This window comes from Eptatretus burgeri, chromosome 13, assembly GCF_056783735.1.
Source record: "Eptatretus burgeri isolate ZD-2024b chromosome 13, Ebu_testis_v1, whole genome shotgun sequence".
In the NCBI taxonomy this organism is placed as follows: Eukaryota; Metazoa; Chordata; class Myxini; order Myxiniformes; family Myxinidae; genus Eptatretus; species Eptatretus burgeri.
The window spans coordinates 30,869,815-30,971,752 of NC_140973.1; the positions used below are offsets into that span (position 1 = coordinate 30,869,815).

The window sequence follows — 101,938 nt, forward strand, 5'->3', positions numbered from 1 at the left end:
GTGATAATTTTTTTTTAATTTTCCAAGTCATTCTTCGCCATTGAGATGGGACCAAAAACGATATATAGCATGGAATTTCAAAACGTTGTGGACGAGTTGTGACAAAACGAGGTGGATAAGTTGGGTAGGTGACAAGAACAAGCCGATTCAATTTTCGTTCAGGTCGGGTTACAGATCCGGCCCATCAGTGGGATACAAAACGTAAACTGTTGAGCCTGGAAGAGGTACGCGCTCCACCGAGTGCCATTCTCGCTTCGTTTGTTTTCGCAGGGGGAAAAAAAAGTTTATGATGTTTTCACTTTATTTAGACAGCAATGAAGTCCATTGTATCTCAATGTGTTACCTGAAATTATTCACGAAAGGAATTTTTAATAATATATTTTTTTTTATCCAGAAGATCAACAAAACATTTCTGGGGAAAGGAGCAGACACCGCAATGGCACTACGAGTTGGAGACCGTCGAGTTTGGAGCAACAGCACCCAACCAGCAATTACAGTAGTGGCATGAACAATATTCAAAGCAACCCTCGGAGGAGCGGGAGAAATATCAGGAATGGGAGCAGGAGAGGAAGAAATTGGAGTGGGAGCAGAACCAACCAGAGGGGGAGAGGAAGTAATAGGGGTGGGAGGGGGAATAGGAGCGGAAGAAGCAGCAGAAATGAGAGCGGGAGAGGAAGTGACAGGAATGGAAGGAGGAACGACGGGAGCAGGAGCAGGAGTGACCGGAGTGGGAGCAGGAGTGACCGGAGCAGGAGGAGGAGGAGGAGCAGTAGCAGTAGCGATGGGAGTGGGAGCAGTCGTGATGGGAATAGGAGCGGGAATGACCAGAGCAGGGGCAACCAGAGCTTGAATGATGAGAGTGCAAGCATAATCAGAGATTATCGGAGTGGGAGCGCGAATATAAGTAACCATAGTGGGAGCGACAATGATGGCTTTATCAGAAGGTGGACCCTGAGTAGTGACAGCAGCTCGATCAGGAGTGACCACGATATGAATAACACTGTGAACAGCAGCAGCAGCAGCAGTAGTAGTAGCAGCAGCAGCAGCAGCAGCAGCAGCAGCAGCAGCAGTAGCAGTAGCAGTATTGGCCTTATCAACAACTCAAGCAGTTCCTTCCAGCGCACCATTTCCTCATCCTCCAGCACTTGCAGTGACTACTAATGAGGGTGTGTACAGTATATGAGATTTCAAGTGTTGAGAAATAAAGTTGAAACATAATATTTGCTGCTTTCATGTCTGACTATAGATCTTCTGCGTATCCTGTTTTTTTTTTCAGGGCTATTTAATGACTATCTCCCGCCGCCCCCTTTTTTCCCATACGCACGGGTTCTGACCCCTCCCCCAGTCCTTTCTGTCATTTGCTGTGTATGAAGGACACGTTAGAACACTTCTTCATTGCACGGCCCGCGAGCCACTGGCGGCCCCTGGTGGCTTAAAGCGCAGCCTCTGCCGAGAACACACAAATTGAAAACACCCCATCATATTCCGCCATAAATGCTATCAAACTGACACGATGGTTTCAAACGAGTGTTCCAACTCGAAGCATAAAAGTAACATAACTACATTAGGATATAGTTGCAGTGTTCAAACAATGATGCTTGCAGCCCCAATTAACCACAACAAAGAAGAGTACGTGGCACCGGGACCTAATAGCAGCCATCACGGGGTCCTGCAGGCGGTGTGGCGGCTCTCACATTGATGCCTTGTCGGCAAAAGTGCCGGCTGCCCTCCCCCCCCCTAAAACAATAGTGAAGATCACTGCTTTCGAAGCTTATCTCCAATATGCAATGGTCCATGCCACCAAGAGCTCGACTGGTTTTGAAGCCAAAATCCTCCACATGATAAACCTAATTTGAGTTAACAGTTTGGTTTTTTTTGAAGAAGAGCAGATATTTTTGGGGTTTTTTTGACGGAACATTTAAAATCTTGCTTAATTAAAAGTTTTCACCCACATCAAAAGGCGTATATTGGGCACGGCCAAAGCTGAGGGTGCTGTAGCTGCATACCTCATGAGTTATAAATATACAGCCATCAAATTCTAATACTCTGCTTACGTGTACAACAACCAACAATATACCCATCTTGTAAGGGGAACTTTGAAGCATATTACTAAGTTTCCCAGTTTACAAAAATGTAAGATTACAGTAAATAAGAAAATTGAAGGGAAAATGACATTAAATGTTAAAACATTGTAAAGATGGACACCGATGCATCTGCTTCCTTCTTCCCTCTCCTTGAATACGTTTGTGTAACAATGACTCATCTGTTGGCCACTCCCCCACCATCTCCTCCTTCCCCCAGCCGATGTAATGATGAGATGGCCTTCATTCTTCGACGACACGGCTACTTTTGGCAATTCACACTGATTAACCTCTGTCCACCTTCAGTGGCAGAGGTATGTTTTCACCCCTGTCTGTCTGTGTCTCAATTTGTCTGTGAACAGGATGTCTCAAAAAGTTGCTGATGGATTCGGACGAAATTTGGTTGAGAGGTTGGATGTGTGGCGATAACGAAATGATTCGACTTTTGGTAACGATTCGGATCCGGATACGAGAATTCTTTAAGTGATTCTTGACCGTTAAGAAATAGCGCTAAAAAGGATATATAGCACGATGTCTCAAAAAGTTGTGGACGCATTCACATGAAACTTGGTGGACAGGTTGGGTGTGTGAGAATGACGAAACGATTCAATTTTGTTAAAGATTGGAATCTGGAAGGAAGAATTTTTTTAATTTTTTTTAATTTGTAAGTGATTCCTCACCATTGAGAGATGGGGCCAAAAACAATATGTCACTAATATTTTAAAAAGTTGTGGATGAGTTGTGACAAAACGAGGTGGATGAGTTGGTTCGGTGACAAGAACAAGCCGATTCAATTTTGGTTCCGGTCCGGATCCAGATACGGCCTATCATTGGGATACAAAAGGTAAACTGTTCAGCCTGGCAGATGTTGTCCTAATACATTATTGAACTCAGGAATGCGAAGTCTTGCTCTTCTACCATTCTAGTGGCGCATTCGTTTATGATTCTAGATATTGCACATAAAAAGTGGGGATGGTACAAGCGAGCCTTGTGGGGGATTCTAGTGATGGGCTCATGCCTTTTGCAACTGATGCATTTCTTCAAAATAGTTTCCCAAGTTGTTTTACACTGCCTTGCAAAGCAAAATGTACACGTCTTGATGCTTTGGTTACAGACCATCGATTCTTAAGGAATACAATTATTTATTTATTTTTAACACCCACTTTCCCCTGAACCAAATCCCGATAACGTGATGGACCATCCTCTGCAGTTGGTTTAATTAGTGTAAGATGAGCTACTCGTAGTAATAACTGGAGCGAAGTCGATGACACGTCATTGCAAATCCCCACACTGTCCGCCTAAAGCAAAGTTGAAAGATGGCAAAAGGTTTCACCAGGAATGACCCAATATCAAATTTTGAGTTCTATATATATATTTCATGTTGACCTCTGTGACCCTGTGAAGTTTCCACCAGGAATGTGAGGGCATGAACTGGGGGTCAAATCCAAAAAAATCGTTACACGTTTCATGTGTCCCCCAATGTTGATTGCACATACAAAGTTTCATTGAGAAATGTGCCCATAATTGCATTTTTTGGTATTTGGTCTTTTGACCGTGTCCCAGGGGGGTGGGGCCAGAATGATGCTGCTCTTGCACATTCGTGCCAGCTGGTGATAATAACTACCAAGTTTAGTGAATTTCTCTACAACCGTTTAGGAGGAGATAGCGTGATGGACAGACAGGCAGAGCTGATTGTAATATCCCCGTTTTTGGGTCATCTCGTTAGAGATGACCTTATAAAACCAATTGTACGTACGTACGTACGGACGTCCCCATTTTTTCTTCCAATTTTCTTGATATTTGGTATGTGGGTAGATGTCGATGAGTGATGCACGACGGTATGACCTTTGACCCGATTGAAGGTCAAAGTCAACGTCAAGGCCACTCCAAAGTTGTGAAATCGTCCATTTTCAAAATCTATCTCCTCCGCCGTTTGTGATCCGATCTTCGAAATTCCTTCGGATCCTGATAATATGGAACAATATCTAAATTTGTTCGGGCCGGTTTTCTGAAATTCGTCCTGGTTATCGAGTCACGTGTCTTCAAAGTTGGAAAAATCGTCGATGTGATACGGCAAAAAAATTTTGCCCGATCTTGATGAAGCTTGGTATGTCGGTAGGGGTCGATGAGTGATGCACGACGGTATGACTTTAGACCTGATTGAAGGTCAATGTCAAGGTCACCGATGCTGTAAACTTGTGAAATCATCCATTGTCAAAATATCATCCGCCATTTATGACTCAGAAATGCGGTTTGATTTCTGAGGTCCGGTTTCTATCCTTTTGAAGACACATTGATCATAAATGTTCCAAATCAACCATTTTCAAAATCTATCTCCGGATAATTCAGAAATGTAGTTTGATTTCTGAGGTTTTCTATCCTTTTTACTCCCGGGCTTTCGTCTGTACGTTGAACCAAAAGACGAGACGACATCGAAGGCATTCTAAGCCGATCGGAGATCCACATCTACAGAGCTTCAGAGATGACCGTCACCCCCAACCGGGAGTAATTTTTTTATTTTTTAAAGGGTGGGAATAAAAATCGTTCCCTTACAAAGAACATTAAGCCCATCAAAGCCTGCACTATGATAGCAATAGTGCCCCCTCTGTTTATGCAGGCAGGTGCAAACATATTTCATAAATTGATTTTAATGGTCTTATCTGCCGGGGTGGGAATCTAAATGGCACCTTCGACGCAACCGTGGATCATAATGGCAAGAACCCCATCCATGGCTTGAGCCACAAAGATCTTTCTTGTCAATACATCTTCAGAATGCTCTTCACTGCAGTTTCCCTCGTACCTCTGTTTAAAATAACCGATTATTTCTTGCCAGGTTAGATTGGAAGGTTTGATGTTGACATTGCAGGTTTTTTTTTCAATGTTGTGGACCGTCCGTGTTGTTGGTTTGAGTGGTTTCTCTGACCATCGTATGATCATGTTTTCTATTGCTTCTCTTGGCTGACACCGTGCTTGTGCTTATTGGACCTTTAATATCAGCTTTTTGAGGGAAGGCTCCTTTGTTAATGCTTGAGTGTTCTTGAATGCTTTAGTTGTGCGTACGTATTCCTTTTCTATGCCATGGAGAATTATTACATTGAGGCACAAATGAGAACCTTCTGTCTGCAGTATGAGCGGTTTTTTTGGTCTCGGGATGTTTAATTTTAAATCACTAATAGGAAAGGGAGGCTGGCAGGATGGTCTAGACCTGGAGGTGTACATATATATATATATATATATATATATATATATATATATATATATATATATATATATATATATATATATATATATATATATATATGTGTCTATACGTATATAAATGAAAAACATGGGCCGTCCATCTGTAACCTTTCGACCCTTTACACGGCTCAGACCCTTTAGACGCCATAAGACGTTAACATCCTTGAGACCCCTTAGACCCCTTCATCTGCAGCTTGATGGAGGACTACTCCGCCCTCTGGGCTGGCTCCCCGAGCCTCACATCTTCCTCAGCTTGACGCCGTGGGAACCAAGGCCTTCAGAATGATTGGAATCTCCCGTGGTGAAGCAGAATCTATGGGTCTATCACTTCACCATCACAGCCAGGTCGCTGGTCTCTCTGTCTTCCACTACCTCCTTGCTAGTTTTGTACCCTCTTCTCTTTCCGTGCTTTGTCTCCCCCCCCCTCTTTCCTCGCAGGTTTCTACAGGGCTCACACAGTCCATTATCAACCCCCTTCTGGTGGAATTACCGAAATCCAGGGTCACTGCTCACTTCCATTCATTTGTTCCTCTTTTTTTTCTCCACCTGTGGAACTCTTCACATCCCCTTCAATCTAATTCTTTCCTCCAGGTCTTCAAGACAGTTGTTCACTGCCATCTTGGATCGTTCCAAGCCCTCCTCGTTCCAAATTTCCCTCCTTGGAGTTTCCTTTTGTATCCATCTTATCCACCCCACACGTCCTCTCCTGCCCCCCATTCCTCCCTACACCCATTGTTTGTCCAACAAAAATCGAATCTGCCTGTGTCTTGTCTTCTAACCAAGTTTTGTCATAATCTGTACACTTTTTGAGATATTGTGCTGTACATCGTTTCTGGCCCTATCTCTCAACTGTGAAGAATCGCTTTCAAAATTGTAGTATCTGGATTCGGATCTTCACCAAAATCTAATCAATTCGTCCATGTCACGCACCCAATCTGTCCACGAAATTTAGTATCAATCTATCCACAATTTCTTGAGATATCTTGTTCACAAACAGACAAACATGCAGTACACCATTGGTGGCGGAGGTAACAAATGAGTTGAGTTTAAGAGGAACAGATTAGACCCTTTAGAGTTGAGACCCTATAAACGATTATTGGAAAATAGACCTTCAGACGACCCGAGACCATTTGAAGCGCACACCATAAAAACATCTCGTCTATTTGCAAAAAACACAGACTATACTGTTTTCAGAAAGTAATGTGCAAACTCGACCCACCCAGGGGTTGGATTCTCTGCTGGTATTGATATAAACGAACTACATTTTGAGGCTTTCCTTGGTTCAACAACAATGTTGAAAAGAACTCTCGGAATAAAGATAAGAGAACAACGAAACTTAACAACTTGGCCCTTGAAACGTGATCCTTTCCAGAAATGGAGGTTTTCCATCAACATCAAAACTTGATCCATCAACCAACTTTTGAGTCTTGGAAGGCGTCGGTTTCACCTTTTGAAACCCGCAAATGGAGATGACAACCAACGACAAGAATCTGGGTGGGAAAGAAGAAACATCTCCATTGTATATGCACTGTCGACCCTTCTTGGCGGGAAGGGCTTAGTTTTGTGTACGTGTTTGACCGAATGAGGATTATCAATTGGTTGCAGCCATGCAGGTACAGCACACACCTGACATCCTAAATGCAGAATAAATCCCTTTCCTTGTCTTTCGTATGATCGTCCTGAGTCCTGTTGTCTCATTTCCACTCTTTGGAACAGCGTATCGGTCTTCACATATTTAGCTGCCGTACCGACTCGTACGTTTTAATTTTTTTACAGTCACAAGGAAAAGTACCCCGTGCTTTGCTGATGGATTTTATCAAAAGACATGTTGTACTTGACAAACATTCTGCTCTTCACTGTATAATTTGACCAAGGACATCTTCCATCTTCTTGGAAGTCAGCCGACATCACCTTCATTAACCAACCTTGCTGCTTACATATATGGTGTGAGCAAAAATCATTCTGCTTTTCTGCAAAGTTCCATGTTAGATGCTTTCGTTTGAACCTACGCTTAAAATAAAGTGAAATGAAACATTTGGAAGGATCAATGGAATGATCAACCATTTGGAAGGATCAATATGAATGATTTGGAATTGTTCTCACTTCGATTTCAACATCACCGTATTGTAAAGTTGATTAAACTTTTTTTTAATGGAAGATGATTTGTAATACTGGATACCCCCAGGTGGTGCTATATGATACAAATTTACATGGAGAGATTTGGGGGATACTGTTGCGGGCGGGCATCGGCGACGAGCACGACCGCTAGATGGAGCTGCAGAGTCGACTCCACCGAACACCCAGAATTTATAGGTCGTCACCGCGGACAACTCCGGAGCCGACGGGTCCCTTATCGGACCGAAGATCGCCAATAGGTCGACCACGTGGGGTAGGGTTGATTGCCAATTTCAATTTACTTCAATACCCACGTCGTCCAAACTACCGGGGAAATTCACCCTCGACGGCCCTCGTACGAGTCGAGCCGTTAGTGTGCCCGACCCGTGCGCAACCCGAGCGGACGGTTGCCGAAGTCCCATCGGTCCGAATGTACATTTACAGCGGCAGCAGCCTTTATAATCCACCAACACGAGTCATGCTCAGCCAATGGAAGAAACCGGCAATGAACTGATACATTTAACAAATGTATTTTATTTTTTTTTTTTTTTTTTTTTGTATACCTTGGTCGAGGCTCGTATGAGAGCTAACACACAACTCACAGCAAGGAGGCATGAGACAAGAGGGGCGGGAGTGGAAGGGACAAAACATTGGGGAACAGACACAGGTGAACTGTGGAAGGGAGAGGGATGGGGATGGGACGGGGAACATGGCGAGGGGAAGATGGACATTAAAGGGACTTTCAGGAAGGAAAGCAGGAGAATTGAAGGAAGTGGGCTTGGGTGGATTATCGGGGGTAGAAAAGATCGAGGATTTGGATGGGGGAAGATAAGAGGTGGTGGTGAACAGCTGTTTTGAAAGCCTGAAGGGAAGAATGGGAAAGAATAGAGTGAGGAAGTTTATTCCAAAGGCGGGAAAAAAGAGGAATGAAAGAGTGAAGATGAGCAGTGATTCGTGATTTTGGTAGTTTTACCAGAAGGGGGTTGTTGGCGGACCTTGAGCGCCCTGTGGAAATGTGGTTGGGACAAATCGCAGAGAGAGCAGGGGGGCAAGGCTGGAGAGGAGTCGGTAGAAGACAGAAAGACCACCGACCAACCTGCGGTGATTGAGTGAGAGGCCCAAAGACTCAGCTTCATTGCGGGAGATGCCAATGATCTTAAAAGCCCTGGTTTCGACAGCGTGAAGTCGAGAAAGGTGGGAGGCAGGAGCACCAGCCCAGAGGGGAGAGCAGTACTCCATCAGGCTACGGACAAAAGCTTTGTAAGTGGTCAGGAGCTCAAGAGGGCCGAGGAAGGACTTTGCACGACGGAGGATTCCCAGTCGGCGACTGGCTTTTGAGGCAAGGTTGGAAATGTGACTTTCCCAGGAAAGGTCATGGCAGATCGTGAGACCCAGAAGCTTGAAAGAAAAGACTTCTTCCAGAGGATTGTTGAGAAAGTGGATGGGGGGGTTTTGTAAACGGTCCTTTCGAAGAGACATAGTGAGAGTGTGAGATTTGTCTGGATTGAAAGACATGTTCCACGTGTTGGACCACGTGTATTTATTTATAATGTATTTATAAATTTATTTTTAAATTAAATTTATATATATTTATATTTATATATATAAAATTTATAAATATAATATTTATTTATAATATAAAAAATTCCACGTGTATTTATTTATAATGGGGCAGGGGAGCACGCAAGAAGGCAGAGTTAACGGAATACTGAAGGAATAGCAATCTATGTACAAGCACCAAATTTATCTGTTTAAATCCACATGATATATCAGGAATGATATATCTACCACATGATATATCAGCAGGTTTACTTAATAGACTGGCGCCAGAAACACAAACACACGTACACCCAAGAACCGGTGGCCACAGCCTTTATTGAGGCTTCCAGCTCAGAGGGAAAGGCGAGCTGAAGACCAGAGACGACACTCGGACCTGTGCACCTCATATGGTCTTCAGGGTGGCAGGACTCGGACCTGTAGCAGCCCAGGCGTCCACACGACGGGCTCCCGGTGAACGGAGGCCGGCAGGGCGAAGTCTGGCAAGACGAAGAACTGGCTTCCCAAAAGAGAACCACCACTGGGGACCTTCCACGTGGGAGGCGAACGTGATAACCACTTCTCACAAGTTTCTCTCCCTTGTTCACCGACAGAGACACGGCGCGCGACTGACTTGCAGTTCTTGTGGAGGAAGGATCTCTCTCGGAAAAACGGAGCCGGACCTTTATCCTTGCCCTCCCTCAGCCGAACCTTGGTTTCATGCTCTATGTCGTCCCTCATTGGCTGGTTTTGGTGTGCAGAATGCGCTTGTCGCCCTGTCAATGTCCAAAACGGGCGCCAAGGCCGTTGATTGGACTGGGGGGGGGGCGTGACGGGGCATCTCGACTCCCCGCCCCCCAAAGAGGCTTTGCTTCTCTTGGAGCCCACTCTTTGCCCTTTGACTGACTTACGGCCACCTCGTCCACGCCCCCCCGGATTGGGCGAGAGAGACATCAGATCTTCGTGAACTCCGCCCACGTACGTGCTGACACGCACGTAGGCCATGGCGTCGGTGGGAGGAAGCGAGGTGAAGGTGAGGGTGATGCTGGCGTTGTTGTAGTTTCGAGGATTTAAAAATAAAAGAAAACCCTGACTATCAAAGTAACTCACAGCGCATGTACATGTATTCACCCATTAAACAAGGGACGGGGACCCTAACTAAAAACACATACTAACCGATATAACTGTTCTATAGGACCTGTATGTTGAGTGCTCACGGCTTCCAGATTTGCAACAATACCACCAGGTAGCTTTTTAAGCAAATATCATTGGGCAACAAGGGTCAAGAGAAGTGGTGATTTGGAAAATTTATATTTGTTGTAGGGTTACCGACAACCAAGAATAATCAATACAGAGACTAATCATCAGAATAATCATTACAAAGTGCTGTCTTCAGTAAATAATTTATTTATGAAATGTTGGTTGTGGTGGAGTTCCTTGTCTGGAACACTAATGGCGCTCTTTCTTCTGTAAAATTTCACCACTGCCGGTTGTGGATCAAAACGTGCCGTCCCAAGACTGTTGAGTGCGATGTACATCCGACTGTTGATGGCCTCTCTCGAGTAGCTTGACTGGGGACCTTCAGGATAATGTGACGTGAAACAGCATGTTCAGGTCCAATACTCTGAGGAGTCAGTGACAGGTAAGCTTGTACCATCTTGAAAAACAGTTTGAGACGCACAGATCTTTATCAGATGGTACAGTTTTACAGTACCATCTAACATCACTTGGTACAGGAAGGTTTCCACAAGCGAAATGTCCGATGACCATCACAGAATTGTGCGACAGAGGTCTCCCCAAAAAGTCCCTCCACCACATCTTGTGTCGACTCGATTATGTGTTTCGTACTTCGTGCCTTGAGAAACAGATTTAACCGGTTTACGATGTTCTTCTGGTCATCCTCGGCGAGTCTCTGTGTCAAAAATTATTTTGCACCAAGTATAATTTCAGACCTGACACTTCATCGAGAACGCTTAGTTGTCACAAGAAAATTGTGAACCATTCTTTCCCAATCATCAACTTCTTGTTGACTGTTCTTCAGTTTTTCCCACTTTGCCACCCAGGAATTGATCAGGCTCCATCAAGGTTTGAGAAGTAAGAGTGGCGGCTTTCACAACTTCAATGACGCAGAAAGATGCCAGTGATTTCTGACAATCTTTCTGAAGTTCTTCGAACAGACGAAGTACATCAATGCTGTGTAATTATTCCGGGACGCTACCTTCTTTCTGTAGTCTGAGGAATCTCCAACTGATGCTTTCTCATTCTTCGGGCACGTACCATCCTCAGATGCGGATGCAGAGTTCCAGTGTATCCTTTTTGGATGGCAGATTTTTTTCCAAACGGATTCACAGAAGTTAATCAAATGTTCCACGAAATGAACTTCAAAGTGCTCTGGGAATCTGTAGAACTTTTAACCGAACTCCTCCACAATGCTCTCCACCTCATCAGTCTGACCTGCTGAACCTCTGTAGAATGAAGCCACAGCTTTGAGATTTGTTCTCCAGTGCTTGATTTCAATCACCGATGCTTCTACATCAGCATATGCCAGGTCTGATCTATGTGCAACACACCATACACAAAGTGCATGTCTCTGCAAGTGTACTCTCAGTTTGGCCCAGAGCCCACCTTTCTTTCCGGTGTTAGCACTTTTGTCATCTGTTTCAAATCCAACTTCTCCTTTGTTATTTTGTCAATACCATGGCTTTTCAAATTGATTAGAACGGTATCCAGCAAACCTTCAGCAGCACGCTTGTCAGAATGTCTTTCACCCAGAAAATCATTCTTCATGTTAAATTTGGCTTCACTCAAGTAATGAGCAGTAATAAATATATTTTCATTTGGGTACTTATCCACTGAGCTATCAACTTGGAGTGAGAAACAATCAGCAACTTTTATCTCTTGTGTCATTTTCCACCACCACGTCAGCAACAGTATGAAGCATTTCACAATAGATACATTACATGGCCAAAAGTATGCAGACACCCCTTTTAATTAGTGGATCTGGCTATTTCAGCCACACTCATTGCTGACAGGTGTATAAAATCAAGCAAACAACCGTGCAATCTCCATCGACAAACATTGGCAGGAGAATGGGCCGTCCTGAGGAGCTCAGTGACTTTCAACGTGGCTCCGTCATCGGATGCCATCTTTACAAGTCAGTTTGTCAAATTTCTGCCCAGCGAGAGCTGCCTTAGTCAACTGTAAATGCTGTTATTGTGCAGTGGAAACGTCTGGGAGCAACAGCTCAGCCGTGAAGTGGTACGCCACACAAGCTCACAGAACGGGGCTGCCGAGTGCTGAGGCGTGTAGTGCGGAAAAATCGTCTGTCGGCGGTTGCAACACTCATCACCGAGTTCCAAACTGGGTCTGGAAGCAATGTCAGCACAAACACCGTTCGTCGAGAGCTTCATGAAATAGGTTTCCATGGCCGAGCAGCCGCACACAAGCCTAAGATCACCATGCGCAATGCTCATCACCATTGGACTCTGGAGCAGTGGAAATGCGTTCTCTGGAGTGATGAATCACGCTTCACCATCTGGCAGCCCGACAGACAAATCTTAGTTTGGCAAATACCAAGAAAACGCTACCTGCCTGAAGGCATCGTGCCAACTCTAAAGTTTGGTGGAGGAGGAATAATGGTCTGGGGCTGTTTTTCGTAGTTTAGGCGAGGCCCTTTTGTTCCAGTGAAGAGAAATCTTAACGCCACAGCATACAATGACATTATAGACGATTCTGTGCTTCCAACTGTGGCAACAGTTTGGGGAAGGTCCTTTCCTGTTTCAGCATAACAATGCCCCCGTGCACAAAGCAATGTACATACAGAAATGGATTGTCGAGATCGGTGTGGAAGAACTTGACTGGCCTCTACAGAGCCCTGAGCTCAACCCCATCAAACACCTTTGGGATGGAATGAAACGCCGACTGTGAGCCAGACCTAATGACCCAACATTAGTGCCTGACCTCACTCATGCTCTTGCAGCTGAAACGGAAGCAAATCCCCGCAGCAATGTTCCAACATCGAGTGGAAAGCCTTCCCAGTAGAGTGGAGGCTATTATTGCAACAAGGGGGGACCAAGTCCATATTAATGCCCATTATTCTGAAATGAGATGTTGGATGAGCAGTTGTCCACATTTGGCCGTGCAGTGTATTTGGGTTCCGATAGTGTGGATCAAATGTAACGAAGGACGAATCCAATCCAAGTTCACAGCAAGTTGAGATTTGGTCGTCAGCAAGCATTTTGACGAGTGAGCGGGATGGCCAGGAGTGTGCAGACAACGTCATTTGTTTTGCTGTCTTTATGCACATCACCAGCCAATTCGATGAATCAGGACTCATTTTCAGCTTCGTGGGATTTCAGAACCTTGATCCATGGATGTTGATCCGATTGCAACAACCACAGTTGTTGGGCCTCATCTCCACCAACCGCCACACTATGGGCATCACTCAACAAATGTTCAACAACCCTCTTTCGTTCCTTCATGCCATCAGACCTCACACCATCAGCCATCGGCACCTGTTTGGTGTGAGAATACTTCTTGGCTTCCGTAAGCATACCTCGCATTTCAGACCTGATCTTCCGATGGCTACCCTTCCTGATGTGGTGGAAAATGAATTAATCAACCACCGGGCATCGAGCTTGTGTCCTTCATCAGACCAAGTCTTGGAAACCTGGCCAACGGAATGTCAATATGGAGCACATGTCGAGGTACAAATTGTATCAGAGGCTTGGGATTGAGAGGGAGACGTTGATGCAATCGGAGAGGAGATGTAGGGAGAATGTGCCCACGTCGAGTTCACTGAAACTGGAGAGCACACAGAGGGTTGCTATCGCTGTGGAGGATGGTGGAGGTGCAGAAGGACTCAACGAACCTTGCAGAGTGGTAGTGGATGCAGCAGTTTGCTTTTCCTTTGCTGGAGAACCAAAAAAACTCGAATTGGCTTTGACATCTTGGCGGTAAACCTGCTGAACACCATCTCCATTCAAGATGGCGTCGTGGACCAGGAAACTCCCGCGAGCACAACAACCACAGCGCCATCTCTGCTCAAACATTGTAATTTCTGTGGACAGGTATTAATTATGGGGAGTCGGACCACAGTGAACCAGTGTCAGAGCTTCAAAATCAGAGTAATCAGAGCGTCAAAATCATAGTAATTACAGCGCGGCGACACCGCGCTGTTATATAATTGGCTATTCTGTCCTGTATCTTCTGTCACACTGATTGTTGGGTGTGATGTGGGCGGAGATTGCCAGGTGTATTGTGGGCGGAGATTGCCGGGTGGATTGTGGGCGGAGATTGCCGGGTGGATTGTGTGGTGTATTGGCATACGCGTGCAAAGCACAATGCATAGAGCGTTGTGGGGGCGTGGAAGAGTTGTGATGGTAGTCACGTGTCTGCAATGCATATAGCTGTTCGCGCCCGCTTGGGACTTGTAGCACCAGTAGCATCAGTAGCAGCATGTGGTATCATTAGCAGTGTCTTGAAGGTCGTGTGCCTGTAGAGTGCATCAAAGCGGAGTTACAGGCATCCGATGCCCACCCTCTCGCTCGAGACAATAAAGCGGAGTTGTGTTACCCTCCGGCTCGTGTCTGCCTGTTCGCACCTTTTCCACGACACTACAGTTTGGCGACCAGGCTGTTTCGGATCGACGCGTGCAGAGTGCCTGTTTTCCTCGGCATTGACTTTGAGTCGTTGCCGGGACAATTAGCTTGTCGGGCGCACGGCGCGCCGGGAGAATCAGCGCAGCTCGCGCGGTACGAGTTTGATAACCTGGCGAGGAGCCCAGGGAAGCGCATCGCGAGTTTTGCCGCACGGGTGAGGAATCTCGCCGGCACCTGCAGATTCACGTCGAGTGAACGGCAGGCCGGGCTCGGAGATCGTTTTATTTCTGGTTTGCTCGAGTCGGAAATGGTTTCTGCAATGCCACGGCTAAAGGACGAGGACATTACATTCAACTCAGAAGCCGCGTCGGCCATCGCACAGACTCTGAGGGATGCCCGGACCCTCGATGGCCAGGGCATGACAGGTGATCCGGAGGTCCGCGTGGTGTACCAAGCGCCCACGGCCGCACGCACAGTCTTCGGTGCGGGTCGTGGCCAAACGGGGCAGCGCGGCCGGTCGGATGACGATCTAGACACTCGGGGACATATACGGCGTGTGTGCGAAGTGTCATTGGCCACCATAACGGTCATGGATGGCGATGTACGAGGCGACCCCAGCGACACGGGGCGAGACCTACAGCCGGTACGATGTTTTGTGCATGACGTACACTTTTACGTCCTGGGTCGAGTCCTGCAGCCTGGGCAAGGTTTTGTGGATGGAACGCCGATTGTGTTTCAAGTTGGTACCAGAGGGGCGGTGTCGATCATGAGCGAGCGCACCGCTTGTGCACTCCCCGGTCTACGCCTTTTCAGGTCTACCCTCGCATTGCACACGTATACCGGTTAAGCACTACCAGCGGTTGGCAGGGCACACGTCTTGGTCGCCCATCAAGGTCAGCGGGTCGCGCTCTTGCTGTTTGTGGTGCGAGGGGAGGGGCCCACCCTTTTGGGCCGAGACTGGCTGGCTAGCCTCAGGCTAGACTGGACGGCACCAGCCAGTGGCCTTGGACGTCCCGTGCCAAGCCGATTAGAGGGTCAGTGGGAGGAGGTTCCTGTTTCGGAGTTCGTACCTCCAGGGGCACCTGTGTCTCCTTCGGGCCCCATACATCGGTTTGGGCCCGGGCCTCCCTCGAGACCCAAGGGCGAGGTCCCGGTGGCAGGGGCCACGGCGATACAACATGGGTTTCCGTTCATTGCTTCCTGCAACTACGATATACGGTTCCGGGGCAACGGGGAGCATGCCAGCTGCGACGGGCTCTCGCGCTTTCGTTGCGCTCATGATACAGTGCACGCCCGTGTCGTTCAGGCGATTTCAGCGGGGCATTGGAGCGAACCGGTCGCATTCAAGAAGTTCGCGGAACGCGACTATCGACGGTGTCCTCTTCGACGTTCAGATGAGGACCTGCACGCAAGTCGCCTCAACGTCGTGACAACCAAGAGGCTTGCGCGCAGCGTGGTTCATAATTTGTTAATTGTTGTGTTTGATTCTCGCGGCACGAGTGATTAAGCTTGGCGTTTTCAAAGCAAATGCCGACGGTCCGCGTGTGAGCAAAATGTGTTTGATTGGGATCAATGCTTTCTATGATGTGAATAACTTGCGGACAATCGTTGCAAATAAAGAGGTCTGCCAGATCTCGGTCTTCGATGACAGTCCGCAGTTCGCTGCACTCTCATGTGTTAGGATTATACTGTGGGAACACGCTGTACGTAAAGAGAGGTTTGCATCTGCGCAGACGATGTTCTTGCTGCTTTATGACATTGCTGTGCATGCAGTCTACACTGATCGCCCGTGTGGACGTGCGTTGAAGTCTCGGCTGGAGCCGGGGCAGGTTCGCTGTTCAGCGTCACCCCCACCCCTGATATCGCCAAGCTCAGACGTGTCTGGCGCCATGGAGCGCAAGCCTCTGGTCTCGCCAAGGTCAGCCGCGCTGGCGCCCGCGGAGCTTGCAGGCTCGGGGTGTTTACCTGATTCGGTCCTGTCTGAGGGAGATGTGCCAACTTGTCGACCGGGGGCATTTGATGGTGCCGGGGGAGGTTCGCCTGGGGTGTCACCTCGACCGCGCCGGGAGGCGTGTAAGCATGGGCCGCCTGGGGGCGCTTCTACAGTCTACTGCATTTGGAGTGCAACTCACTCGCACCGGCGCAGTATATGATGTGATGGGGATATACGGGTGTATTATGTGCCACATTAAAACAACGGCATTATTGTTACAGGTTGTGTGGATGAAGCACGTTTTTCTTTTGAGCCGTCTCATCTGGGTTTGATTCGCAGCCGACCATCACCCCAGGGTTAGATCAAGTGACGTGGTACTGGGAGGATTTTACTTGGTTGATGCCATTTTGTTCCTCTTTGCTTTTTTATGTCGTAGTATTCTTCGCCAATTATGCTTGTCATTATGATTGTCATTTTATAATCATACTTTTAGGAGGGAGGAGTGTGGCGTATTGGCATACGCGTGCAAAGCACAATGCGTAGAGCGTTGTGGGGGCGTGGAGGAGTTGTGATGGTCGTCAAGTGTCTGCAATTCATATAGCTGTTCGCGCCCGCTAGGGACTTGTAGCACCAGTAGCATCAGTAGCAGCATGTGGTATCATTAGCAGTGTCCTGTAGGTCGTGTGCCTGTACGGTGCATTGAGTGTGCATTAAAGCGGAGTTACGGGCATCCGACGCCTACCCTCTCGCTCGACACAATAAAGCGGAGTTGTGTTCCCTCCGGCTCGTGTCTGCCTGTTCGCACCTCTGCCACGACACTACAGATTGTGGGCGGAGATTGCCGGGTGTATTGTGGGCGGAGATTGCCGGGTGTATTGGGGGTGGAGATTGCCGGGTGGATTGTGGGCGGAGATTGCCGGGTGTATTGTGGGCGGAGATTGCCGGCTGTATTGTGGGCGGAGATTGCCGGGTGGATTGTGGGCGGGGTTAATGCGGAAGAGCGACGTTTTTTGTGCTGAATCGTTTTCTGTGTGACACCGGAAGTTGATTTTCTGAGCAGGAATTGATAATCTTCCTGTTCCGTTAGTTGTTGACGCGCAGCGTTGTAACTCTCGTTCTTCATTGTTTTTCACCAGAAGTGTTTTTAAAACGTTTTGTGGAAGTGATTTCTTCCTCTTTTTTGTTGGCAGAAGTGGTTATTGCATTGCGCTGTTATACAATTAGCTATTCTGTCCTGTGTCTTCTGTCACACTATTTGACGGTGGACGTCCCTTTGATCTGAGGGCTATAAATAGAAATTTGTCCAACGTCACAACTCTTCCCATCATTAAACAAGAACAGAGTTCAATTTGTTTGACCACTTTATTAGCGTGGAACGACAATAATCAAACAAGTATTGAACAGGTTGAAACACCCACAACATCCCTGGCTCCGGCTCAGGCTGCGCATGCGCACTGGCACAGGGGACCGTCGATATGTAGAATTACCGTAAAGTACAATGTTCTCTATCTCCCTCTGAGTCTTTATTATGTTAATAGATAAAGGCTGAGAAAATATTAAGTTTAATGAATGAACAAAAGTTTATAATCGCCCATCGTGTGACTATTCCATGGAGTAGTCCTTGTGCCAGGCAGGCACGCTGGTCGCTCTGGTGGATCGACGTTGACCTATTGCTGGTGCTGGTGGTGTCACATCGGGCCCCAGTGGGGATGGGGCTCTCGGGGTTTCAGGGGCCGATGGTGGCGTCTGAAGGATCGCGCCCCTCGGTGTGCCTCGTCCTGGTGCTGCTGGCGTGTCTGAAACGGGTGTCGTCTTGCGCCGGGGTGTGCATACTGACGTCAGTGCCGGCGTGGGCCCCGTTGGTGTCGCAGATGTCACGGGTTCGCTGTCGAGGTCAGGCAGTTGCGGTGTTACAACGGGTGCAGGTACAGTGATGCGGGTTGCTAGATCATCATAGATAGACCGGGGTGGCAGCTGGTCATTGTGAACTGGGCTAAACTTGCGCAGGAATTTCCTGTTCCGAAGTGTGACTCTGCCCGAGCCGTCGATCTTGATCACGTATTGGTCGTGTTGGCGTACCTCCACGATACTGCCTGTCTTGTCCCATTTTTTTGGCGTGGAATCCTGTCTGGTTCTGTACGTGGACTAGGTCCCCTACAGCAAGTGGCGGAAGGCGTTTGGTGTGTTCTGCCCAGGTGTCGGCTGTGCGGATATGACGTTTGCGGAGGGCCTCCTCCCTCGCTTTCAGGGTCTCATGCCAAGTGTCGTGCGGTCTGTACTTCCCGGGGATAATTGGGATGAAATCGCGTATTGGGCGGCCGAAGACAGACATTGCCGGGGAGATCTTCGTGTCAGGGTCAGGCGTGTTACAATATTGTAGTATCGCTCTCTGCACAGCGTCAGTGTCAAGTTCTCCCTGCGGGCTGGTGTTGTCCGTGATAAGTCGTTTCATTGTCTTAACTCCAATCTCCACGCGACAGTTGCTGTGAGGGAAGGCCACCGATGACAAGCGGTGGTGTACGCCCCATCTGTGCAGGAATGACCTGGTCTCGGTGGAGGTGAACTCCGGTCCCCCATCCGACGCGAGCTCTTCTGGTGTCCCGTACATCACGAAGGCGCGACGGAAGTGGTTTATGAGTCCGGCGGCGCCACCCGTCGACTTTGAGATGATCGGCCAGTTCGAGTATCTGTCCACCGTCACAAGGTAGTGTGCACCCCTGTGTACGAAGAAGTCCGAGCACACTGCCTGAAAGGGGTAAACGACCGGAATAGGTGGAGTTGGTGGCGCTCCAGGCTGTGATGGTGCCATCCGGTGGCAGTGTTCGCAGTTTTTCCGAGTGGCGCTGATGTCGGCCGACATGCCTGGCCAGAATACAGAGGATTCTGCGCGGGCGGTCATCATTGATACGCCCTGGTGGGCAGCATGTAGGGCGCTCAGCACATCGCCGCGGAGTGAGGGTGGTATGACTACTCGGTCCTTGTATAGGATCACTCCATCTGTCGATGTAATGTTCTCGCGGTACTGGTGATAGTCGCGAAGTGTCTCTGGCATCTCGATTTTTGAATCAGGGATGCCGTTCATTGTCATTCCCTCCAATATGTGCATATCGCCATCGTTGCTGGTGGCTTCTCTGACGCGATCCCATGTTACTGATCGCAATGATTCGAGGCCCGCGGCACACCATGCCAGGTTGTCCTCCTCAACGTCGTCGTCATACTCCGGCTCAGTTTGGCGTAGGAAGGACAGGACGTCGGAGTGCGTGCTTGGTTGGAGGTGGGTCGCTATGGTGGAATTGTCATCTTGGAGGTCGCGTGGTGCCAACCGGCCTGCGCGACATGGCATCTGCCACCTTGTTCTTCATGCCCGGGATATGTATGATGCGGAAGCAATAACGCAGGGTCTTCTCCTTGAGGTTCCTGAGGCGGCGGTTGGGTATGTCGTCAAGTGCTCTGTCCGAAAGGAGTTTCAGCAGTGGTTTGTGGTCTACCGCAACGATCAGGTTCTCGCAGCCCAGTACGAAGTAGCGCGCCTTGTCCAAGGCGTCCGCGACTGCGAGAGCCTCGCCCTCTATGGGCGCGTATCTGGATTCTGCCGCGTGTGTAAATCTGCTGCCGACCAGGGTTATTTTCCATCCATCAGTGCAGCAGAATGGTCTAACTGGTACGCATCGGCAGTGCTTTTGAAGCAACCAGAATCCGATTCCCTCCTTCGACCAGTCCGTGGCGATGCATGTTGGCTTAGTTTTGTCAAATATGCGGACACCGTGTTCGATTTCTTGTACGATCACGTCTTTTGACTCGCGGAATATGTCCTCTAACTCCATGGACCACTGGAAGCGTTCTCCACTTTTCAGGAGCTTCCGGAATGGCTGCATTCGTTCGGCCATACTAAAGGCGTATGCCACCTGGTTGACAAGCCCGAACCACGATCTGACGTCGGTGATGTTACGCGGTTGTGGGAAATCGTGGATCGCTTCCAGGTAGCGGCTGCACGGTCGCACGTCGGTCATGGTGATGGTGAAGCCCGCGAAGTCCACCGTGGGTGCGCTGAAGACAAACTTCTCCGGGTTGAGGATGATTCCATTCCGGCCGCATATATCCAGCCATTGGACCGCCTGGAAGTAGCTCCCCTCAATCGTGTCTGACCATAGTAGCGTGTCATCTACGCACTTGGTCTTGTTACCAATGTCCGCGACGATCTCATCGTATCGTCGTGAGTAACCGTCCCCCGATGCCATATACCCTTGTGGGGCAGATAGGTACCGGTCGCGCCCCCATGGAGTGATGAAGGTCGTCTTGTGGCGGTCGTCCTCGTGTAGGCGGACGCTATGGTAACCGTTCCATGCGTTGAATACTGTATTGCGCTTCCCGTTAGGTACGCGTCTCGCCTGGTGGAACGGGGATTGGGTGTGGTGGGTCTCGCGGAACGCATGCTTGTTCAAGGCCTGAAAGTCGACGGTGCGTCGCGGCTTGCCATTCTATTTCGCGCAAACTACCATGCGGTGACACCATGTCACCGACGTGCCGACGGGTACTTCCTCCAACACGCCGAGCCGAACGTCCTGGTCGAGGCCTGCTTTTACCTCATCTTGCCAATGTATGGCCACGGAGATGGGAGTGTGATGGGCAACCGGTGTCGCGTTCTCACTGAGCATAAGACGTAGTGGCGGGCCGGTCATTCTCGGTAGTGGCTGGTGTGGGCACGTGTTGAATGCGCAGCCTGAGCCGGAGCCGGGGATGTTGTGGGTGTTTCAACCTGTTCAATACTTGTGTTGTAATCAACAATAAACCTTTTCGATCGGCTTCAACCAGTGTTTCCATTCTTGTGCCGCCGTGGGTGAACTGGGATCCGAATCCAGCCTCTCTGGTCTCAGCAAACGCTCCATTCCAGTGTAGGCCTCAGCGCTCTTCTGGTTCAATCCAACCAGGTAAGTTTTGTGAGAATAAATTATTCTCACAAAACCCATACGCATATCATTACTGTTCCAGCACGACCCTCCACGGAGCACGCGGCATACGAGTCATCACCAGCCACCGAGTCATCACCAGCCACCGAGTCATCACCAGCCACCGACCCCCATACACAGTGCTGCCACATCCACCCAATCTCCGTTGCCGCCAATCACAGTACGGCACTTCATTATCACAACTTGTTTGATTATAAATAAGAACAGAGTTCAATTTGTTCGACCACTTTATTAGCGTGGAACGACAATAATCAAACAAGTATTGAACAGGTTGAAACACCCACAACATCCCTGGCTCCGGGTCAGGCTGCGCATGCGCACTGGCACAGGGGACCGTCGATATGTAGAAGTACCGTAAAGTACAATGTTCTCTACATGCTAATTCACCGTGTCGACATTTAAATTTTATAACTGCAAAATTGTTTCATCATCCTTAACCTTTTCCCGCCCCCAGCCGCGCGGTATCGAAGTTTTCGCTTCTTGTTTTTACTGTATTTCCTTCGTCACGAGAACACTTTCCTATCCTTTCCACTCACATCACTTTTTTTTAGCACTTATCTTCCTTTTTGGAGCCATAATTACGGGTTAATGCCGAAACGAACAAGAATGTTTAAAAAGAGTAAATAAAATGCACCTTAACACTTCACTTCCACACACTCATGATGACGTTCAAATGTCGGAGAACCTGAAGGATCGACGTTCTGACGTCATCGTCCCGGACGTGAGCCAAGCGACGTTCTTACGTCATCGTCCCGGATGTGAGCCAAGCGACGTTGTGACGTCATCGTTTCGGATTTCAGCCAAGCGACGTTGTGACGTCATCGTCCCGGATGTGAGCCAAGCAACGCTCTGACGTCATCGTTTCGGATTTGAGCCAAGAGAATCATTGGTCGATGGGAAAGTTCAACACGGTGCAGTACATGGAATTTTAACTTGGGCCCGAAGTGCTCATGTCGCTCAGTATTTTTAATACTACTCTCCAGTAATCCGGTCATGTCACTTCCTTGTCGGGCAGGATTTATAAAATAAAATAAAAACACCAGAGCTGTGTGAAACATATTTTCGTTTTTGAAGAAAAATCAAACACGAATTGAGGTTTGTATATTAAATTATCTTTTTTTAATTTCCTTTGTTTGGTTTTACTGCAAGAAATAATAGTCGTAACAATTTTAACTGGCAATAACTTAAGAGCGGTGTATAGCCTTCGCCGATTAAGTCCACTGTTCTCTATTCTGTGCCATGTTTAATTACCTCAGTTTATTTTTTTAGTAAAACACGCGGATAAAAACTATGATTAATTTAAAATGAGCACGTATCCCGTTGTGTATATATGTATATATATATAAATATAATAAATATAATAAATATAATACATGAAAGAAAACAAGGTTGTTGTTGTTGTTGTTTTAAGACACGTGCTGCCGGTCGTACTCGGTCCCCGTTTCTTATCATAAGCAAGGCGGGAATGGCCCGTCGGAAGGAGCACATCTGGTACCCTGATTGAATAAACGTTCTGAATTGTGGAGCTCGCTTGGTCACGGAAGGCATGGCAGGGAATCGTCGAGTCGAAGAAATGAGGAGCCGGGTGTCTCTTGGTGAATTCGGAGTTTCGGACGTAAGGGTTTAAAAAAAAAATCGTTATTTTAAATTTTTTTAACGCAACAGGATCATTCACCGTTTTTATGGTTTTAGGATTAACACAAGGAAACGTTTTAGGGTCATGAAAAAGTCTTGATGTGTCTAATAACCTTTATCTGTAAACTTTAATTCTCTGTCTCTCTGTGTCTCTGTCTCTCTGTCTCTGTCTGTCTGTCTCTGTCTGTCTGTCCGTCCGTCTGCTATCTCCTGCTGAACAGTTGGACAGATATTCACCAAACTTAGTTATGATCACCACGTGGCACGAAGATGCAAAGAGCAGTGTCATTTTGGCCCCGTCCCTCGGTTGGGGTCAAAAGGTCAAATCCCCCAAAATGCAATATACACATTTTTTTAATGTTTTTTTTTTTCATGATACTTTGTATGTCCATCAACATTGGGCAACGCATCAAATACGTGAGGAGTTTTTGTCGATCTGAGCTGTTTGGGTTCATGCCGCAGGGGGGTGGGGACTTAAGGTCACGGGGTCAAAACGGAAATTCTTATTCAACTCGAAATTTGGTATTGGATCATTCCTGGTGGAACTTTTTTTTTCCCATGTCTCGGCTTTGTTTAAGCTGGGAATTGTGGGGATTTGTGATGACGTGCCATAGACTTCATTCTCGTGGTTGCACCGCAAGTTGCTGTTTCATGTGAGTCCTTGGTGGCCTCCTTGGTCTGTGGATACCAGTGTGACCACTCCTCATTTTCATAAACTAGTACGGGCCCGTAGGGGCGGGCCCATAGGTGAGTGCCAGCATGTGCAGCCCTCTCCCGCCCCCCCACTCTCGCCCCCACTCTCGCCCCCCACTCTCGCCCCCCACTCTCGCCCCCCACTCTCGCCCCCCACTCTCGCCCCCCACTCTCGCCCCCACTCTCGCCCCCACTCTCGCCCCCCACTCTCGCCCCCCACTCTCGCGCCCCCTCTCTCGCCCCCCTCTCTCCTCCCTAGTCTCGCCCTTCCTCTCTCCCCCTCCTCTCTCGCCTCCACTCTCATTCCCCTTCTCCCGTCCCCCTCTCTTGCAGATATTGGTCGACAGATAAATGGCCGTAACTTGGGAACTGCTCGTCCAATTCATATCAAACCTTGAAAAGGCACATCCACGGGTCCCCAGCAATATTCCTGGCAAGTTTCAATCAGATCGGACCGTCAATCGTGCAAAAAATAAAAATAAATAAATAAACATTAATTGTGATGTCATTCGTGATGTCATAGCACCGTGTCTTGTCATTGGTTGACAGATAAATGGCCATAACTTGGGAACTGCTCGTCCAATTAATATCAAACCTCGAAAAGGCACATCCGCGGGTCCCCAGCAATATTCCTGGCAAGTTTCAATGAGATCGGACCGTCGATCGTGCAAAAAAATTTAAAAATAAAAATAAATAAATAAACATCTATCTGTAATTCCAGCAATCGCTGTGTGTGTGTGTGTCTGTTTGTCTGTTTGTCTGCGACCGCCGTTTCTCGACGACCGCTGGTCCGATCTCATTGAAACTTGCCAGGAATATTGCTGGGGACCCGCGGATGTGCCTTTTCGAGGTTTGATGTCAATCGGACAAGCGGTTCCCAAGTTGCGGCCATTTATCTATCGACCAATGACAAGACATGGTGCTATGACTTCATGAATGACATCACAATAAATGTTTGTTTGTTTATTTATTTATTTTTGCACGATTGACGGTCCGATCTGATGCTGTGACGTCATTCGTGATGTCATGGCACCGTGTCTTGTCATTGGTCGACAGATAAATGGCCGTAACTTGGGAACCGCTCGTCCGATTGACATCAAACCTCGAAAAGGCACATCCGCGGTCCCCGGCAATATTCCTGGCAAGTTTCAACGAGATCGGACCGGCGGTCGTCGAGAAACGGCGGTCACAGACAAACAGACAGACACACACACAGGGATTGCAGGAATTGTAGATAGATGCCAAGGTGAGCCAATGAAAAAAGCCAAGAATTCACAAGGTTTCGGAAAAGCGATGATAATAGAAAACCTATACGCCAAGGTGAACAACGAATCGCCAAGATCTTGTGAAAAAGCCAAGGAGTGGTCACACTGGTGGATATTATGGTGGCAGTTTTTAAACACACGACCTTCTAAATGATTGACGAATGCTAAATGAGGCCTTTTGTGCACTGTGTGTGTGTTTACACTGACTCGATTCTGCTCGCCAGGCACTTTTAACATGCCTTTCCTTAACCTGTAATTCAAATAGTCCACATAATTTTCAGCATTTCGTCAAAGGAGTGGCAATTCAAAGATGGTGAACCATAGTTCTGTTCCGAAATGCAATTATTCAGACTCACAAATAGGAGAAATATCTGCCGATTTCGATGAAGCTTTACCACAACGTTCATCACCGTGTATGTACCAAAGTTTCTTCATGGTATTAAAAAGAAATCGGGCCGCAAAGGGGTCTACAGGGGTTGTCCCCCCCCCCCAAAATGTATTTGCTTTCTTCTCTGAAACTACATACACAATTTCAATGAAACTTGCCCACAACCTTTATCACCTGTGATGTACCAAAGTTTGTTTAGGGCATTGGAAAAAAAATCCAGAGGTATTTACTTTCTCTCCGTTACATATTTTGTGGGTCATTCATGCCTACCAGTCATTCCCTGGTTATCTTATCCATCCACTACCAGGTGAATACCCAGGAGTATTGCCCCTATGCTTAGTTTGATTCTTTCATCCACCTAATGCTTATAAATTCACATTTACAGCATTTTTTTATTATTACCTTGTATAGGTTTGCAAGCAATTGCTCTTGATTAGTTTGTGCAGTGTTCGCATCTGAGCATATATCCCATGGTGCTGGAATCCGAGGTTCAAATCCCATTGACATTGTTGATGTGTAGATTATTTATAAATTCCGTTTGTAATTCATATGAAAATGTATGTTTATGCATCCTCGTGTCCTCCTTCACATGACGTTTGTTGATTTTTCCTTGAGCACCATCGATAGTTTTCATTTTTGCCATTTCTGTGTCTCATTTTTTTTCACTTTACCTTTAGGTACACAGCACAAATTTCCCTGGAAACTACTCTGGATATGAAGATGCTTGGGATCAAGAGGAATTTGAAAAAGTCAGTCTGTTCAGTATTCCTTTTTTCATTATTGCAGAGGAGCTATTCGTTGGTTAACGACTTCAAATTGTTCCTGATAACTTGCATGCGATCTTTGATCCTGTTCTTCATGCAAATCCCAGGATACTAAACCTGAAGATTTATCCATAATATAGAACCAGTAGAGGTACCTTCAAAGTACACCGCCCCCATGCAAAATAAAGAAATATGTAGCATATCCTCCAGCACGCGACATTGCCGGGGCACCTTCGGTGCCCTGCGATGCCACCACGCACCACATGGAGACGGAATTTGGAGGGAGCGGTGTATAATAATTGATTAATTGCGTAATTAAAATAAATATTTATCATAAAATAATTTCTTACTCAATTGGCTGCCACCGCTGTTTTATCGGCATCTGTAACTTTTTGAAAATTAAGTAATTGATCAAAAAAGGAATAATTGATTAAACAAAAATACCATTTATAGCCAAATCATTTGATCACTGTCGTATCCAAATATCAGCTCCCTCGCTCAAAAGGTGCCCGAGATATTTCCCAGATGAGAAAGAAAATAATTAAGTAATTAATCAATTGATTGATTAATCAAAAAATAGCACTTTTTGCCAAACCACGTTCATTATTGTGCCCAAATTTCAGCTTCCGAGTTCAAAGGATGGCTGAGATATCGCCCGGACAAACAAAGAACAAAACAAGCAAACGGAGTGCAAACTGAGTGCACGCTTTCAGCGTGCATCATCACGGGCACCTTCGGCACCCAGTGATGTCGGGCAGCGCCTGGAGATGGAATAGGGGGGAGGAGGAGGAGATTGGGACAATACTCTGTGCAAAGCTTTGGTGCTGCTTAAGCAGTCTCCTTGGCTATAGGGCATAATGCCGGACAGGTTGCCACTCCGACATACTATACCAGCATGCTGGCACTCATTTTGCCAACCTCAGAAGGATGACAGGCCGAGTTAACCCCACCTGGTATTAATTCAACAGCTGAGCTGGATTTGAACTCGGGACCCGAGGATCCAAAGCCCACCACCCTAACCATTAAGCCAACACCAGGCATGTACAATATAGTGACACATTGGTTATCATCAGAAATTAATCCATAATGTTTTGTCACAAAAGTGTGGAAACGGCACGATAGCACAACATGATGCTGATAAAATGAACCTGCAGATAACTGAGAGGGTTTTCCAAAATAGAAACTGGTTGGATTTTGGGGAAAATCAATATTCATCAAAGAATGATGCCTGCCAGTATGTTGATGGTTGATTACCATCAGTAATTTCCCTGGAAACTACTCTGGATGTCCTGTAAACCACCACCAACTTGAAAAGGTGGTCTGCAGGCTAGGCTCAGGGCCAACATTTTGACCATCGAATGGTCTTTACCCAGAAGCCGTGCCGCCCCTTATCCTTCCTTATTTCCATTACAGATAAGCAAATTCAGTCCTGTAAACTATGCCACAAATGACATACACTCACACCCCCTACATTCCACATTCACACTTATGCCACCCCGAGTGGAGGTTTCCAGATGGTCGTTTTTGGACGGGACACCACACAAACATTATGTCATTACGGAGGGGTATTTTCTTCTTGGTAATTCCTCGACAATCGGGTAAGATGAATATTATTAGCAGTTGGGTTATTGTTTATGAACGTTATGTTGAACAACTCCAGGTGATTTAAAAAAAAAAATTATTCCCCCCCCTCCCCTTCTCTTACTGGGTGTTCAGATGGCTTAGGAACCCCATCCTTCATATACGGCTCCATCCATAGTCTCAGTGGTGGTGTGAGAGGTTGGGTAGGTGGTGCACTCAGGTGCTCTTTCTGCAACCTGCATTATTTTGGACGATCATCTTGTGACCAGAGGAACACTTATCTTGCTCAAAGTCTGAAGCACCTTTTTGCATGTGTTCTTTGCATGAAGTGGTTAGCAGATATGTATTCCCAGTTTTTGATAATGCTGTGTTTTGAGGATCTATTTCTCTGACCTGAATTCAAATGAACAAAGAGTAACAGGTTTTGATTGTCTTCAGTCCTTCATTTGGCACAAGTGAGCAGTCTAACAAAGTTGAGCTGTCATGGTCGAGCCTTCGATGCTGGTGTAGTTCGACAGGGAGAGAGTGTCAGCAGGAGTGTGTGTCTACCCTCAGGAGAGCCAGAAAACAACATCTTTCTAAGCTCAAGTCTGAACTCTCAAACCTCTCTCCCTCCTCCAAATCCTGGTGGCATCTAATTAAATCTGTTTCTGGTGTATGTTCCCCCTCCATCCCCTCCCTTACCTCAAATGGCCGCACTGCTGATACTGCACGTGAAAAGGCTGAATGCCTAAACTCAGTGTTTGCATCTAAATCTTGTGCCCGAAACCCATTGCTTTCAGTACGCACCTTACCAAGTCGCACCCAACTGTCCCTGGACTCTGTGTTCTTTTCTTCTGCCAAAGTGGAGAGCTTGCTGTCAAACCTCGACTCAGATTCTGCAACTGGTCCAAACGGCATCAGCCCAAGAGTCTTAAAAACCTGCTCCGCTGCTCTTGCTCACCCTCTCTCTGTTCTAATCACCCTCTCATTTGCTCAAGGTCATCTGCCATCTGCTTAGAAATCAGCAAACATTACTACCCTGCATAAAAAAGGTGCAAAAACAGATCCCTGCAACGACAGACCAATCAGCCTTCTCCCAATCATCAGCAAGGTTATAGAATCCATCATCACTTCAGACATTAAATCCTTCCTCTTCTCCAATGGCTTGATTTTAGACCATCACTTTGGTTTCAGACCAGATCACTCTACCCTGGATGTGCTGCTTCTGCTCTCCCAACAATGGATGGAGGTACTCAATTCCGGACATGAAATCAGAGCCATATCCCAAGACATATCATGTGCTTTTGACACGGACTGGCACCCTGCCCTGCTCACCAAACTCTCTTCCTATGGTATCCAAGGCCATCTCCACTCATGGCTCGCAGACTTCCTCTTCTGTCGCAGTCAACATGTGGCCCTAAATGGAGTTCTTTCATCCCCTCTTCCTGTCCAGGCTGGAGTTCCTCAAGGTAGCGTTCTGGGCCCTGTTCTTTTTCTGGTTTTCATCAATGATCTCTCCGACTCTGGAAATTCCTCTTTATTGCTTTGCTGATGACTCCACCCTCTGCTGTGCCATCTGTCATCCCTCAGACCGGCAAGCAGCAGCTTCTTCGCTCTCTGAAGATCTGGGTAAAATCACAAACTGATCCAACACGTGGAACATGTCTTTCAATCCGGACAAATCTCACACTCTCACTATGTCTCTCTGAAAGGACCGTTTGGAACCCCCCCCCCCCCGCCCATCTACTTCCTCAACATTCCTCTGGAAGAAGTCCTTTCTTTCAAGCTTCTGGGTCACACTATCTGCCACGAGCTTTCCTGGGAAAGCCACATTTCAAACCTGGCCTCCAAAGCCAGTCGCTGACTGGGAATCCTCCATTGTGCAAAGTCCTTCCTCAGCCCACCTGAGCTCCTGACCACTTACAAAGCTTTCGTCCGCAGCCTGATGGAGTACTGCTCTCCTCTCTGGGCTGGTGCTCCTTCCTGCCTCCCACCTTTCTCGGCTTCACGCTGTGGAAACCAAGGCATTTCGGATCATTGGCATCTCCCGCGGTGAGGCTGAGTCTTTGGGCCTCTCACTCTGTCTCTCACCGCAGGCTAGTCGGTGGTCTTTCTGTCTTCTACCGTCTCCTCTCCAGCCTAGTCCCCTCTGTTCTCTCTGCAATTTGTCGCCACCACATTTCCACAGGGCGCTCAAGGTCCACCAACAACGCCCTTCTGGTAAAACTATCAAAATCACGAATCACTGCTCACCTTCACTCTTTCATTCCTCTTTTTCCCACCTTTGGAATAAATTCCCTCACTCTATTCAATCTATTTTGCCTAATGAAGCCGGCGAAACGTTACCTAAGACCGGTCTGCTCTCCCTTTTTTTTGCTCAAATTAGCGGAGTCGATCGAGTTTTTATCTTTCCAAAACGAAGTTTTGCAAGATATGTTAGTCAGCTTGTATTTTTTTTTATTTTTATTTTTTTTTATTTTTTATTTTTGTTTGTCTGGAATCACGTATAAAAAAATTCTGCAGAGCACAGTTGTCATCGGAAATTTTTGTAACTTCGCATATCAGAGGCCTATAGAGGTCCCTTTCAGTGCACAAAATTTTGAAGGTCAAGGTCAAAGGTCAAGGCCACTTTGGCGCAAATCAGGGGAGTCGACGAAACCCTTATTTTTTTGAGTAATTTTGATCGGATCGTCTTCAAACTTCATGGGAATATAGTTCATGGTCTGGCGCTCAGCTGCTTAATTTTTGGTGGCGATTGGCAATGACCTTCATATGTTTTTTATTTTTTGGCCTGTAATCACGTATAAATCACTCTGCAGGGCACAGTTGTCATTGGAAATTTTTGTAACTTCGCATATCAGAGGCCTATAGAGGTCCCTTTCAGTGCATAAAATTTTGAAGGTCAAAGGTCAAGGTCACTTTGTCGCAAATCAGGGGAGTCGACGAAACCCTTATTTTTTGAGTAAATTTGATCGGATCGTCTTCAAACTTCATGGGAATATAGTTCATGATCTGGCGCTCAGCTGATTCATTTTTGGTGGCGATTGGCCTTGACCCATGGTTAGCGCCTGAGGTCAAACATATTTGACCCCAAGGTCAAATTTTCAAGTTTTAGGAACCATATCGTGTAGTACCTCAAATTGAACACCTCGATGAGTGCTTTCTAGATATGTCAAGCTTGAGACATTATGACGTCATTTGGTGACGTTATGAGGAAAAAGCATATTTTTCATGGTTACTCTGTAGAACGATTCTCATCGGAATCTCTCGTAGGCTGATATTCCTCAAGGAGTCGCTCCTGGTGGATAGCAGCTCTGTTCACCTCAGTGTGACCTTAAAGAAGTCACACGTGGTCACCTTTTGGCAAGATACGGGTCTTTTTTATTTTACTTTTGGTTGGAAGCCCCTTCTTCTTCTATCTATATATATATATATATATATATATATATATATATATATATATATATATACACACACACACACACACACACACACACACACACACACACACACACACACACACACACACACACACACACACACACACACACACACACACACACACACACACACACACACACACTATGCCTGGTATTGGCTGAATACAGGAACTTGGGCACTTGTCAGGAAAGAAGGGAAAATGGATGGAGAAAAATACAGAAAAATCTGAGAGGAAAACCTGTCTCCCTCTGCAAGAAAGCTGAAATTGGGACGGGAATTCACCTTCCAGCATGATGCTGACCCGAAGCACATGGCCAAAGCTACACTGGAGTGGCTGAGGAACGAAAAGATAAATGTCCTCGAGTGGCCCAGTCAGAGCCCCAACCTAAATGCAATCGAAAATCTGTCGCATGACTTGAAGATTGCTGTCCATCAACACTCCCCATGCAACTTGACTGAGCTTGAACATTTTTGTCCAGAACAATGGGAAAATATTGCCCAATCAAAGTGTGAAAAGTTTGTAGAGACCGATCCCAACAGACACAGAGCTGTAATTGCTGTCAAAGCTGCTTCCACCAAGTATTAACTCAAGGGGGTGGACACTTATCCAACCAAGATATTCGAGTTTTGTGTTTTTAATTAATTTTCTGAAATTTGTAGAATTTGTTTTGCACTTGGGAGTTGTGGGTTGTGATTTGTAAATAAAGGTGGAAAAAGTCTGATTTCATGAAATATAATTCCAGGCTTTCAGCAACAAAAGGTGAAAATTTGGAAAAAGGATGGAGACGTGTGTGTGTGTGTGTGTGTGTGTGTGTGTGTGTGTGTGTGTGTGTGTGTGTGTGTGTGTGTGTGTGTGTGTGTGTGTGTGTGTGTGTGTGTGTGTGTGTGTGTGTGTGTGTGTGTGTGTATAGTCCCAAAAAAATGTACTCGCTCTTTAAATGATAATAAATGAGTTGTTTATTGACTTAGAAACAAGATTAATGGTAAAATGGATAAATGCATGTTTACAAATGTTCAAACTGACGACCATCACGTTCCAAACACAGCCGATAACACGGACCAATGGATTCAACAGCGTGACGAATCATTTCATTTGGAACTGCAAGACATTGTTATCTTGCCAAAACAAAGTTTTTGCAAGATATGTTAGTCAGCTTGTATTTTTTTTTATTTTTATTTATTTATTTATTTATTTTTTTTTCGTCTGTAATCACGTATAAAAAATTCTGCAGAGCACAGTTATCATTGGAAATTTTTGTAACTTCGCATATCAGAGGCCTATAGAGGTCCCTTTCAGCGCATAAAATTTTGAAGGTCAAGGTCAAAGGTCAAGGTCACTTTGTCGCAAATCAGGGGAGTCGACGAAACCCTTATTTTTTGTGTCATTTTGATCGGATCATCTTCAAACTTCATGGGAATATAGTTCATGGTCTGGCGCTCAGCTGATTCATTTTTGGTGGCGATTGGCCTTAACCTTCATGGTGAGCATCTAAGGGCAAACATATTTGACCCCAAGGTCAAATTTTCAAGTTTTAGGAACCATATCGTGTAGTACCTCAAATTGAACACCTCGATGAGTGCTTTCTAGATATATCAAGCTTGAGACGTTATGACGTCATTTGGTGATGTTATGAGGAAAAAGCATATTTTTCATGGTTACTCTGTAGAACGATTCTCATCGGAATCTCTCGTAGGCTGATATTCCTAAAGGAGTCGCTCCTGGTGGATAGCAGCTCTGTTCACCTCAGTGTGACCTTAAAGAAGTCACACGTGGTCACCTTTTGGCAAGATACGGGTCACCCTACGAGGTGACATTGGTTTATCTTTCAATTTCCTCTTTCAGCTCATCGACTGTTGCTGGTTTTGAGCTGTAAACCTTATCTTTGAGATATCCCCATAAAAAGAAGTCCATTGGAGTGAGGTCTGGGGAACGCGCAGGGAATTCAACACTACCTATTTGCTCAATCCATCTGTTCAGAAAAGTTGCTTCGAGATAGGCCCTTACATCACAGTGGTAGTGGGGAGGTGCTCCATCTTGCTGAAAGTAAATCTCTTCGTCACCAAATATCTCTTCGACACGTGCACCGACGGATTCTTGCAGCAAGTTTAAGTAAACATCCCCAGTGACAGTTTGGTCAAAAAAGAATGGACCGAGGATGCCCAATGCTGATATCCCACACCACACAGTAACTCCTGGTAAGTTTAAATGGTGTTCCATACTAACATGCGGATTTTCAGGATCCCAGTCGGTGCAATTGTCGGTTAATTGAGCCATTTAACTTGAAGCTGGCCTCTTCGCTCCAAACAATTTTGGATGGAAATGCTGCATCTTCTTCGCATTTGCCCAGGTACCACTTTCAAAATTCAGCTCTCCGGTCAGGATCGTCTTCATTTAGAGCGTGGATTAATTTTGGAATGTAACTTTTCCAATTAATTCGCTTCAAAATGCGATGGGCGCTTGATTGTGGAATTCCTGTCTCACGAGCCATTTGTCGTACAGATTTCCGTGAGGATCGGTGGAGCGTTTCCAGCAATTGATTTTCCTTTGCGGGGGTGGTTGATGACCGTGGTCTTCCTGAACGCTCCTTATGGACATCATGCACAGTTCCATCTGTTTCAAACTCATCTCGGATGCGAGCAATGGTGCGTCGCGTTGGTGGAACTTTGTGAAAATGTCTTCTAAATTGTCTTTGCACTTCCATGATGTTTTTGTGCTTCCAGTAGCACTTTATGATTAATTTTCTTTCTTCAAAACCGAGTCGTACTTCTGCCATTATTATGGTCAATTTCATCTGAAAAGAAATGAAAATTCAATGAGTTATGGGGAGCCAAAATGTGAGTACATTTTTTTTGGGACACCCTGTATATATACATATATATTGTTGCGAATTCGCGCCCGCTGGCGTGCGATCGGCCACGTGACTCGAATCGCGGCACGTCGCCCACCGGACGGACAATTCTGTTGTGACCCTCTCGGACTAACGCCGGGAGCCAGTCACGGGTGGGCCTTTCGGCCTCACCACGATCGTGCCAATCGGCCGCCCGCGTGGGATAGGGTTGTTCGCCAAACTCGACCTACCTAAGTACCCACGCGGCTGGTAGACCGGGCGATCGCACCTCGCCGCAGGTCGACTCCGGACACGGGCCGCTTAAGCGATCCGTTCCGTGCTATCGGGATAACCGAGCGGTGTTATCGTCGGCCTCGACGGTTCCGATTAATTATCGGACGTATTAAGCCCACGACGAACCCGTTACGTGAAGCAAGATGGAGATTCAAACGAAGGAAAGGACGCAGCGAAACGGGGAACAATTCAACATGCAAGCACTTTATTTACACGACACACGGAGAGCACACATATAGCAAATGCAACAAAAGTAACAATGACGCAGAGATACTACCGACTACGTGAGCACACGGCAACACTTAAACAGTTTTACTTTACAGACGGCGCCAACAACACATTTACTCAAAAGCAAAAGAAAAGGCCACCCTCAAAGGCAAGGGGGCAGACGGGGCCTGTGGGCCAATATTTGCGCGGGACCTGAAGGAGCGGTCATGTCCGCGAGACCGGGTGGGTCCTACCCGCGTCTTCGTGATGAGCCGCAAATGTGGCAGCGCGGCGGTGCCCCTACTTTGTGCTCCTTCGCGGGTTTCGTTGGCACCGCTTGGAGTGGGGTGGGAACGGGGCCCCGTTTTCGCACTATCTCAGCGTGGGGGAAAAGGGGAATTGTTGATGCTCTGGGGAAGAAGTATAGCTGGCTTGCTTGGGTCCCGTGACGAACGATTCCACCGTGACCTCGTCGCCGACCGCCGTCTTCCTTGCCTCGGACCCGAGCTCCTCGGACTCTTCCCCCAATTCTCCTCAGCCGATTTCCAAAAAACACCTGGACGCCCTCGCCTCCCGACTCCACTCCGCGCTCCAACCCGACTTGACTGCCTCGCAAGAACAACTCTTGCGCAACAACTCTTCTTTCTCTCTGCCCCAAAACTCTCTTCGCTTTTCTGCCACTCCACTCTGCTTTTCTGCTCGGCGTTTTATAGGCCGGCAGGAGAACCCATATGCAAATTTCCGGATCAGGACGAGCTCGGGGGCGGAGCCACGCTCGCCCATTGGACGGAGAAAAAGGGGCGTGAATCTCCCCGATCCTAGAATTTGCATATCTCGATTCCACACAGACACGCCTGGAGGTGGGGCCAAGCCGCCCCGCGCTTGCTGATTGGACGGATCAGAAGTGGGCGTGTGGCATTCCTGATCCGAATTCTCCTCGGAAAGGCCGCATTTTGCACTCGCGGCTCGGCGCGTATCTTGTACGAGCCCAGGACAGCCCGACACTCGGTGCTCACAGGTGGTGCGGGAATGGCTGCAGAAGGAGAGAGGTGAAGGTGGTGGAGGGTTTATGGTGGTGGTTTATGGCCATGGTGCCGTTTGGAATGGCGGTGATGCGATGTTTGCGGGAGCGAGTTGTGAAGGTAAAGATCGTGGCTGTTGGCGTTATTGTTGTTGTGGTTGGTGGTTGTTGTGTGATGGCGGTTGGGACATGGTTGGTTCAAAATAAAGATGGAACAGAAAAACGGCTATCTCAAAGCGTCGCAGCCCGAATGAATCATTTATTTCCTCTAAACAACGGGTTTGGGGCTAACTACACATGTACTTACAGAGATATCTCACCTATGGAACCTGAATGGTGGTTTGCGAATTTCCACAACCGTAACAATATATTATATGAATGGTGTTGGCTTAATGATTAGGGTGGTGGGCTTGGGATCCCAGGATCCTGAGATCAAATACCAGGTGGGGTTGACTGTGCCTGTCATCCTTCCGAGGTCGGCAAAATGAGTACCAGCTTGCTGGTGCTGTGTCGGAGTGGCGACCCGTGCAGGATTGTGCCCAATTGCCCAGGAGACTGCTTCGGCAGCACCAACGCTCTGTGATATGTTTCCCCATATTTCCGCAGGGCGCTCAAAGTCCAACAGCAACACCCTTCTGGTAAAACTACCAAAATCAAGAATCACTGCTCACCTTCACTCTTTAATTCCTCTCTCTCTTCCCACCTTTGGAATAAAATCCCTCACTCTATTCAATCCCATTCTTCCCTCCAGGCCTTCGAAACAGCTGTTCACCACCCTCTTATCATCCCCCATCCAAATCCTCGATCTTTTCTACCCCCGATAATCCACCCAAGCCCACCTTCAAATTCCCTGCTTTCCTTCCTGTAATGTCCATCTTGTATTCCCCGTGTTCCCCGCCCCATCCCTCTCCCTTCCACAGATATCCAAATGTCTCTGTTCCTCACTGTTTTGTCCTTCCCACTCCCGCCCCTCTTGTCTCATGCCCCCCTTGCTGTGTGTTATGTGTTAGCTCTCATATGAGCCTCGACAGGTATACAAAAAATAAAGAAAAGAAAAGTGGGTGGAATGGTCAATTTCATCAAGGAAACAACCCTGAAAATGAAAAGAGAGGTAATCCTGTCGGACAATGATGATAATCGGTGATTTTTTTTTTGATTTCCTCATGCATGGTATTGGCTTAATGGCTAGAGTGGGGGGCTTGGGATCCTTGAATCCTGAGTTCAAATCCTCCTTGGCTGTTGAATAAATACCAGGTGGGGTTAACTCTGCCTGTCATCCTTCAGAGGTGGGCAAAATGAGTACCAGCTTGCTGGTATCCTGTGTCGGAGTGGCGACCCGTCCAGGATTGTACACACTAGCCAAAGAGACTGCTTAGACAGCACCAACGCTCTGCACAGAGTATGGTCCCAATGGATGGATGGATTGATTTCCTCAGTGTCAGATTACAGCGTGTGGGCTGTAAAGTTAGTCATGCTTGGAGTGACACTGATATACTAAATGTGAAGACTGCTGTTGAGGTGGCGAATGCGACTGACGTTGTTTTATTTGGACAATGTTTTAGTTAGACACAGACCTGATGGGCCTTCTCTGTTATCATGCAAATGTTGGATAGATTTCACTCCCAAACCAAAAATAAATTCCGCATGTGGTCGAGGGTACTAGTCCAGCAGCGTAGTCTGATATTTCAGATCAATTGTTCAAATTTGCATAAAAGTACAATAAGAGCTAAATCAGTAATGAACCCACTAATGGTGTCAAAATACCGGACTCTTACAAGGTGAAGGGGAAATGCAACAGGCAAGGACTTTAACAAGGCTCGAGGTTTTTCTTCATCACAATGGTGTCATGCAGGCTGGTGATGATGACAGCAGGCAGGACAAAGGCGAGAGGAAGACTATGAGCTGTGATGCCAGGGAGATGGCGTCCTCAGTCTCTCGAAGGCTCCTTGTTTGGGTGATGAAACGGAGAGAGTGCACGCTTCAGTTTTTATCACTTGATGGGATCATCCACGACTGGTCCCCATTGGCTGATCCCCAGGACCGTGGACTGCCAAAATCTGGGACCCCACCCCTGCAGAACACAGTGACGCTTATCCCGGGGTCCTTTATGAGGTTGTTATAGAACTGCCATACCTGGTCGGGGTGGTTTCAAAGCATCTGTTGATGTTCTGTAGAGCACTTTTATAGCGCTATTTGTGCCTTTCTGTGGCCACCAGTGCTCCACCCGGCCTCGCCTCTTTACAGGAGGTTTTGCACAATACTCGCACCGTATTCTGCTACATAATAGACGTTCACTGTTTCTGTGCATGTTTGACAGATGACTTACCTCTACAGATATCTAATTCAGGAGTAATGCGAACCTGCTCAATCACAGGCTGTACTATTCTTGCCATAATCTATCTATGGATTACCCACCCCTCCCCAACCCCTTCCACTTAACAATGTTACACCCATCATTCTGAAGAGGAAGAGTGAAGAAGAGTACCAAAAAAAATGCTTTCATATTTCCTTCCATAATGAAAGAGCAATTAGTAATTTTGTTTGAGAATTGATTAATTAATAAGCATTGAATATGTGGTTGTCATTGATGAAAAAACATTTTAATCATCACTCGTATTTTTACCAGGTTTCTAAACATTGCATAATTAATCGGTCATCTTGTTGTTGCAGAATTTTCGAATTGATGTGCTGAAGATGTCAGCAGAAGAAATAGAGTTTGACATGATTGGGATTGATGCTGCCATTGCCAATGCCTTCCGGCGAATTCTCTTGGCAGAGGTGAGGTTGATTAGCAGGAAATAGGTTTAAAGTGTGGTATATTTCTCATTCTTGAATTACAGTGCTGTGCTTCTGGACCGTGATTCATACGTGCAGCCTTCGGCCTGTTTTCATGCCATTGTTGAGTGCTACAATAGTTTGGGTTCAGACTATTCTCACTTTATGGATTGTACTTGTTTAGGTACCAACAATGGCTGTGGAGAAGGTGTTTTTGTACAACAATACTTCCATCATTCAGGATGAAATCTTGGCTCATCGCCTTGGCCTTGTCCCATTCAGGGCTGACCCCCGTCTCTTCGAGTTTCGTTCTGAAGGTGTGAATTGCATGATAGGCATTATTATATATAGTTATGGAGACGTTCACGCTTTTCTCAGGCATTAAAGGGTTTCTGGGCCACTCAATACTGACCTCAAGCAGTTAGATGAGATGGCAGCAAGCTTGGTCCTATAATGACCCATTCTTATCTGGCAGTGAGCTATCGGTGAGAACAGATACGAAACCTGTTGCAAATCCCATCAGAAAGATACGTCACTGTTTTTTGTAAGTTTATCTTGAACATGTACATTTAATTCAATGTAAAACTAACTTGTGTGATTGTTAATCTATCTTGAAATGAATATCTCTGTGTACAAAATACACATCACAATGTAAATCTGAAGGAGTGTGCATTCAATGCCCCTGGACCAAAACGAATTTGATAAACCTTCTGATTTTGTGAATACAGCTTCAAATACCTTGATATTTAAGAAGGTGTGTTTAAAAAAGTGAACATGAATAATGTTGACTTATTTTGCCAAGAGAATATCGAGCTCTCAATGTCAAGTCGAGTGTGGTGGAGAGGCGTGATATATTTTTGGTATTTCAAGTCGATTATGAATACAGGATTGATGTTGCGACTGAAGTCCTTATTTGTTCGGCCTGTGTGGGGCCGATGTCCTTGCCAATTTTCTCTGTCCGAATAAAAACAAGGCATATGCCACTATGGCGGGTCCTCTCTCTGACATCATGTCTGCTCAGGATGTTTACACACAAAATGTTTCTGCCTTGGCGAGTACAAGGCCCAAAACCTGGTTGTACTCACTGGCGCACAGAATATGTTTCTATTCCCCCTGCCTGCAGTGAGTGAGGATGAGAGGAATAGAAATGGTGTGATGTTAAACCAACAAATTGTGATGCATATGGGTTTGACTTCGTATCATAATGTATTCGTAGGTGTTGAGGTGTTTGGTAGTGCGGAAACGTCTGGTTTGGGATTGCTCCGTGTGTAGGTCGAATCTACAGCTGCTCATTCCACCTCGATCAGAATGAAGTTTTTCCGAACCGGATCCGTCATGTTTTTTTTTTGTTATATGTTCGTCCGTGTGCTTTGTATTTTCATCAAAATTGTTCCGTGACAAATCGTACCTTGCAGTGGATATTGTTGAATTCGTTTTTCATGGACCCTCGGCCTACTCCTCGGATAGCGAGGTGCTAAATGGTTTTTTTTTTTTTCCTCTTTTTTTTTTTTTTCCCCCAAAATTTTTTGTCCTTCCTGCCCTTTCAACGCTATCCTTTTCCCTCTCGCTTCAAAAATATAATAAAATGAAATAGAATAAAATATTGCACTTGGCCATGATCTTATTCTGCCTCAGACCTGTAGTTTACACATCTCATTTTCCTCTGTCATTTCCTCACTGTCTTCAGTGAAGAAAGTGCTTCTTTCTTTCTTCCTTTAAAAGCTTTTGAAAACATTAAAATTATTCAATTTCCTTTTCTCTCTGGCATGAGCATGAAACATGCTCTTTGCTCTTCGTCATGATCTACTTTTCTTTTTCACAAGGCATGCATTGCAAACTTGTGTCTCACCGAACTGCATGGTCTGTCATCCATCCTCCAGTTCCCACAGCATGAGCTTTCTCTGTGCCTTAAACACCAATTCCTTCAACTCATCCCATGATCTTTATCTTAGATTATTAAATATTGATATCTTAAGTTCTGTTTGCAGAGGTTGTCTGTACAAAACGATCAAATACGCTTCTGGTATGGTACAGTGTTAAATGCCTCTGTGTCAGTTCCCTCCCCTACATCTACTACAAGCCTGCATCCTTCTGACCCCACCCCTCCGACATTCCCCTTTTTTAGCGTCTCTCCCCTTCATGCATCCTCTCACGCAATCCTCTCCAAGCTGCCCCCTCACCTCACCGTCTCCAATGCATCCCACCCCCTTTGTCGTCCGCCCCCCTCCTTTGTCGTCCTGCCCCTCCCCCCTTGCCGTCCATAGGCGATCATACCTGTAAAGTTTTGCCACGATCTGTTCAGCTGTTACTGAGAAGAAATTTTTTGAAGATTTTATGTGAAAAAACATGACCTCAATTTTTTTTGCCAATTCCAATTTAGCCCAAGATGACCCTCAAAAATTTTCATATTGATCAGATAAAGTGTTTGATTAAATTATGATGTCATAAGTGAGACACGTATGATGTCATCGAAAAAATCACCCTGGTTTCCCATGGGGAATACTTAACATGTGCCAAGTTTCAATGTTTTTTTTCCATGAAGTTGTTTCGGAGATGCAGAGATCCAAAGTTTTTCCTTTTTTCCAGCATTGCTGCCACACCACGTGACCTATGACATCATCGTTGTCACAAAAATATTCGGCATGAGTAGTCTCATCAATGGTGAAAATTTCGTGAAAAGAAAAAACCATGCCGCCCCGCTTCGATACAACCCCGCTTCGATTGGACACCTGACTCACGACGTCCTCTTAATCAAATCAGAATGGGTGGCCAATCACGTCTTTGGAGTTTTGTTTTGATCGGACAAGGCTTTTTGTCCAACATGCCTGTGAGACCATGTGACCGATGATGTTGAAATTTTCAACCAATAATCCCCATGCTGAGTCGATCATATTAAACAAAATTATTTCTCTGAAACCGTTTAGCCTTTCAATGTGAGACTTTGTAGTGATCCACTACTGTTGCTACAAATATTTTATTAAACAATGATCTCATCAATCACATGATTATGGCAGCCACGTTGGTTTTGAAGAAATAATAAAGCAATTATTTCTCTGAAACCGTTTAATCGATCAATACTAGACCGCAGTTATGATCCACTACCCTTGTTGCATACATTTGACTTAAAAATGACGTTTTCAGTCACGTGGTGTGGCAGCCACATTAGTTTCCAGGAAAAAATTAAAAATATATATTTCGGAAACCACAGTCGCAATCACCACGTGACCTCTTACATCGTCATTTCCACAATGTATTTAGGTATATTATGGTTTGATGATACTTGGTAAATTTTGCTTCAATCGGATATGCAGTTCCAGAGAAAACATTATTTAATATTTTTATTCAATCCAATAAGGCCGCCGAACCACGTGACAAAATTTTTTCTTGATCATCCTAATATCCCCAAGTCATGGAGAACATGTCTGTGAAGTTCCCCTTCAATCTGTCCAGTCGTTCTGGAGAAGATTTTGAAGGTTTGAGGGTAAATCCAAGATGGCTGCCAGACCATGTGACCTATGACATCATAGTAATCAAACTTTATTCAGCATGGATAGTCGATCATTTGTGTGTTTTCACTTCGATCTGTAAAGCGGTTCTGGAGATTTTTATTTAAAAAAATTTTTTATTTTTTTTTATTTTTTAACAATATGGCTGCCAAACCACGTGATGGATGACATCGTAATTTTTTTTCTGTGTTGAAATATTTCCCGAGATGAACCTCAATTTTCATACTTGTCGAATTTTGACTGAGATACCACTTCACCGATGATGTCATAGTCAAATCGCTCTTATTCCCCATGCAGAGTAGTTACCAGGTGCCAAATTTCATTTTTTTTCCATCTTGTGATTTAGGAAATACATAGGTCTAAAGTTTTTATTTGTTTTTGTTTTATTTCCCGTTTTTACAACATGGCTGTCACCCAACATCGTGACTGACCTTTGACATAGTTATCATTAAAAAATTCTGCATGATTTCCATCTATGGTAAAAAAAATTCATGTAAATCTGATAAGCAGTTGCAGAGAAAAGAAAATGTGTATGTACGTACCGACGGACGGACACCCCAAAAACATAATGCCACCGGTGACATCGTCACCGGAGGCATAAAAATACAAAAACTTTTTGTTCTAAATTTCAAATTTTTTTTTTAATTATTTTTTGCCTAAAACACTCCACGGCCCTCACTGATGAACCTCTGAAAGTTTGACGAATATCTGTTCAGCCATCTCTAAAAATGGTGACTTGCACACAAACAGCTCTTATATTATAGACTTGCAAATACACCCCGTCACTTCACTGACGACAATATTCTGGGGGGACGGAGGGATGCAGGGGTGGACAGGAGGGAGGGGAGGGGCTTGGGAGGAGGTAAGTATAAAGGGAGGGGGTTCTGAACTTGCTTGCATTTGGTCGGGGGCCTTGTGGAGAAAAGAGGGGGGGTGGGGGAGGGTAGTACAGGATTGAACGAAATGGGTTACGGTAAAACAGAACGTTAGTACAGCATGAGGAGACTGCCCAGAGATATCCATATGTCCATGGGGGTGGAAAGGGGAGGAGGTAAGTGTGAGGGGAAGTGAAAGCGACCTGAGGGGTGGGGAAGGGAAGGGAATGGCGATTAAAATGTGCCCAAACAGAAACGTTTTCTTTTTAACGGCTCTTTGCATTTAAAACCCACACTATCTACCTGGCAAAGGCCTTCCTGCCTGCCTGCCTACATGCAGCCATTTTGGCACCCCTCCGGTTGGCTCACTCCAAATCTGATTTGTACATGCAAGACCCTGGGGAAGCTGTTTTAAATTGAAAACTTAACAGTCCCCTTAACAGAGGTGAATAGGTGTGGGATGAGGGACTGGAGGAATGGGTGGTACCTGCAGTACTTCGTCTTCCATTGGATTTGAATTTAATTTTTTTAATCCCATTCTGAATTCAATTGAATAATGATAAATGTCATGGGTCAGGGTCAAGTGTCCAATCAAAGCAGGATGTCTTGGTACCCGGTCATCACCATCAGGAGTTAGTGGCAGTTCTAGTTATGTCTTGTTAATTGCGTAACAGCAGTACACAAACACCACACAAAACAAGTCCCGGTGAGGGTCTGCAATCTCTGATTGCTCTTTTTCTTGTTTGCTTTGCCTTCCTAACTCTGGAAAGGTCCCCACGGATAACCACGCCACGGTATCACCATGGAAGCTTGTGGAGATTGAAGCTTGAATAGCGCTCCAAGCAAGCATTCCAACGGAACGGTTGAAGAAACTTTTAAAAAGGAAACATTAAATTTTGTTATATGTATCTATCTATGTCGAAGTGACGGGTTGTTAAATAAAATAAGATCGTACAAAAAGGGGAAACGTTGAAATAATATTGCCCATTTTCAGCGACCGAGGCACTGCTCGAGGGACCGCCCAACAACCCAGGGCTGAACGCAGCCAAGTGTAGGGCCTGAACTTTGTTCAAGTCGATCAATATATTCAGTGACTGCAAATATTTTTGCTGTGTACGGCCATGGCTTGGAAATGAACAACCATGCATGTTGTATAGTGCTCGCCAGGTGGCTTAAGCACTCCAACAAAACGGTTGATAAGGAACGGCTGGCTTCTTAAGCAATTAGCGATCGCCAAACTGTCATATTGACACCATGCACCCTGAAACGCCCGGAATGTCAAGCAATGTCTGACCTGGACATATGGACACTTTATTTATTTATTTATTTATTTATTTATTCATTTCTAAAGCAGTCAGAACTGCTGCTGAGGTCAATTAAGAAGTTTAAATTTTGAAATTCGGCTCAAATTGAGATTGTCGAGGTTATGGCACATGCGGAAATGAAATGAAGCCATGAACGCTCACTGGTGTCTCCGGGCGTTGATGAGCGTTGCAATCTATCCAGCAATTCAAAGCTATGATGATCAGGCATTCACTGATATGAGTGAGGAAAGTGGGGGGGGGGGCTTTATCATTGAGAAACCGTTGCGGCCTGTTCCAAGTCGAAGCTTTGTTGAGCAGACCAAAAAAATTGTGGCTTCAAACCCCAGTGAGGGACAGCGAGGTGACCAAGGATAAGCCTTGATAAAGGATAATTAAATAAGGCTGTTGATTATAATCATAATTATAAGATAATTATCTTCAATGGGGGGTATTTAAATGAACCCAAACAGATAATTAAATAAGGCCGTTAATTATCTTCAATGGGGGGTACTTAAATTAACCCAAACACCCAATTTTCATTCATACACTCCTTTGAAGGTCCCTTGGTACGCATGCAAAGTTTCATGATTTTGGAGTTGACACGCGCACGAGGACATTGACATTTATTATTATAGATATGTAAATCCACAGAAACCAAAACAAAGTGACAAAGAATCAGAAAATAATGATGTTTGTGAAGAGGTAAAAATACAGGCTAAAGATGTTTCAACATTCAATGCTATACTTTAATCTGATACGTAGAAAGCCAGCCTTGTTATTCAGCACAGGAAATTATGCAGTTGCACATTTTTAGGTCATCTCTACCGAGATGACCTAATAAAGCCGGACCAAATGTCCGTCCGTACATCCGTCAACAATTTTACTTTCCGATCTTGATGAAACTTAGTATGTGGGTAGAGGTCGATGAGTGTTGCACAACGATATAACTTTTGTCCGGTTTCAAGGTCAGGGACGAGGTCACGTAAGTTATAAAAATCGCCATTTTCAAAACCTATCTAGTCTGCCATTTTACAAGATATTTGGCAACTGTTTATTGATTATGACAGTAAAAAATATTATCTTGTATCTAACCGGACAGATTTTTGAATTTCCTTCCCGTTTGATCATCACGTGATCTGGAAGATGGCCAAAAACGCCGATGCGATTCGCAAAGAAGGAAGGAAGGAGAAATGAAATATAAATATAAAACGCATTTTTAGCCTTTTATATTTTTTCATTTTCCGCCGAAGGTGCAAAAGTTTCAAAACCCGAAATGTAAACGTCGGCATTTATTTTCAAAATATAATTTCGTGCGCGCGCGCCAAAATGCCAAGTCATCTTTAACCAAACTGCGTAGTAGAACTGCGCAGTAGTCCGGTCATGGCGTCTGAGCAGTGGCCAGCATGGTTCAGATTGACTGTGGTTTCTGGGGCGAAGGTGATTGTTAAGAAGTATGTCGGCGGTATAAATTCGAGTGACTGTATTGGTGATTTAATCATGCAACATCTTGACAATGAATATTCTGGCCGAATGATTGCATCAATTCAGTGCATCAGCAGGGATGATTCGCAGGCTCCTCTCGATCGTGCCGATATCTCACATGATCACCGGCGGACATGGGGCTGCAGGCTGTGGGGCGAGGCCACGGATCCCGGATGAGGGGATAAGTGATAAATTATGCGACATGCTTCGGGCTTTCTGATTAATATATCAATGAGTACATTCCATAATTAATGAATCTGGCATACAAAATGTTTTTTCAAACTTGACATGTTACTTTGTGCAGTGTCACGAAACTTCTGTGGAATTAATAATTAATGAATTTGCTAGCTCTAACGATTTTTCAAACCTCAATATCTCTATAAATACTTGACCAATTTTCATTCTGAAAGTTACATTATAATCGGTGAAGAATAATCTACAGGATTATCATAATCTCCGAGAGCTAAGCCTATTTTTTCGTTTTTTTTCTACAACCGGAAGTGAAATGTCCCCAGAGAGTGGACGGACCGGAAAACCACGTATTGCACTTACTGGTGATTCTGATGTGTTAATCCGGGTACTAAATGAACAATACATATTTATTAATTATGTCATTAGTAGTATTATCCTAGTGTATCTCTGTGAACTATTTCAATCTAAACGGTTAGTTTGGACTGTTTTGCAGTTACCTGAACTGAACATTGAGAACTTGTGGTATTATAGAGATGACCGTCACCCCCACACGGGGGTAATTTTCCACTCCACTTTCATGGGGGGGGAAAAGAAAGAAGGCGGAAGTCAACTGAGGAAGCAGATATCTGCTTGTCTATAATATAAGACCCCCCCCGTCCCCCAAGGAAGTGCAGCAATCCCACCCCCCCCCCCCGACACCCAGAAGAGTAACACGTATTACCTTCACGTGCACTATAAACCGATGAGTACCCATATACTGTACACCACTTTTACTGTGTAATAATTTTTTTCACAATGTAATACCATCTGTATGTTCACTTCTTTAGATGTCCACATGTGAAATGTGTGTGGGGCAGCTTTATTATTGGCTTGAGACACTGGACCCCCCCCCCCAAAAAAAAGCATGTTCTACATGTAGTTAAAAGTAACTCTTGATTAACCGGAACCTCTCAAGTCTGGCAGGTGCCGAATAACACAGCTTTACCTGTATTACACGAAATACATTTGTGAAAACAGTGTTTTTCCACTTTCCTTCCACATCATGACATCCTTTGATCGAGCCGATCAGCTCACTTGAGTAGTCAGGGCAAGCAATTAATTTTCCTGGACAAACATTCATGGTTGTTGCTCATCACCGTGTGGCTTTCTTTCCCACAGGTGATGAAGAAGGTACAGAAATCGACACGTTGCAGTTTGAGCTAAAAATTCGATGTTCAAGGAACCCAAAGGCTGCAAAAGATTCAGCAGATAGCGAGGAGCTATATATGAACAGCAAAGGTAATTGCAAACTATTTTGGCCTGCTTTCAACCAGTTAGTTATTTTGTTATCAGGTTATAGCTTTGGAAAACATAAATGGCTTGAGCAGGAGTGCATTTGAATAGTTAAAAAAGAGCTGCTCCTCTCGGTCCCCCACCTTTTGGGTGTTATGCGGAATAGGTCTGCGTAATATGAAAGCAAAATCGTGTACGGTTTTTGAAATGGCACGTACACAAGCCAAGTTACGGATTATGGTTGCCACAGCAACATAATTCAGCCAATCACAGCTGTGATGTAATCTGGTTGAGATTATGTCATGAGGAATGGATATCTGCTACATGAAGATTAATTGTTCCACCGTTTTTGAAATATCACGTACACAAAAGTACATGGACAGATGATTGGTTGGACGGCGCTCATTTTAATGTCCCCAGTCTCTGACCTTGTCGGAGGGGCGGGGGGCAAAAAGATGAGTGAAAAAGGTCACCGACTAACCGACAACCCGACTAATTCCACCTCTCCTTGACACACTCCGTCGTATAGTTTTTCTTTGACGTTTATTATAAATTTCCATGTTTTTTTTTTTTTGAGAGAAGTATTTGCCTCTACCTTTAGCCTGCGTTTGTATACCCAACAAAGTGCATCATTGTTCAGACTTTGAATTTTTCATGAGTAATCGTTTTCTGAAAAGTTGAAATTTCCCTCCAATTTTAAATTGACTTTGCACATTTGTTCACGTGTTTGCGCTGTGTACGTTTTGCAGTTTATACACGACACTTCCGTTGGGTTCCACTTGGAAATCAAGCTGACATTTATGAGCCAAACTCTATTGGCCCAGTGCACAAAGATATTCTACTGGCCCAGCTACGACCTGGGCAGGAAATAGACCTCATGATGCACTGTGTCAAAGGCATTGGTAAGTTAGGTGCAGAAACCAATGAATGCTTTGTGTGATTATCGGCATTGTTTGCTTGCTCTGGGATGCATCGGGCAAGGCTTGTGAGACGGATGGTCTAAAGTTTGGGCAAGGAGTAGTTTTGAAGAATGAATGTTGAAGAGTAGAATCCTGCATCTTTGTGGGTGGGGGGGGGGGGTGAGGGGAGGAGGTGACTCAACGTTTCGGATTGTGCTCCACTTGTTATTTCAGTGCATGCTGTTCTGGAGGATTCATTTATCCAGACATGATTTGTGGCATGACTTCATGTTCCAAAATGTGTTTTTTTTTTTTTAATATATTTTTTCTTCTCATTTGCTCTGTTGTTTTCTTCAGGCAAAGACCATGCAAAGTTCTCGCCGGTAGCGACAGCAAGCTACAGGCTGTTGCCTGATGTGCACCTACTCGCACCCATTGAGGGAGAGCTGGCTGAAACGCTGCGAGATTGCTTTTCTCCGGGCGTCATATCTGTGGAAATTATCAATGGTGTGCTCAATATATTCTTCTTCTCCTTATTCTTCCTCATTTCCCTTTATATGGGGTGAGGCCTAATGGTACCAAGCTGCTGCTGCCCCCACATTTTGTACACTACTCCTCCACTGCCCTCTATCCCCAGCCAACTCCCCACTCTCCTGCCATTCCCATCTTTTTTACAACCTTCCTCACACATGAATTGTTATTGGATGAAAATGTGAAATGGTAATCCTACTATTAATTTGCAACTGGTCACTGGCTTTGACACCAATACAAATTTTTATTACTGACCCTAGGTATCAAAAAGCTACATATATCGAACAAAGTTTCAAATGGAGCATCTCGCCACCATTGGAGCATTTAAATTGCATCACATGTGCCAGTAAATGTGAATTGTTGCTCCTGGCTTCCTGACTCGATGACAGAAGACACCATTTGGATTTCTGTTTCCTCCACCCCAACCCCGTTTAGAATCTCGTGCAGGCACGGGCAACTTGCTCGTGATTCATAAAACAGTGTTGAGTCGAGGGTTTAGGCTATTGTAAACAGAAACTGATGAGCTTGCCAATTTATTCTTCTTTTCTTTCCCTTTCCCCTCACCATTTATTCGGCCAGGTGAAGGGAAGTGGTGTATTAATCCTTCATCATTGCCTTCAACAGCATCTCTACAAACATAGTAACTTATTTTGCTTGAATGCAGTGACTTGTTGGCAGATCTTAACCTCATTTGCTTCCTTAAACCACTATGCAGTTTTTGGGTGGTATGAGATCTTTTAATTATTTAGCAATCTGTTTATCGCAGCATCCGGTTCTTGAGCAACAGCGTACAGTGGATTACCACCTTTTATTACGAGCAAGACTGCAACAGTGCTCTTTCAAAAAATTAAACTCTGCTATGGTTCTGTGTGTGTGCACGTGTTATCCATGCATCAAAATCCATAAATCCAGGCTTTCTGCACACGTCAGCACCTTTATTACTCTCTCGTTGTACCATTTGTGGAACTAACTCTTGAAGACTATTCATTTTCATTCTTCTCTCTCAAACTCTAAGCAATTGGTGCCCACCATTTAATGGCTTCCATCAACCCTACACTTGATCTTTTATACACTCCATTAACTTCCTAATTTAACTCTCTTGCAAGTTAGCGTTTCCTCCCTGCTCCTCTCTCAATCACACATCTCACACATGGACATACAAATCCAAGAGACACAACACAGCCACTGAGCTTGGGGGAAGTACCGTCACTGCCCGGTGCCCTCTGGGTACTAGCGACTTCGCAACAATGGTGCCGTTTTCTCATCTCACTCAGTGGAGCATTTCTTGAGGAATTTCCTCTTCATCAATGCCATCCTATGGAGATTGTCCATGCTCCATCCTTTTAAATGCTCAGTGTCAATCAAGGAAGCAGCACGGATCGTTTTTTCAGTCTTTGGTGTGACTCGACCGCGGTTTGAACCATGGATGACCTAGAATCTGAGTGGACGCTCTTAACCATTACACCACCGAGCCTGGTATTCATTTGTTTCCTTGTTTGTTGTGTGTAACTGTTATCCCATTGCCACACTGTTGTCTTTTTGCCCTCTGACATTATTAGGCTCCACCTTGAGCCTACTTTTTTATTTTTGCTGATTGTGACCGACCTAGGCGGCCAAACCCAAAGCCACTTATCCCTGTTCAGATTTTCATTCATAGCCTCTTGCCTGTTCCTCCCATGTGGGGTTTGCCATTGTCATTGCAACTTTGCACAGTAAATGTCCCCAGGTCTGTCATCCATTACTGTTTAAATCGAGGACTTTGGATGGAATGCAAAGCATATTAACATTGTGCAAAATCTTAGTTTGGAGAAACCTTGGAAGGCAATATACATGAGCCTTGTGATGTTCCCATTTGTTTTTCCGACTAAGTGGCTGTCTAAAGTTGGGAGAGTGCTGAAAGCGGTTATTGATCAGCACTTCCCGCATACGTTTGGTCTCTTGCTAAACAGCACTTGCACTTGAATGCAAAGGCGAGGTCTGGAACGCTAACGTCTTCACAACTGCACACTTCAGTTTTGAGGATGACGTGAGATTTGAGCACTTTATTTACATCGATTGTTTCGTGGAAAGAAAAGCTGGCCATTATGGTTGGTTGAAAGTCAAAAAATGTCAGTTTCCTAACCGTGTATTGTGAATTTAGTGCTCGGTAATGTTCTGTGTAAATTATATAAATGTGTCATCCATGTACCATAGCCAAATCTTCAGATGGAATTATTGTCCTTCCAGTTCCCACATCACCAGATTAACTGCGACCATAAACTCAAGAGCCAACAACCATTCCAAGAACTATCTCATCGTACTTTCCGCCATACAGTTACATGTTGCTGCAGCACAACACCAAACTTGATCAATTGATGTGAACTATTGTTGGTGCATATGACCTTTCACCTTTATTATTTGAAATATCAAGCCTATTTCAATGACAGCTAAATCAATGGGCATCGAAGGATGTGACGTCAAACGCAACGTGACCTCATTAACCAGTTGCATGTTGCCATTATTTGTCACAAATTCTCTGCGTGTTTTTGTCAATTCTTTGTGCACCGATGTTGCCTGAGCCAAACACGAAGACAAAGCTCACGCTCAAGAGGACATGTATTGGAATAGCATTTCAGCCTTGGGGATTATTGTTTTTGCTTGTTGATATGTCCAATTGAGGTTTTGCCAGCATTGAAATGGTGTCACTCAGAATTTATGCTGAGGTTGTGGAAGTGGGAGGGGTGGGGGGGCTAATGGGGAGGTGGTAACCACACGGAGGGGTGGATAATATATCATGTGTGATCGTTTTTAGTTTTGTTTTGGTTCTTTATTTTTTTTATTTATTTTGGTAACAACAAAATGCATAACGAGCAATACCACTTTGAAGTCACGATGCATTCTCAACTCCGTCTTCTTTGGTGTAGGAAAAAAGGTGGCCCGAGTGGTTAACGCCAGGATGGACAACTGCAGCAGAGAGGTTTTCCGGCATGAGGTGAGTCGGTGAACCCCTTCCGTCACCCTTTTTTGTGTTCATCACAAGATGTATATACAAGAGGACCCCTCTCTTAACCATGATGGTGTGGCATGGGATTCCAAAGCCTCATTGACATTACTGATATCCATCCGTGGGTGCACGCAGTATGGGTGGCGCACACAAGTCTGTGCATATTTAATTTGTAATATATTCTCATCATTGCAGAAATGCTCATATGTGTTCTGTAATATGATGTAATGTAGACTGTTTGGAACGTGAAGGTTTTTTTTGTCTCTTTGCAGGGAAAATTGCCATAATTATTGTTTCAAGCTGCTGGAGCAGTTTCATTAGCTCGGGGTTACAATCCTGGATGGGTCACGACTCCGACGCAGGATACTCGCCTGAGGGTGCAGGAATTTGGAATTTGTCTATGCTGCTGGTGATAGCTCCCCTACCCTTTGTGAAGGGCACCATGGGATCTTTAACGTCCACCAACGAATGCAGGCAGATGGGACGCCCAGTTTAATGTCCATTCGAGGGACGGGCACGTACATTGATGAATCACCCTGCTTATGAGACACCAGGATGACAGTTTATAGCTGGGCTGAGAATTGAAGCCAGGCTGGACAGCTTGGAGGCGAATGTATATGCCTTTTCTCCAGGCTATCCTGCCAGCCATGCGTGCGTGTACAACAATGTTTATTAACGAGTTTGAAGCAGCAGATATTGGCATTATTTATTTGTTTGCCTATCATTACTTACATCCATCCTTCGCTGTCCAGTCCAGCCTCGGCCTTAGGCTTAAGTTACTTGCACATGATGTTGCTAATGATTTGTGAAATAGACCAAGGATGGTTTTGAGTGCTCTTGGTGCGTGCAGCTTGTCCCAAAATGGATATTGTTGTTTTGTTCATATGTCGATGTTGTTTAACCCTCATCCTCCCAACATATTTACAACAGAATCTTATCAACTCGGGTCTTTTCGGACACAAACTCATTGCCACTCAATTTCACTAAATCTGCCAAAGTTTCACATCAATGACTAAACATGGTATTTTATTGATAAAGTCAACAATGTTAAGAGAACTAAAAATAAATCTAAAATCTAAAATTAACCTTCCAACTGGGGACTTTAATGACCCCAACTCGGGAGCATGAAATTTCATTCAGTCTGCTGAAGTTTCACATCAATGAGGAAACATAATTATTTTGATTGGATGATGTTTTCGTGATAAAATAAACAAATTTAAGCATGAAAAAAAAATTTTTTTTAGAGGATTTGTCAATATAAATACCATATGAAGTTATCATATCTGCAAAAAAAACAGACAAAAAAAAAAACTGGGGTCTTTTTGGACCCGAGAAAGGATTTGCTTGTAACTCTGTGCAGCAAGGTGGGATCTTAAAACATCTCGTATATTTATTACCGGCACATATAAGTGAAGGAATTGATAAAACATGAAATGCATTGTTAAACTAATATCAAAATAACACATCAAAATGTCGGCCTGTGGCCCAAAAATACTCCCGTTGGTAGAATGAGGGTTAAAAGCATTCTAACATATTAAGAAATATTGTAATTGGTGGTGCATTTGTATTTGTTGCCAAAATTCAAACCATTTTGACCATTCATGAGAATTTTAAAACTCATTGCAAAATGTCCTTATTTGGGTTCTCCTGGGTGTCGATGTGGCATGATCGATCTGATGCATGAAATGGATGTGGTTTTGAACATATGTTGGTTAGTTTCATGTCAGACATTTAAATCGGATATAACTTGCGGAATGAAGTTATACTTACTATCATCTTTCCCTACTTTCTCATTCATTGTCACCATTTGAGATTTCATATTTCTATTTGATCAAAGTGTTCTAATTTCCCCTTGGTATTGTTACGCGGAAGGGGAGGACCATAGCTAGACTGTGGTAAGTGTAGTATGGTCCATATGTTTCAGGTAGGTTAGATTACCATGTAACAGGGACCTGTCAGAGTATGTCGTTTGTTAGACATGATGCTGAGGAGGCAGTAATTGTAATTTATAGACAGTGGATAGATTGGTTATGTATGTGTAAATACCTCTTGTTTGTAGGCAGGGCGAGGTGAGGATTTCCCATCGCAGAGGCACATGTCACGTGTGTGAAAGGCCAATTACGATCTCTCTGGCCAGTGTGTGCCAACCATGGAAGCTCATTGGGCTATGGAGCCCAGAAGAAAAGATGGACCTTTATTTTTATTGGGGCCGCCGTGAGGAAGACTCCACTCAGGAGCAAGAATAGAACTCCGTACACATGGAGAACGGAGTCGACCAGTAGAAGCTCGTGGGAGAACCAAGAGAGTCCACCAGGAGAGAACGAGGAGAGGTTCGTGCGTAAAGGACGACGGAGACTGCTCTTCGAGGAGGGATTCTCGTGTGAAAGGAGCACAAACAAGTGGTTCACGGAGTTTTGTGAGGAGACATTAATTGTGGCTTTGTCTCTGTGGAATCGACCAAAGCTGGGATCACCCTGTGTTTTTGGAGGGCCTGGAGGAAGAAGACTGAGGGCAGACCAGGAGGCCTTGGTCAAAAAAGGACAAAGGGACCATGTGGCCTGGTTGAAGGCCTCCTCATCGCTGGCCCTCCTCGGCATTTTACTTTGTCTTTGGGCACCATCTTTACTGACTCTTGTCTCTCTCATGGTCTCTAAAGCGGGCTGCATCGAGTCCTGCGTCCACCCTGCGCATTGTAGAGACTTTGGTGCCCAGTGGGTTAGGTTTTGTGTTTTATTTCTCACCATTATATATATTGTTACGAGTTCTGGCCCGCCTGGCGTGCGATCGGCCGCATGCCTCTAATGGCAGCCGCGTCGCCCACCGGACAGACAATTCAGTCGTGACCCTCCTTGGAACGACCGCCAGGAGCCAGTCACAGGTGGGGGTTTAACCTCACCACAACCCAGTCCGCATTCCACCCGCGCGAAATAGGGTGAATCGCCGAATGTCGATATACCTAAATACCCGCGCGGGTAACGTACCGAGGAGTTGTACCACGCCGCAGGTCGACTTCTCGGACACGAACCGCTTAAGCGGCTCGTTCCGTGCTGCAGGGATAACCGAGCGGAGTTATTGTCGACCTCGATGTTTCGTGATTATTTATCGGGTGTTTAAAACCCTCTACTAATTTATTCCGCGATTCAAGATGGCACTTTCAAAAGGGAAAAAGACGACGAACGGGATACATTTCATACAAGGACATTTATTTAAAGCACATATTGCACACACAACACAAGCAAGGAATCATGCACTTTACAAGCAAGAAATAGAAAACAAAAGCAATACGACCGACTATACGCAAGGATCAATTAACATGCACAGTTACTTGCAGTTTCTACTTGGCAGGACACTGCGCCACAGCATGCATACAAAAACAACAGGAAAACCCTCCCCATAGGCAGGGAGGAAGAGGGGGTTCGTAAACCTTTCTGGCACGGCACTTAGAGGACCGAACGGGTCCCGTAAGACCGAAGGGTCTTACCCGCGCCCTCGTGGCGCGACGGTGGGCAGGTCGCGACGTCGACTCCCCACGGCCTTGCGTAGTCGCGCCTAACCTCGGGCCCCTGGCGTGGTCAGCGAGCTCTCTCCGGCGTTGCTGCTGGTGCTTCCACGACCCACGACCAAACAAGCAAAAGACTGAAGGGCAGAAGGGGCTTCAGGACCAGAGAGAGAGCCCAAAACGAAGAGGTCCAAACAAAGGGATCCAAACGAAGTGAGGGAGAAGATAAGCCCAAGGGGTGACCAGCGCCACGAGACCACGAACGAACGAGCCAGCATGAACCGAGAAGAGACCCCGAGCCTCGCGTCTGTTCGCCTTTTGTAAAGCGGGGCTCCGCCCTTTGCCCTGCCCCATTTCTGGCTCCACCTCCCTTCTGGAAGCTTCCCAAAAAGGGGCGTGCCCTCTCGCTCCTCCCTCCCCCCACCCTGCGTGGGACGAGGAAAGTCAGTTTTGGCTCTGGGCCAGGGAATTATTCCCCCAAAATCAGACCCCTCCTTCACATGACCTTTGACCCCCGCTCGGATCGCACCTCCCCCACACCAAGCCCGGGGAAGAACAGGCGGGAGAATCGGGCGGGAAAAAAACCCCACAGGCTTCACGAGTGCTTTTTGTTCTGCCATTCGGAAGTGGTTGTTGAGAGCGACGTTGGTGGTGGTGGTTGTGGGGGTGGTGTGAGCGTGGTTGGCGTTGTGGCGTAGTTGGTGGTGGCGGTTGTTTGTGTGGATGTTTGTTGCAATGGTGGCTCAAAATAACGATAGAAAAGAAAAACGGCTATCTCAAAGAGTCGCAGCCTGGTGAACACGAAGAAATCCCCTTTAAACAACGGTGGGGACCTATCTGCACATAAAATTAGCGTCATAACTGATCTAAGGACCCTTTATGGTGTATTGCGAATTTCCACAGCCGTAACAATATGTTTGCATATTCCCATTCTCCTCTTTGTCTTTTGACTCGCTTGGTTTGTTCCGTTTATGATAGCGTCTTGTACTTTTTTTGCTTTTCAAATAAATCCTTTAAAAGGTAAGAAAGTGTGTCTCAGCCATCTGCTTTCCATGTTTGCTGTTGATTTTGGCTTATTTGGGTGACCTTGGAGAATGGTAAAGTATAGTAATACTGAACGCAGTGCCATTAAAAAGATATTTAGATCATCCCTCAGGACGAAAGGTCCCGGCTCTGAGGAATTACATATTAACGGGTACTCAGACTTTTATTCCCTTCCATAATGCCATCCATTATGCCACAAGCATACAGGAGTTATTCGCCTCTCCTAGTTTATCTATACATGATTTAACAGCTTTGTATGTTATTGAGGATAAGGATAATTGGGAGGAAAATTTGTTTCAATGATGCAAGTGCGTAAGGAGTAAATTTGGGAGTATGAAGGAGAGAGGATAGATATAGAGCGAGAGCGGGTCACATGGATGGATGATTGTGCATTCTTGTTTGTGAACAAGGTAGGCAGATTTTCCAGCTGGATAGCTATGGTGGGGCCAAGGGCCATTTTAAACACAAGCCTTGAATAAATTGCAAATGGTGTGTTGGAGTTGGAGTTGCTGTCAGTAGTGACAGAAATGCAAATTACCTATGCAGTTTCTGTCAAATTTAAGAGCATTTCATGCATGTATGATGCACAGTTATAATGGAGTCCCAAAAATACAAAAAAACATTTTATTTCAAGCATAAGTGATATATTTGTCTTTTCTCTGTCATAGCTTGTCTTCCGTTTCATCGTAGTCTCATCATTCGTGTCTCGTGACAGGAACTGAAGAACCTTGTGAAGTTAACTCGTGTGAGAGACCACTTCATTTGTAAGTATAACTTGTACCTGTAAAGTCCTACTTTGTATGTGTATATCTCTATTATAATACCAAGCTTGCACACTAAAAACTCGGCTCCCCGTCACACGATCCCTATGAAATTGCTGTGGCACTTAGCGGACATGCCGACAATGTTTGGGAAGTCTTGGCGTTCCATAGTACCACTTGCATTTTGCACAATGCGTATTTTTGTCATTCCCTGTGTACGGTCTGTCGTCTGCTACCAGCGATGTTGTACTGCTATCCCGTGCATGTGCACGGGTATCGCTAGTATATGTATATATATATACACACACACACACACAGTGGGGAGAACAAGTATTTGATACACTGCCGATTTTGCAGGTTTTCCCACTTACAAAGCACGTAGAGGTCTGTAATTTTTATCATAGGTACACTTCAACTATGAAAGACGGAATCTAAAACAAAAATTCTGAAAATCACATTGTATGATTTTAAAATAATTAATTTGCATTTTATTGCATGAAATAAGTATTTGATGCGTCAGAAAAACAGAACTTAATGTTTGGTACAGAAATCTTTGTTTGTAATTACAGAGATCAGACGTTTCCTATAGTTCTTAACCAGGTTTGCACAGACTGCAGCAGGGATTTTGGCCCACTCCTCCATACAGATCTTCTCCAGATCCTTCAGGTTTCAGGGCTGTCGCTGGGCAACACAGACTTTCAGCTCCCTCCAAAGATTTTCTATTGGGTTCAGGTCTGGAGAGTGGCTTGGCCACTCCAGGACCTTGAGATGCTTCTTACGGAGCCACTCCTTAGTTGCCCTGGCTGTGTGTTTCGGGTCGTTGTCATGCTGGAAGACCCAGCCACACCCCATCTCCAATGCTCTTGTTGAGCAAAGGAGGTTGTTGGCCAAGATCTCGCGATACATGGTCCCATCCATCCTCCCCTCAATACGGTGCAGTCGTCCTGTCCCCTTTGCAGAAAAGCATCCCCAAAGAATGATGTTTCCACCTCCATACTTCACGGTTGGGATGGTGTTCTTGGGGTTGTACTCATCCTTCTTCTTCCTCCAAACACGGCGAATGGAGTTTAAACCAAAAAGCTCTATTTTGGTCTCATCAGACCGCAGGACCTTCTCCCATTCCTCCTCTGGATCATCCAGATGGTCATTGGCAAACTTCAGACAGGCCTGGACATGCGCTGACTTGAGCAGAGGGACCTTGCGTGCACTGCAGGATTTTAATCCATGATGACGTAGTGTGTTACTTTTGGTTTTCTTTGATACTGTGGTCCCAGCTCTCTACAGGTCATTGACCAGGTCCTGCCGTGTAGTTCTGGGCTGATCCCTCACCTTTCTCATGATAATTGAGGCTCCACGAGGTGAGATCTTGCATGGAGCCCCAGACCGAGGGAGATTGACTGTTATCTTGAACTTCTTCCATTTTCTAATAATTGTGCCAACAGTTGTTGCCTTCTCACCAAGCTGCTTGCCTATTGTCTTGTAGCCCATCCCAGCCTTGTGCAAGTCTACAATTTTGTCCCTGATGTCCTTAGACAGCTCTCTGGTCTTGCCCATTGTGGAGAGGTTGGAGTCTGATTGATTGAGTGTTGACAGCTGTCTTTTATGCAGATAATGAGTTCAAACGGGTGCAGTTAATACAGGTAATGAGTGGAGAATGGGAGGGCTTCTTAAAAACAAAACTAACAGGTCTGTGAGAGCCGGAATTCTTACTGGTTGGTAGGTGATCAAATACTTATTTCATGCAATAAAATGCAAATTAATTATTTAAAAATCATACAATGTGATTTTCAGAATTTTTGTTTTAGATTCAGTCTTCCACAGTTGAAGTGTACCTATGATAAAAATTACAGACCTCTACGTGCTTTGTAAGTGGGAAAACCTGCAAAATCGGCAGTGTATCAAATACTTGTTCTCCCCACTGTTTGCACAAGTCCCCAACTGGTTTTCGCCAACAGTTGGGGACTTGTATTTTAGGTCCCATCAGTCTGTCCATCCAAAGCCTTCACTCTTAAATCATTGGAGACATTCTGATATATTCGCACATGTATGCAATATTGGGGCATGAAGCACATCAAATGATTTTGGGATTGGAGGCAATTTTAAATTTTATTTTTTATTGGTCATTAAATGATTCCTGTCAGAAGTCAGAAGAACTTTTTTGAGCTGACCAGACCTGGTGACACTGCTTTAGTCTCTCTAAATGCATTGATGACATACAAGCATGACTAATATGTAGTAAGTTGAAGGTGAAGTCTCGTGAAACCGGTCGAGGTTCAAACTCAAGATAGATTGCTCAAAGGTAAGTGTAAGTGTGCATTCCTCGAAGCTTGCCGACCAACCCCACAGCTTCTTTGCTGCATCTTCAAAAATGAAAAAATTATTTGCTGCATCTTTGATTTTAATGGTTTGCTGAAGTTTTAATAATGTTTGCCAAACTTTTTCTAAAGTGAGTGATTGTACTTACTTTTTTTTCTAACACCAAAAAACTCTTTTTTGGGGCTCCTTCAAGAATCTTTCTCGATGTCTACAGTTGTACATTCTCATAAACATACAAGACAATGATCCCCAAACGTACTCTTCCTGTTCTGTTTTGCTCACACCCTTACTTTTCCCATAGTTTTGGTGGAATCCACAGGAGCACTTTCCCCAGCCATTCTTGTGATGGAAGCAGTGAAGATTCTGATGGGGAAATGTCGACGCTTCATTGCTGAGCTTGATGCGGATGAAAATGAAAATGCCTGAAAATGTAAATAAGAGAAATTCACACGTGGTGTTGAAAAGAAGAACATTAATGTATTTTGAGGGTTCTTGAGATGATTCATAATCGAGGGAAATTTTTTTATGGTAAAGTAAAATGCAGCACCATATCTCGTATTCCCACACAAACCATGTACGCTGTTAAAAACCTGCTGAGAATGAGGAAATATTTTCAATGTAACATATGTGGGTACATTAACATGGAAGGAAATCCATTTGAACCAAAGCCTGTGCTGCCTCTGTTTATGACTTAAAAAAAATAAATTCACCTTTTGTTTTTTTTAAGGGATTTTAATGAATAGTATTTTTGACACACAACCGTCCTGATCAAGTCAACTTTGGGAGGTATTTTGCTGCCCATCCAAATTAAACAATGTGTTCTGCCATTGCATGTAGCCAAGCAGGCAGGGTGGACATTATCCTCTCCCTGAAGGTCAAGTCGGCTGAGTTTTATTAATTATGTATTTGCAATCCATCAATTCTCCTGAAAATACCAAATACTTAGTACTGCTGCCTTCAGCTGGATTTGAACCCACAATCTTCATGATCCCAGTGAGGTATACTTGCCATTCTCGAGGCTTTTGTATGCTAAGAGAGCAGTGGTTACCAACCCGTGTTCCGATTAACCTAATCCCAAATCTTTACTTTGTTAATTTTTTTCTTCTGGTGAAGTTCAAAATGGTATGAGGGGACATGCCTATACACACACACACACACACACACACACACACACACACACACACACACACACACACACACACACACACACACACACACACACACACACACACACACACACACACACACACACACACACACACACACACACACACACGTACTCTCGACTCGAGGGACCACTGCACCAAGTGGCTGTGTGCCACTTTGATAGTTATACATGGTGGTCCACAAAATTTTGGGGTGTCCAGAAGGGGTCTGCACACTCAAAACGATTGGGAACCACTGCAAGTGTAGGATTTTATTTGTATTTTTTTCATCTGTCAATTGCTTCGTACCGTTTTTACCATGTACCATCGACTTTGTCATTGCTTTTTGTTTATTATTTTTAGAACCGTTCGATGTCCTCAGATCTGTCTCTGTCTGTCTGTCCGTCCGTCAACAATTTTTATTTTTCTATCTCCTCATAGACGTCGTGGCCGATTTGAGTTCTAACTTGACACGATGATAATACTGTTACGAATCTGGAAGCCATCTGCACACACAGTCAGAGTCCCCATAGTTCAGTTATTTCGATAAGTATGTGTTGATAGTTCGAATCCTTCCTTCTGTCTAATGGGAATTTCGTGTGTGCTATGAGTTATTTTCCAGTTCGTTTTTTTACATCTACAACAACTACATCCTCTACATCACCAACTACAACAACAACGCCATCGCCCACGTGCATCGTGTCACGTACAGGGGTGAGGTTCCCACCGCCCACCGTGAGCTCATCCAATCAACGGCCGCCACGAGTCGTCCGCCAACCCCCCGGCCAATCAGGAGGCGAGTGGCGAGGGGAAGAGGCCCCTCCCAAAAAAAGAGGAGGAGAATGGTTGTGAGGACCAGTTTTTCAGCAGACCGGGTGATCATGGTGATGGCAGAGAGGTTGTGAGAGACGAGAGGACAGCAGACAGGAGGATCGTGGTGATTCTGAGCAGACTGTCATCGTAGCAGACGGTCATGTGTGGTGGTTGGAGCGGTCTGAGACAGTGGTGGTCGTGGTTGAGCGGTCTTTGACAGTGGTGGTCGTGGTTGAGTGGTCTTGTTCGTGGGCCGTGGACTTCGGGTCGTGGGTTCGAGTCCCGCCAGTGGTTCGGGTCGGTGTGACCGCACGAGGTGGGACAGGTACCCGGCTAGGCCCCTGCCCTCAGCTCAACTTCCCTCTGAGCTGAAAGGCTGAAAATAGAACCACGAGGTCCATTTCGTGTGTGTGTGTGTGTGTGTGTGTGTGTGTGTGTGTGTGTGTGTGTGTGTGTGTGTGTGTGTGTGTGTGTGTGTGTGTGTGTGTGTGTGTGTGTGTGTGTGTGTGTGTGTGTGTGTGTGTGTGTGTGTGTGTGTGTGTGTGTGTGTGTGTGTGTGTGGCGCCGTCCTGTAAGCAGAATTAAGTGCTTTTTCTTTGCTCATTGTACATTGCCTGCCTTTTATTCGGATAACTCTGCTCTGTGTGCTCCCCTCCCCGATTATTATTGCAAAATAAACCCCTGTTAAATGTACCAGCTCGTTTTCTGTGCTTTCCTCCATTGGCCTAGCATGGTGCGTGTTGCGAATTGGTAGGGCCGTTCGTGCCATGGATTGTTTGTTTGGTCCGGCGTGACATTGGTTACTTCTACTCAGTTACGCCGGATCCGAGTTGGTGATAGCGACTCGATTCGGACAAAGTCGGTCGAGGGTGTGGTTTTTCCCCGGTAGTTGGATGACGTGGGTATTTAGGTATAGTAAAATTAGGCAATTAACCCTACCCCACGCCGTCAAAATATTGGCGACCACGGTCCGCTAAGGGACCCGTGAACTCTCGGACTTATCCGAGAGTCACGACCTAAATTCCGGGTGTACATGGGGAGACTACTCCACTACTCCACCTAGTGGTTGTTTATCACCACCGAACCCCGACCCACAACAATACTAGTTGCTCTCTAGAGATCGTCTGAGCCCTTTTTCGCATTTTAGCCTCGGGGTCAAGGTTACAGGGTCATCAAGTGCAAAATGACTGATTGGTCGAATGGCCTATAAGGAAGCATCGGACGGCTATAATGCATAATAGGTTTCATGGGGATTATTAAGAAGATTTAATTCGACCAACTAGCTTCTCATTATCTCTGTCGTCTGGCCCCATTTATTGTGCAACACGAGGTCCACTCACTTCAACACGGCTTCGCGCGGTTATTTTAAGTTCAATTTAAATTCTGTTTTCACTTTCCGTAGTCGCTAAGGTTGATTAACACTCGGTTGCATCAAGTTTTGTGTCCGAGCTGACCGTCAAACCCGCTCGGGTGTATTTTTTTATTTATTATACCTCTGTCTTCATGCTCTTTTAATAATTTTTCTTTTCAATGCCTCATTGTTTGAGCAATCACTTAACCTTGGATGGACAGCTTGGCACTCAGACCTATGTCTCCTATCTCCTCAGGTGAATATCTAATATTATTTCCCATCGAAAGTCATTCATGAAACCATCACCAAAGTTACACACCAAATTGCTGGATAATTCAAGGAGTGTAACGAGATATAGAAATCTGGATATTTATTTATTTACTTCACACATCCTCATTTAAGTACATTTGATGAGCATTTTAATTTTCCTTTGTCAATTGTACATTGAATTTCAAACAAGACCAGAAAGGAAGCAGTAGAAGACAGAGACCATCGATGTGGGAGTAACAGGCCCAGAGACTCGGCTTCATCGTGGGAGAGTCCAATGATTTTGACTGCTTTAGTTTCCACTGCATCAGCAAGTGCAAGGTGAGACGGGGCGCCAAAATATAATTGACCAGTTACACTTCAGTCACATTGTGACATCATTGTTTGTGTTGATCATTTATAACGTTACATTTAAAAGGTATGACGGGGAAGTGTGGTCGATGCTCACAGAAGAAAATTGAAGCACAAATCATCCCAATGAAAGAACAATCCATCAATAAAGTTGAGAAGTACAAACCCCTAAGATTAGGAATCTTCTGGAAAATCCCAAAGACCCACATTGCTCCCGGTTTAAATGTTTGTGAAATTCTTGATTTTTCCACATCAAACTTTTTGATAAACCTGTAGTTTACAAAATATGACCATAGTCACCATAGAATAAAACATCAAATTTAAATCTTCATCTGATTTTGGATTTACAATTAGTCGTCCATGTGACGAGACTCATTTTTTCATTTATCGGTACCACCGAAGTTGGCACAATGTCTTTTTTTTATCAAGGTCCTGCCTCGGGATGATGAATTGAAATAACCATTATAGAGTTGCCTCTTTGTGGTAGAAATCCAAGATTACGTCCAAAATGGTTGCCGTTTTGACCATAGCTTTTTAATGGAAGATGGCCATACCTGATTGTCTTGCTTCATGACGTCAGTTCTCAGCTGCAAGGTTACCTTTTGTATGAGCGGTAACGTGACCCATGGTAATGACCCTGAGCAGTTCCAATATCTCGACTGAGAGCAAGAATCCTTCCATCAGTGTTTCGGACCAATGCGTTCCTTACACTGACATCTGAACGTAGTTCCCTACATTGAATAAGAGCCTGTCTTGTATTTTACCTTTCAAATACTTGCTTACTTTCTGGCAGATGATACACTGTGCCTCACATACCCTCGATTGATTTGGTACATTCCTGCAAGACTTTATGGAACTGTCAATTTTGTCAGTTTCATTTTCTTTGGCGATGAGTCGAGAAGTTTTTTTTTCTTCTTTTTTTGTTCATGGTGCAAATACAGCGACATTTTGGGTGATACAGCATTAGGGGTATATCTTCCTCCGACATGTTTTTGCTAAGTATAAGGCAGGAGGGAGCATGCTTCCTAATTTTGGCAGAACTCTAACATTTTCCATGACTCGTGGTTTTGCGGTAACACCAGTTTGGAATCGGGACAATTGATGAGGCAGCTCATGCGCATCCACTTTGGTGGCAAGGGGCTGCTGTTTGGTTCGACCATCATCATTAGGAACTTGTTCCTGAAAATTACAAACGGGGCACTTTTTACTCCACATGCCCATAGCTTGGAATCAGCAGAATTTCTGAAATTTATCAAGACACAAACATAATTGTGACTTCAATGTTTCCTAAAATATGTCAAAATACGACCATTTTGGGGTCAAATGTGCTCAGCAGAGTCTACTGAACCCTTCATAATGCATACCATTAGATGGAAAATAGAATTATCTTTAATATGAGACCTTATTTGGCCAGTTTGAATCATTAACCGGAATGTTCTCATCCATTATATGGGCTCGGGTGAAAATGGTGGACATCTTTTATTTCTACGACAAAGCTGCCACTGCAGGATTTATCATTCAGGTTACTGAATTCATCCAAATATTTTTGAGGTCAAATTTGTTTTATGGATTTTGTAAGTTTTGTGCTCTGCACGACAGTCGTCTTGTTTATTAGTTGGTTGGTTTGTTCCTTTTCTGTTTCATCCCCACTTTCCCCTTCCTCTTGCTGTGTTTCATTCAGCTTGTTCACCCCCATCTGTTTTCCCCCCCTCCCCCCCCCGCCCCCTCTCAATTGTGTTACTTCCATTCTGCTATAGCTCTTCCACGACCCTCGAACATGTAAAAAAAAAAGCTGCATTTGTGCTTCAACTTGACTAGTGTGTGTGTGTGCTTCCCGCATGCAGGCAAAGCTCACTATTTAACCACAAGAAGAGCATGATACCAAACGAGATACATTTTAAATGTATAAATACAATATGGAATTGCATTTTGTTTAACAGTGTGTTGAGATACGACCTGAGGATTATCATAAAGTTGAACAATCCATGTCAGCATTTTTAATAACAGTAATCTATACTGAAAGTCATTGAATAAAGGTTGTAGTGCAAGGTGATTGTTGAAAGAAAAAGCCTCCATTTTGCATTGTGACCTAAAATAACGTTTATTTTTGACCTTTGAAGTTTAGTATTAAACAAATTAAAGTGTAATATTCAGTGAACTCGATGTAATGCATTAGTTAGTGTCCGCTCTAAGTCGAGGAGGTTGGGGTTTCAAACCCTGGCCAAGTCATTAGTTATATCAATGACTAAAAATGGTGCGTGTTGCTTCCTTGCTTGATTCTCGACATTTAAAAAGGATAGATCATGGACAAACTGTCATAGGTTGGTAACCATTCTGCAGGCTTGATGAGCCGAATGGTCTCTTTCTGTGTTGAAGTTCCTTGGAAGGGAAGTCATCTCTTGTACAGGGTGTTCCGAAAAGACCTGGACAACTTTGGTTGTTAATTTATTTAGAACCACCAATGATACGATACCCTTTGGTCTATATGATACAGAAACTCGTAGTTTTTTTTTTGCACACTATCAATACACTTCAATGTTAGCTCTGTTTGTCACACGTAGGATATCAAGGCCGTGCACGAGTTCTTGCCATGTTCCGCTCAGCATGTTTGCGTCTACCAATGCTGTGAGCAGCATCAAACCACCATTGAACCACCAGACCTGAAACTAAAGAAAACTTTATGAGTTTCTGTATCATATAAAACAAAGGGTATTGGCCTTTCATTTGTGGTACTCAATATATTAACAACCAAAGTTGTCCCGGTCTTTTTGGAACTCCCTGTATATTCCTATAGGCAATGTTGTTCAAGCATGCAACACATTCTTCTGACTTGTACCTTTATTTGGGTGGTGTATTGGTTAAAAAAACAACAAAAAAACCCCCGGGCTATGTGCATGAACCAAAAACATACCTACTGTTTATAATTCAAAACATTTCACTGTTCTGGAAAATGTGGGGATAGGAATACCTGGCTGCAAATGGTGGAGACTTGTAATACCCTCTCCCACCTGGAAGCGTCGCTACATGATACACATTTACAGAGAGAATTTGTGTCCCTTCCTCTAGCCCCCCCCCACAACCCCCCCAAGACCACCGGCAAAGATAAAAAATACCCCTATACATTAATTGGTGTCATGCTGATCCTATGTAGCAACTATGGATGTAATCTGTCCAGAACTGTATGAGTATGGCGACGACCAAATACTGGGCGTGAATTGTAAAAAAGATACTTGGGGGGGGGGGAGGGGGGATGGGGGTTGGCATAAAAAATGGCGGGGCCAAGAGCATTCCACCCCCCACCCCCCACCAATCACTTCCATCACACCACTGTTAAAGACTATAACTCGCATGCTTCTGGATTTACTTTTGTTTGTTTTATAAAGAAAAGTATGACTATTTTAGAAACATAATTTTCAGCAAAAACGGAATTTCAAATGGCAAATAAAACATTTCTCTATACGCAAGCCATGCATCATGTGAGGCCTATGAGGCTTCACAAAATGGTGGCGCGTGATATTGGTTGTGGGCAGAGTCGGGCAAGCTGTCCAAGCGTTGGGGCGAAGCAAGTCACGAGTCACCTCCATAAACGTGAGGTCACCTTTTCCATGACCGAAAATAAATACACAGGGCTTTTATATTTGTCGGAATGGTGGTGTATATCTGTGCATTTGTCTGCTTCTCATTTATGGTGGCTGTTTTCCCGTGCTGTGTTTGGAAGGTTGATGATTTGTGATTTTGCATTTTCATTTCACTTTTCTTGATGCAGTATCGTCAGTCACTTTATTGCCCCTTCCGATAATCTTTATAATCAACGTGAACATCTGGATTGTAGTAGATTTTGTTCAGATCTTCATGGAGTCACACAATTTAAAATAGCTCTTTTGTCCTCTTTTTAGACAAATCCAACCTCCGTCACCCGATATTGCACCACCATTTTTGCGGTGGGTGGTATGAGCAGCTCAGAGCTTTGGCTCTGAGTGAAACCAAGAGTGCAACACAATTAACCTTAAAAAATAAAAACATTTAATAAGTTTTCCTGTCACTGGGGGCAGGTACTTTTTCTGGTGTATATGATATGATGGTAGAGATATAATTAAATATGAAATATCGATTCCAGTCTAGTGATTTAATTATGGCCTGAGGTTTTGAGTGTGCAGGAATTGTCTCACTTGTGCTCTCATTTATTTGTCTCGATAACAATGTAAATGCTTCCCTTATTTTAACAAAACTGATATTTAAGCTTCTCCGAAACCCTTCAAGAGGCTTGTACATTTTGTAGGGTTTGTTTCTCCAATTGCTGCCCTCAATTTTTAATACCACCACAGACTTTCTTAGATCTTTCAGAGTGCGAAACCACCACTGAGGTTTTTTTTTTTTCATTTCACCCAATTTCCGATTTCTGTATGTGGGGTTGACATTTGTTTTGACCTTGACGTAAATTTTAAGGTTATGACTTGATATACGTTTTAACCATAACTTGACTCAGGTTTGTCCGATCAGAACAAAATTTCCGTCTTGATTGTGGAGAGCAAGGAACATTTGAGTTTCATTTGCATCATACCCCTCTGGGTTAAAGGTCGAGGTCTTTCACCCCCGAGGTGTACTAAACCACTATTTCGGTGTTTCCTTGTTTTATGCCAGTGTCCGAGGACTTTCAGAATGAAATTTTGCACCAGTAATGGGAATGCAAAGTACGTGGGGTTGACAATATTTTTTTGACCTTGAATTTTTTAAGGCCATGTTCCAATTATGCATTTAAACTTTATTATTATTATTATTATTATTTTCATAAGCTCCACGAAGGTTTGTCTAATTGGAAAAAAATTGTCCTCTCTGTGGTGCCTCGAGTCAGCTGCATTTACACTTAATTTGCATCATCCCCCTCAAAAGGTTAAGGTCAAATGTGGTTCTGGAAAAACAAAACCAAAAACAAGTCTCTCAATTTTGCCAATATGGAATCTCAAACACCGTTTGATCTTCCACAATATCCTTGCATCATAATAGTGTAGCTGCACTGAAGTTGTGCATCTGATATTTGATTAGTGTCCTTTACCTATTTTTTTTTCAGATTGACCTAATTAATAATAACACCTGTTTGATCATAATTTATGTAATTTTCCTCTGGTTTCCATGACTTTTATCAATAACATTGTAGCTGGGACACATTTTCTTAATTTACACTCAATCCCTAAATGTTCAACGTCCTGTGGCACCCTGAAAGTAATATGTCCATCATTGTATCGTGGGCGCTGGGTGGGGGGGGGGGGGAGTTATACCCTTGGTCGCTTTGTGATGGCAGATATATAGTTGTATATTGCATTCTTCACTGACGAGTGCTTCAATTGTGGATGCTGTCTAATACAATCGACATCAATAAAATGATGTCCAACATTGTCATGTGGGCCTTGATACCACAAATACAAATTCCAAGGCAAAGAAATGGAATTTTGCAAGTGTGTTCAAGGTGCTGTTCAACCGTCATTTATCACTTATACTGTTTATCAATAACAAATGTTTGAAATATCCCGGGAACAATTTTAAAATTCTGTTAACACACAAATTGGTTTTCTGTCTGCACATATGATGTCATAACATCGTGGAGTTCTGCACGAAGTCCTCCCTGGTTGTTGTGGAGTTGTTACCATTACTACAACAATGTGGAGTTGTTTGTTGATGGAGCATTTTTTAGTTGTGCTCTGAAGTTCATTGCATTCGTCACCTTACTCTTCCATAGCCTGGTTGTTGGCTTACCGGTTAAGGTGGCTGGTTTGAGCACCAGGTGAGTTGATTCAGCCTGTCTAACAGCAGAATGAGTACAAGCTTACTGTGGTGGTCGTATGGCAGCTTAGCTGCCGGGGTAGCTATAATTTCTTGAAGTGCGACTGTGTCGCTGATGCAGTGCCCGCCCCTCTACCAGTACACACTGGAACTGGTACTCATTTCGCCAACCTCAGGAGGATGACAGGCTGAGTCAACCCCCTGGTGTATTAATTCAGCGGCCGACGGTGCTTGAACTGAGGACCCTAGGATCCCAAGCCGCCACCCGAACCACTGAGCCAACACCAGGCTAGGCAAGCTTACTGGTAACGGGGGCACTGAATCAGAGGCACTTCCGCACTTCCAGAAAATGATGCAACCAGCAGTCACAGATTGCAGACGAAACGACTTCACTCTTCCATGAGCCTCGGTCGAGTAGAAGAAATGAATTGGGTATTATTAACGGCACATTTCGATCCCCAACGGCTCAAACCGAAATCAGAACGGGACAAACCGGCATTTGCATCCCCTTTTTTTAAAGCACGGCGTGCTTCCCAATGCAGCACCACAATCCAGACCGACCAGACTCGTGGAAGGTAAGGACGCTCCGTCGCTCCCCATTGAGTACACCGCAACGTTCCATCAGTACAAGAGTCGCGAGGGGAGCAGGTGCAGGACAGGTATCCGTGATCCGCTGCTTCAGAACTTTCATGACGTGTTCGAGCCGATCAACCAATCCAACCGTACAGGAAATTGGTAAACATTCGTTACGATGCATTCGATACCAGTAGTTTAATATAATTTGCGTGTTCGATAATACGTAGCGAAAGGCTGCAGGAGGTAGTCGGCACCGACGGAGTTCAATACCGTAATGAATGAACGTAAAATCCACGTCGATGACGCGACCATTCAAAGCGCATGGGTGACGTCATCGCGCCGAGCGTGACGTCACGACGGCCGTTGCATCTCACCTCGACGTGACGACGTAACGACGTAGGACGCTGAAGGAGTCCAAGCTTCGGGGGTTATTGCCGGTTCATGGGAGGGTTGCTTATCATCCGGTTCAGTGCGGCCTGGAAAGACGATCGTGAAGTGAGAAAGGTTAAGGGAAGCGCGAAATTTCGAGACTTTCGAAAGCAGCGATAAAAAAAATCCATCTTCATGGAGCAGGATAATCCGTTCCTGCAACTCCCGGTAGTGGCCATGGACCACATCTTCAAATTCTTCTCGTACGAGGAGATCAGCTCTCTCCGCCGGGTGAGCCGAGCAATCTCGTGTTTTGATCACCTTTAGGCCCCAAACTGTTCGTGTCGGCCCTGTTAGATTCCCTTACATATTCCCTTGATTCCCTTGATTACACAGGTTCCTCTTAACGTGTGTGTATGTGTATATATATATATATATATGTATATATGTACAGGACTGTCATCTGCTACCTGGACATCAGCCATCCAATAGGCTTGAGAAGCATTTGTGGTAATACTCGCACCTCGAGAAGGAAATCCATCCACGGACGCGTTTTTTGGCACGGTGACTGTCGCCAGAGTGGAGTGGATTCGCTCCCATCCCCTTCCCCCTTAAAAGAGCTGACCGGGGAAGCCGTCGTATGAGGGATGACGTCCAAGCAACACCTCTTAAACTGATGTGAGAGCCATGAAACACACGTGTCACACCATCACTTGTTCTGAACGCTTGAGAGTGGATTCCCCTCATCCTTGCCCTCTCACCTCCTCCAAGAGTTTCTGCTGGCAAACCATCCGATAAGGAAGAGGAGAGAAGACGTTTAGCTCGACTCGGCTTGAGGAACCTCAGCCCCCATTTGGGAGAGGAAAGGAGAGTAATTCCGTTTATGGCTTATCGACTGCATGAGTGGTCGAAGTGAGAAATCCAGGTATGAAGGTAGCCTCTAGAAATCCAGGTATGAAAGTGCTGCAGGTGGAGAGATTGGCAAACTGTGCAGGATGCCAGACTGTCGGAAGAACGAGATGTGTTCAGGGAGACTGCTCTGATTTGTTCTTTGAGATTTAGGGCCTCACAATTATTGCTGAAGGAAGAGGAGCAACAGCATGTCGAGAGTTGACCTGGATTTAATCCAAACTGATGGTAAAGAGATGAGGCTGCTTCAAAAGGAGAGACTTGACATTGACTGATGGTCGTTGTTGGATACCATGATTTTACTTGTAATTGTAAGCCTCACGATCTACTGTTGTGGTCAAAAATATTGGCACCCTGCACACTTTTTTTTCAAATAATGTACCATTTTTTCCAGAATATTGTTGAAATTAAAAAATATTTTGGTATCCACATTTGTATTTCTTTGGTTTGCAGTGGAACGAAACAAAAAAGGCTGAAATTTTTTTTCTAAATTTTAGCTTATTCCGTCCGCACAGGAATTCTAAAATGGCCCGGACAATATTATTGGCACCTTTAAGAAGTTGTGAGAAATAATTCGATTTCAAGCAGGTGATCCTCCTTTACTTTGGTATTGAACTTACCTGTGGTGAGTTGCAGGTGCCTGCAATATAAAAAAAATCACTCATTCAACCAGTTTGAATGGAGAAAAGGAGTCATTCTGCTGTTTTGTATCACGGTATGTACCACAATGAGCATGGAGAAAAGAAATAAATAAAACCAGAGAATTGTCTGAGGAGGTCAGACACAAGATTGTCACCAAGCATGGACAATCTCAAGGTAACTTGTCCATCTCCAGAGACCTTGATGTACCTGTGTCCACCGTACGCAATGTTATCAGGAAGTTTAAGGCTCAAGGCACTGTAGCCAACCTCCCTGGACGTGGCCGCAAGAGAAAACTTGGATCGAAGATTGCAGCGAAGGATTGTTCGAATGGTGGAGAAAGCACCTCGATCAACTGCCAAACAGATTCAAGCTGACCTTCAGACACAAGGTATGACAGTTTCAACTCGCACCATCCGTCGCCAACTTGATGAAAGGGGGTTCTATTGGTAGAAGACGCAGGAGGACCCAACAAGAGATAGAGATAGAGATGAAAGCCTGACTGGAGTTTGACAAAACACACCTGAACAAGCCAAAATCGATCTGTGAGAATGTCCTGTGGAGAGATGAGACCAAATTAGAGCTTTTTAGAAAAGAACATCATCTCCATGTTTACAGAAAACAAAATGAAGCCTTCAAAGAAAAGAACACCTTCCCTACAGTCAAACATGGAGGAGGTTCAGTGATGTTTTGGAGTTGCTGTGCTGCTTCTGGCGATGAGTGCCTTGAATGTGTGCATGGCATCATGAAATTGCCCGTTCCAGTTCCGGTTCTGTGTTTGTCAGTGGCAACTTCTATGTAATTGCCAGTTCCGGTTCTTGAGCAACGGTGGCGGTTCCGGGTCTCTGCTGATATTCTCAAAGATATGTTTTTCCGGTAGTTTTTTTGTCACGTTTTTTACTGTCATTTTGTTATCTCTGTGTTTACTGTGTGTTTCTCGTTTGGTCTTGTGCTAATTGTGGAGTTTTCGTCGTATTTTCATATGGGGTTCCTTGAGGCCTACCCTTCTTCCCATTCGTGTGTGCGATCGTGTTTATTGTATTTTGTCCTTATTATCATCAGTTTTAATTTTGTCCACTTTTCCCTCCACCCTCCTTCTCCACCAACCTTCAACCCTCTGTTTCATGTCTTAAAACATTAAAAAAAAAAACTTTTACCTCACGTTGTACCCCATGTGATCATGTGACTTCTTGTACCGACTCTTCCTCCTCCTCCTTCTGTCGAGGAGGAGGAGCCATATCCCTCGACATATCGTGTGCTTTGGATATGGTCTGGCACCCTGCCCTGCTCACCAAACTCTCATCCTATGGTATCCAAGGCCATCTCCACTCATGGCTCGCAGACTTCCTCTCCTGTCGCAGCCAACGTGTGGCCTTAAATGGAGTTCTTTCATCCCCTTTTCCTGTCCAGGCTGGAGCTCCTCAAGACGGTGTTCTGGGACCTGTTCTTTTTCTGGTTTTCATCAATGATCTCTCCGACTCTCTGGAAAATCCTCTTTATCTCTTTGCTGATGACTCCACCCTCTGTCGTACCATCTGTCATCTCTCAGGTTGGCAAACAGCAGCCTTTTCATCTCTGCAGATCTGGATAAATTCACAAGCTGATCCAACACGTGGAACATGTCTTTCACCCGTGGTAACAAATCTCACACTCTATGTCTCTCTGAAAGGACTGCCTGGAACCCCCCCTGCCCTCCCCCAATCTACTTTCCCAACAATCCTCTTGAAGAAGTCCTTTTATTAAAGCTGCTGGGTCTCACTGTCTGCCATGATCTTTCCTGGGAAAGCCACATTTCCAAGCTGGCCACCAAAGCTAGTTGCCAACTGGGCATCCTCCGTCGAGCAAGATCCTTCCTTGACACACCTGAGCTCCTGACCACATACAAAGCTTTTGTCCTCAGCCTGATGGAGTACTGCTCTCCCCTCTGGGTTGGTGCTCCTGCCTCTCACCTTTCTCAGCTTCATGCTGTGGACACCAAGGCATTTAGGATCATAGGTATCTCCTGTGATGAGGCTGAGCATTTGGGTCTCTCGCTCTCTCACCGCAGGCAGGTCGGTGGTCTTTCTGTATTCTACCGTCTCCTCTCCGGCCTCGCCCCCCCCGCCTGATCTGTCTACGATATGTCCACCCCCATATTTATGCAGGGTGCTCAATGTCTGCCAGCAACCCCTTTCTGGTAAAACTACCAAAATCAAGAATCACTGCTCACCTTCACTCTTTCATTCCTCTTTTTTTCCTGCCTTTTGAACAAACTCCCACACTCTCTCAATCCCACTCATCCCTCCAGGTCTTAAAAGCAGCTGTTCACTATCATCTCTTGTCTTCCCCCATCCAAAACCATGATCTTTTCTACCCCTGTTAATCCACCCCAAACCCACCTCCTTCAAATTCCTTGCTTTCCTTCCTGAAAGTCCCTGTGGTGTCCATCTTGTTTGCCCCATGTACCCCACCCCATCCCTCTCTCTTCCACAGATCTCCTCATGTCTCTGTTTCCCACTGTTTTTTTCCTACCCTCTCCCATCCCTCTTGTCTCCTGCTCCCCTTGTTGTGCGTTTCTGTGCGTTAGCTCTTATACAAGCCTCAACAGTGTATTTTAAAAACAAAAGCAAATCAGGAGATTACCAAGGCATTCACAACGTTCAACTCATTGTCAGAAAGCTGGGTCTCCGTTGAAGGTCATGGGTCTTGCAGCAGGAAAATGACCCCAAACGCACTTCAAAAAGCACCCAGGAATGGTTCAAGACAAAACGCTGGACTGTTCTGAAGTGGCTAGCAATGGGTCCAGATCTAAACCCATTGAACACCTTGTGGGGAGATCTGTAAACAGAGGTTGGGAGAAGGCACCCTTCAAATATGGGAGAACTGGAGCAGTTTGCCTTAGAAGAGTGGGCCAAACTACCAGTGGAGGTGTGTATGAAGCTCCTGCATGACTGTAGGAAGTGCTTGACTGCAGTTATTTTGTCCAAAGGTTGTGCTACCAAATATTAAGTGTTGGGTGTCAATAATTTTATCGATGCCGTTTCTTTTTATTATCTGCCGTTAAAGGATATATTAAGTTCTGTAATATTAACAGTGAAATATAGAATTGTGTAGACCAAATACTTTTGTCAATTTCAACTGATTTTTTTTTGAGAAAATTGTGAGTTATTTGAAAAAGGTGCACAAGGGTGCCAATATTTTTGGCCACGATAGTATAGTTGAGAGGATCTGTTTGCACACCAATCTTTTTTGAATGAATGGATTGGGGGGAGGATTGGTGTGGGTGAGGGAAGAAGGAGGGGGGGAGGTGTTGGTGTACTTCCACGCAGACAGCCTGAAGAGAGCAGACAAGGAAGAAGCAAGAGCAGGAAATCAGCTTTTGAGAACATGGATGCTGATGTGATTTGGGCCGGTTGCCGATGATCATTTGGAGGCCGACCTTGTCATGGCCACACCTGAGTGAGCAGGATCGTTTGTATTTTAGATATCAGGCTTTCGACTCCACAATTTAATTGCTCCATTTGTCATTTTGTATTATTTATTTTCTCTTCATGCTATTCGTGCCCTGTACGCCTGGGCTTTTAGTTGTACATTGGATCCAAAATCCAGATACGGTGACTTTTATTTTTTATTATTATTATTTTTTTAAATCGAAACCCACATTGTGGTATGACAATCCACAGGTGAGCCGGAAAATGGACCTGGCGTGCCAACAAGCATTGAACCAGGGCTTCATCAAGGTGGAACGTTTCCATGCCATGTGCCAGAAACAGGTCAAAGCCCAACTTCCGAGGTCAGCCATGTTTTTATTTGCAGTTTTAAAATTTTCATAAACTTCCTGACGGTGATACATTTTTCTGGTAAATTAGAAGCATGATTAACTAATTATTTTATTTTTTGTCCTTTTAAAAGTGATCGGTCATTTGCATAAATGATAACTCTATGCTGTGCATGCCTCATGTGGAATAATCCACAAGTTCCGTGATGTGTACGACGCATATAGAATGGATCTCCTTGTGTGTGTCAGGCGCGAGTCCGAGCGACGAAGCCACCCACTGGCTCGTCACGCAGACATTTTGGCGGCGGTAGAGACTCGTCTCTCACTGCTCACAATGACCTTCATGAAATACGTTGACATGAACCTTTGTTGTTTTATTCCTGGAAAGGTATGCCTGCTTTGTCTTGATCATATTTTTCTCCACATTTTGCTTGCAGATGATTATGTACCTTTTCCTGTTTTTATTTATTTATTTATTTATTTATTTATTTTCATTATCTTCTCATAATCTCTAATGTCAGTGCTGCCTGTTCCCTCCAGGTGGTGGATGAGATATATAGGGTGTTGCGCTATGTTAACTCGACACGCTCACCGCAGCGAGCCCATGAGGTTTTACAGGAGCTCAGAGATATTTCCTCAATGGCAATGGAATATTTTGATGACAAAATTGTGCCTGGTTTAAAGAAGCGCATGATTGGTGGAGATCTATCAACACGTGTGCTGACCACCACATCAGGTGAGGTACTGCTGTGGTTATCTCGGGCTTTCGTGGCTGTTTTGATGCACAAGTCTGAATTTGAGGTTGGGGTAGGGTAGGGAAGATGCTGTTCGAGTTTAATTTGGCATGTTGGTGAAATGTCTGCAGCCACAGTAACGAATGGCAGTCTATACATGATCTTAGGTACCCCCCAAAATCCAAAAAATCCCCAAAAAATAAAATCCCCCCCCCCCCAAAATGTTGGGTTTCCGGTAGCATGCTGTTCAATGAATGGGGTAGGTAGATGGGGATTTTATTTTTAATGGGGGGGGGGGTTTGAACATGTTTAAATGGAAGCAATACAGTATTTCAGATTATACATTGCTCCAACCAGTTTGTGTATGCTGATAGTTGAAAAGATATAGAATCATGAACTTTAATATGTCCATCATAAGATACCAAATTAGGGGTAATAGTCCATGGGCCTCGGCCAGAAATTCCACTTGTCGGTACCATCTAAGGAAACCAATCCTAGTTATGATTTTTGAATTGGTGTATGTATATGTATGTATATATATATATATATATATATATATATATATATATATATATATATATATATATATATATCATATTTTGATGTGATAACCATTGCAGACTGGCAGCTTATTGGTAGTTATCATGTCTGGAATGTACCCACCCTCTGCATAATGAAAGCGAAAAGGCAAACTCAGAAACATTCCCTAATGATGCAATTGCTGTTTCCACATGGGGCTAGAATGAACTGCAAACCACAAATACATGTCTGAAATGTTTTATTTATGCCATCCGAATAATCCTTTCTGTCATTCCTGAAGGCAGAATTTGTTTTATGGCAGAAAGGGGCGAACAATAGGGCCTATCAAAATGTTGCTGATTAGTGATTTTCAGGACATTTTAATTTATAATATTGTCATACAAGTTCCCTGGGTAGTGCTACTGAACCGCAGTAGCCTACAACATGCACATGTTGTATGAGGAAAACATTTATGAACATTTTACAAGTTTTTACCAACTTAAAGGAATTGCCCTTCCCCTACCCCAGTTCCAACAAGCGTCCAAAATGTGAAATTTACGGATAACCCAAATTTCACCACGTCACTGTGGCATGTTTATGTACTATGTTTTACTCATGCATATTTGTAGCCATGAATGTCCTTGTGATTGTGCCAAAACATTCACACCATGGATCAGTAGTCTCGTCTTCATCACTGTTATCAGCATCAGAGTCCTCGAGGTCTACAACCTCTTCCTCGACATCAGCGGGCTGGTTGCTGCAGGTTCGCAACTTGCACATGTCGGTGCCCTTCAGGCTATTGGCAAGGCACGTGCAGTCTGGGAGTTTGCACGACCGTCCACACTTGCAGGAAAGCAGTTGCAACACTGCATCCGGTGCTGGAGAACCCTGCATCCACTCGATGGCCAGCTTCCCATCATCATCAGTGGTCCATCCACAACCCTTGGGACTTGGAACATAGGGTTGGCATTGCAGACAGCACCTCGAAATAGCAGCCTGGTAGTTTGCACGGAGGACGTGCATGAAGAGGCAGTCTTCACATGGTGGAAGCTGACTAGACTCTATCTCTCCCTGTCTGGCACAGAAGAGTTGATGTCTGAGTTCATTGACTTTCGTGGTGTTGGTAGACGGCGCGTACATGTGGCAGGTGACCTCTTGCAGCTTCTGAAAGAGCTCGGTGGATACTTCCCATGAATGACCGAGCTGACTGAAAGCCTCTTGGTAGGTCTTATCCGACTTCATTTGCTTCAAGGCGTCCATATTTCCCCGGCCTGCAAAGGCACTGACTGTATCACAACCGGAGAACACGTGCAGTCCAACCAGGGCATCACAGACACTGTCTCCTTCGATCTAGCAAGCTTGTCAATGTCTTGGAACCGTGTGCGGGTTTGCGTACCACACTTCTGATACACGGGGCATGGGATGTCCTTATTGAAGGCAAGACACAGCACGAGGACATCTGTATCTTCGGCAGTGATCACCACAGCCTTGTACACAGCCTCTGCTGCATGCAGAGCATGCAGAAGCATTCGGGTGTCTGCTTCCTCCTGCGTGGACTTCAGCTCTGCCACTTCCTCCCAGTGGTCCTTGGTTTTTTTTTTTTGTTTTTTTTTGATTTTCCCCCAAAACGTCAATATCTCAGAATGGTAAAATGGTAAAAATGCAAAATACATACTGATACACTAAGCTGCTCTTCTGGAACGGTTATCACATATTGAAATAATCATATAGTCACTACCAATAACTTAGTAGCCCTAAAGTTTGGTTTCCTCAGATGGTACCGATATATGCCTGGGCCCATGGACTATAAAACAGTATTGTGTACACAAGTCAAAGGATTAAATGACGCATTTAGTATCTCTGCAAGGTTCCTTTAAATAGTGAAGCTGGTCTCAGCAGTGATAAAGAAAGCGTATCATAACATGGCTCAACAGGACACATGAAGGAATTGAAGCATACTAATCTCCCATTAATCATCCCTGAAAATCTTGTGTATTCAGACATTCGACCCTTTACAGTCGACAAAAATTATGCCCTTTGGGGGCATCCATGAAGTATATCCTCCTCAAAATTAGAAACTTTAACCCACCCCCCACTCCCAACGAATGCACTTTAAATTTAATCCACATAATCCAGCAACATAGCGATTGTTATACACCCCCCCCCCCAGATACCCCCTTCTCTTCTCCCCCTCCACACGCTCCCTCCTTCCTCCTTCCTTTCCCCTCACCTCTCCGCTTCCCCTGCTCCTGCCTCCTCTCCTCCCACCCCCCTGCTCCCCAGTATTCCTGTCAGTGAAGTGACAGGTGGTATTTGCTGGTATAAAATAAAATGTGTACACTGTTTGTAGGGTATAAACAGGCCCTCCACCAGCAAAGTACAGTACCGTCGATTTGAAGACTCACCCAAAACTGAGATATTGTTAAGATATTGCTATTTTTCTTACTTTGTAACAAAACTGCTTTAAAATATTTTTCAGGAAATTCAGTTCTGTATTTTAAAATACTAGTACGTGCCCGTAAAAAAAAAAAAATAAATAAATAAATAAATAAATAAATAAACCACACAGGCCGTTTCTTCGCTCTCACGTGCCCGTACGTGCGTGACCTGGAAGTTCGATATTATTCGCAGTTCCGATTATTCACAATTTATTTTTAATACCCAATTATTCAATTCGCGCCAACGTATTTTACCTTTTCGCAATGTCGTGGCAAGGAAAAACAAAAAGAGAAGAGAAGAGAGAGAAAAAAATTACTTCCTGGTTCGGAGCATACCAGCACTCTGATGTTCCCAAAATTTATACACTGTCTAATATGAAAACGATCATAACTTGGGCCATTGTGTTTATCTATAAATACGCATAAGAAATCGAGAAATTATTAGAATACACGAAGTCATCACTCTCCGGAAGCCCGTACGTTGTAACCCGTAATGGGGAACGTGGCTGTGCTTCCCTTCCCCATCGGCCACGCCCACGCAACAACGTGTCTTCCCATTGGTTGGTAAATAAATGGCCATAACTTGGGAAGCACTTGTCCGATTAATATCAAACCTTGAAAAGGCACATCCTCAGGTACCCAGCAATATACCTGGCAAGTTTCAATTAGATCGGACTATTAGATCGGAGATCGGAATTAGATCGGAGAAACAGCGGTCACACACACACACACACACACACACACACACACACACACACACACACACACACACACACACACACACACACACACACACACAGAAAAAAAATAAATGACCGTTTTTACAGCCATTTTTCCCTGCTGTGCAGGAGTTTGGCTTTTTCTTGAGGCAATGTTTTTATGGCCGGATGCCCTTCCTGACGCCAACCCTGGTCGCCTCTTACGACACACAGGGATATGGTACACCTATTCTAACCGGGGCATACACCAGGACCAGTACACTGGCACTCATTTCGCCGACCTCGGAAGGATGACAGGCTGAGTCAACCCCCTGGTGTTAATTCAGCAGCCAACGGGGCTTGAACTCAGGACCCTGGGATCCCAAGCCGCCGCCCTAACCACTAAGCCAACACCAGGCTTACACACACACACACACACACAGAGATTGCTGGAATTATAGATAGATTCATTTCCACTTCGTTTTCGATTTTAGACCTATGTTCAGGATAAGCTTCTTCTTCTCCTTCCTCTTCCTCCTCCTCACAACATACCTTCGAGTTGTGTTTTTTTGGTGGTGGCCGTTTTTTGCCAGACGTAAGTATGTCAAATGCAGACCTCATGGGTCTGACATCTTGTGTGTCTTGATGACCACATTGGCACTTTAAGTGAACAAAATGAACACCAAATGTCTGCACGACGCCATGACTTCTGTCTTAGTGGGGAATGTCTGTCCAGCGTCCATTTAAAAACTTTGAAAAAGACACCATCGATATGTCCCAGGTGGGTTGTGCAATGTTTTTAAAATGTCGATAAAACTTTCTGACCCCTTAACTGAAATAAACAGCTGCTGATTTTCTCTGTTGAGACCACAGCAGTCAACAGTGGCACAAAGTAATGCCATGCTCAGCGGACATAAAATGGCCACCCGGAAGTCGACGCTCGCAAAAATAAATAAATAAATAAAACAATTGGGGTAGGTCGGGTTACCGGAAACTCAACTTTTTTTTCTTTGTTTTTTTTTTTTAAAGGCCTTATGCAATGAAGCATTGTCGTGGAGGAGAGGCACACGTTAAGTCAACACCCATTGACATTTGTTCTTGATTCCTTGCCACAATTTTGTATGAGGTTTGTGTAATATTCCAGGGCTTTCCCTGGATTTTAAAATGACGGGTAAAACTGCCAATGTATAATTTTGCGGGCCGCGGCGGCCACGATTAGTGGGCGCGGTGGGGGGGGGGAGAGTGGGAGGGGGGGTCTCTCCCCTTTCGCTGTCGGGGAGTCTGGGGGTTCTCCCCCAGGAAATTTAGCAATTTTAGATGCTCGTAGGTGCATTCTGGAGCATTCTGAGCATGCAAGTAGAGACACTAATTAGTATCTTGGCATCATCAATTTTGTAAAAAAAATTTTCACTTACAACATATCTTGTATTTAGCTTGTATGTATCTTCACCATAAATATTTAAAATCTTTGTTCTGGTTGTAATTCCCATCAATGATCTTTTTAATATCTCAACTTACATTCCATGAACCATGCGTGGGATTTCATTAAAATTTTTATGATATATCCAAACAAAATTGCTTGTCTGATCAATATTTCCAAGAAATAAATTTGTATTGAATATACTCTGTACTTGTGTGAGGCACTCAGTGTACCAATCTACAATATAACTATGACATGGATATTATAAGTTGACAACAAACGCTGGTGTACAGTGTGTATTCAGTTTATTTACATCTCTCCAGCCTGAGGCTTACTCTCCAAAGGTTACTCTGCCTTTAATAGTTATCAAAAGGGAACACACTTTCAGCATAATAAATCAAATTGCATGTTCAACAGAAAAGTAGTTACCAGAGGCAGATGAACAAAAATAGTACATCGACAAGTTACAATAGATGAGTGAATAAATGGGTAAATATTCCACTAGCACCATTAGTTCAACCATCACCATCCCTCCTATCCCATCACCACACCACCACCACCACCACCACCCATCACTTCCCCCACACCCATCACCACCACCTCTCCCACTCCATCACTATCCCCACCATCACCCACCACCACCAACCATCACTTCCCCCACACCCATCACCACCACCTCTCCCACTCCATCACTACCCCCACCATCAACCTCCACCACCACCACTCACCACTTTCCCCACACCCATCATCACTGGAAATCAAGGTTTGTGATGATAGAAGGTTGTATTGCTGTAGATTTTCACCCGTTCAGCGTGCGGACGACCGCTTTTAGCCCAATTGCGGCCGCGCGTGCCCACCGAACGTGGAAATCTTGTTGCAGCTTCCGGATCAACGCTGAAACCCAGCTACGGGTGTTTTTAACACACCATAAACCAGCCAACTCTTCTGTCCACGCGCTACAGGGTCGATCGCCGAATTGTCGATGTACCTAAATATTCGCACGGACAGAAATGCCGGGAGTTTATACCTCAACGGGACCTGCACGAAAACGAGCCGCTTAAGCAGCTCGTTCCGGATGCGATTGCCAAGCGGTTTTATATCGCCAAGTCCCGTTGGACCTGATGTACGTTTTATCGGCTTATATAATCAGCCAGCTAATATCCCGAATGCAATTATGGCAGTCAATGTAGGAAGGGACACAACGAGCAGGTGACATTCAAAAATGGGGACATTTATTCGTACAGGCACGTAAGCAGTCAATGGGGGAATGGGGGCAGGACACGATCAAAAAGCCTACAGCCGATGTCAACTTATTATGTACAAGCACGTACTTACTCACAATTCTACTTAGAGACAAGGCGCCACAGACTTTCATACAAGAACCCAAGAAAGAAAGAACAGGCTCGTAAGCCTTTATTATTGTTCAGAGCCGGGATGACCGAAGGGGCTCTGAGAGACCGAGCGGGCTACCTGGCCACCCTTGTGGTGACTCGCTGGGTCCTGGTTCAGGTTAGCGACCCTTGGTGTCTCCGTCTCGCTGGCTCGTTGCCAACGCTGCAGCGGCTTCGAATGGCGGCTTGGTGGGTCAAGGCCTTGCGACGCGCCCGACTCTCCACTGCCGTCTGGCTGCGCTTCAAGGCTTCTCCCACGAGCTACTGCTCCAGCGATCTCGACCCACCAACCCCACGACGACACTCCACTTCCTCCAACTCTCAACCGGCTCTCTCTCTCGCGCCCTCTTCCGGCGAGCGAACACAGCTTTTTTATCGCCCTCAGGGGAGGGGCCGTGGTGGGCTTTTTCCACCCGAAATCAGCGCCTTCCTTCTCTTCACCTTTGAACCCTAATTCAGGCGGGATCCGCCCCGATCGAAGGCGAACATGGTCGATGAATTGCTCTGGTTGTTGTTATTGTCGTTGTTGTTAAAATAAAAGATTGAGACAGAATAACGGCTAACTGAAGATGCACAGCGCAGCACACAAATAATTCCCGTTATGCATTGGTGGGGAAATCTAACCTGGAACACACACTTGTCGACATAACTGATCTTCGGGGAACCTGAATGGTTATCTGTGAATTTCCACAACCGTAACAGTATATACATGTGGACAATGTTGTTAAGTCATTAGGGTGGCCAGAAATGGGTGTTTAAGCAGTTGAGCGGCCAGAAATTGACTTAGGTGGCCGCCCAAGTGAGCCCTATGGATGGAAAACACTGATATTCTACTGTGGTTGTACTTTTGTGAGGCATATAATCAATCGGCATGATTCGATTGGCATCCCAGAAAAATTATGTGAAAGAAAAAGAAGTGAACAACATAGCAGCACCAATCGCACTGCTCTATCACAAAGTTTTGAAGCTGTGTGCAATCGGTGGAGATCATAAAATATGATACTCGACTTTCATGTCAACTTCAAGTTTACAAGGTAGCAGGTAAAAACTTAAGGGGTACCCCCCCCCACTCTTTTGCCATTTTTTTCACCCCTACTTGCATTACTTTTGGAGCTTTCAAGGGTGAAATTGCACTCTTCTGCACATTTTAAACCCGCCACTGGACAATTACGGCATTTTCCATGGGATAGATATCGCTCATATTGATTGGAATTGAAGAGGTGACATACTTTGGATAATGCCACCCTGTCTGGGGGTAGGACACTTACTGCGACGCAAAGCGTGGGTGGCCAATGCCATAGCTAACGTTGGACAAACTTTGTGAAATTCACTCATTTGTCTTCCAACAGTTTCACATTCTCTTTAACTGGACAAATAAACAGGGGTCAAAACATAACCTCTGTCCATTTTCGGTGGTGGAGGTAATTATGACTTGCCCTTTTTTTTATGAATACAGATGCAAGTTAATACCAATCGGCTTGCATTTTCTCATTTAGTTATTTTTGAACAAAGACTTGTAACACATTCTCAAGGCTTTCTTGACAAACCTTTTCTTCTACTCTGATGACAATAAGTTAAGCTTCTCTGTGTTATTTTCTTCAGTTTTTCACCTTGTATTGCATGACTGTTGTTTATTACAAATTTCACGTTAATTTTTCTGCTTTAGCTCCAACTGTACAAGCTTGCACTCACTTTGCCATCTTTGGAAGGATGACGGGCTGAGTCAACCCACCTGGTGTTAATTAAATGTATAAGCGACCGGGGCTTGAACTCAAGACTTTAAGATCTTAAGCCAGCCACCTTAACCGTTAAGCCAGCACCAAGCTTTTTGGAGCAATGAGAACTTCATTCTGAGGAATCTTTCTTCTTTTGGAGATTTCAACTAAACAGGATTCAAAAACAGGAAACTTACTGGTTTAAGCGATGTCATAAAGGACACAAACAACAGGCACAAATAACTAATGTAACGTGTTAAATAAGGTGGTGTAAGAGACGGTGCATCAACGGCGGTAAACTTCCATAATTGTTTTTTCTACTACTTATAAAATCTTTATTTTATTTCTGTTGAATAATATACTTGAACCCTGTAGAAAGAAATCACCTTTCTTGCACTTATCCTTTCATTTAGCAGCACTTTGACAAAATATTACAGCATTTTGCATCATCTCGACCAATCAAATTTGCTGCTCGTAGATCCTACCCATGTCCTTTTTCCTCAAGATTGCACAGGGCAAGGTGTTTTATGAACTCTCGTGTTTTCTTTTCTTTTTATTGAAAGCCACTGTAGTATCTTTAACATCCACCAGTGAATGCTATCAGACAGAATACTTGTTTTGATGTCCTTCTGAAGGAATGTACACTCATTGCAACACTGCTTGTAAAGCACCAGGATTATAGTTTTTATTCGGGCTCAGAGTCAAACATAGACTCAACAGTTCAAAGGTGAGACCTCTGAGCTGTCACCTGAGTCAAACTGATAAATTGTGCACGAAGTTGTTTTCAAAGCATTTTTGTATCATACTTTTAACAATTACAATTACACCTTTTCAACTTGATTGATGCAAATTTTCCCAATTATGATTAATTAATTGACACCCTGTCTTCGCCTGGAAACAGCCACAATCTCATCGTGCTTGACAACTTTGAAAATTGGCTGAAAATACACCAAGAACCACGATTGAGCTTTGACCTCGTGATTATGGGTTTGGATAGAAGAAATTGTAGTTTATTACCTCCGCCACCGAAGGTGGAAACAGGTTATGTTTTCACCCCTGTCTGTCTCTGTCTGTTTGTTTGTCTGTTTGTGTGAAGGATTTCTCAAAAAGTTGTGGGCAGGTTGGGTGTGTGACAAGGACGAACTGATTATATTTTGGTGAAGATCTGGGTCCGGATCCGGCTACTAGTACTTTTAAGTGATTTTTTCACCATTGAGAGATCGGGCCAAAAATGATACATAGCACGATATCTCAAAAATGTATTGGGCCCAATATGTTCTCGTGGATCAGGCATTGCATGGCAGAGGTATGTGTTCTACCGAGTGCTCTTATAGTTGCATCTGTAATTTCATCTCATCTCTGCGCAGGGAGTGCCAAGCTGCCATCAAGGTGAGAGGAAGTTCAACTATGTATGTCACAAAATAGATGTAGACTAATTTTAATATTAGTTGACAAAGTTGTCTGATGTACCCATAACAATTCAGTTCTAATTTGACCACAAGTTGATGTACTTTGAATATGGAATAGGTCAATTATTTGTGCCCGTCCCTGAATGTTTGTTTGCTTGAACAACAAATTACAAACGAGCTTAAAATGAAAAATACCTCTGCAGTAAAATCAAAAGAATTCATGATGATGCTTGTACAATATCATTTTTTTTAATGAACTTTGTTTCCTGTGTTTCATTGTTATTGATAGTTTCTCTTTATCGATGACTGTAATCTTTGGTTTGCCGGAATACTACCATTGCGAGACGACGTTGTAGAAGGTCAAATGATATTTGTTTTTGTACATTTCCTTAATTGTATTAATTTGTCAACAAAAGATATTTTGATGATATCAGGCGAGATCCCTAATTATGATGATGACACCTCCCCCACATTGCTCTGCTTTCAGTGCCAGGTCCATCAAGCAGCTTAGCCACTGTTCAGATGTTCTCAAAACAGTCGACGGTATCACTGGAGGTGGCAAAATTACAGCAACAACAACGCAACAACAGCTCTGGTCTTGTGACCTTGCGTAAAGAAGTGGGAGAGCTACGTGCCAAGGTTCTCGAGCTGCAACGACAGGTGCAGGAACAGGAGCAGAAAGTGCTGGAACAGGGACAAGTGATTGCTGAACAAAACTCTCGCTTGCTTGAACAGGAACGCAACCTTCCGGAGCATGAGGCAAAGATGCGAAGTGAAGAGCAGAAAGTGAAGGACATGGCTGGAGGAGCACCTCGAGGTCATTCGGACCCCATTGTGGCAGTTGAAATGTCTGAAAAGGAGCAAGAAAGAGAGATGAACCCTTCTTCTCGGTGGGGTCGAGGTAGAGGGCAGCGGGGGGAGTTGAGGGGTATCCGGAAGGCTATTATCAACACTGTACCTCCTGTTTTTGGCATAGTTGAGAAAGATGCGAAAGAGCTTGAAGGCCATTATGGAGAGGCAAAGGCGGGGCCCAGTAAGGAACGATCTACACGGAAGCGTGGTCAACCTCTGACAATGAATGCTGCAATGCAGCCACAGCAGAAGCGAGTGAGAACGAGGAAGTAGTTTTTGATTGTGGTCATCATTTTCTTTCTTTTTGCCTGCTCGTGTATTTGTGCACAACATCATTTATTGGTGTTAGTAAAGCAGAGGGTATAGCTAGCTGGTTGTATAATTAAGTATTCCATTTGAAGAGAATAGTATCAGATGCTTATGAAATACAACTTAACATAATTTAAACCTTTTGACAATGCTCCTGAACAAAACAGGCTGATTTTGAAGTGAATATTTTTTATTTTTACTGCAGCTTTGTCATTGAAATTTTCCATTATAAAAGCCTCTTACTCATGTTGTGTACAATTGTGTGCAGGTATGACTTGCAATGCAGTTATCACTAAAACCTATTTCCTTCCACCCTATCCTATATACTCGATTGACCACAAAGTGATTATGATATCCATGCAAAGTGATTGATATCCATGCAAATTACATGCTTTTGCAGGATTTTGTTTTTTCTTTAAATATTTTTTAAACTTTAACAGTGATCATTGAAAATACCCTTCTTTCATTTTCTTCTCCTCCCCTCACCCCCATCTCTACTTTCCCCAACTTTCTTTACATTTTCCTCACTCCCCTCCTTTCCGTCCTTCATTCTTCTGCCTTATTCCTTCCTTTGTCTCCCTTCCTTTCTTCTCCCCTTCCCCTCCATTATTTTTCTTGCCCTGCTCCTCACCCTCCCATCGTTTTTGTTTTGCAGAACAAAATGTATGGCTTTTAGCAAAGCATCATGCAAGATTCTTGCCATTGTTTTGCTTAACTTTTCGCTTCTAATTCTCGCATTTTCTCCTTTATTAATGCTTTTATTTCTAAAGCAAGGGGCCATTACTTAAGTTATGCATGGGGGTATGTATACTTGTTAAAAAGATGAAGAGCAGGGAAAGAAGGGGAAAAAAAACCAAAGTAAATGTATGGAGGAGGGGGGGGGTCTTTAGTCTTTCTTTTGTAAATGTAATATGTGGGTAATTTTGGGGAATGTGGTGGGGGTGGGGGGAATACCACTTAAGAGTTCAAAGCTTTTGTCTTTTTTTTTTTTCCTTTCTCCACTTTTTGCCGCTCCTCCTGACATGTCGATGTCACATGTTCTGAATGATTTATTAAATTTATTGTCATGCATTATGTTTTTTCCACCAGGCTGGCCAACAATAACTCGTAAATGCTTCAATAGTTATTTTTCTTTCTCTTTGGGGGGTGGGAGGGGTGTGTGGGGGGGGGACCATGAACCTTTGTGTTTTCTCACATGCCACTATTATGTTTAAATTGCTTTGTTTATTCATTGTAGCTGTGGTTGTTTTGTCCTGGATGATTTTTTTTCCATGTATGTGAATTTTAATCTGCAACCACTGACATTTATCTCGGAGCCATATCAGATGTTTATCATTCACAATTTATTCTAAAATACTGATTAAAGATGTTGCACCAACCTTGTAACTGTGGGTCCGTAAAATGCAAATTATCCTGCTGTGTTTTCATGTCAACCTTTCCTAATGCTGTGATCTGCAATAAGACCGTACTGCTTGCCTGTTCCCCATACATGTTCCCTTAATGCTCCCCAAAGGTAAACAAGTTGAGTTGATGCTATTTACTGCACATGGGATCAAGTGATCTGAATATGAGTAGCTGAAAGTCGAATTTCCTATCACAAATAAAGATTCCTGACAGGAAATGCAAAATATGTTTATTTGTTCCCTTTTGTGAAATTATTTGTCCTTGGTGCTGTGTTCATGTTACAAATGATTGTCAAAGTAACTTGCTGTTTGTTTTATGTCTGTGTTTAAAGGGCTCGTGTTATGACGTGGGTCACTTTTCGAGTGTTTTGTAATGCTAATAATTTTTCTGATGTCATGGTCAAAAGGCAGAATGGCTTCGAAGTATGCACACGTACCTCAAAGCAGTCTAGCCCGGGTTTGAATCTCAACCCAGCTCTAAACTGTCGTTCTGGTGTTTCACAGGCAGGGTGACGGACGAAAAACTTGGCGTCTCTTTTGGCCGGAATTGGTTTGTGGATGTTAAAGACCCCACCGTGTCCTTCGCGAAGAGTATGCGAACGATCGCTGGAACCCTGAACAAATTACAAATTCTTGCCCTGACTTCCTGAGCCGGAGTGGTGACCCGACCAGGATTGTCGTCCAGTAATTGCTTCGGCAACACAAACGCTCTGCATAGAGTACGATGCATAACAATGACGATGAATGTTCAAAAATGTTGCATCTCTGCCGATAAAACAGATTTGTCACTAATTTTATAAATATCCAGGAGTCCAGGAGCAGTTGGGTGGGAACAGAGAGCAAGGGGTTGGGGACATATTTGGAAGCAAACAGAATTGAGGCATTCGGCCTTTCCACGAGCTGAGTTGGCTGTGGTGCCATTTTGAGAGGGAAGGGATAGAAGGGAAGTGTATACACCAGAGACAGACTTAACAAGGCCACAGCAGGTTTTAGAGGAGGGAGACAAGCTTGAAAGTTCATTCTTGAGGTTTGACAGATGTTGTTTTTTGGCTCTCCTGAGAATGGACACATTTGTTGTGGACTTTGTGGAACGATCTGAGATTGCCTTGGGATTTTATTATTTTTAATTTTTATTGAGAGATTGCCTTAATGATGGTTTTTATTTTCTAAATTCTGAATGACGTTCTGCCAAAATGATTGTCGTGTGAAGAATACAGCTTGAATTTGGGAGACCTGAAAGGTGAGAATGAGTTTTGGCCCATTGGTTTACTTTGGTAACGTAACCATATTAATTTAAGGTTGTAACATTGCTTTTTGTCAGAAACTTTGCCCGGCAGAACGGTCCACAACTTTTTGAGATATCACGCTGTATATCGTTTTTGGCCCCATCTCTCAACGGTGAAGTGACTTTTTAAAAAATCAAAATATTCTACTCTCCGGATCTTCACCAAGATCAAATCAATTTGTCCTCGTCACACACACTCAACCTGTGCACCAAGTTTCTTCAGAATCAGTACATAACTTTTCGAGATATCGTGCTTGCACAGCCAGGGGTGAAAACAACCTCCATCCGCCTTCGGTGGTGGAGGTAATAAAACAAGTGATGGAAAGTGAGTTGTGCCCTCCCAATGCTGTGACATCTTTAACAAATTATTTAAATAATTGCACTCATGGACAACCTTCATGATGAAAGGGTAAATTTTAGTAATTTGCTTTATTTTTTTTTAACAATGCTAGAAGACATAATCATTTCTTTGCTTTTCTTATGTATTCAAACCCTATTTCCTGACTTCCCAGGCTCCCCTATCTTTTTCTCAAAGTAGCACCCTAACCCACCCTACTTTATCAAAGAGGATTTATAGCGAACGAAGTGAGCTTAATACTTAACGCGTGCACGTGAGAGAATAGGAAACAACAACAACACAATAGCCCTGGCTATTTCGAATCCGTGTCGTTAGCTATGACTTTTTGCTTCCGGTTGTTAAACGCTGTGCAGTGTATAAACACGATTGGGTTTTATTTCTATCTTGTGAATATTACTTAACGCGTGCACATGAGAGAATAGGAAACAACAAAAACAACACAATACCCTGGCAATTGTGAATCTGTGTCGTTGGCTATGACCATTTTGCTTCCGTTTTTGTTTTGTTTATGGTTTTTTTTGTTTCCGTTTTTTGTCATGGGGAATAATGCATGCCGGGAGATCATGACCAGAAGTGTTTATTTATTCAATTATTTTTCCCAAAGTTAATTTTAATAAAGATATCTCCCGCATCATCAAAAAATAATTTTTAATCGTGATTTACATTATTTGATCGCTGATCCCGAATCCAGGCCGAAGTAACCGGAAATTGCGTATACAGTTGTGAACAAGTTATAGGTAAAGTCAGAAGCGAATGCAAGAAGAATTATACGTTCGCTTCTCGTATTTATTTTTTTAGATGAGATCCTGTTCTAGGAAGTGTAGTTGTCGTTGTGAAGGTAGTGTTGAGGTAATATGGAATAGGCAAAGCCGAGAAGCGAACGTAGAATTCTTCTTACATTCGCTTCTGACTTTACCTATAACTTGTTGACAACTGTATACGCAATTTCCGGTTACATCGGCCTGGATTCGGGATCAGCGATCAAATAACGGAAATCACGATTAAAAATTATTTGTTGATGATGCGGGAGATATCTTTATTAAAATCAGTGGAGGAAATAGACACCATGTCTGATATTATTTCGGTCTTTCATGTCTCCGACGATGGCTTTATCTCCCGGCATGCATCATTCCCCATGACAAAAAACGGAAAAAAAAAACAAACAAAAAAAAACGGAAGCAAAAGGGTCATAGCCAACGACACGGATTCACAATTGGCAGGGTATTGTGTTGTTTTTGTTGTTTCCTATTCTCTCATGTGCATGCGTTAAGTAATATTCACAAGATATAAATAAAACCCAATCGTATTTATACACCGCACAGCGTTTAAAAACAACCAGAAGCAAAAGGTCATAGCTAACGACACGGATTCCAAATAGCCAGGGGTATTGTGTTGTTATTGTTGTTTCCTATTCTCTCATGTGCACGCGTTAAGTATGAAGCTTGGCGCCGGAGAAGTCATTACAGCAAGCTCGATATCAGTTTGATCGCCTCGCGAGAGGTACGGAGGAGCACGTCGCTGATTTCGTGGCGCGACTGAAGTATTCTTCCGTGGCCTGCAAGTTCACGGCGGAGGAGCGTCCAGCTCGACTCAGAGATCGTTTTATTTCTGGTTTGCAAGATGCGAAAATGGTTTCGGCGATTCTACGGCTGAAGGGTGAAGCCATTACATTTACCTCGGCGGTCGACACTGCTGCGGCTGTCGAGCAGACTCTCGGATATGTTCGGGCCATCACCGGCCGCAGCTTGCCGGATCGTCCAGGGGCCCACGCGGTGTTGAGAGCGCCACAGGACGCACGCACGACCTTCGGTGCGGGCAGGGCCAGACGTCGCCGCACAAGCAGCGAGGTAACCCCGTGGACGTGTTTGCGATGCGGAGGTCGACACCTGCGGCGTGTGTGCCCGTATAAAGACACCGTGTGTTGACATTGTCACAAGGTGGGTCATCTGAAGCATGTCTGCCGAGGGGCGTTGGCCACCGTTAAGGTTATGGACGGCGATGTGCGAGGCGACCTCAGCGACCCGGGGCGAAACCGGCAGCCGTTGATGGGTCTGTTTTAGATTGGCCCTGCGGCGGCGCGCCCGATGACGGTGGAAGTCGAAGTGAACAACATGCCGATCACGTTTCAGGTTGATACGGGAGCGGCGGTGTCGATCATCGGCGAACAGACCGCGCGTAGACTCAACGACCTGAAGCTTATCAAGTCCGACCCCACACTGTTCACGTACACTCGCGAGAAGATAACGCCAGTCGGGATGGCAGACGTGTCTGTGCGGTACCAAGGCCAGGTCGCCACGCTTCCGTTGTACGTCGTGCGGGGGAGGGGTCCGTCTCTCCTAGGCCGAGACTGGCTGACCCGCATCAGGCTAGACTGGGCCGCCGTTCACCTTGTGCAACCCGTGCCGAGCCGATGGAAGGATCAGTTGGAGAAGATTCTTCAAAGACATCAAGGTTTGTTTTGCGACGACCTTGGGAAACTCAAGGGCGTGGAGGCAAAGCTCTTCCTGAAGGATGGGGTGCTTCCTCGTTTTTGTAAACCACGACCGGTGCGGTATGCCCTGCGGGACAAGGTCAAGGGTAAACTGGATAGGCTGGAGGCCTGTGGAGTGATCGAACGAGTGTCGTACTCAGATTGGGCCACCCCGGTCGTCACGGTGCTGAAACTGAATGGAGACGTCCGATTGTGCAGGGACTTCAAGTCCTCGGTTAACCCGGGGCTCAGCGTGGAGCAATATCCACTGCCGTCAATCGATGAAATATATGCACGATTGGCGGGGAGTCAATACTTCACGAAGCTTGATCTGCGTGATGCATATTTTCACCTGCCGATGGATCCCGGGAGTAGCGACCTTTTGACAATCAACACGTGTCAAGGGCTCTATCGATATACCCGACTCTGTTTTGGGATTGCTTCGGCCCCGGCCTTGTGGCAGAAAGCCATGGATCAGGTTTGCATTGGCCTGCCCGCTCAGACCTACCTGGACGATGTGCTCATTGCGGGGAAAACGGTGGACGAGCATCTTGTGAACACTGCCCAAGTGTTTTTTTTTTTTTTTTTTTTTTTTTTTTTGTATATCTAGGTCGAGGCTCGTATGAGAGCTAACACACAACTCACAGCAAGGAGGCATGAGACAAGAGGGGCGGGAGTGGAAGGGACAAAACAGTGGGGAACAGACACATTAGGTGAACTGTGGAAGGGAGAGGGATGGGGATGGGACGGGGAACATGGCGAAGAGAAGATGGACATTACAGGGACTTTCAGGAAGGAAAGCAGGGGAATTGAAGGAAGTGGGCTTGGGTGGATTATCGGGGGTAGAAAAGATCGAGGATTTGGATGGGGGAAGATAAGAGGTGGTGGTGAACAGCTGTTTTGAAAGCCTGGAGGGAAGAATGGGAAAGAATAGAGTGAGGAAGTTTATTCCAAAGGCGGGAAAAAAGGAATGAAAGAGTGAAGATGAGCAGTGATTCGTGATTTTGGTAGTTTTACCAGAAGGGGGTTGTTGGCGGACCTTGAGCGCCCTGTGGAAATGTGGTGGGGACAAATCGCAGAGAGAGCAGGGGGGCAAGGCTGGAGAGGAGTCGGTAGAAGACAGAAAGACCACCGACCAACCTGCGGTGATTGAGTGAGAGGCCCAAAGACTCAGCTTCATTGCGGGAGATGCCGATGATCTTAAATGCCCTGGTTTCGACAGCATGAAGCTGAGAAAGGTGGGAGGCAGGAGCACCAGCCCAGAGGGGAGAGCAGTACTCCATCAGGCTACGGACAAAAGCTTTGTAAGTGGTCAGGAGCTCAAGAGGGCCGAGGAAGGACTTAGCACGACGGAGGATTCCCAGTCGGCGACTGGCTTTTGAGGCGAGGTTGGAAATGTGACTTTCCCAGGAAAGGTCATGGCAGATAATGAGACCCAGAAGCTTGAAAGAAAAGACTTCTTCTAGAGGATTGTTGAGAAAGTGGATGGGGGGGTTTTGTAAACGGTCCTTTCGAAGAGACATAGTGAGAGTGTGAGATTTGTCTGGATTGAAAGACATGTTCCACTTGTTGGACCAGTTTGTGATTTTATCCAGATCTGCAGTGAGCAAAGAAGCTGCTGCTTACCAGTCTGAGGGATGACAGATGGTACGGCAGAGGGTGAGTCGTCAGCAAAGAGAAATAGAGGATTTTCCAGAGAGTCCGAGAGATCATTGATGAAAACCAGAAAAAGAACAGGGCCCAGAATGCTACCTTGAGGAACTCCAGCCTGCACAGGAAGAGGGGATGAAAGCACTCCATTTAAGGCCACACGTTGACTGCGACAGGAGAGGAAGTCTGCGAGTCATGAGTGGAGATGGCCTTGAATACCATGGGAAGAGAGTTTGGTGAGTAGTGCAGGGTGCCAGACTGTGTCAAAAGCACGTGATATGTCCAGGGATACGGCTCGGATTTCCTGTCTGGCATTGAGGACCTCCATCCATTGATGGGAGAGCAGAAGCAGCATATCCAGGGTAGAGTGACCTTGTCTGAAACCAAATTGATGATTGGAAATCAAGCCATTGGAGAAGAGGAAGGATTTCATGTCTGAAGCGATGATGGATTCCATAACCTTGCTGATGATTGGGAGAAGAAGATGATTGACGAAGTTTGAAGCATGCGGCCTGCGCTTGAACATGGACAAGTGCGCGTTCTTCAAGCAGCGCTTGGAATACCTCGGGCACATCATCACGCCGGAGGGGCTGTTGAAAGGCCCTCGGAAGGTGGAGGAAATTCAGCACATGCTACCGCCTCGCGACAAGATGCAGCTGCGCTCGTTCATTGGTATGGCCCAGTATTACCAAAGGTTCGTGCGCGGGCTCAGCTCACAGCTTGCACCGTCAACGCGGTTGCTCAGGAAGGACGAGTGCTGGGCCTGGGGGCCTGCATACCAGGTGGCATTCGACCGCGTCAAGCGGCTGCTCACAGAGGATACGGTCCTCGTGCACTACAAGCCTGCGCGTCCGCTCTTATTGGCATGCGACAGCTCTGCATATGGCATCGGGGCAGTGCTCTCCCACAGGATGGACGATGGTTCCAAGCGGCCTGTTTGTTTTGCATCCCGGACCCTGTCCGCAGCAGAGCGGGAATATGTCCAGATCGAGCGCGAGGCTCTCAACATCGTCTGGGGTGTGCGGAGGTTTCATCAATACCTGCTGGGGCAGCATTTCACTTTGTAGATGGATCACAAACCACTTCAATTCATCCTGAGACCCGAACGCGGGGTAACGGTGGTAGTGGCCACACGGATACAGCGGTGGTGTCTTTTTCTTGCTGCTTACGATTATGATATTCAGTTCCGGAGCACCGAAAAGCATGCTAACTGCGACGGGCTCTCGCACTTGCCTTGCATGGAGGGTCCAGCTGCGTTTGAGTCGGCCGACCGGGTTGATGTGTTCGCGCTGGGCCAGGTCCAAAGCGGGCTGATCACGGCCAAACAGGTCGTGGTGGAATCGGCTCATGATCCAGTGCTCGCCCGTGTCGTCCAGGCGATTTCTATGGGAAATTGGAGCGATCTACCTTCAACACCGGCATTTCAGCCTTTCGCGTCACGCGCATCGGAGCTGTTGTTGGTCCAACGGTGCGTTATGTGGCGAATGAGGGCGGTGATTCCACCGAAGTTCAGGCAGCGGTGTTTGGAAGAACTGCGTGTCAGTCACCTTGGCGTTGTGAAGACCAAGAGTCTTGCTCGTAGCCTGTTGTGGTGGCCAGGGTTGGACAAATACATTGAGCAATTGGTTAAGCGTTGCCCCACGTGCCAAACAGATGCTGATAACCCGCGTCGAGCCTCGGGACTATGGCAGACCCCAGACAGGGACTGGCAGAGAGTCCATGTGGATTTTGTGGGGCCGGTTAATGGCAAAATGTTTTTGATTGTGATCGATGCATTCTCTAAATGGCCGGAGGTTGTAGTGATGCAGCATACATCAGCAAACATTACAGTAGAGAAACTGCGGACGATCTTTGCTAATAAAGGGTTACCCGAGGTTCTGGTCTCTAACGATCCGCAGTTCATCGCAGGTGTATTTGATGAGTTTATGCGTCAAAATGGTATTCGACATCTAAGGTCCGCACCGTATCATCCTGTGACGAATGGGCAGGCTGAGTCGTTTGTTAAGATGTTGAAATGGGCTTTGCGCAGGGGGGAGGGGGTGTTGCACCTGTGCAGATGGTGGTCGATGTCTTTTTGCTCCATTACAGGAACGCGATTCATCCTGTCACGGGTGATTCTCCTGCCATTCGTCTCTATGGACGGGCATTGCGGTCCAGACTGGATTTGCTGCGACCTGGAGGGTCGGGGAGTGGGGCGGTATCGTGCCCGATGCTGCTGCGCGGTTTTGATGTGGGACAGCGGGTAATGGTGCACGATTATTTCCACGGTTCCAAATGGGTGCCGGCTGTGGTCTCTGTGGTACTGGGGCCGGCGAATTGCATAGTGCGGACTGATAGTGGGGAGGTGTGGAAGCGGCACGTGGACCAAATGCATGATCGCTGTTCAGCGTCACCCCATGCACACCCCCCGGGCCAAACGATGTGGGACCCCCACCTATAATGTCGCCGTGGCCAGACGTTGTATCGCCAGGGCCGGATGTGCCGACGCCCGTGGGGTCTTCACCTGATTCGGTCTTGCTCGAGGACAACGAGCAAGCTTGTCGGTCGGGGGAGGTTGTTGTTGCAGATGGGGCAAGTCCGGCGAGGGTGTCACCTCGACCGAGCCGGGAGGCATCTGAGCCTGGGCCGTCTGGCGTCGCTGCCCGTCCGAGGCGGGTCAGGAGACGGCCACGGTACTTGAAAAATTTTGAGTGTTGATTGTGTGCTGTATGGGCGTAGCCCGAGTCACGGTTGGTGGTGGTCACGTGGTTGGGGCTTCATATGTCACGACTCGCCCACTGGGGACTTATAGTACCAGGAGCGCCGAGAAAATCAGCGCAGCTCGCGCGGTTCGAGTTCGACCACCTGGCGAGGAGCCCAGAGAAGCGCATCGCGAGTTTCGTGCGGCCGCACGCACAGTCTTCGGTGCAGGTCGAGTCCTGCAGCCAGGCGTCTCGCCGTCGCCTGCGAGTCGTGTCGAGTGAACGACGGCCGCGCTCAGAGTTCGTTTTATTTCTGCTTTGCAAGCCTCGGGAATGGTTTCTGTAATGCCACGGCTAAAGGACGAGGACAATAAGTTCAACTCAGAAGCGGCGTTGGCTGTCGCACAGACTCTGGGAGATGTCCAGAGTCTCGATGGCCAGTGCGCGGCAGATGATCCGAATGTCAGCGCGATGTATCGAGCGCACACGGCCGCACACACAGTCTTCGGTGCAGGTCGTGACCGAGCGTTGCGACACAGCCAGTCGGACGGCGGTCTGAACACTCGGGGGCGTCTACGGTGTGTGTGCCAAAGGTTATTGCCCATCATAACGATCATGAATGGCGGTGTGCGAAGCGACCCCTGCGTCCCGGGTCGAGACCGACTGCTGGTACGGTGTTTTGTGCATGGTGTACACTTTTACGCCCCGGGTCGAGTCTTGCAGCCTGGGCATAGCGATCCCGATGATCCGGAGCAGGAGATGCTGCCGATGTTGAACCTGTTTTCAATTGGTCCGAAGGTGACAAGACCAATGACAGTGGAGGTCAAGATGATCGGGGCACTGATCGTGTTTCGAGTTGAGTCCGCTTGTGCACTCCCCGGTCTACATCTTTTTAGGTCTACCCTTGCATTGCACACGTATACCAGTGAAGCGCTATCGGCGGTTGGCAGGGCACACGTCTTGGTCGCCCATCTAGGTCAGCGGGTCGCGCTCTCGCGGTTCGTGGTGCGAGGGGAGTGGCTCGCCTTTTTGGGTCGGGACTGGCTGGCTCGCCTCAGGCTGGACTGGATGGCGCCAGCCGGTGACCTTGGATGGCCCGTGCTGGGCCGGTTGGGGTTTCGACGTGAGGAGGAGGAGTTTCCTGTTTTGGAGTTCGTACCTACAGGTGCACCTGTGCCTCCTTCGGGGCACGTACCTCCGTTTGGGCGCGGGCCTCCCTCGAGACCCGAGGGCGAGGTTCTGGCAGCAGGAGCCGCGACGATGCAACATGGGCTGCCGTTCATTGCTTCCGGCGTCGACGATATACGGGTCTGGAGCAACGGGAGCCATGCCAGCTGCGATGGACTCTCGCGCTTCCGTTGCGCTCATGATACAGTGCACACCCGTGTCGTGCAGGCGATTTCAGCGGGGGATTGGAGCGAGCCGGTCGCGTTCAAGAAGTTCGCGGAACGCGACCATCGACGGTGTCCTCTGCGACGTTTGGATGGAAACCGGCAAGCAAGTCGTCTCAACATCGTGACAACCAAGAGGCGTACACACGATGTGATTCATGAATTGCTAATTGTTGTGTGTTTGATTCTCACTGCACGAGTGATTCAATTTAGCATTGTTAAAGCAAATGCCGACAGTCCGCGTGTGAGCATAATATGTTTGGTTGGGATCAATCAATGGGATGACCGATATGATCGATATGATGTGAAGAACTTGCGGACGATCGTTGCGAATAAAGAGGTCTTTCTGATCTCCAGCTGCGAGGGCAGTCCACGGTTCGCTACCCTCTCATGTGTGGGGATTATACTGGGAGAACGCGCTGTACGTGAGGGGAAGGTTGCATCGGGGCAGACGATGTTTTTGCTGTTGTATGACACTGATATGTCTCCAGGCTGCACTGATCGTCCGTTCGGACGTGCATTGGGACCTCGACTGGATTTGATGCGTGGTTTTGTATGGGATTGCTGGGACTGCAGCCGGCTAATTTCCGGTTCAACTCGCGTGTGGGACACAGGCGCTGTTCAGCGTCGCCCCTCCCGTTACTCTTGCGGGGGCCGGGTCGTTATCTTCCTAAGGCCGCCCCAGACGTGCGAGCTTATCAAACGGGCAAGGTCAGGCGAGTTTGGCAAGCTTGGGTGCGACCTCGCCGGTTGGCGTGTAAGCATGAGCCGCCTGGGGGTGCTTCTGCTGCGTAGTGATGCTGTGCTCCCCAACTTGCTTCTTGATATCTTTAACACGGCCTGGGTATTGTGGTCTGCAGCCATCATTGGGTTCGTCGTGCAACTCAGTACTCGAGCACCTGTCCACTGCATTTTGAGATTCAACTCGAAAGGATGAATGATGTGCCAGGTTAACGCAGCGGCATTGGGGTTGCAGGTTGTGCCGATGAAACACGTTTTCTTTTGTGCCGTCTCATTTGGGTTTGCTTCACGGCCACATGATTAATGCCATCGTTGGCTCTGGTTGCTTTCCGTGTTGTGGTGCCTATGATTTTTGATTAATGTCGTTTTGTTCCGCTTTGTTTTTTTGTATGCCGTAGTTTAATTTGCCAATTTTGCTTATCATGATAATGGTCATTTTATACTCATGTTTTTGGTGGGGAGGAGTGTGCTGTATGGGCGTATTCCGGGTCGCGGTTGGTGGTGGTGGTCACGTGGTTGGGGCTTCATATGTCACGACTCGCCCACTGGGGACTTGTAGTACCAGGGGCGTCAGAAGCAGCATGGACTGTCATTAGCAGTGTCCTGTAGGTCGTGTGCCTGTAGAGTGCATAGAGTACGTAATATAGCGGAGTTACGGGCATCGTACGCTCACACTCTCACTCGTGGCAATAAAGCAGGGTTGTGCTATCCCCTGGCTCGTGTCTGCCTCCGCGCACCTCTACCACGACATTACAGATTGGTTTCGTTTGGTCATGTTATGATTGTCATTTCATCATTAGAATTGTCATTTTACGAGGGGAGGAGTGTGCTGTATCACGTGATTGGGTTTCATACATCATGACTCGCCCGCGAGGGGTGGCAGTGATGTACATCCGGTCGGGCAATAAAGCGGAGTTACTGCTACGCTCTCGCCCTCCATGTTCCGCTGCACCTCGGATATCACAAACATTACCTTCACAACAACAACTACACTGCCTAGAACAGGATCTCATCCAAAAAAAATAATATTACCTCAACATTACCTTCACAACAACAACTACACCGCCTAGAACAGGATCTCATCTAAAAAAAAAATATTACCTCAACATTACCTTCACAACAACAACTACACCGCCTAGAACAGGATCTCATCTAAAAAAAATAATATTACCTCAACATTACCTTCACAACAACAACTACACTGCCTAGAACAGGATCTCATCTAAAAAAAAAATAATATTACCTCAACATTACCTTCACAACAACAACTACACCGCCTAGAACAGGATCTCATCTAAAAAAAATAATATTACCTCAACATTACCTTCACAACAACAACTACACCGCCTAGAACAGGATCTCATCTAAAAAAAATAATATTACCTCAACATTACCTTCACAACAACAACTACACCGCCTAGAACAGGATCTCATCTAAAAAAATTAATATTACCTCAACATTACCTTCACAACAACAACTACACCGCCTAGAACAGGATCTCATCTAAAAAAAAAATATTACCTCAACATTACCTTCACAACAACAACTACACCGCCTAGAACAGGATCTCATCTAAAAAAAATAATATTACCTCAACATTACCTTCACAACAACAACTACACCGCCTAGAACAGGATCTCATCTAAAAAAATTAATATTACCTCAACATTACCTTCACAACAACAACTACACCGCCTAGAACAGGATCTCATCTAAAAAAAATAATATTACCTCAACATTACCTTCACAACAACAACTACACCGCCTAGAACAGGATCTCATCTGAAAAAATTAATATTACCTCAACATTACCTTCACAACAACAACTACACCGCCTAGAACAGGATCTCATCTAAAAAAATTAATATTACCTCAACATTACCTTCACAACAACAACTACACCGCCTAGAACAGGATCTCATCTAAAAAAAATAATATTACCTCAACATCACCTTCACAAGAACAACTACACCGCCTAGAACAGGATCTCATCTAAAAAAATTAATATTACCTCAACATTACATTCACAACAACAACTACACCGCCTAGAACAGGATCTCATCTAAAAAAAATATTACCTCAACATTACCTTCACAACAACAACTACACTGCCTAGAACAGGATCTCATCTGAAAAAATTAATATTACCTCAACATCACCTTCACAACAACAACTACACCGCCTAGAACAGGATCTCATCTAAAAAAAAAATATTACCTCAACATTACCTTCACAACAACAACTACACCGCCTAGAACAGGATCTCATCTAAAAAAATATATTACCTCAACATTACCTTCACAACAACAACTACACCGCCTAGAACAGGATCTCATCTAAAAAAATAATATTACCTCAACATTACCTTCACAACAACAACTACACCGCCTAGAACAGGATCTCATCTAAAAAAAATAATATTACCTCAACATTACCTTCACAACAACAACTACATCGCCTAGAACAGGATCTCATCTAAAAAAAATAATATTACCTCAACATTTTGGCGAACGTAGTGAGGTTCATACTTAACGCGTGCACGTGAGAGAATAGGAAACAACAACAACCACACAATACCCTGTCAATTGTGAATCCGTGTTGTTGGCTATGACCATTTTGATTCCGTTTTTGTTTTGTTTCTGTTTTTTTTTTGTTTCCGTTTTTTGTCATGGGGAATAATGCATGCTGGGAGATCATGACCGGAAGTGTTTATTTATTTATTCAATATTTTTTTTCCCAAAGTTAATTTTATACATCCGAAAGTGATTTTTTTTTCATGACAGGAAGTGTTTATTTTGTATCTAACATTACCGGGAGTGATTTTGAAACTCTTTCCGGAACTTTAATTTCTTTTATTCTTGACCAGAAGTGATCGTTTGCTTATTTATTTATTCAATTATTTTTTCCCAAAGTTAATTTTAATAAAGATATCTCCCGCATCATCAAAAAATAATTTTTAATCGTGGTTTACATTATTTGTTCGCTGATCCCGAATCCAGGCCGAAGTAACCGGAAATTGCGTCAAAATCATCAACTGTGCGGTACTTACATGTACCACGGTATAGTTGGCAAGTGTACAGTTGTGAACAAGTTTTAGGTAAAGTCAGAAGCGAATGTAAGAAGAATTCTACGTTCGCTTGTCGGCTTTGCCTATTCCATATTAATTATTATTGGAAGAGTTAGTTGTAGGTGGAGATAATGTTAACTGATGAAATATTTTACCAAAATCTGGTCTCGTGGAAGAGTAAGGTGAAAGACAATGTACTGACAACTGCTTGCTGGGAGAAACGAGGTGGGTCGTGGGTGAAATCATTGGGAAGAGGAAAAGAGAGACTTGCATGTAAGGATGATCGTAGTTAACGAAGATGGAAAACTGCTGGTGGTGCTAATGATGGATTAAAGGAGATATGGGGGGGGAGGGGGGTGACACTGCTCTCTTGGAGCCTTGAAAGAGTTTAATTATCCTGACTCAGAAGTAGTTGGGAAGATAGGTGAGCTGCTGCCTCGG

The 101,938-nt window shown here is 45.1% G+C and overlaps 3 protein-coding genes across 13 annotated transcripts in view; all 3 read left to right on the forward strand.

Moving 5' to 3' along the window:
* The window catches only part of LOC147014173 (E3 ubiquitin-protein ligase RNF8-like), a 69,155-nt gene extending 67,935 nt beyond the window's left edge, over positions 1 to 1,220 (forward strand). The window contains exon 6 of one of the 2 annotated variants that reach the window (XM_085851913.1): positions 395 to 1,220. In XM_085851913.1, coding sequence (XP_085708039.1) covers positions 395 to 1,161 — 767 coding nt within the window. In that variant the 3' untranslated portion in view covers positions 1,162 to 1,220. The remainder of the gene's footprint in view (positions 1 to 394) is intronic. The other variant, XM_085851915.1, reaches the window with a different exon arrangement.
* Positions 1,221 to 22,865: 21,645 nt separating this feature from the next.
* On the forward strand, positions 22,866 to 65,644 carry POLR1C (RNA polymerase I and III subunit C). Of its 9 annotated transcripts, XR_015050672.1 has the most exons (12): positions 22,866 to 23,087; positions 26,131 to 26,202; positions 38,242 to 38,349; positions 38,531 to 38,663; positions 46,864 to 46,983; positions 47,727 to 47,879; positions 48,234 to 48,383; positions 51,311 to 51,378; positions 56,649 to 56,697; positions 59,312 to 59,440; positions 62,780 to 62,907; positions 64,782 to 65,005. XR_015050672.1 is itself a non-coding variant. In XM_085851920.1 (11 exons), exons 1-10 carry the CDS (start codon positions 23,019 to 23,021, stop codon positions 59,434 to 59,436), a joined length of 1,047 nt encoding a protein of 348 aa, XP_085708046.1. In that variant the 5' UTR covers positions 22,866 to 23,018; the 3' UTR covers positions 59,437 to 59,440; positions 65,499 to 65,644. The 9 variants fall into 9 exon arrangements, 8 of the variants coding, with proteins under 8 accessions (XP_085708046.1, XP_085708043.1, XP_085708045.1 ...); XM_085851920.1 differs by lacking the exons at positions 62,780 to 62,907; positions 64,782 to 65,005 and adding an exon at positions 65,499 to 65,644; XM_085851917.1 differs by having other exon boundaries at positions 62,780 to 65,005.
* Positions 65,645 to 69,656: 4,012 nt separating this feature from the next.
* On the forward strand, positions 69,657 to 88,080 carry FBXO28 (F-box protein 28). 2 transcript variants are annotated; one of them, XM_085851925.1, is made up of 5 exons: positions 69,657 to 69,951; positions 74,871 to 74,980; positions 75,215 to 75,353; positions 75,506 to 75,701; positions 85,777 to 88,080. In XM_085851925.1, exons 1-5 carry the CDS (start codon positions 69,856 to 69,858, stop codon positions 86,412 to 86,414), a joined length of 1,179 nt encoding a protein of 392 aa, XP_085708051.1. In that variant the 5' UTR covers positions 69,657 to 69,855; the 3' UTR covers positions 86,415 to 88,080. The 2 variants fall into 2 exon arrangements, with proteins under 2 accessions (XP_085708051.1, XP_085708052.1); XM_085851926.1 differs by lacking the exon at positions 69,657 to 69,951 and adding an exon at positions 74,516 to 74,646.
* Positions 88,081 to 101,938: the final 13,858 nt, after the last annotated feature.

Bases quoted from the DNA above. Each gene is read 5' to 3' on its own strand.
- POLR1C (XM_085851920.1), top strand. From the start codon at position 23,019: ATGGCAGGGAATCGTCGAGTCGAAGAAATGAGGAGCCGGGTGTCTCTT. The intron at 46,984-47,726 runs GTAATTGCAAAC...TACGTTTTGCAG, and splicing joins GCTATATATGAACAGCAAAG to TTTATACACGACACTTCCGT. The intron at 56,698-59,311 runs GTAAGTATAACT...CTTTTCCCATAG, and splicing joins TGTGAGAGACCACTTCATTT to TTTTGGTGGAATCCACAGGA.
- FBXO28 (XM_085851925.1), top strand. From the start codon at position 69,856: ATGGAGCAGGATAATCCGTTCCTGCAACTCCCGGTAGTGGCCATGGAC. The intron at 74,981-75,214 runs GTCAGCCATGTT...TGTGTGTGTCAG, and splicing joins GTCAAAGCCCAACTTCCGAG to GCGCGAGTCCGAGCGACGAA. The intron at 75,702-85,776 runs GTGAGGTACTGC...CTCTGCTTTCAG, and splicing joins TGTGCTGACCACCACATCAG to TGCCAGGTCCATCAAGCAGC.